Genomic DNA, 144179 nt, shown 5'->3' with positions numbered 1-144179 from the left:
CTTCAAAATGAGCCCCCTACAAATGATATATCAGAAAATTATTTGAAATTTTTGAGAGTCCTAATATCTGCCCTTACGGCAGAGTCTACCGTGACTGGACGTATTTGGACTTTAAATAGAGTGTGGTCACAGAGTATATCCAGCGTTGCGTTGCACTTAACACACTTTTTTCCAAAGCAATATTTCTTCTTATCAAAGATGACATACAACAACCTCATACTGTATAATATTTCAAAAAATACAGAATATAAATTTTAGTATCGTAGCAATAGGAAGGATAAATGAGGTACAGATTTGGGGTGGAAAACCTCAATTTTGGCATGAATGATAAATATTAATTTAAGTGGATACTACTTTATGAAATTTAGTATCTCATTGGAAACCAGAGTATGTAAGGGGAAAAACGACAATTAGGATTTGCATTAGTGATTCTTAAATCGCAGGGTTGAAAGACTTACACTCATAAAAGTGATTAAAATCGTGATAAGCAAATTGAAATGACTTTTTATCAAAATATAAAATTTTATTGCCAAAGAAAATTGTCATTTTGTTATATAGTATATAAAGAACATGATATGGAAATTTCACAAAATTTGACCCAGCCAGAGTGGAGTTATTTTTTTGGAAATATTGAAAACGGGGAAAAGGCTAGGAAATCGAGTGGTTTGCATAAATTTTCATAAATTTACACTTCTTTTCACCCAACTTACGACTGCTTGTCATGCTTAAAAGGTGAACCAATATTTTAATCTTGGGTTAACAAATTAATGATATTTGAATACATCTTTGATATTTTTGTTATTTGCAATGCTACCTTAACTTTCTGCAGAAAACTTGAAAAAGCCAAGATGCTTATTCTGCGTTTTGAAATCTCAAAGTAAATTTGTTTTATTACTTGATATTAAAATTCGCATAGACTCTATCCGGTTGGAGTTGGGAATGGACTGAGCGTTGACTTAATTTGCCATAAAAGTTCATCTGTACTTTCTGTAAAAGGATTTCAAAAAATGATATTACTTTCTGAAAGTTCAACATGATTTTCGTCGGTCTTTTCTTATAACTGAAAAAAATCCTCAAGTTCATGATTTGAAAACCTTGCCGTTAGGGCAGCCTAAATTGTTGAATTTTCACAAAAAGGTTAGCCACAGTAATGCGACGAAGCGCAGTCAAGAGTACTGTGACATGGAAACATGCGTTGCAAATATTTATCTGCTTTGAACTTCATCCCGTTTCATCTCACTTGCCACCTTGACTGATATCCAGAAACAGAACAAACTTGAAGGAAAGACCATTCTGTCTTGATTCATACTCTGTGTCCTGTTTTAATAGAGCATTCAAGTGTCTTGTTAATCACCCTGCATTGATGACTTATTGACACGTGAATCCCGATCCGTCTGGGAATCCCTGATGTCAATGAATAGTTCCTGCCCTTCACATTTCTTAACGGATTTTGATTCAAATCTTATTCCTCTCGCCCTCCCTCCCGGAAAGGTCAGTGTGTGTACGTGAACAATATCCACTTGATTGGCCATCAAGATCTATACATTGGGATCTATGTATAGATTGGGAAAAACCTTACAAAGACATGTTGGTTCCCATTCCTGACCTATGACCTCATTAATTGCTATATAATTAATGCACTATTGTCCCGGTGAATGGACGTACAGAAGACCATTGTGAATGTTCCTGCCTTTGGTTAGATTTTCATAAGTCAAGCGTTTGGTGTTTGTATTTCTCTCTCTTAAGGTGAAGTACTACGAATTACGTCAAAATTAGGTTGTGGTGTCATTTTCTTGAAACTTTGCACAAATATTCTTGGAAGTTGTGCAAGTGCAAAAATGAAATAAAAAATGGGGGTCACCACGCTCGTTTCCATGGAAACGGACGTTAAAATGGCGTCGTTAGAAATAAATAAAAATGATATAATTCACTTAAACTAAAGAAAGCAATTATAAAACGCTTAGCAAATGAGTTAATTTTAATAAATACCAAGGATTAAGATCCATATCTATCGAATGTATAGTTTTCATGATGTTTGTAAAGAAATTTGAACATAAGTATCGATTACAAAATAACGATATGGAAATTATATCACTACATAATTTTTCGAACTTTCTTCCTGTTGCTTTGAATGTGTCATTTTGACGAACTTGGCGAATAAAATCCTGACATAATACCATTTAGTTTACACTTTTAATAAAAGGGTGTCACCACGCTACTTTTTACAATATCTCCAAGTGAATGGGTAATATGCGCCATGTAAATGGGAGAGAATGTTAATTTTGCGCTCATATTGAATAAAAACCAGCTTCCTAGGGGGTCAAAATATGACAAGGTTAAAGGTAACATGTATTTCTAAGAGACTGGGTCAAAAAATTAGGTAAAAGCGCAATTTCAACAATGACAGGTGATATTAAATACATGCGCTACAAAATAACCCATTTGCGGCAGGCTGGAGTTAAATCTGCGCAGAAACGTTCTAAAGCGTGTGCGCGTCCGAATTCGGCGCCCTTTACCTTAACAACAAGAGTAATATTCATTACATAACCCAAGGCACAAGATACCGTGACCTCTGTGCACAGCTAATGAGATTTCCCGATAGTGTTACTAATCCAATACTTTTCGACCAAACGATGAGAAATTCACATTTTTCATCTGCTCACACTATGTGCGCAAGTACTTGTGCCTCGCTCTGCAAAAATCAAATGTGTTCCGTATATTCGCATAAGGGCTGTGGTATATTTCGATTTGGTCTTCTCACCATCACTCGCTTGCTCGCTGGTATCTGCCCTTGGACAGCGCTTTTACTCATCAATGTCATGTATTGAAACTGTTCAATATGTAATTTGAATAATTAGACTGGAAAGTTCGAGACCCGCTAAGTCCAGAGTAACGGACTCACTGTCTGAGGATGGTGAGTTCGAGACTCCAGTAGCGCGGTGTTGTGCCTTTGAAGAAGGTACTTTACTCCTCATTGCTACATTTGGTAGAGGGTTATGGGTACCTCATCCTTTAAGTGGACCATCGCGCGTTGGTATAAAAAAGTCGACGGCGTCTATCCTGAAATGACATATGGTACACAACTTTTTTATGGGGAAGACAAGAACAAAGTCAATATACATATTAGAATTAACAATGAGTCCATACACGGTATACAGATCGTCCGCACGGCTTGTCTAGGTCGGTATGACACAGTCTCCTTAACCAATGGAGAGAGAATTTTATGCCCGAAAAAAACACCACATGGCTAGATGATGTTAATATATGCTCTAAGTTCAAAAATGACCTTGTAAGAGACAATTGGTAACTTTGACTTGCGTAGTTTATAAAAAGGAAGAACTTGAATCGAAAAAGTCCAAGTGCAATTACCTCTTTCGACATAAAGAGATAATAAAGATGGGATATCTATGAATTTATCCAGAGTAAAACGAAGCTATATGAACAGAATATTCTTGTGTAAATATTTATTTGACCACAATCCTTCAGCATTAATTCAAACATGATGACACAGACGAAAACATTCAAACTTATTGTGCAAATCGATCTAGACGGCTATCCCGCTGGCAATTTCGGAATCCATAAATCTCGCCGTTACCTATCTCGAGAATTGATTTTAAATCAGAGAAGTTGGACGCATACATTTAATAATGGTGTGAATGATATGAATAAAAATCATAGAAGATGACCTTCGTATTTGATTTACTCTGAGATATGAGTACTTATAGGAGAATCGCCTACTATGTGTATTATAGGAGAATCGCCTACTATGTGTAGACACACATCAGAGAGATTGGAGTTCCCCAATGACTAGAATATATACACCTCACCAGCATCGAAACAGAAGAATAATACCGATTTATGCTAAAGGCGATTATAATGTATCCTTGAACCTTAGGAGTTTCTTAGAACTTGCTTTTCAAACTTTAGCGTCACTAGAAAGTGGGTAATGGATATACTGAATTCCTGGCAAAGTTCAAACACTGTAATAATTATAGCGACGGGTTTTTTGTTTAGATACACGATAATGGAAAGAAGGGGCTTAAACATGTGATGATACTCTTAACGTATTAATCCAAACACACAGTGCACCACGATGACGTAAAACATGAGGATATGACGTCATATGAGCAGTTTGGTCTTCAACGTAATATCAATCACTTTAATGTCGGTGGCTGTGATTTAATCGTGGCATTAAAATACTAACGTAGTCAAGGTAACAACCAGACCAGTGAAACGTCGCTTTTTATCTGTACATCACCCTTTGTATTCCCATCCATCCATACATCCATCCATCCATCCATCTATCTATCTATCTATCTATCTATCTATCTATCTATCTATCTATCTATCTATCTATCTATCTATCTATTTATCTATGTATCTATCTATCTATCTGTCTATCTATCTATCTATCTATCTATCTATCTATCTATCTATCTATCTATCTATCCATCTATCTATCTATCTATCTATCTATCTATCTATCTATCTATCTATCTATCTATCTATCTATCTATCTATCTATCTATCTATCTATCTCTCTCTCTGTCTGTCTGTCTGTCCGTCCATTCGTCCTATCGTGCTTCTGTAAATACTCTGAGCTTGCTCTGGGCGGTAGCACGTTTACTGTCTGGCTGGGTGTGTGATCTGTGCATACTATTTGGTTTTCTCTGTCGCTATTTCCATCTTGATACAAAGTAGAATTATCAAATAAGAAACATTTAGCCTATACTGTCGATTGTGCAATGTGTTGAAGAATCCGGCTCAGAAGTGGATGCTACGATTTGAATTTGATTTTGACAAAAAACAAGTCCGCTTAAAGACACGCCTAAGAAATGAATTACTAGATCTCAGAAGATGGTAGTAGAAAAATGAGAAAACAACTGCTGAGCACACAAAAACATTCTGCAGCCATGCTCAGTATAGAAAAATCACGTGAAGGTCAACCAAGAGAAATGTGTAAATTTGGAAAAAAAAATCAGAAAATATAATTTGTGAAATTTGGAATGCAGGAAGATGTTTGCATGTCAGCATCCTGACCACCCCCACTAAGATTCAATGTGCATTCCTAAACCTTTATCCCGCTCATGTTTAAACAAATGTGATTAATATAAATTTATATAAAGATGGTCGGTCAACCCCAGAAATCAAAAACTATAATTCGATACTGGGTAATTACTCATAGTTGCACTAATTTTGGTTTCTATGTATGTACCTTTTTTTAAAGACAATCGCGTCCATCTTACTGCGTATGTTTCAAGGGGAGTAAAATTGGGTTTGTGTTTACATGGATAAAACTGTCCTGTTCCCGCCAAAATGCCACATACCGATTTACTATGGCAAGTAGCATCGTTGCTGATTATGGATCTTTTTCAGAAAATTAATAATACGGCATAAGTTAATCTGATGTTTTCCTACCCAAACGGTTTCAAGGCCGGTTAATCTATGATGCATATGGTTTTGAGACGGGGTCACAGCACGTTCCACTAAAACGAATCGCCAGCAAGTTTCTTTCTCAGGAAATGAACAGTCGGCTCCAATTATGGCTTATATCATGTTCCGCGAGGGAAGAAAATTGTCTTTTATTATGGTGGGGCCACATCTCCAGGCGCTCAAACTCTGATGATGAGACGCAGTGTTTTTCACAAAATGAGGAACAATTTTCATGGAAACAATTTCGTCTATTACAAATCGACTCCTTATTTTCTGACAAGGAAGCCGGATTTTGGAAAGGATGTTGTAGAAAGAGGGTTACGAAGAAAAAACCTTGATAAGGTTTACGTTGCTATAACAAACACAAATATTCTTAAGATATGTGCAGTTTATCCTTTCTCCCAGAAAATACAAACGGGAAGATCAACCACAGAGCATGCGAATCGAACAGAGATTCAGTGCTGATGATGTCCATTTGTCTGTTCTGTGAGTGAATATAACTCATTCTCTCGTTTATGTAAAATTCTGTCCAAAGACAATGCAATTCGGTTTTATCGTCTATAACACTTTTCTAATCAAGCAATTGCATTACACTTCAATTGAATTCAGTTCAATTAACATTTTAAAAAAATACAACGTTGGTCAATTATGCAAAGTTATCCTAAGCAATGAAGCAGTTGTTTCTTTACAAATGTGGAATTCTCGGAGGCCTTTCAAATTTGCACAACGAGAATATGACACTCTGTTAAGAGATTGGATAATTTTCCATAAGTCATATTAATAAAAACGACAGCGGCGAATCTAAGGCAACATCGCCACGGGCGAATTTTGTCCGCATCATCCGGCCCCCTTTGCTTGACTAGGTTGGCATAATACGGTCTAAAAACTGAAGACACGCCGCTTTGTCAGTGCAGATGTATTATCTGTAACATGACGGACTTGTAAGGGATGATAATATGTGACAGAACAGCTGAAAACAGACGTTTCGTAAAATCCAACGCAATTTAGAACGATTCTAATAAGCTAAGATATACATTACTTTATGATATCTGATTATTTTTGATTGATGCATATCGCAAATAGGACAGATCGATTCGTTGGCGTAACAATTTCGCGTCCCGAATTCATCAGCTGAAATTTTACGGCAAGATGGGGTGTTAGACCTTACGGGGTAAAAGTCGTATATCAGTCACGTTAGGGCGTCCTTTCGCAAACAACCCTTGTCTGATACGATAACAGGCGTAATGTATGTTTTCTGTGGAGTTAGGTTTGAGTATGGTGGATTGATCACTGACTGTGCGTGTGCTATGGTAGCAGGTAGCAGACTAGGTGTATAAAGAGTCACATACAGTTCACTTGTCACTGTATAGATATATTCGTTTCTGGAAGGTTAAAGTAACTTGATAGCAGTAATATGTCTTGGCTGAGGTAAATGACGTCATTCCCCAAGCCGTACAAAGGAACCATACGAAATGGAGAAATAACACACTATAGCGGAATACAAGACCACCCAACTTGTTGACAAATTTACCACCATGGAGAAAACGTTTACCCGTCAAAGGTACATACATAAGAAATTGTCTCCGGAGGGACTGTGTCTAGAGGTGAAGGGTATTTACTGAACGGGGCATGCGTAAAATATGCACCATTTACAGATATGTCAGGGGTCACTTCTCAATGGTCTTCTAGGCTCTCGTTGAAGGAAATGTCTCCGATTTCAGAAAAAAAATGTCACAAATTTAATCGGGGACAGTTTTTGTCCATGTCTAAATTGAGATGGTCATGGGTTCATCGACAAAGACTTGAAACGCAACCATTTCTTTTTATTGTCAATTTTCGTGTTGAGACACTTTATTTCAAAATAGTACTCCCTAGTACGCAATCAATTATAGCATCGTCTACAATGGCAATAATATTCAATACTGTAGCTACGATGTGCTGAGTCAGGAAACCTTGTTCCATCATATTAAGGCTTTACGTGTTACACTAACACGTAAAGAGTGGCATCACACAACCACATTCACAAACATGATTTCCGAATCGATGAACTTCCACCGATAGGACAATTGCAAAAATGAAATACTGACATTTATTCAAGTCTCTGTGTTCATCTTTTACTCTGTCAAATGGAAACTGTTGTAAGAATGTGAACGACCTCTGAATGAAGATGACGCCATATTTCGTTTTGAGTATTCATGAGTTATATATTAAGAGTTTCCTCTGGTTATAGCCATGATATCATGGATATCGGGGTGCGCTGTCAGAGTAAAATTCATCAGAAATGCAGACGACATGGTCATGTAAACTGAAATGACATCTTGTGACGCGCCATTCGATATCCTCCGCGCTCTGAAGTATACTTATATTGTGAAATGAAAACAACCAAACTAGAGCCAAAAGAGTGACTGTATTGGGGCATCCGATGCGACGTTGCATCCTTCCTATACCATGGTGGCGTGTACTATAGTTCATTGTCCCTGTTACGACATATCGCCATACTACTGACATTTTGGAAACTTCAAAAGGAGCGTTGTCATGGAGAACGGCTTTTATCGACATTTAATCGATCTTAACTGGTATCGTGAGCTGTTTATTTCACAGAGAAATTATCAAATATGACGTCAATAAAAATTGTCGGCAATATCTTTAAGTTTATACCTTACGACCGCCAATTCTATATCGTAGTTGTTACCGAACATAGATCAGGATATTCTCACTCCATTTGAATCCCTTTACATCATTTCAGTGTGTTCAAACATTACTTTTTGTCACTTTTCTCGCCTTGTGTCACCAGGGTGTGAAGTTGAGCTCAGTAAGATGTTGAGCAAAGATGGACCGCGCAATCCGTGACAGGATTAACAGTTGGACACGTCAGTCATTTTCACTTCACAGCCCATTCAGCATCATTTGTTTCAGCCTCCGTGCAACAACGGTGTTTTCGTGGGTATCCTTAATATCCATGCTCCTACTTACTATTTACGCGTGCGTTAAGTGCAATTCGCTCAGAATCACGCTCAGGTGCCCCCCCCCGGGGGGGGGGGGCTTATCAATGGCGTAACTTTGCTTGCTAATTTTCCTCTGGAGCTTTTAGACGGCGCACGTCAGCATGAAATTGTTTCTTCCACAACAGCTGTACTTTCACTTGTGTCAACAACTTGCAGTTGGTTAATCCTTCGAGCGCCAAAGTCAATTTTGCCGCCTTTATAAAATATACCCCAGTCAATTCTTTTTCAGATTTTTGCCAAAATTGTGATAAGAAACTGTGGTAAGTGAAATGTGATGTCCATTTGGTCCAAAATTACCAAAGAAATTACAGAAAGTGGTAAAATGTTGCACTTAAGTTTTGGTGGAAAAACTTACAGCACCCAAAGGGTTAAGGCGTATTACCAGGAAAGAAAACACTTAACATTATCAATCAATCAATCAATCAATCAATCAATCAATCAATCAATCAATCAATCAATCAATCAATCAATCAATCAATCAATCAATCAATTTTTATCCAGTGTCTGTCTGTTGTTTGTTTTTATTTATTCCTCTTTTGTCGATTTCTCATTCGTGCGTGTAAGTTTTCTAAGTCACCATTTCAATTGCCCAGTGTTTGGGATGAATAAAGTATTGACTGATTGATTGATCGATTGATTGATTGATTGATTGATTGATTGATTGATTGATTGATTGATTATGGCTGTTGAGTCAAACTGGTCAAATAAGATGTTCAAAATAACTTGCTTTTTCATCTTTTTCATCTAATGTCCCGTCCATCGGCTTTTGATATGTCTGTCAAATCACGCTCAGATCTCGTGCTTTCAACATTCATTTTGAATATTCTACTATTTGAAAGGCCAGAAACTACTGATTATTTTCACCATATTTAATTTTTAATATTAATTATAGTATCTTGTTCTACTCTCAAAAGCATTGAGCTACACAGTTCAGCTTATCAACTCCAGCTAAACATTTGTAGACTGCATTGATATTGTTGACAAAGCTAATTATAGTCTGGACTAGAATTCAAATATAAACTTTGACAGGTCATTTTCATTGTAGACGCTGTGTTGGCACGCGAACAAGAACAAGATTTTCCAATTGACCAAACAGAAATAGTAAAAAAAACCATCAAAATTTACCACTACTGTCCCTTTAACACGCGTCGCAGTGAAGTGCATGCCAGGCCCATCGAGAAATAGTTACTGCAACATAGGCATCTGTAGGTCTGTACTGTCGACACACTGCCATGGATACACACAAACTCATACTTGATCCGACATGTTGGCTTTGGTCACAGATGGCCAATGATAAGTACATGTACTCAGGACTAAAACCTCTTCTGTATCAATCTGAGCACAGCAAGCATGGAAAGCATCTGATACAAGTCAGTAAGGATCGAGTAAATCACTTAATCGGACCTTAAGGCCGAAGCAATAGGATTAGGTTAGTATCTGGTCATTGCCCGCACCATTTCAAGACCTCTGTGTCATATCCTGGCTTTTCAGTCAGTGGTGTGTCCTATACGACCTCACCATAGTGTTCCTAAATAAACAGCTAACATACAAACTGAAAGAGTCACAATATTGTATCACTGAAATTATGTAAGCTAGTATGCTCCTCGAAATTTAAAATCTTACTTAAAATTTCCTCAAGGAATCTTTCAAAACCGAGAATAAAGATCGTGAGTCACCATGCAAAATTTGGGAATAGAGAAACAAATTACACAAGATTTACCGATTTCAAGATGACTGCAATCTACAGGAAAAAATATATTTTAGTAAAAACTTTAGTTACCCACTAGGCTTCAAAATGACGCCCTCATAGGTGGTTGACCAAAAAGCATTACGAAAGTTTGAAGGTCGGACTATCAGTCCACGAGCCTCACGAATAGAGTGTGCACAAAACTTCCGTAATCGATAGAATGGCAAGAGAGAAGATAGAACATTGCCGTCAAAGTCAGAGATAAGAGCCATGGACGAATCGGTTATCTCACATGTAAGTGATTTTAGGAAACAAGGGGAAAAACACCGCATCACTTTCGTCAAATGTCAAGGTCAAGAAACAACTCCCTCCTTTTATTGGTCTTATCAGATTTAGTCCAAGTCTGGAACTTCGTGCAATTTCCAGTCTGTGGTTGTATTTCCCGTTTACGTTCCCAGTCTAATGAAACATGCATAAGTAGTGATGTCTTTTTCTTTAAAATTTTAAACATCTTACTTTAAGGAGGCACTCTCACTTGGTAACATTTTTAAATATCATTCAATATAATTTCAAATATCGACCGTTGGCATTAAAAAAACATGTTTTAAAAATGTTACCAAGTGGGAGTGCCTCTTTAATGCCGACGGTCATAATGTTATCTTACTGGAGATAGTGGAAACGGCGAAATCGAGAATCCGTGAATGGCTTCTTGGTGACGCGAAGTTTCACGGCCGTGAACTCGTATAAAAAGTGAAATAAGATTAAAATCCGAGTTGGGCGGCTCTTTATGGTTGTCACTGATACTATTATTTCTAGTAGGCAACTGAGCATGGCGAACGCCACTTGTACCACACCACGCCGTATGCTAAATAATTCTCGAATAAAAACCCCTAGGTTGGCCTTAATTAGGGCCTGAAGAGAATTATCAGAGGGAGGGTTCTTGCTATTTGTCATGCAATAGCTTGGAAGTGCGCCATGACATGAATGAATTAATGAACAAGGGGGGTCATCAATTTTGTGCAAGGATATGGAAAAGATCTATTACTGCTAATATGTTAAAACACTACCCTAAAATGGGAGTGTACGTAAGCAAATGTGGAAGATAGCATGTATAGGGCACTGAAGATTTGACTGTATCCTCCCCCATAAAGTGCAAGTATAGCATTTACATATATTTAAATTTTTAATCTACACATCTTTGATGAAACCTATTGTCAAAGATAAATAGCATGATCAAACATAAGTTATCGGAAAGAAAATTACAAACTTTGTTTTATTCACACCAATAAAAATAACTTTTTGTGAAGCATATACCTCATATTGCACTAACACATCTTTTGTGTTCAGAACACCATATTAAAAATCAACACGATTGGAACTAATTTGGAGGAATTGGATCTTTATATTTTTCAAATTTCTCAAAAGTGTTGGGTGGCCTATAGCTGAATGATGCAATATAACAAATTACTCATAAAACAAGTGCATTACTTAAAGAGAAAAGCAGATGAGCTTCCATTTGCAGATTAAACTGACATTAGTTCACTATATAATTATCCTAAATTATTAGTTCGAATCGTGTTAACGAAAAAGACATATTTTAGAGACCAAAATATAAAGAATGGAGGAAATGAGTCACTAACGCTGCTACCATTAACATCAACATCTTCATCACCTCCTACAACATCACTACTGCTCTAATAGTCAGCAATGTCACAAACACCCTTTATATCACCACAATCATTATTTTTCATACTACTACTCCTCATCATCATCCTCCACTTCATCGTCTACATCACTACCAACATCGCCATCATCATCATCATCATCATCATCACAATTACCAAAACCACCAGCGCTATCATCGTCATCATCATCGTCGTCGTCGTCGTCATCATCATCATCATCATCATCATCATCATCGTCGTCGTCGTCGTCGTTGTCGTCATCCGTATTCATTGGTGTGACACTGACATTGCTTTTTAGCTCACATTTGGTATACCAATGTGAGGTTATCGTATAAGAAGTCGGTGGTGTATATATGTATGTATGTATATATGTATGTATAGTATGTCCGTCAACATTAAAAACTCGCGAACCGCTGCACTTTTTAGCTTGGTATTTTATGTGTGGATGCATCCTGGGCTATATATGGGATTTTGTTCAAATGAAGTTTGTATTGCCCAAATTATGCAAATGAGCTTAAAAATGTGAAAATGGTCAAAAATTAATAACTCAAGAACTGTTCTTACGATTGCTTTGAAAATTAGTGTACAAGTACCTTAGGTGGACTTTCTACAGTTTTATGTTTATCGTGAAGATATCCTGAATTTTGTATTTTTGCTGAATTTTTGTTTGTTTTTCTCATTTTAAATAAAAATTCTTCTTCTTTGAAACCGCCGGTAATTTTCTCAGTCTGTGACCTTAAATGACCTATACCAACCCAGGATATGTTGTGAGACAGTGATTAAGGCTGTGAACATAATTTTGTCATATTTGGTATCAATTTGTAGTGAAATTTGATCCAGAAAAAGCTGAGGTTATTTTTTTTCATTGCAGATCAATTTTCACAACTTTTCCAGGTAAAACACACAAGAAGTGACAAGAAATTTGGATCGAGGATAATTCCAGATGTCATAATCACCCCCACATTGGAAGGCATTTCACTATCTGTAACTAACTTACAATGTTAGTGCTGTTTACATTCGAATGACAGCACTGATAGCATTTAAAAAATCTCCAAGGTTGTAAATAGCTCACCAACTTTACATTTCCTGCCATCTGGCCAATTTAGCTCCTTATGTAAACACAGTCAATACTAAGTCGTGGAAAATTTGATATCCAGGAGGGGGGGGGGTAGAAGATTGATGAGGTAGCATTAATTTTTTTACCAGATCCTTTGTACATTATTTTTCCCCACTCTCTCCCTTTCCTTTATGTCAAGCCTCTCTAGCTGATTTTTTATTGACATTTGCTGATGTATGTAGGATCTGCTTGTCCCATATTATAGAAGTTGATATGCATGCTCCTAAAGTTGATCTCCAGTACCCAAGTTGCAGACCTTATTTGCTTTTGTCATTCTAGTTTTTCTGGTTGTACGGTGTAGAAATCATTGTCATAACATCAACGTAGAATTTTGCTGCACTGAACAGATAGAAACAACATTCATCGTTGATCTTTTGTACCAATTCTAGTGTATACCAATTCCGATAAAATGTGAGCAACACCGTATCATTGGCGGTATTTTTGTATTTTACTTATTTCTTGGTTTAGGGGCAGAAGCTGTTATGAAGATTCCTTTAGTGTTACTCTGTTCTACAAACCATGTTTTTCTTTCCTTGTATGATATTACGGTGTCTATGAGTTTGATTGGTCAACATGCCGTATACAATGTCAACAACTTTATAATCGACACGTACCTGAACTGCTGACGTAAATTGCTTTGTCGACAATATGGTGACCGATAACTGTGTTGAGAAGGCAAATAAACTACAAATTGGCATTTCTGTCGGGACTATGGAAACATTACCAGACTTTCTATAGGACTGTTAGTGGTTGCAGGTCTGTTACTAAATAAAACTGCATGCGAGCCACGCGCAACACTGACGATTTCTGTCCGAGTTTCTCGCAGCGGTGTGTCCTATGTGAAGCTGTTATTGTAGCTTTTGCCTACGTGAGTGACACTGTGTAATCTACAGTTCATCTTATCATTTTAAGTCGTCCATTAAGTTATGTTTTCTTCATTCTTGTATGCAAATTTTCCAAAAATGTACAATTTATTTTGTGACATATATTTACTTTTGCATATTAATGTAGAACAATGACGTCATTATGCAAACCATTCCATTGAAATGCAAATTATTTGCCATGAGAGAGTTCAATTGTTTTTGACTATGGAGAAGGGGCGGGTGAGTATATTTCATGCATCCGGTTTATGAATCGCGCACCCTTTCCCTTCCTGAGAATTCTGCCCTTGATCTCAGTGTTCAGGACTTCAAATCCAATAAACCAGGGAACTGTAAACTTGTATGTTAATACCGTCGGTTTTGTTTGATTTCACACGATGCAAGTATAATTAAAACATCAAATAGTGACATTTGGTATTATTTTATTTATTTATTTTATTTTATTCATTTAAAATAAAAGTGTTTCAAAGTTAAAAGCAAGGCAATGTAACTTAAAATCGTTGCTATTAAGGGCAACAATTTTCTTTCTGCATTTAATGCTTCGAAAAATGAAATGTTACGATCACCTGTAGGAGTGACTTTAAAACGTCACTGGAATGAATCAACAAAACCAAGGTTTTTGTCTTTATTTTCCATGCTCGTATTTCTGGAAAACCTTTGTGGAGTTTTCACATGAAACATTTCTCATAATTACCCTGGAGCGGAGCGTGGCGCGCCCTCCGGCGATTGTGAAACAGGTTTTTAAAATGCAGTGCCCAAAGATTTGCTATTTTAACCGGACGCCTTGATGTCCGAACAGCTGGATGAATTTTGACAATTTAATTAAGATTATAGTATGCTACTGGCTCTAATATCTTAGAGTAAATAATGAAAAGCATCGTACTAATCAAAAGATGTACCGTTGACATTTATGCGATGAATTCAATACAGCATTTTATGCAGTAATTTCACAGTGAGTGACATAAAACCAAATTACTGATTGAACTTTCTCTTTTCCAGGGGTAACATTTTCATTTCGATCAGATATTCGTCTAAAATGCGAATGCTATTCCAATCTCTATTTCCAAAAATAACAACCCTGAGCGAGAAACATAGAAAAGCAAAGTGGTTGGCTTGTGGAAACGCATCCAAAACCGTTTCATAACTGGTGACAATGTGGAATTTGATAAAGTCTCCATTTCACTACAATCTCTGAACCTTAAAAAGCGATTGTCAGTTTGTCGTCTAAAACTTTACATCTCGACGTCTCTGACTTTGCCTAGTAATCCCCCAAGTCCATCCAACTTGCTTCCTTGTCGCTGTCTGTGTGTTTGACAGTCTGTCAATTATATCATTCACAGTTTCTCCGCCTGTAAGTTTTGACCTTTATTTCTGTCTATTTAAGACTATTTCTGTCCGGGCTAGTCTGACGTACTTTTCTCATGTATTTCCCCCCGTCTTACATACACACACACACACACACACACACACACACTCTCTCTCTCTCTCTCTCTCTCTCTCTCTCTCTCTCTCTCTCTCTCTCTCTCTCTCTCTCTCTCTCTCTCTCTCTCTCTCTCTCTCTCTCTCTCTCTCTCTCTCTCTCTCTCTCGTCTCTCCTTCATCCAATTCGCACAAAACATAAGCATCTGGAAGGACGGGAATACGGAGGAAATATATGAAATTTTCGAACCTTACCAAACGAAGCATCGGTTGAGACAGCGTTCAGTTGTCCTATCTTGGTAAGCAAAGACAGACAGCTGTTGTTGAATTCATCTTGTAGGACAGAATAAAACTATTTTAACATGGAATGAGCGGATATTTGAACTTTTAAACTGTCAAGTGGTTCAGCAATCGTGCAACCTGACGCTGGTTTCTGTATTTCTATGACAACCGAATGAACAAAACCAGCCGGATGGAATATTTCTCCCACGGGAGAAATAGCAAAGCCCACTCACAGAACGACGGCACAGTAGTAAAAACATTTTGATTTACATTTAGCGAGCTTCATGACGTCAAAAATCTATATTTTCAACTCTTATTGTCACTTGTAAGATTTCGCAGTAAGATTACCTAGCCGTCTGGTTGGATGATCTTTTGGTTTTGAAGTTCGCAGTCCTGAAAGCGTTGGAGGGAGTATATTCAGTTGGCCATGTCAAATTTATCATTTTTGTTTATTTTTCTCTTAGATCTGGATAAACTTTTAAATTTATATTGTTCTAACTAAATGATGGTCTCAAAATAGACTGTCAGTATATTCGGAATGGCTTTGTGTTCTACTTAAAATGTGTTCTTAAAATTTGGAAGCGAAGCCCACAAAATGATAAAACCTTCTACGTCCCGACGTTTTGTAGTGGCAGTACACACACCATTTCCGGTACAACACAGACATGAGTCATTAATACCTGAAACGTGATTATCCTGAACTGTCGTATTCTAATTGGTTCATCTCGACCAAAGGAAACCTTATTCAGATGAGCCGTCTAAAGTCTCGAAGGCGGGCGTGAAACTTTAATTTGGCCCCCGCGCTTTCATTTCCCCTCATCAATGATGAATGTTTCGAAAGTTTGGTGCCTTATTATGAGGGCGCTATTTCTTTCTTCGATTATGTCATAAAGTGGGCTATATGTGGAGATATTTGAGCAAGGGACAACGTTGACAGCAAGAACACTATACTTTAATTCCAATCCTGGATATTGGACATCATTTTCAACATACTAGAATAGAAATGTTTGTTTCAACAGGAGAAAGATACTGCACCACCATTTTAAAGGCAATGAACACAAACAGGTCATTAAATATCACCCTGTGACCTTTATTTCTCAATAATTATAAAACATGTGTGACGAGATGACTTTTTTATATTGCGTCGTGAGGCAATCAATCTCCTTAATTGATGATGGAACCATTATTTGACAGATAAACAGAGTACCGATGAAGCATTGGCATAACCGATGGAATTTCACCGACTGGGAGAAGACAACCCCACTGAATTTACACAGTTTTCGTCTCCGCAAACGCATACCAGCTATTCCAACGAAGACATTGATTACATGTATATAAATTGCCACTGATCTTGTCTACAAAATTTAGTGTCGGTACGTGTACCTCTAAATTACAACACTGGACAACACTGCCCTAGATTTGATTAAGAATGTTTGATGACAGTGTGAATATCGTTTGTACTGACCATACCTTGCTGTATATACTTCTATATATACCGTTTTCACCCGCTATTGTTTACATGTACCTCTGTCAATTGTATGCAGTATGTACTACAATGTCTAGCGTACCATCAGGTGCAGCCAACGGAGCTATTCATCGAAAAAGCTATTCCGGAATCAATTTTTGAGGGCAGGGGAAATTTTAATTTTGCTAGGGCAGGGGACATATTTTAGGTGGCAGGGGAGCAAATTTTAGTTTTTTTGTCGGGCAGGGCAGATATTGGTTGATTGTCTTGGGGACAGGGCTTGGCGAAAAACGAGGAGAGGGGAAGCTACTTTTAAAACGGGGACAGGGAAATTTCAGCCAAGGTGTTTCCGGGAATGGGGACACACTGCAAGTACTTATACCTTTTAAAGGTAACTTAGCCTATCGATTGACCCCACATCTCACTCTATGTACTGCGAGATGGAAACCAAATACAAGGCCACTGCAGTATGTGTTTGTATGGGAATGCAAACATTTTTCTCAGGGCCGGGGAAAATCGAGGTTTTTTTTCATCACAGGGTAGGGTAGCTTCATGTCTGCAGGGGAAATGGAATGACAAAATTTTGCGGGGAATTTTTTCCACGGCAGGGGAAATCGGCAACTTTTTTTCGCCACGGGGCAGGGGAGCTTCAAACATTCACAGTGGGGAGGGGAAACAGGCAAAAATATGTGGGGAGCGGGTAAAAATGAAGTTTGAGTGCGACAGGGTAAGTCGAAAAATTTTCGGTGGGAGGGCAAATTATGAACAGCTAATTAATTACCCTCATGACTTAAAATTAGTCAGTTCACATTACTTGTCATGTACAATATATCTTATCATAGTAAGGACCCCTTTAAAAGTGCATTGTTCGTTGGCCGCACCTGTACCATGATAAACGTTTGAATCGTCGGAGAGAAACGTCGAGTCTTTGGTATACCGATTCACATAATCAAGCTTGAGATTCGCTGAGAGCGTACGTATAACCATTTATAACCCTTCACCATCAGCCAACTCAGTAAAAAGCAGTATTGAGCCAATACCAGACGCATTTCCACCCATTTGGCTTGGTCTATTCAACAGCTTTAGTCTATAAATATCACATGATGTTTCCAGTATCTGTGATTTCAGGGGCCTTCAAATATTATATTTTTTGTTAAAATGCACCAAATGGGACATATTGTGCTTCACTAGATTTAGCGACGGGATACCCTAAAATAGGGTCTATGACCAAACTGATCAGACAGTAAAACCAACATTCTGTAGATTCGATGCCTCGGCGTATGATGAATGAAATTTATTATGCAACGGTCCTGTTGTTTGCTTTTCGCCTGGCGCGTCATTGATAACAACAGTAGATAACATTATATTTTGGAGTTTACTTGAGAAAGGAAACGATAGATGACCATACCGTCATCACAAAGACGATGTCAGAATAATGTCGTTCTGGCGTCATATTGAAAGGCGGAAAGAAGTTCAACTCAAAAGGGCCACCGCTGGACAGCTTTGAAATGAATTGTTGCATTGTATTCAATGTTCAGGCAGTAAGGCTGCGTTCAAAAAAATGGTGAGGGGGCTGGAGGAATCGCGATTGAAATCGTATTTTTTTCAGATGCCCCTCAAAAATTTTCAAGCCCCCTCTCAATACCGTCAAAAATTTTCAGGTCCCCCCCCCAAATTACCATATAGCCGCATATTTATTGGGAATTGACACCCAGAATAAAAATAAACATGTATTGCGTAGTTCTGCACGCAGATGTTGAACACTACCTCTTATCAGCAGGTTGTTGAGCCATATACCTAGGGCAAGTTCTTAAACTGATTCATTTTTAAATGCATCAGTGGACTTTTTGGATTTCTCAGTCTAGCCGACTTGAATTTATCCAACTATGGCAAAGTCAATGGCACCAGCTGAAAAGCACACAAAATGACAATCATGAGAGAGTATGAAAATTGTGTATTCCTAGCTACGTTTAACAAATTTGTGAAAAAAGGAACACAGTGACCGAAAATTGTTTTTTTCAAAAGTACACGACATATACAACTTAGATGCAACTTACAAATGTTTTACAAAATTGACAATCCTGGAAGGTTAAAATATTCCATCAAATTAATATTTTAATCTCAGAAATTTTGGGTGTAATAATGGCAAATTTGATAAAAAATAAATGATTTCATTTAGTCATACATTTTTCATTTAAATTAGAGTTTTTACTGTTCAAAGTTTTACTTTTGTGTTATTGTACGATGAGATGTAGAAATCTCATTCACTGCATGAACTTAAATTGAATGGTTTTATATATTGATTTTAAGTGATTTTAGAAAAACTGACTTTTCATCGTACATTTGTATAAGATCAAGTATGGTGACCCCATCTCTTTTCTCGTATATTTGATTGTTCTCATATGTCAGAATTCAAAAATCCATGGTAACTGTTAGTCCCCTAGTGTTCTATGTGTTGCTCTCTGGCTGGATCTTGTGTACAAGTAGATATATGTTTCACTGTCAATTGATCGTCCTATGACCGAAACTCTTCTTAAACTACATTAGAGCATGATCAGAGTCAGAGCTATCAGAGCATGATCAGAGTCAGAGCTACACTGTATATGTATCACTGTCACTGCCAGTATGTAGTAGCAGGGCAGTAGTTGTATTAACTTTTTATTTTGACAATAGTTTTGTTCAGTTTATAAAATTGTGTTCTTGTTCTACTCCCCACAGCATGTTGAGCTGTCCAGTATTCAGCTTGCCAACACAGCCTACGTGTACCGTGCATTTGTATCATTCAATAATCACCAATATTTAGACAAAAGGGCTTTGTTGACAAACTGAATATTGTGTTTTTCAGCATGCTGTAGAGAGACACCAAGAAACTGTGTTTGATACATTGCATACTGAGAAATATTGAAAAAAATTATCAATAGTTGCATCTCCTGCCCCATTACAAGGCCAACTTGTTTTACGAAAATTAAATGGCATTCATACATTTTTAGATTTTTTCGAGATTAAAGACATAATATGCGACAAAACGGTTCTATATTTTGTTTAATTATTACTAACATTAGAACCATTGGACGACATCAAAATGTTGGGAGTCAAAATATTTTTCCTGTCCCCCTATAGGCAGAGCAAAATTTTCAAGTCCCCCCTCGAATACCCCAAAAATCTTCGAATCCCCCCTGAATTCCTCCAGCCCCCCCCCCTCAACATTTTTTTTTGAACGCGGCTTAACTTTTGATGGTTTCTTTCGACTAATTTTTGTCTTTGATGTCAACTAGTTTGATTCTTGCTCTACTCAGGAAATCATTTTGAGGTCCACATTGTTGAGCTTGTCGACTCAGCCTGTGCATAAACTAAATTGTCATTGTTGACAAGTGAATTCTGGTCTTGACAAGAAAACAAATGCAAGCAATAACAGTGTCTTCTACGCGTAATTTCATCAGGAATCAGGCCCTATTGAGGTTCCTATTGCTTTCTTTCATTGGATTTTTCATCCATAAGGACCCGTCATAGCAGACCTCACAATGTCCAAGTACTATGAGACCCATCATAACAGACCTCACAATGTCCAAGTACTGTAGGACCTCTCATAACTGACCTCAAACTGTCCAAGTACTATAGGACCTCTCATATCCGACCTCATAATGTCCAAGTACTATAGGACTGGTCATAACAGACCTCAGACTGTCCAATGACTATAGGACCCGTCATAACAGACCTCACAATGTCTATAGGACCTCTCATAACAGACCTCAGACTGTCCAAGTACGATGGGACTCGTCATAACAGACCTCAGACTGTCCAAGGACTATAGGACCCGTCATAACAGACCTCAGACTGTCCAAGTACTATGGCCGCGTTCAAAAAAATGGTGAGGGGGGGGGGGGGGCTGGAGGAATCGTGATTGAAATCTTATTTTTTTCAGATCCCCCCCTCGATACCCTCAAAAATTTTCAAGTCCCCCCTCAATACCCTCAAAAATTTTCAAGTCCCCCCCTCCAATTACCATATAGCCGCATATTTGTTAGGAATGCACGCAGAGTAAAAAGAAACCATGTAATGTGTCGTTCTGCACGCTTATGTTCAACACTACCTCTTATCAGCAGGTTGTAGAGCCATATACCTAGGGCAAGTTCTTAAATTGATTCATTTTTAAATGCATCAGTGAACTTTTTGGATTTCTCAGTCTAGCCGACTTGAATTTATCCAACTCCAGCCAGTTCAATGGCACCAGCTGAAAAGCACACAAAATGACAATCATGAGAGAGTATGAAAATTGTGTATTCCTAGCTACGTTTAACCAAATTGTGAAAACATGAGCACAGTGACCTACTGAAAATTTCTTTTCAAAAGTACAAGACATACAACTCAGATGCCACTTATAAAATGTTTTACAAAATTGACAATACTGGAAGGTAACATTAGAACCATTGGACGACATCAAAATGTTGGGAGTCAAAATATTTTTCCTGTCCCCCTATAGGCAGAGCAAAATTTTCAAGTCCCCCCTCGACTACCCCAAAAATCTTCGAATCCCCCTGAATTCCTCCAGCCCCCCCCCCTCAACATTTTTTTTGAACACGGCTTAACTTTTGATGGTTTCTTTCGACTAATTTTTGTCTTTGATGTCAACTAGTTTGATTCTTGCTCTACTCAGGAAATCACTTTGAGGTCCAGATCGTTGAGCTTGTCGACTCAGCCTGTGCATAGACTAAATTGTCATTGTTGACAAGTGAATTCTGGTCTTGACAAGAAAACAAATGCAAGCAATAACAGTGTCTTCTACGCGTAATTTCATCAGGAATCAGGCCCTATTGGGGTCCCTATTGCTTTCTTTCATTGGATTTTTCATCCATAAGGACCCGTCATAGCAGACCTCACAATGTCCAAGTACTATGAGACCCATCATAACAGACCTCACAATGTCCAAGTACTGTAGGACCTCTCATAACTGACCTCAAACTGTCCAAGTACTGTAGGACCTCTCATATCCGACCTCATAATGTCCAAGTACTATAGGACTGGTCATAACAGACCTCAGACTGTCCAATGACTATAGGACCCGTCATAACAGACCTCACAATGTCTAAGGACTATATAGGCTATAGGACAATAATACAATAATATATCAGACAATCGAGATAAACGTACCGCTGAGAATGTACCCTGCAATCTTTTTTTAATTTTAATCTGCCAAGGGCCTTCAAAAGTTCATGTTTGTTTGTTTTTCTTCGTTTCTTTTCTGTCCACATGTCTCCCATCATTAGTATGGTGTACGTTCATTTCAGTGCTTTCGGGCATGTAAGCCGGTTTAGGGAGTCGTCATTATTTACGGACTGGGGGTCGGAGGAATTTCGTCAGAAACTCCGAAATTTTGAGTACCCCCCCCCGGTAAACATGATGAAATTTAGTAACCCCCTCTCTAAGTCAGAAATTTTGACTGACCCTCCCCCATATTAGAAAAGTTCAATACCAATACATGTATTTGTAAAATTTACAAAAATACAGCAATAGTACAGACCTTTCAAATCCTGATGTACCCAGCTAGATTATCATCGGTTATCTCATGATATCTAACTGGGAAGAATTTTAAAGTACAGGGAGAGAACTACGCGAGAGTGGGTGTCTCCTATCTGGCGTGGAAAAGTTTTAGAAATTGACGTGTGCAATGGTGCAGTTTGGTGCAATCTGAGACATGTTTTTAATTTTTTTTTAACTAAGTAAAACTATTAGAATATTCCCAAGGGGGAGAGCACGAGAAGTGGACCCTCCTCTCACATTGAAAATTTTGAGAAATTAATGTGTGTAATGGTGCAATCTGAGAGGTGTTTCAATTTATTTCGCACTCGGTAAAATTGTTTGAAAATAACATTGAACACTGATACTTTTATTATATTTTTGCATGATCCGAGTTTGAGTCACAGTACTCAACAACAAAACAATGACAATACATTTTGTACCGTTCTCAGTTTGCCAGAAATTGAAGATCAAAGAACATGCAGGAATGGAAAATCTTTGACCTTCTTGTGTCATTTTTCCAGCTTCCAGGTTATCATGCAAAGCCTGAATACCGTATGGTTAAATGCCAAGATGAAGCCAGTTAAAATGCATGTTTCTATAATAATAAAAGATTACTTCACAACAATTTAGTTTTGTCCTGGATCCTGTGAAAAATTGAGAAATTGATGTGTGAAATGATGCAGTCTGGTGCAATCTGAGAGGTGTTTCCGATTTGATTTTACAAGCAAAACTGTTAGAACACCCTACGGGAGAGAGCGCGATATGTCCGGCAATGCTCGCATCGAAAATTTTGAGAAATCGATGTGTGCAATGGTACAGTCTGAGAGGTGTTTCAATTTATTTCGCACAAGAATTGAGTACCCCCTTCTCTCTCTCCACATTTTGAGCAACCCCCCTTGAAGTTTCAATTTTTGAGAGACACCTGACATTCCTTCGACTCCCAGGTCGTGAATAATGACGGCTCCCTTAGTCCGGTATGTCCGGCAATGCATTGTGTTATTCTCGATACTTTGTTCCCATCGTTTACCCTTCCAAGTTCCATGTTTTGCATTCGTAAATTGATCAAATGCCAGTGAAATCAATGTGGAATGAGTCAAGTCGAGGTTTGTCAGATATCATTCAATGACGAATATACACCCTAATACAACACAAACAGCGGCAAAGTAGAGGACGATAACTGGGTGCCTGTCAGGTTACAATGGAACTGCTTGATTAATCTCTTACTTCAACACCAGCTTGAGAACAGCTTTCAACCAACTACACCGGCTAATAATAGTTCAGCCATCAATAAACTGAATAAAAACGTCATGACTTGGCATAGTTAGGTTTACTGTAGGGCAGCAACACACAAATAACAAAATGTTAACCATGTGTGTTTCTCACTCGAATGAATAGCGATATCAATCTTCACACTTTCCTGTAAGGTAAATAATTACACAAGCCTTTAATAACCACTTGTAGTTTTCTGTGCCACCTTAGAGCATTCGCATATGTTTCATTTATCCACGATCTGTCTCTAATCATCCAGTTTTGCGAAAATTGGGCCGTCGACTGTCACTGGTATTATCAAATGGATAGCGTGACGTAATTCAACAAACACTCAAACTTCGTGACACGTTTCAGTAAACACACAGACTGTGTACAATGCATGTGAGGCAATCATCACCTTCAAATTCAATGGGCAATCCGATCGGCGATGGATGCATATAGATCTGTGCTCACCACAAAAGGCGAGAGAATATTTCGATAAACACAGATGGCAACTACGCTATTTTATAAACCTAAGGGTCATGCGAATTTCACATATCATCTTTATCATCACTAATGCTCGATTCTGACCTCTTGTGAGGTCAATAAGTCTGCGCATGTCCACTTGCCGAAATGGACTCAAACTTTGTCGGAATGTCTGGGTTTACTTAAGAGAAAGGCCATAAAAGAATTCAAATACAACCATCCATTTATTATGTCTCTTCGAAAACTGGTATGCTATTAAGAAATACGTTAGCAACATGCAAATTGCCAAGGAGAGGTCAGAAAGGTCACAATGAGTGACATATCAATTTAGCCTAGAAGTACTTAAGTGGTAACTACTAGATTAATTCTCCGGAACCAGGGAATGAACTAGACACAAACGACCGTATAAATCACCTTTTTCCTTATTAAGAGCGCAGAATTTATGTATACAAAAATGTTCTTGAAAGCACTGATCATGATATAGCAACACTTTCAAAGATTACAGACTTAAGATGGGAAGACTCGCCTTGTATAAATATTATGGAGCTAAATGTATGTTAGATTAGTCCCAACACTTCATCAAGTAACATAAGGAAAACTGAGAAATGCATGCTTAAGGCAGATAAAAAAGGGCATGCAAAGATGAGCAATTTGCATAAGATAGGAGCGAAAAGGACAGGATCTAATCGCCATTCCATTATTGAGATCATAAAGCAGTCGCTGAAGAAACATGTAAATTTCATCGGTAATGGCAAATCAGGCAAGATGCATCAACAATGCAGCAAATCAAGTCTATGTTCCGTTCGGACTTAATAATATACATAAGAGGTCATTCGGCTTTAACAGATGATACTTCACCAAAGATTTGTCGAAATTATTGGCAACCAATCTCAGATTTAAACAAAAAATAATTGTTATTCTGTGTACTTACCGCCTTAGGCTTTACAATTTTGATTGATCAACAGTTCGTGCTGTGCGGTAATGTAAAAGAATCAAATTTAGATTTAAATTGCTAATAAATGATCGAGGGTCTCGTATTGGTAATATTTTAATGCTTTGGGGTTATAACGCGCATTTAGTCGATATCGTGCAGCATTCAAGTGATGCGTCCGTATGTTGACAAGTTGCGCAGCATCTGGACAAGTCAAGAGAATACGCTGCGATATCGACCGAGGAATAACCGTTTTATAATGCAATTCCATTTTGGCGATGATTGTTTTCCAAGGGACAACCAGAAAATAGTGGCGAAATCGATAACAGGGAGTCGTTATTATTTGTCGATGGGGGCGTCGTAGAAATTTCACCGGGAACCAGAAAATTTTAGTTTTCCTCCGCCCAGCTTCAGAAATTTGAGTAATCCCTTTTCAACACACACAAAAATTGAGTGAACCTCCTCCACTCAAAACACAACACATCCTTCTGAGTAAATTACCCATATGCTGATACTGCAGTATCAAGCTATCAAGTCTGATTATCAGTTGTCTCAAATTGGCTTAGTACGAGGATGAAACTGACAACAATCTGAAACTCGGTCACAAAAATAATCGACAAGAAAAAAAATAGCTAAAACCTTGCACTGTCTGATTCTTGAATGGCAAAATATTCATTTTAAAATAAGCCAATCAAACACGTCAGTTTCTGTAAATTATATGATACAGGTTAAAGCCATGACAGTTTTTATTCTCCGTAATTAACATCTGTATCTGCTGAGAGCATTCCGCCATCATCCACCTGTCCTCTCCATCTCTAGTCACAAACGTTCACTCTAATCTTCACTACTGTTGTCAGATTTATAGTCACTGGTGTCATTCAGTACATACAAGACATCATCATCGTCATCTGACTGTCGTCTTCTGTTTCACAATTGCTGTCTGTAACAATTGCTCGTACATTCATCAAGTCTACCTCTGTTTCTCTAAGACAATATGACACTATTATCTTAGTTTATATCTTCTTTCTGTTCATTCATGCTGAGTTGATGATGCTCTTAATATTTGTCCGCTTCATTTATTTTAAAAGCGGAAATATTTCACGGTAAAGACAAAGAAAGTCAATCACACATCCTATGTGTTTGTATAAAGTAGTTGAGAAAGATGTAATGACGACTGTATTGATTATTTGATCTCATTCCGCAGCTAGACTACACTACTTCGTGGGAGGGGGTTTGGTTAAAGGTATAGTGTCACCTGTTCCAATTTTTGCCACAGTTACCATGGAAAGAGAAAATCTAACCAATCACAGATTTTAAGCGGGTGGCCGCTTTTTAAAAACAGCGTCCTCACATGGGCATTTTGAATTCCAAGGAATGCCCCTTTGACAATATATGGGTATATTTAGATTACAGGTGACCGTGTACCTTTAATGTTCTGTGTGAATATGAATATGAAGCTGTCGGCACAGGCTTGCACAATTTGCTGAATGTTTTGAAGCAAAGTTAAAATCGACAATAAGATGAAAACATCGGATGATGGGAAATAATGGGTGTTCTCCAGTTTTATGGATTTTCCAAATAAATTCGCCTTGGTGACAGTTATTGGCTTGATCGAACTGAAACTTGTTGTGGTCCCATCTCTCTTGCAGTCAGTTGTTTTTACAACGGGACAATGTTGGAGAGCCTCGTAGATTGTTATTATTTTCAATGCATTCACGTTTGAGATTTGGCTGTAGTAGCGCCGCAGTCAGCTTATCGCCGAGAATGCACATTTTCAGACTTAACACGTCATGTCAAATTTATCTTCTCAGTTGGGGACTTCATGAGCTGATGAGTGACGTAGTTGACAACACACGAAGTGATTACTTTATTGATGATGTACATTTGTGCAATACGAGTCGATCTAGTCATATTTTTTTGTTAAGGCTTGCCTAAATGATCGAAAAGCCTCTTTAAGTGACATAAAAATAAAAGTTTGACTTCCTGGGAATTATGACATTCTTTAATACCAAAACTTCACATTCACGGTACACTGCGACCATTCAGAATCGGAAAAATATATGCACTTTCTCTTTAGTATGTCTTCAGTTGTATTGTAGGATTTGGAGTGGTAATTGATTGATGACTGCAGTAAATGTAATATCCCTATCCGTGTAGTAAAACTCGTATCGGGACAATCAGCGTACAGTAATTCTGCCATGCTGCATTGGCGTCTGTACTCTAGGATCAGACGATATGCAAACAACTCTGTCGTGACGAGTGTCGGTCGATTTACTCCTAAATTTTCATAATCTTTGTTTGTTCGTGGTTTTGGAGAGTTGCGAGTTGTATTCGCTGAGTTTTATTCATCTGAACATCCGAGCGCAGTGATGTACGTAGTTTCGCTCACAATGGATATATTATTCTAATTTTACCAAATTAATATATGGGTTTATATCAATGTACAATGAGAGAATAGCAATACAGACATAGCAATACAGACACAGCAATACAGACATAGCAATACAGACGTGTATGATAAATGTAAAGACATATAGAGGCAGACAGTCAGTATTCTTGTCTTTTTGCCGAAAGGTCGTGAGAGAAGCGTTCAAGTTTGTCTTAACTTTGATTAGTAACGGAATGCAGAAATGAATGTTGTGATCGTAAAATGTTATTCCAATAACGTGAACATGTATGGGGGAAATCATTGTGATATGCGATATTGAAGATATGTCATTTTGGCCCTGGAACATGAATTTTCAGTATTACACCAAATATGACCCTGGAACATGAATACCCAATACGACACGTCGTACTCTGTACAATTTTATATACCATCTTGATGATCATGTGACCCATTCGTTCCTGTGCCAATTATTGAACGACTACAACTGTTTCCACGGTACCACGTGACAGGTTTGGCCCTGTATCCTTAACAAGACAGCGATTCAAAAAGTGGCTCTGATAACTATATGAACACTTCTACTCATAACCGTCTACACGTCTACTCCAAGGCATATCACGAATGATTTCTTTGTGTTCAGTATCACCAACCATGAATAGCGCGTCGTGATCAGCTGTACAGATGAAATATTGCTATTTTTTTATGAACCATGTGTACTTTAATCATAATTGTACACATAATTTTCGAATATAATTTCCACGATCCATTATTAGACAGTTGTCAGTAGTTCTCCATCGTGATGTTGAATACTTTTAGGACGTAGACTAAAAGTTGACTAGTCAAGCCTTATATCAAAGTGATCAAGATATCACCATGAAAATGACACAAAAACACTTCAGATACAGAAAACTAATTTAATTTCAACTAAATGGAGCTTGAAGTAGTTTCATAAAATATCCCTGACAGGATTCCATTTTTTCTGCATGTGCTATAAATTCGAGTTTTGACAATTTGTAGCTTCTGTAATCATGGTTAAACCAAAGGACATCGAGACTTTGCGTGTAAGAGCTATGAAATTTGAACACAAACAAAACATATCTGCGATCAAACGAGCCGTCCACAGGTCCGTGGAGCTGCTGTGCAGTATACATAGAGAGCTATGTATACCACACGGCAACTCCACGGACCTGTGGACCCATCTCCATTGGCTGATATCTTCCGGCGGAATGTAGAACACAGAATCAGACGATCATTATATTTAGTGAATATGTTATTTCACGCGAGGCTTCATCACGCAACGTGACAGATGACAGACATTGCATTATTTTATCTATCAGTATAATTATATACAAAAACTGCATAAGCACATTACAGCCAAATTGTGCATACCGCGGAATTCAGTCCCGCATTCACCGCTTTCCGTTTCCCGGGTAACGAATGCACATGTTGATGAACCCACATGACGGTGTACACTGCATGCCTCCTGCATATCATATGTTGTTACTCGGGAAACGTTGCTAGGTATTACTTGATATTTGTTCAGCACATAAAAGATACAAATCACTACATATGCAGACGTAGATATTTTAAAGAATGAACGCACAATTAATTATTATATTATCTGATCAACAGACAATCATCCGAAAATAAACATTCGAAATTCTAAAATATTGCGGAAATTGTCGTCTGCTCCCTGAACAATACTGAATGCAAACAAAGTCGTGTAAAGCATTTTTCAAGCCTTTCAGTTTAAAGTTTAGATCTCAAATTAATTGAAAATTCAACTAAAAGTCGCAGAATATGTTCGCACCGTTGTATCATTAGCGTGAATGATTACACGGTGAGACTTGTACAAACAGGTGTTTTCCGAACCTGGACATACTGTGAATTAATTAGATACTGATGTCCTGGAAACGACACACATATCTCAGTATTCCAAGACAGATGAACAAGTTAGAGTAAATTGTTTGAATAAAAAAACCACAAATTCACAAAACTGAATTTGAATCTCTTGTAAACTTTGTAAACATTAACAAGGTAACAGCGGCCCTGATACTGAAGACTAGCAATTTCCTTGTTGGATGTGACGTCACAAGAAGACAAGGACACTGCTAATAGTATTACGTCAAACGTGTACTCCTGGTATTCACGGGTATATTCTCATCTGCGCAAGTTTGAGATGCAGTTGAAAGTGGTTTATATTATTTCGATCCAAAATGAACTTGATGTGACACGATAAATCGTCAAAATCCGTATATATTGTAGAAAACGGTGACCTGCACACGACATTAATAACTGACCGGTTATACACATTCAACTGTCGTGATGTGTTACGACATGCGCATTTAGCTGTAGCGACGGTACATTTTAGACTGAGGCCTACAATTTGCATAATTTACCGTATGACACAGTAATGGTTTAAATTCTTTCTCGTTTTATCGTCAGGAAAAAATGCAGCAAGACTTCCGGCATTAACTAATACATGTAGGAACTATCTCCTTGATAACGAAAGACAAATCATGGCTGTTTGTTACATAGCTTGCATTGCAAGCGTATCTGCTGATAACACAGGTATTTCTTTATCCCTTTTCTAAAAGCATTGTAATCTGACTTCATGATTCCTGATCAAATACAGTACTTAACGGTTAACTCGACGTGTACTTTGACTCAATGTACAATCCATTAGGATTTGTGGCCGGATGTTTCTGTCATTCGCCCATTTGTAATCTCAACAAAATAAACTGTATGTATGTCTGGCAGAATTCTCAGTTACAGAAAGTGATATAAAGGCGCCTTTTAAAATCTAGACATCAATCATATTTTGCCAGACACTGTAATCAAGGCTAAGCCAGCCGGTAAATGTATACTACTAAATGTTGATGTTCGAACCCACTATGCATACTTAAAGAGATAATAGCTCTAACTTTTGATGACATTTTCATTATTCGTGTTCTAGAAAAAAAGGTACATCTCGTATTTTCCATCCAAAAGTATGTTGAAATACAAAATATCAGCCCTGCCGACGCAATGCATCCTGTACAATATACAATGTTATTGCATAGACCCTTGAGAAAAAAGTAAGTAGAAATATATAATATCAGCCCTGCCGACGCAGTGCACGGTGTACAATATTAAACACCTATTGCCTGGTCATGAGGGCTATAGCGCCCGTCTATTACCCCGAGGGGCCGTGCGTTACCAGAAACACATCGCTATTCCCCGAGGCCGTAGGCCGAGGCGTATAGCGATGTGTTTCTGGTAACACACGGCCACGAGGGGTTATAGACGAGCGCTATAGCCCGAATAAAGACCAGGCGATAGGTGTTTTATAACACACCACATGCTCATGTTGTATTGCTATATAGTTTTTAATGTGTTTTGATATTTTGCACCACAACAATCCATTAAAACAAGTTTACTGGGCGATGTTTCCTCAGCGGTTTCAGTTGTACGTGGTAGTACCACTTTCTTTCAAAAAATATTCTAAGCATACCTAGCGACATCCTTAGTTTCACTTTAATCTTTTCCGTCGATGAGCTGTTCAAGTTCCTACGCTGTTGGAAGTTGGAAAATGTTGGAAAATCTGTTTTAGAGAATGTGTCGTCACGTATCCCGGACGCACATCACGTTCCAGTCGCCCGCCATTGTTACCAAGCTGCAGACGACACTACGGTCACGTGACCAGACACTTTTCCAAATTTGGTCAGGACTATTTCCCTAGGGAAATAGCTTTTCAAAAAATACCCTCCGACGTCACTTTTGTCGATCCGATGGGGACTAGACGTATATATTTTCTCGTCAGGTGACGTATTCTAGCGAATCGCGACACGGAATGAGCATGTGGTGTGTTATAATAAACACCTATTACCTGGTCATGAGGGCTATAGCACCCGTCTATTACCCCGAGGGGCCGTGCGTTACCAGAAACACATCGCTATTCCCCGAGGCCGTAGGCCGAGGGGTATAGCGATGTGTTTCTGGTAACACACGGCGAGGGGTAATAAACGGGCGCTATAGGCCGAATAAAAGACCAGGTTATAGGTGTTTTATAACACACCACACGCTCATATTTTATTTTATCATATACCCATGCCCATATTGCTACATCCTAGTGACGTTCAACGTAAAATATCAGCCGTGATATTTCACGGTAAACGTCGAGATATGCACGATGAACGTCATCACTTTTAGAGTTTTCCCGAACTACATTAGCAGTTTGTTGGTAAACAACGTAAACAACAAAATGGCTGCCGCTCCCCGCCTGCGAAGCGATGTCGCCGACGTAAAAACTTGAAGGGCTTCGAGGAACACGGGTATTTCTGGTTGCAAAATACGGAAATATCACGTTGAGTCTTGAAATGTTTTCCCATGGTATTTTTTGGGTCAAGTTCTAGCAAACATTCTGCCGTTCGCACGGCGCCGGCACTGTGCACGGTCTCCCCCTAAGAGGTAGTGAGCGCGTGGCGTGACAGCGATGTCGCGCGCGCGCGACGACTGTTGACATGGCAACTCTAAAGTAAACTAACAAAATGGCGTCCCCTCTCCGCGCGAGCTCCGTGCCGTACGACGATCGAAATCAGGATAGATTTAAAGCTGAGCAGTTTTTGATCGGTTACAGTTGTAATAGCATATTGCACCTTAAAATGTTCCTTCTGTATGACGATTTCTGTATCCCGGTGTCTTTCTTCTTGGGTTTCATTGAGATAGGACGACTTGCAGCGATGTCGCGCGTGATGTTGACATCTCCGTCGTATACTTTATGAATGAAGCCTGTTTACATAAACATTCTGATATTTATGCGCAAGGCGTAATAAAGTAAAGCCTCAAAATTAAAGGTTTTTCGTTCTATTAGTAAAAATTCCCTAAAATTATGGGCATGGGTATATGATAAATCGGTTATTACCCAATATCGCCTGTTCCTTGTGTCGTATCAGCATTCGTGTCATTTGTGCTGCGTCAGACACTCGACTTCGTCTCGTGTCTGACGCAGCACAAATGACACTCATGCTGATCCGACACAGGAACAGGCGATATTGGGTAATAACCTCTAATTATTATACATCTACCATCGAGAACAATAGAATTTAGCGTTCGCTAAAAAAGCCGTACGGAACGCGCGCCAGTTCCGTAACACGTACGGTTTCAAGGCGCCCATCCCCCGCTGCTGTATCTGCGCGTTCACTGTAGAACGGTTTCAAGGGACTCATTGGACTCATTGGAATGCCAGAACAAGTCTCGCGCGCGCTCTGTACGTACGTATGTGTGTAGTGCACACACTCCAAAACTTGCAGAAGCGCGTCCGAGGTAGCGTTCCACACTGGCGCGATAAAATCGGAAGAAAAAATTGTTGACATTGCACGAAAACGGTCACTACTCCGACATTTTGATGCCCCGTTCAGGAATGTAAGATGTATAATAATAAGGTTATTACGAATATACCGCAAAGGATGCACTCGGACATTGGCGCCGCGCATCGCCCGACGCGAAGCACTCGGACATTGGCGCCGCGCATCGCCCTCCGCTTCGCGTCGGGCGATACGCTGCGCCAATGTCCTCGTGCATCCTTTGCGGTATTTTCGTAATAACCTCATATTATTATACATCTACCATCGAGAACAATAGAATTTAGCGTGCGCTAAAAAAGCCGTACGGAACGCGCGCCCGTTCCGTAACACGTACGGTTTCAAGGCGCCCCATTCCCTGCGGCTGCATCTGCGCGTTCACTGTAGAACGGTTTCAAGGGACCTCTTGGACGAGTGCCAGAACAAGTCTCGCGCGCGATCTGTACGTACTGTGTAGTGCACACACTCCAAAACTTGCAGAAGCGCGTCCGAGGTAGCGTTCCACACTGGCGCGATAAAATCGGAAGAAAAATTGTTGACATTGCACGAAAACGGTCACTACTCTGACATTTTGATGCCCCGATCAGGAATGTAAGATGTATAATAATAAGGTTATTACGAAAATACCGCAAAGGATGCACTCGGACATTGGCGCCGCGCATCGCCCTCCGCTTCGCGTCGGGCGATACGCTGCGCCAATGTCCTCGTGCATCCTTTGCGGTACTTTCGTAATAACCTCATAATGTTATAGTTTTAATGTGCTTTGATATTTTGCACCGCAGCAATCCATCATAAGTTTACTTGGCGATATTTCCATAGCGGTTCCAGTTATATAAGAACATAGTATCACTTTCTTCCAAAAATATTCTACGCATACCTAGCAATATCCTTGGTTGAACTTGAATCTTTTTCGTCGATGAACTGTTCAAGTTCCTACGCTGTTGAAATGGAAAATCTTTCTGTTTTAGAGAGAGGCTCGTCGCTTATCCCGGGCGCACATCACGTTCAAGTCACCCGCCATTGTTTGAAAGCTGCAGACGACACTACGGTCACGTGACCGGGCACTTTCCCAAATTTGGTCAAAACTATTTCCCTAGGGAAATAGTTTTTCAAAAAATACCCTCTGACGTCACTTTTTGGGACTAGACGTATCTATTTTCTCGTCGCGTGACGTATTCTGGCGAATCGCGACACGGAATGAGCATGTGGCGTGTTATAATTAAGCTAATAGTGCTATAAGTTAATACACGCCTTGAAAACGAACTTTTACTGAAACTGTTCTCAAAGAGTCAAAACCGGTTTTTTGTCATAATGTGGAATAAATCAGGGATAACTGTGCAAAGTTTGAGAATACAAAAAAGTTCCTATATTTTACCGATATTTATTATTCAAAATGACAGCCGCTTTCCTGTGTTCATTCTGTCGGAAAAATTAAACTTTTTCGATTTTCACAAATTTCAAACAAGACCGTAAAAGCTTTATTTCTCCACAGTTTTTGAAATGCCTTCACACAAACAGCAGATCCGAAAAAAATAAAAAATGGTATGACTGTGTCCAAACAACTATGCTCGAGACGCATTCTATCTCAATGAAGGCTTTGAATACAAAGTCTGCTTGGTTTTATTGTCTTCGATCTTCTTGTACATGCTGCTGCTGCTGCTGCTGCTGTTGTTGTTGTTGTTGTTGTTGTTGTTGTTGTTGTTGTTGTTTGTAATAAGTAGGCTTAAAAGTCAGATAAATATCTGAAGAGCCAGGTAAATACGGATCTTATTTCGCTATAGGTGCATTTCCTGCAGTCAAGAAGTGTATACTCTTGGGGTTTTTTATATGCTTAACAAACATGTGGAATGATATCTCGAGTGTCACAGGACAGTAGCGATTGACTTAATCTAGAAGTAACCAAAATCACTGTGAACAAACAACTGAAACAAGCGGTGCATCCATAGAGACATGATACGCTGATCATTCCGGGAATAATTGGTGTCAAATCCAAACACTTGTAAGACCAGACACACTTCTCTTGGTAATTTAAAGCAAACATTTCATGCTGTAAAACAAGTAGACGAGTTTGTGAAAAGCTGTGTTTGCGTCGCTTGTGAAATTAGACAACCAGTCACAAAACAAACAGCTCCGAGGAGAGGTCACGTGATAGCTTATTTGAATGTAAACCTAATACGTTGCCACATTAAATGATTACCACAGTGCTTTCATCTTTGAATCATTTGTGAAGAAAAAAATCGGCATCTGAAAATTATAACTTTCTGAGATGTAACGTTCCACCTGAATTGCCGATACATGAGTGAAATGAACAGAGATTTCTACCTTCGTCGACTCCTGTAACCACATGTAAAGAGTCTAATATTTTTTACCAAAACAAATTGTTCGTTAGTGATGCTGTTTCTTGTCTCTTCCCTCGTCATTCACTACGTGTTGATCAGTTTATTTATTCGGATGTACTTGTTTCTATCTTTTGAATTTGAATTTGAAAATTGAAACATACGTCTCGAAAGCAAAGAGTATAGTGTGAGAGTCGTTGATAATGTAGATTGAAAATTTGCCAAATATTATTGACTTAGGAGGTCTTTAGACAGTGATTTCATCGTGGCTTTACCCCATGAGATGGCTTCGTTATGAAAGCTGGCTCTTGATGTTCGCCTTAACATTTCCCTTACATATTTTTCTACGTCTTCATTTATTATGCGAAGTGTTTTAACTAGCATTGTTAACTAGCATTGTTAACTAGCATTGTTAACTAGCATTTTTTGAACATGTATATTTAGGATAATGATTCATTTTTGAAACAGCGTAAATATTGATTCAAATCGCACACTGTTTATGTATCACTCTCTATTGTCTCCGTGTTTCTCTCTTTTCTCAATCGCTGTGATTCAGTTCATCAGATTGTGCCCGGTGCTGTTTGTCCTACATTCATACCCTTTAATACCGAACAGCCTGAGAAATATTAACATATATACTTTAAAGAACGTTTACTACCAATGGTTTATGATTTGTAGCGCTGTCTGTGTATTAGTCGTAAGGCATCACCGATAGGTCATAAAAAACGGACGGTACCACAATATGAAAATGATGCATCCGTATTATTAACCATGCTGCACATGTCACGTGATCTAAACCAAGACTCCATCGCTCATGGTACAATGCCACGCTTCTGTCAACAAATCAGAGAGACTGTCCTAAAATATGTCCATATGGTCCCTTTAAATCTTCTAACAAACAGACCTCAAATTAAATCAAATATTAGATACCAGTTGGTTTGTATTTGACTGTGTGGCTTGCATTTCACTTTGTTCGGCGTTTTAACATCGCGATAATCCTCAGTCGAGGTTGGAATAGTTCGTTGTTGTCAATGTTTGTGACCTCGGGAAAATAAAAGTACAGCACTTACTCAGAATTCAGGACAAATATTAATGTCTATTCATTCGCGGTATCAATTCTTAGACAAATTCTGCGGACAAACTTTATGTTCCATCTTCGATGTTGGTGTCTGGGTCAACGCTAAGTATGTTTGTTTTTTATCAAAAGAGTTGAAGGGTCAATGTTTTGCCAAAAGGTTCCCCTTTTGAATGTTTTACACGATTTTACGGTGCTGTACAGTCTCTCTGGTTCTAACGAAAAAGTGGATTGCGCAAACAACGGATGTGTCTGTATGAAGTGTACTTCATGTGTTTGAATTATGTTGTTACAAATTGTAGCCTGTCGAGACTGAGAAGCATACATCATACTTCCCGCCATAACATCTTAGACGAGGCAAAAATTGTAGTCTCGCAATAGCTGCCCTCATTTGAACGTACATAGACGTGTAAGGCTTACCGTGTCTGTCGACTTCAAGTGGTTTCTCTAGTCTATCCCAGTGGCATTCAAGCAGGCGATGTACCTCGCTGACCGGCAGGTCTGTCACCAGTTAAAACTTGACGGTTAAAACACAGATATTGCATCGTACGCGCAGTATGTGCAGCGTATGATGTTCTGTACAGTAAATTACTCCGGTTCGCGTTTTCCGTCGCAAAGCGGCTTTATAGATACCTGACGTCGTTTCTGCCGAATCGGTCGGGATTTCTCGGACACTCTACGGAAATGCGCTCTTTACACTCAGTCGATAACGTTCCGGAATTCCAGCGACTTCAAGTGAAGCGGCATCCGGGTCATCGAGCGGGCGTACTCAGGTCTTACCTTCGCAACACACGGCGATTCTTGCAAATCGATCGAGAGAGTATCCCTCTATTAGTATGCTTGCACTTGTTTTCGTTAGATTGCGCCTGGTGTTTCCAATATACAGAACTGACAGGCTTTCCAGGGGAGCTATTTGTCATCGCCTCGACATGTAGTTACAACTATGATGATAATGCATTGTGTTGAAGAGAGCGAGAAACTAACATTTCCCGGGATGCATTTCGAGAAATGGTGACAGGTGGACAATCTTTCATTACAAATACTCAAAATGTCATCTATATTTCATAAAAATGATGATGAGATGACTCGTATAAGTTGATTTAACCCTGTTTTCTGTCTCTAAAATGATTTTGGAGCGAGGCTGCCGCGCACACAATGACTTTTTGGTCACGAATTTGTCATAAACGTTTTGGAATTGCTTGTTAGGTAAACTGTTCTCTCTGACTAAGGTAAGCGAACCGTACTAAAGTGGTATTTCACTGTGGGTTACTGATTAGCCAATACCTGTCCACGCTGGCAGTAGAGTGCTCTTGAAGAGGAAATACACACGTGTGCTGGCTCCCCTAGCTTCATCAAAATACCTGGCATTGATGTATCGATGGATTCAAGACATATGTAGCATATTTGGATACCTATGTGAAGGTCGTTCCACTTGCCTCCTATGTCTTGGATCAAAGTCGCCGACCATAGTTTCCCGAATGATTGCAGTTTACGAAGGCGTTCAATTTCTCATCTTCGTGTGTCCAGGTTAGACTTGCCATCAGCTCGTGTTTGTCTGCCACAACTGTTGTTGACCTATGTCTCTAATCAAAGAGGTAAAATTGAAGAGCGAAGTTCTAAAGTGTTTGTGCTATTTTTATTCTCTTTGGAAAGTTATCAATCATATTGTTGTATGTTTGACATTTACAAGCAGTATTGTCGGTTCTCACGATAAAAATTTCACAAGGCTGCCCACGGACATATTGGTTATTAGATCTCTCTCTCTCTCTCTCTCTCTCTCTCTCTCTCTCTCTCTCTCTCTCTCTCTCTCTCTCTCTCTCTCTAGCATGTCGGATTTACGGTTAACTCTCATGATATCTATAAATTGTATTTAAATTATCCTCCACCCACTTGAAGGTGAGATGTTTGACTGATTTACTCTGCCAGCGTTTTACCTCCATGTCGTAATTACCATTTTCCTCTGTTATCAAACCTTGCGTATTTGAATGCAAATAATTTGAAAATAAACAAAATTTATGACCCCAAATGGCCATATGAACTAAAACTACTTTGCACAACCACAAGACAAGTGTGCAGCTACATCTAATCTGATATCGTTCACTAACTCGAAAATAGGTGAGTCGTTTGGAGACAATTTTATATCGCGGTGGCGAGCAAATTTCCTGGTAAAAGACAAAAATGATTTCAAATACTGTCCTTTTTAAACACAGAGACATATTTATTGCCGATAATATCTATATATCAAGGTACCGTGTCCTTGAAATCTGCATAGCAGCCGGTATCTAAACCTATAATTTTTCCACAATAAATTTTCGCTCGTATATTTTGTATACCACATTTTAATTTTGTTTTAAAGACATATTTGAGGTTTTACGGCCGAGTACAAAAAACTAACCTTACAAATTAGCCCTGCTTTGCTGTTGCATCGCGATGATAGCGATGACGTCATACTATCAAATATCACGTGAACGTTTCGCGCAAAACTGACGATGGCGTGGTTGTTCGATTACCTTACAACATTATTTGGATTACTTATACTTATGGCCGGGTCAGAAATAACGAATACTTTAGGCTTGACCAGGAAGATAGAATGGTTGACTTTACTGCGATGCTTCTGACTCAAGTAAACGCTTTTTCGATGATATAAATTCGTAAAACCAGGGCGTGCAAAGCTTGTTATGTACGTGTGACTTTTTAAATATTAAAGCCTTAATACATAATAAATAGAAAAACAATCTGGCGGAAAATCTGTTTACCGCTTTAATCATACTACTCACCACTTATCTGATATAAAGGTGACGTTGTAATCCGTATGACGTCATCATCTCAATATTCCCGTTAAGGTTTCGGGTCATAGGTTACCTTCTGACGAAAACTGAACCTCTCAGTTATCTAAAATATTTCATCGGATTTCTGAAATTCTTAATAACATTTTGGTTGCTGGCATAATAATTTAATAATTTAAGCAATACATCAAACTAACGGATGTGCCTAGGATCGGCAATTAAACGAAAAAAACAAAACACAACAAAACAAAACAAATGAACATGAACATAGCCTCATCTTCACTTATCTTGCTGATTTTTATTTTAAATATATTAATTGCGTTTCTCTTTCAATACAGAAAGAATTTTAAATTTTTCACACAGGTAGGTTCATAGTCTCGGCAAAACTATATCATGATTGAATATATGCCATAATTTTAGTTTGCTTACATTTCCGTAACTATTGACATCATTTCCCAAAGTAAGCTATGATACAGTCCATATAGCAGCATCATTGGATATTAATTCAGCATGGTGCCCGATTTTATGAGCACTCGATTCTGCATTTTTAGTATCACCTAGTACCGCTTGGTACACCGGCAAAGCCATCATGACTAGACTGACTGAATGTAGAAAGCCGTCCCATAAACGATCCAGTGCCATTGTTTATTTTATTATTATGGACAGAAGAGGATAATAAATCTGCTTATAACGATGATTGGCCGCTAGTTGCTAGGTAACGGCTAAGTGGAATCCGTAAGTCGTGAATGACAATATATGGAAAAATTGTTGGCAGGGGGCGCTGTTCACTTCCCAATCATTCATATATATATATATATATATATATATATATATATATATATATATAATATATATATATATATATATATATATATATATTATTTATTTATTTATTTATTTATTTATTATTTATTTATTTATTTATATAACCCACCAAAGTAATATACTAGCAACGTAGTATACTAGCAACAATTCTGTGACTAAAGGTTCATTTATATGGTTAAAATAAAAAAAGAGAAAGAGAAAAGTTACATCTGCCAGATGATTTAAGATGCATGAAACTTAAGTAACATACTGATAACTTTTTACTTGACGTACTTTGTGTTATTGTGTATAACGCTATGCTTGTGGCATCGAGCACCATAATTTCCCACGAGGACATCTGTATACTTGGTGTAAGCAAATTAATCATATATATATATATATATATATATATATATATATATATATATATATATATATATATATATATATATATTATATATATATATATATATATATATACACAAAATGTATACAATGTGCCCTCCCGGTTATCACCATAATGGCTTTATGGCAACCTCTGAACTTGGGCACAGAGTGTACGGTTACACATTGTTGAGGATTGAAAATATGGACTCACCAGAGTGCTCCAACGGCAATACATTCCATGAGGATTGGTTTCTTGAAGAACCTCCCTCATATATATATATATATATATATATATATATATATATATATATATATATATATATATATATATATATATATATATATATATATATATATATATATATATATATATATGTGAGGGAGGTTCTTCAAGAAACCAATCCTCTTGGGATCTTCAATTTACATCCTGTTTCCAATTTCGTTTAATGTTTGTGTGGTAACAGATTCAAATTGGACGACAAATTGTCTATTGACGAACGATTTGAACCAATAGCTATAGTCTGATATTTTCAGTGTGTTTATTTTGCCTGCCAAGTAGTGACAGACAATATCATGAGGCGCACAGATGGTATGTAATATTTCAAATTTCAATGGTAAAACTATTTCGAGTAAGCAGTTGTACTTCATTACACAGCAGTGGGTGTCCCTATAAGGTCACGAATGTTGATCAGACGATATTAAACTCACCATGGCGCCCTACAATGGCAACTCTAAGAAACATGTCCTCACGCACATATCATGCACGTATCTGATCATGGTCGGCTTGATTGAACACAATGAATTCATTCGAGACGATGAAAAATAAGCCATTTTTGATAAACTTAGAAGAAGTGGGTCAGAGTATATACCTAAATATTTGTAGGGCGTAAATGCATTATTGTTTATTCTGAGTCTGGGGTCATCAGACAGAGAAACAGTCAAAGTAACAAACAAACAGCCGCAGAGTGAGGACACATGGCACTGAACGCGTGCACCACCATATCGATATACATGTGTTAAAGAATTACTTACCAATAATTGGAGAGTTTTCATTATGTGAAACTGGCAAAAACTTGTACATCCCGCCAATGAAAATAAGAAGACAGTAAATACTCATGATGTTTACTTTCTTATTATCAAACTCATTGTACTATGATGCAATCTAAATTGTGTGGAATTTGTTAATGAAATTAATGAACTAGGCTCGCTCGACATTAGTTCAACATCATCGATGTCAATTTGAGTTGCATAGAAAATATACAGAAAGTCAGAAACTGAAGCTTTCAAATTAGATCTCTCTCTCTCTCTCTCTCTCTCTCTCTCTCTCTCTCTCTCTCTCTCTCTCTCTCTCTCTCTCTCTCTCTCTCTCTCTCTCTCTCTCTCTCTCTCTCTCTCTCTCTCTCTCATACAATAGCCAATTTATATTCCGAGGCGACGAAAACGCAAGCAGCATAGGTTCAGTTTACACTCACATGATGAGTTTGAAAGTATCACAACACAGCACTACACAGGATTGTAGCGTTGTTTGTGTTTTTAGAATCGTTAGGGAGCGTTCAGTTATTATGGCCGGGGGTGGGCCGGCAAATTCTTCCTGCGCATCAGTCAAAATAAGTGAACCCCCTCTACCCATTGTACCAAAAAATTGATGACCCCCCTTTCAAGATGACAAAAAATTTCATGACACCCCCCCCCTCCCAACATTGCTTCAGTAAAGCTGCACACACAAACACCTTGGGGGGTATGGAGCGATAGAATAAAAAAAAGAGCTTAGATTTTTTCAAATGACCTTCCTTACAAACTCAAAAGGTGTTAATGCTCAGATTTCCCCTTCTGACTTGCTATAATTTTGAAATTACCCCTCAAAGGGGTTGGACAGAAATTACTGGTGGATCGCAATATTTTTGTGCAAGTGTGTGTGTACAAAATTTTGATATTTGGATTTAATTAAAAATCAGCTGTTTATAATGTTGATTCACTATACATGGTAATGTATGAGAAAACTATTTATACTTTTTCAATGCAAAACTATATCTATGCATTTATAGATATTTGATAATTTACATAAATGCACTTAAATGAAATAGGGTTGTTACAACTGGCATGTAGACAAAAGGTTTGACCTTAGAATTTCTCCAAAAATGTTCATCCACTGTACATGGGAGTCTAGGAGGAAAATATGAATAATTTTTTCCAATACAAAACTATCAAAATCTGTGTATTTATAGACATTTGTTAATTCATTTTAAAGTACTTAGTTAGCCTAGGATGGTTAAAGGTTGATATGTGTGCAAGAAATTAGATTTTGGAATTTCACTGAAATGCTGATTCACTATACACTGGAGTCTATGAGAAAACTAAGAATAATTTTTTTACAATTCTAAACTAAATTAATTTGTGCTTTTATAGGTGTTTGATAATTGATACAAATGTACTTGATTCAAATAGGGTATTTAAAAGTTCAGATGTGGACAACAATTATGATATCAGAATTTCACGTAAGAGTATTATTTAACTTTTCACGGTACTAGTAGTCTCAGTACATGTAACTGTTAAATAATTTCCCTGACAAAACTTGCTATATCTCTAATATGTAAGTAATAGGAATTGTTCATTGCCCTCAGTGCAGTGAGCTTGATTTACAATAAGACAAGCCTCAGAGTTGTCAAGTCAAGATGTTCATGTGACAGATAATTATACTTTCGTTCAGATTTACAGTTGAATGATTTCGGAGAATGAAATCATGCAACGAAACATTTTTATCTCCCAGAATATTCCTGAACACTTAAACTGCTTTTTGACGGGACGGATACTTATGAAAATTAAGTGACCCCTCTGAGCTGTTTGAAAAGTACATGACTCCCCTTTGCAGTTTTCAAATTTGAGGTGACCCCCCCTGGATTTTGCCGGCCCACCCCCGGCCATAATAACTGAACGCTCCCTTAGCTGTCAGCCGGGGGGAGCACTGCAATAGGAAGGGGTATACATATGTGTACCGCTGTTTTGAACCACCCCCCCCCCCATTCGCCTCATGAAGCCCTTGACGAAGAAGAAAATTTGATAAAATTTAAACCTTTGACCGAAGTTTTTGCCTCATGCACGATTCTTATTTATTATTTTGCAGAAATGTAGTTTTGACGCCAGTATGGTTCGAAATGTAGAATTTTGTATGCTGATTTTACGTTTGTGCTTTGTAGTTCGAACTGTCCAGGGTATATATGATCTGTACCAATATCGGGAGTGAGTGTCCTCTGGGAGCTGGTAGAACCAATTAACAAGTCAGATATGTTGGTACATCATACAAAACGCCCCCGCACTCTCAGATTTTTACAAGATTAATTAATCAAGCTTTTTCAAAGTCAAATATTATCATCTCATTTTCTCCTACGATATGAAAACTCTTCTGCCGTGTTTTGGAAATTTGTTCCCTGTGGGTGACATCATAACGTGACCAAAAAGTGAAGCAATTTCGCTCCAAAGTGAAACTGAATGACATATTTTCAACTTGAACCGATTAATTCGTCTTACGAACAGTACCATATGGATTGCAATGCATTGCAGATAACATCGATAACCGGAATAGTTCATTTTGTGACCATTTACAATCGGATTGTGCAGTGCTACCATCGTATTTTAAATGAACTGAAGACTATGAACAGCACTTAACAACTGAAGACATTCTCAATCTTTTCTTTTCAGTTTTACCGTTTTCCTTTTTGTGACTTCACGTCAAGAATCGTGCAATAACGCAAATGCTGATGAAATCCAATACAGTTGTTTGTTTCTGTCCATCTGATGACAGAATGATCGATCTGCGTTCCTGTTAGATGACGTCATCTTTTGGTGGCTTACATCCGGCATTAATTGTAAAAAAAATATAGCTGACCATCACAGCTAGGTGACTTATCATCATTGAAACTGTTGTGATTTTTTGAAATGGTTTTATATCACACGCCAACGCTTTACTTATATAAGAATGTGGTTCCTATTCAGATAATGTTTCCACTTGAAATACTTAAGTGATATTTGAAAGGCTAGGATCAATATTTCCACAACGTCGAGGAAAGAGTGTCAACATGAAAAGTGTGTTTCTAAATACCCTGAAAGCAGCCAATCGGAAACTTTGATAATCTTATCGTTGCAGTTGAATTCATTACTGGATTAAGAAAAGACTGTCGCTTTAATTAGATTTCATTAATGGAACTCTGCCATTTCCATGACCCTAGCGTGACCTGGCAGTCTTTCCACGTCGGTGCCTTACATCCTGGTATTTTTATCGAAATGAATCCCGTGTTCTCTACACTCTCTGTAACAGTCGGTTATATATACTTACTGAATTCTTTCCTGAAATGCTTTGGTAAATTACTTTCTGCGGCAAAACCTTACATTTTGGTTATAAATGGTGAATTTTAGAATACTAAATACCACCAAAAGTATCACGTGTAGGGTCAGAAACTAGTGAGAAAATGTCTGTAAAAATATTTGTGGGTCAGTGGTAAAAGACTGCAATACACGTAAAGGTTTCCTATAGTTTCAAGGTTTCTCAGCCTTCACATATGTACACCTCTGCAACCTCAAATACTTTTCGGCGCAACTACCAAGATTACGTCTGCTGTAACAAACACTCCGTGGTATCGCAGCGCATGAAGAAGTGCGCCCTCACCTGTTGGTGATTACAAGAACGACGGTGTATCTTTGTCCCTTCCTTGTTGTTGTGGTAATAATAGTTTTCATTTCTTGTTTTGGTTCTTATCGATAATATTACTTCTTGCCTCGCGTTCCTGTCGCAATCGCTTACGATTCACAAACGTGAAATCTTTCGTTCAATTATCGCCAATGCTTTCAAATTGTCAATGACATGGTATCTGTTAATTTAGTCATGTAGGAAATCCTGCCTGTTGAAACTTGTTACTCTTTAACGTTTCTACAGACATGAGTATGATTATATGAAACTAGCGAATTTGAAAGAAAGATTGACCCTGTGCAATAGCCAATACCTTGGGTCAAACGTTCATCTGAGGCCAGATAATTATACTAGGGTGCATGACCTTTTTGCCCCTGAAAATACCATAATGCGTCTATTTGTCTGTACGATGTTTAATTCATTAACCTTGAGTTAACATTTAACGTGAGTTCCAATCCCTTTGTTAATCGGTTGAACGAACACTGTAAACAATGTGTAGTTTTCGAATGAAAGCAACACAGAAGTGGCACGTGACAATATTGTGATGACCTACAACCTTGTCGTGAGATCAAAGTACAAACTGATGTGAAGTCAAGCTGAATGAAATGTTGCATGAAATGAACGTTTTTACGATAACTAGACGGGGTCGATGACAAAACAACACGAAGGAGTCTTTATATGGGATTTCAAATACAGCGAATATGAATATTAATCAATGAAATGTCATGGAATAGTCAGACTTTAATTTGCCATGATGGCCAAGGTAGTACTGACAGAAGTTAAAATAGCCTGACGTCACTGCCCAGTCAGTCCGATCTTGTCTATACTCAGATGAGGCGTGTTTATCTCTTGTGTGCCGTTTAGAAGACAGATCCTGTACAGGGATTCAAGATGTTTTTCTCTAAAATGACAATGGATAAAATGACATGAAACAACTGAGTAAAATGTCTAGGGCGGGGGAGGGAGGGAGGGGGCTAGTGGCAGAGGAATGAACAAAGCAATAAAGTGAAATTATTGATCATTTTTTCTAATATGAATATGAAACGATTATTCTACATCGTGAGCATTGATGTGAAATTGTAAAACTTAGCTCCAAAATGATGTTGTTCTTGAGGCCTGGCTAGAAACCTAGATTTCATCGGAGATGAAAGTCAGATCCAATTCGATTGAATTCACAAATACGAATCGAGAGGCACAGCTGTCACGTGACAAAACGACGGTAAACGGTCTCCCCTAAATCTTTAATGCACGCAACTTACGAGCACTGTGAGGGGAATTTTTCATCATTACGTAGGTGGGTTTCCCAATTCATCATTAGACGATGGGATTTCAGATGAACACTGAGCGCGTCACGTTGTCGACATAAAGTCACGTGATCGGGTAATCCCGTGGGAATTTGACGTAATCTAAAATAGTACAATTTCCAGGAAACGAAAGAACATTCCTGCATACGCGGACGACTGTTCTGTTGTTGATAAAATTAACTTATTTGAAATTTGTAAGGAAATTGATCCTTAGCCCTGGCGATGAAAAAATACCTGTTGTGTAGACTTTAAAAAATAGGATCATTTTTCTCCTTCGAATCAAAAACCTGATGAACATTATTCATCTACACTTACCTCCAATACAGTACCAAACGAATGATAATTGAAAATTACAATTAAAATGCAAAAATCATAGTGTAAAAACGTTGTTCGTAATTATGAGAACAGTAGAGTTTCCTGAAATAGGTCCTTGTCATCGAAAACATGACAGAAATACAGGTATTTTCGCCCACATATCTACTCTTAAGTGTTTGTCTCGAGAGCCACACGTATGAGAATTTTGTTTACCGTACTCGCCTCTGAAGAGAAATTGTTTGTACTATGTTGGTATTTCCGTGAGATTTATTGAACAACTCCAGAAATATGTGCATACATGATGACGTAAAAACTGACTGGTAGACCTACAACTGGAGCAAAGACTGACACAAACTAGTCTTACTGATGGACTCGCAGATGACAAGATTAAAGATAGAACAAAAGACAGAGACAGCAATCTTAGATTGAAATCTAGCAAATAGAGGACCAGGTATAAGAGAAGACAATCAGACAGGATTCTAGAGGAAAACTAAAGTTTTGTCCAGTTATGACTTTATGTTTGAAAGTCTCGAAAATTGGAATCATATTCTGGGTTCAAATGATAGTCAAACTTCCTCTCCATTCGTTGACATAGGTTAAAACCTACCGTCACACATTTCATTCGTTTAACATCGGGTAAACAAAATATCAATTGACACATATTCACCTTGCCCTTAGCATGCTACACGTAGTGTTGGATCTAAAGAGCAAAATCAGGTTTCCAAGTCGTGAAACGAAAATAAATTTCGATGTGTCCTCCTAGAACTATGACAAGGCATTGCCCAGGCAGAACGTCACTCACTCAGACCCCAGCTTTGGTTGTTCGTCGACCAGCTGGGCAGAATCCTACCAGCTGAGTGCTTACATCCATTCAAACAGTCGGCAGAATAGAAATACACGAAACACAAGTATCTGAATTGTATGCAGACCGCTCTCAGAAGTTGTTGCGAATTTACAAGGGCAACACTGATCGCAGACGTCTAAGGACATTTACCTGGCCATCTTTCCTTGGAAAAAGTGATCTTTACTGTGAAACGGTGAGTATTATTATAAGTGAACATACACTATCGTAGGTTTGTCATTTTTTTCACGGATTCAAATCATTCAACAACAGATTTGAAGAAGCCTTCTACACCATTCATTTTAACGCCCCTATTGCCAATAGTTGACGGCCTCGTAACTGCAAAATAATGCATTGGAAATAAATACGGTGAACTCAAAGGTTGCCAGATCTATGATTAGTCCTTTTATTGAACTGTGAGTCATTCTATCCAACGCCCGTTCTCTATTCTTCGATTTCAAGGCCTTTTGGAAAACCTCGACTTACAGCTGACGACAATTATCTTGTTTTCTCGCACGTCTTTATTAAAGAAGCGCACCTTTTTACGGCACATGAACAATTGCAAGAGTTGGACCTCGTCAAGGACAGAGCAGAAATGTTTTGTAAATTACAGCGATTTGAATTCCGCCCTTAGTCCGTCATAACAATCTCTTGAAAGGAAGGCTTTTTGATAGTAATGGAAGATATATGTAAACAAGATTGTTCCAGGCATTCTTCTTAAAATCTTTGTAACATAGTTAACATTACAAAGACCGCATGAAAAATTTGCCCGACAACATTTAGAATTAGGCAGGTAACATTTTGCTACAGTGTCGTGACACCACTACCAGCACTGAATTGTTCTGTCGTCATCGTTCACCACTCAAGCTTCTATTGAGCAGAAAGAATTCAAAACTGAAAAGCCCGGGCAGAGTAGTGCTCTTAAAGAACGTGTTTAATGTGGCAGAAATATTTCCGCTGGGCTACAGATAACATTCGAGTTGTCCTCAGTGAAGGAAGGTTACGCAGTACCAACATCATAATGTGTATTGTCTGAATATAGCTCTCGCTACAGCGTTCAAACATTCTGCGCTGATATAAACTCTTGACTCCCACGTCTTACAAATGTACGCACATGTTGCGAGGTGTCAGCTATAACCTTGTTAATTCTCATACAGAAAGTAATTTGTGTGACACCCTGTTAAGCTTAGATTGTACCCTTGTTCTCAAATCTAATTCTGATATCCCGAATGCGTGCGAGAGTACACGGTAGGATGTTCGAAGAGCGAGAACCCTGGTTCTAGGCGACCCTTGGCATAGCTCAAAGCTCACCATACCATAGTTCTCGGCTGGCTTTGTTCCAGGACGGCACGCTCCAGAAATTTCCTACGATGTATTTTTTTTGTGGGCCTTTGAGTAAGTAGTGCAAAAATGCAGCATTGGTATGCGATGTTGATAGTTTTATGCCAGAAAGATGTTACGACCGAGCTGAGAGCTAAAATTCTCTCTTTCATCTGTCTCTCAACTGTCTGAACAGTTTAAAGGTCGTAGCAATCTACGTCACACATAGCCGCGTTTGCATAGATACGGGGATATTTCTCAAGATGCAAGCCAAAGGACAATTTCAGTTCAAAATCCAGACGATAATAACAAAACAGTTCACAATGTGCTCTTTAGTTAAACAAATAATTACAATGCAAAAAGTTTCAAAGATTTTTTCTTTGTATATATATCGCATTTTTGACAAACAGTATCCTCTGCCAATTCGATCCGTGTCAATACTAACTAACAGAGAATTGATTGAAAGGCATATTTCTCAGGATAGGATGACAAACATTCACAGATATCACTTGAATTGAGAAACATTGATAAATCCATGATCCGGAAATGTAAGTTAGTATGGCAGTGGAGCCAAGAACAAGAATACATCTAGATCCTGTGGAGTACTTCCTTGCAATTAAGATAGAATGTGCCTCGGAGACAGATATTCGGGCACTCAAACTTTTACAATACTTAATGATTTATCACTTACATGGCGCTCATTTTTGAGGTAACAGCGCACATAAAGTTTTCTCTCGTTTATTTTAGTGAAAAACGAAAATTTAAATTCCCCACCATTTTGAAATTCAAGACTTCGTAAGTATTATCTGTTTCTCTAGTACCAAATTTTGCGCGGTAACCCCTGATTTTCATTCGTGATTTCGAAAGAGAAATGATTTAAAGTTTCCTTACAGCCCGGGAAAGTTTATCAAAAGTTTATAGTCTTTCGGATTTGATGGCGTACTATCTTACAATAATATCAACACGGAAGACGTCATTGAGAAAGTTTCAGAACTATTTTACAGAATGGTATTATGAATGACTCACGGCGTGGGACACATCCACTACCATTGCTTACATCAGACTTTTACATTGTTTTCGCGGAGATCATAAGAAACTGTAGGTTGACTGTCTGTCGTCCTTTTTGTCGTCTGGTGTCTGTCGTTCGGTGTCATCCGTCAACTTTGCTTTTTTCCTCTGAAAGCTCTGGGCAGAAAACTTATATTGACGAGTCCTTAGGGGATGGCTTGACTCAGAAACGTTCTAAAGATTATGAAATTTGCATATGCAAATTTTGGGCTAATTTTCCCACTTTTTGATTAAATATGTTCTTCTCTGATACCTCGTCCGAGAATTTCAACTTTGTATATGGAGATGCCTCTAAGCAAATTTGATAAAATTAGCATAAAATTTGCGTATATTATTTTAAATAATTTTTGGACACTTTTCTTCAATGTCAATTTTTCTTCAAATGTTTGTCCAGTATCTTTGAAATGTGGTTTGTAGCGATGACAAGAGATTAAGATTCCCCCATTCATGATAAAAATACGTATTTAATTTTGAGGCCAAATTTCCTCATTTTCGGTAAAATGTGTTTTATATAATTTTTCTCTGAAACTGCTTTTCAAACTGCTTTCAAATTTAGCTTATAATGTAGGTTTCTAGGGAAGGTGTTATCCTGACTTGATCAAACACCCATTAAATCTGTCGGCCATTTTTTATTTGAAGTCCACGTTGTATCACCCCAATATGTAATAATTAATCCAATATGTAATACTAACCCAATATGTAATAACACTTAACCCAATATGTAATACTAACCCAATATGTAATACTAACCCAATATGTAATAACACTTAACCCAATATGTAATACTAACCCAATATGTAATAACACTTAACCCAATATGTAATACTAACCCAATATGTAATAACACTTAACCCAATATGTAATACTAACCCAATATGTAATAACACTTAACCCTCTTTATTGTTCTATTATTCTAATTTTTTAAGTAATTTGTTTTTGCCGAAAAGTCAGTAGAGCAGCAATTACAGTCGTTAAAAGATTTGATTTTTAGCCGATATGCACTGATGTCGTTCATGATTATTTTCAGTTATAAATAATAGCAAAGCTATGTATAAGGTGATAGGTAGCTTTTCACATCGTCAAAATATGGTATTGTTATCCTATTTAAACTCATAGCAAACGTTTTTCAACATGTTTGGTGAAATATTCGGAATTTGTCCCAGACATGTTCAGAAGATATCTTCAAGGCCACTGGAAAGGAGTTTCAAGTGCGATTTTTACGTTCCTGTTTGTGGTGGCGGTGGTTGTGTTAATACTTCAAGCCGGGCGGAGGCATTTGTGTTCATTTCTTGTGATACAAGCTTCAAAGCAGCGGGTCTCGCTCTCACTAATTGATTCTGTGAACAGAAGTCTCCTTGTAGGCCAGCATGGCTTCTTCATATCCAATATTTTCCCCTAAACTCTCTGCCCATAGTCAAGTTGTGCAGTGATTTATGGCTGAATATCTGAATATGCACCTGAACTTCATGAGCCTGCGCAGAAAACTATCGTAGCTATGGTATATGGCAACCAATCATAGTGTTGGAGTTCTCTGAGCCGCTGGCACCTATCATGCTCGCAGATTGTTTATCTTCGAGATGGAGTTAATAGTGATATATCGATTAGCTTGTACTGAGTTTCCAAACCCCGATACGACCTTTGAGATAAATAACAATTGAAAGACATCTCACTGATCGACTCCCTAGTCGTTACCCGTCAACGGTACGGTCAGAATCAATTTGCAAGACATTTTAAATTGTGTCGTAGTATATTTAACGATTGCAAATATTTCCACCCTTCATGGAAATGATAGCAAAAGCGTCAACTTTATTTACAACGTTGAGTTAACACACTCACGATAAAATGTTTAATTAATAGGTATTATGGTAACCCTACACTTAAAACGAGACAGTCGGCGTAGAATTTGTACAGAGGCTTGAAATAAAATTATCTTTTGTGTAAAGTGTGAATTGTCTCAATGTGAGTTGTCTCACACATCCTCTGTCTTATAGTAGTACTCGCCTCGAAAGTGAAAGACTTAAACTTCTTCTCCAATCTTCCTCAAGGAAACTTTAAACCAATCTCTTACCATATCAAGAATAAAAATAATAAAAATCAGGGTCACCGTGCAAAGTTTGGTGCTGGAGATACAAATTACCCCAGATTTGCAGATATTTGAAATTCAAAATGGCCACTATCCCTGTGTTAACTCTATGGGGAAAAATTGAATTTTCGATTTTCGAAAAACAAAGACGGCGAATTTTTCTCATTCCAAGAGCTTTAAAATGAGCCCAACAAGTGGTAGATGAGAAAAAATTGTAAAAATTTGAGTGTCTGAACGTCTGTCCCCAATGAGGCGAATTCTCCTTTAATTTTGCAAAGGAGGCTTCTACAGATATATATTACTAGCGATCTTAACCCTTTGAGTGCTGTAATTTTTCCCAGTGCATCAAAATTTTAGTGCAACCGTTTTCTGTGGGTTTTTTTGACAATTTTCGACCAAATGTATATTACATTTCATTGGCTACACTTTTTTATCAAAATTTTAGCAAAAATTAAAAAAAATGACAGGGATATATTTTATAAAGGTGACAAAAATTGACTTTGGCGCTCAAAGGGTTGAAATATGAAAACCAAAACTATTAAAACAACAAACATGTAAGTATCGATCGTTAAAATGCAATGTCACCTCAGAAGTAGGTGTTGTGGCGTTTTCAGACATTCTGAGAATGAATAAATAGTATAAAAGTTCAAAAACGCAAGTTTGTGTATGCAGATTGTAAGTTTTATCTTCTTTGAATATAACTTGATGAGTCACCCAGTTTTGATGATGCGAGTCGTCTTGAAATTAAGGTAGAAAATTCCTTGTGGACAGTTATTTGGACTCACAAATTTCTACAATTCTTTTCTGATATACCACTTGTGGGGGCTCATTTTAAAGCTCTTGGAGAAAGAAAAAAATGTCATCGTCTTAGTTGTATTCGAAAAACAAAACTTTTTTAACTCTATACTTTTTATCTCTATTTTTCCCCATAGAGTTAATTCAGGGATGGCGGCCATTTTGAATTTCAAATATAGCAAAATGTTGGGTAATTTCTTTCTCTTGTTCCAAACTTTGTACGGTGACCCCCGATTTTTATTGATGACATCGTAAGAGAAAGGTTGAAAGTTTCATTGAGGAAAGTTTGAGCAAAAGTTTAAAGAGACAAAGTCGGCCATTTTTCATGAATTTTGTTTGATACGAGATACTACTTATATTGTTTGACATGTTGGAAGATATTGAATGAATGGGGTGACCATACATATATTCGACCCAGGTTTTATACACGATGCATGAAACAATCGCGAAAATGAATTAATGAATTAATGGTCATGACCATTAATTCATTTTCGCGATGGTTTCGTTTAATTTGTCTAAAACGGGGTCTAATAAATGCATGGTCACCCATTCATTCAGTATCTTCCAACATGTCAAACAATATAAGTAGTATCTCGTATCAAACAAAATTCATGAAAAATGGCCGACTTTGTCTCTTTAAGAGGATTCTTAGCCACAGCTTTAGTAACGAGATGGCTGTGAATGCTATTAATAGACAGACATCGTTGCTGCATGTGAAGTTATCATCTTTGTTGGTATGCTGTCAGCCGTTGAGGGTGGTGGGTGGCCCTAATACTGCTTTGTCGGTATGTGATCCTGCTATAGAAATCAGATACTAAAGCTTTTCCTTTCATCTGAGAGTAGGCCTAAATGACAAATGTTAACGTCAGTCACACTTCCTTTAAGGTAGAACGCGCCTCGGGGACAGACATTCGGACTCTCAAACTTTTACAATTCTTTTCTGATATACCACTTGTGGGGTTCATTTTAAAGCTCTTGGTGTAAAAAAAACTTATAACCGGCTTAGTTTTTTGAAATTCGAAAATTTCTATTACTCTCCATAGAGTTAGCACAGGGATGGCTGTCATTTGAAATTTCAAATCGGTAAATCTTTGGTTGTTTTTTTCTCTTGTACCAAAATTTGCACGGTAACCCCCTACTTTTATTCTTGATTTTGAAAGAGAATGGTTTGAAGATTCTTTAAGGAAAGTTTGAGCAAAAGTTTAAGTCTTTCACTTTCGAGGCGCATACTACCTTAAATGGTTAATACATTAAACGGTCGATTTCATACGAAATGTTGAACAAGTTTACTGCTTTCGATTTGACAAATGTTTAGGATTGGGTCAGCACAAAGTACAGTTCGGTGTAATGACTGATAACGATTGCTTTGCATGTAAGTACACGTAAATTCTTTTTGCTTCAAGCAAAGATTATTTACACGGTGAATAAGATCTCTGATAATACGGTCGACAGTATTGTACTTTATCCATCTCGGGCAGTGAATACCAGGACATCTGTGAGAAAACGAAAATACACTCTTACAGAACAGTGTCTGATAATCGGGAAGATTAAAAAGAATTGACAGACAATTCCATTTTTACTCGTGTCCTTATTTGAGTCACAGTTATATATTTTAGTCATTTCCAATCTAGTTTCGATTCAGTTGAAAAAAATTGCTTTCTCGTACACGTCACTATAAACATGTCTCCTTCGATCATTAATTTTTATCGCAGACTGTGGATCTCATCGCAACTTTATTTTGCAGGATAGTTATTTTGAGAATCAATTTCCGTACCTCCCTCTATTGAATGGTACCAACTCTCCCAAATTTCGAAAAATTGGTATAATTCCGTCTAGCGTAAACAGAGTCTCGGTACTTTTGTTGCTCAACTCAGGAACAAACTCAAATGTTTTGACTTCTGGCATGCCACATTGGTCTTCATGACGCATTCGTCTACAAGATGAAATATCTCACAACATAATGTCATCAATAGCGACAGCAAAAGTCTCGCACTTTTACGAGCTGGAAAGCTCTGCGCATGCTCAAGAGGTTATCCCGCATGGCGACGTTTGTATCAATTCATGAAACGATACGTAGCTGCACTATAACTGATAAGGTATGCCACCAGACTAAACATGAATTGTAGATCAACTTTGACCAGCAAATGAACCAGATATCTCGAATCATTGATTAGTTAGCATTCATCTTGACAACCCTGCAATTAATGTTCTGAGAAAAATACTAATCCTAAAATCGTGGCTAAGCCTTTGTTCCTTGAATCCATTTTATTTCCATTAATGTATTTATCATCTTTACGTGAGTATTAAATCTAAACAACAACTTAATCTGTTTCACCAGAGTCAAAGATCCCATTAAAATATTGCCAGGCACATATTAGTTCCGAGAGTTTTGGATTCTGTTTAGTTGAAACTTTAACTTTTTGCTCCTTGGGACTTATCCACTATTACAGAAACTCAGCACGTGAGAAGAATTATTTAGCACGAACCTCGGTATGGCCGCGACAGTGCAAACGTGTGCTATCAGAGGGAGGTCAATAGAGTTGACATCGTTTGTTTCCTATTATTACATAAGGAATCGGGTTGTGTCTCGTTCGTGGTTAATGAATGTGACAACGATCAGTTCTCTTTCCGCAAAACTCGTGACCCGTCAAAACAATTTGTGTTTTTACGGTCCAATATATTTATTAAATGTTTATGGGGTCAAGAAACGAATGCGAATTACATTCTCAAATATCCATGGATTGTCTTAATAAAACTCTACATCCGGACCCTTTAAGTCGTACATCAGCTTGCGTGACTTTCCACTCCATCATGTGATATAAGACAGACATTTTTCTTCGTGATTGTACCCATATCTGTTTACTGAAACAAGTGATACGATCTCAAAAGCTGCAATTTTTGATTAGTGTTTATCGAAAATCGTCGGTGTTTTCGTTGCTGTAAAACAATCAAATTTCATTATGATCACACATGAATAAATGATCATTTCACCATTGTGAATGAGTAAGATCCCACACCCTTGACAAACAAAAACAGGATTGAGAAAACATAAAATTCGGAATAACTCACGAATTATTTGGGTATTAAAGCAAGTTATTGTCGTCACAATGTATGAGTGTCTATATATATCGATATAGAGGCGCCAAATCCGGACCAGCTTCACACAACAGACTTTGAATCTCGTCGACCTCAGTTCATTTGAGGTCATAGCCTTTGACCCTTGGTGTATGGACCCACATGTCGCGTTTGCACCTATTTAAACACACACCTTTGTTTGAAACCTTACGTTGAAGTAAATTGATCACCGTTTTGAAAATGAAAAAGACATCCTAGCCAAGGTACGTGATTGGCTATGGTGTCAATGGTGCAAAAGTCGAGTGAGACCATAAAAGTTTGATCAGACCTCAACTTGAAATTTACCGCCGAATATTAATGAAATTTGAATAGACAACAAGTAAGTCTCCAAGCCTCTTCATTTGTACGTCTCCAAGCTTTTTTCATTCACATCTCTTCAGATGTCAAGGTTTCCCTGCACATGCGCCCACTTTCACTGGGCGTCGACGAATTTTCGCCAGATTCCCCTCCTGTTTATTCAACATAGTACGGATTTACCGCATTTAGACCTACTCAGTGAGTATCTTGACATGCCAGTACAACTTCAACATAAGACGGTTTGTTATGTAGAATCAAATGCAAACAACAATCAAGATTGTTGCAGTTTACATGGTATAAGCTGCTGTGCCCTAACACCATAGGCTGATGAAAGTTATCATAATGGTGACGTATTAAAGCCTATAACCCGAAATTTTTTACGTTTTTTACATTGATTTAATTACAAATTAATATTACTTAATGTTTATGTACTTGCTGAGAGGTGTGTAGGTCAGGGGTGAACAACCAATGTGCTTTTAAGAACAAATGAAGTCATCTTTTAAATTAGCCTGGATAGGTATGTGTGTTTCATTGTCACTGAGACATGAAGCAGGATTTTATTTCGAAACAGACGCTGAAACCTTGCCGTAAAAAATTACTATTCTGCAAACGACAAGTGAGAATGTTTAGAATTACTCTTAGTAAAGGGGATCATATATTCCTAACAGCTTTCTGATATTGCTCTGAATTTATTCCTAACTGTGGATTTCTTCAACAAAATTGTTCACGTAATGTAGTCTCTCCTTCAAACAAGAAGAGCAGCTGCTTTCCAACAGTTCATATTCCACACGCCTGTGTATGTCTTTAGTCCACCGAGGTACTTGTTGCGAGTTCTGTCATTGGTGACGCACGAAACAGTATTTTTACCTTGCATGGCCATCACATTCGGAAATGTGCACGTTATAGAACAATAACCGCCGTCAGTTTCAAACGTGTTTTGTAAGATATTCCATCAATTGCTACTTGCCATCGGATTGGAAATGTCACGCCTATAACACAGAAATAAAGGCTCACAATTTTCAAATATTTTACCTCGGGTGACTAGTGAGCACCAGTGGGCAATTGTAAAAGTTACAATTTGAAGATGAAGTTTTGTAAACTCTTACGGGATACCGGATATCAAATATAAGTTTCTCTTACAAGTCAGTCTTGAGAAGGTAATATAAATACACTCGTTTACCTAAGGCGAAAAGATTAGACGTTGAGGTGACTTAGCGTCTGGACAAAGCATGAAGGAAATATCGATAATTCCTGGACATCTGTCAAAGTGTTGAATTTTGACCATTCGATAAAGGAATGCGATAGCAAATAATTATTACAGACCTAGGTCTTTATATTTAGTCTTTGACTGGACTTGTCCTAAAACACTGGTATCTAAAACCGTCAAATGTCGTCTGGCAACTGACTTTAAATCTGAAAATAAACATTTGATCACTTCTTTCTCATCGGATGACTTTTTACTCGCTGTGTTAAATAGAATTTTTCAGTCAGTCTGGAGACTTGTAATTTAATGTTTTTGAAAAAATACATGTCTGTTAATTTTCAACTAAGCATCCGGTAAATATATCGAAATGGGGTCACATTTGCTTCACACCATTTGAACGTACATTCGCGAGATTTCAATTTGTCTTGAAGTGTCACGGGATACCCAGAAATGCCTTGAATTGATTTCATTTGACAAAAGCCATACAATGGGTCCTTTGTCTCTCGTGCCAGTGATACCAAAACGGTTTGTTTGGTCAGTAATAAAACCAAAACAAAGTCATTTCGTAAACTATCCCTATTTCATTTGTGTTGCGTAGAATACGTGCGTATATGTAACACTAGTACGACACTCACGTCGAAGCGTAACATAGAATGCAAACCCTTAGGCGTAACTGTAACTTATAGTTACGGTTTTTAAAAACAATTTGGCCGTAGGACTTGCCGAGGGATCGCTACTTTCCGAAGTGTGATATAGGTCAGTAGACTTTTACTACAAGGACTTTTGACAAGTTAAGACATTGCAATGATTAATTAATTTAACTTTTTATCTAATGTATGCATATTTTATCTGACGCACTGTCAACTTTCAGAGTTAGACGCTATCTCCAAAGCTATGTTGTGTTGGTATCAGAAAGACCCAAACGCTCTCGCTTTATACGGAGTGCTTGACAGATGATCTTTATCGGCAGTTTTTAGAAAAGACAGCAGAGTAAAAGTCGACTTCACTCGATAGTCCTTGTCATATTTATTGAGATACATCCGGGGTATTGCTGTTGCGAAAGTTGAGAGCCACGTCTTAAGCTTCACTGTGTCGATACGCCAATGATTATAGTCACATTTCATCACGTTCAGGTCGTTTTTACTACGTTTGTAGTTATATTTAGTTGCCAATTGTATTGCAGGACCTATGATTTACTGTGTTGAGGGTTAGGGATGAAAACAAGAAAAAATCCCAAAACTTTCCCGTAGTCGTTTGGTAGTTCTTTTCGGTAGTCTTTTTGCTCATTGTCGGCACCAGTTTGAAGATGATCGAATTTCCTGTCTTGTGAACAACAAAGATTGACCAGACAGACAGACAGACAGACAGACAGACAGACAGACAGACAGACAGACAGACAGACAGACAGACGGACAGACAACCAGAGGGGTAGGGAGGGAGAGAGGGGAGACGTAGCAAGAGTCGCTTATCGTGACTGTATACAATTTGGCAGTCGTTTCATATAGACTAATATACCCGATTTTATAATCGCACACACTCGGTCAAACATGATCACCTCTTTCAAGAGCGAGAAAGAATTATAATTCAACTTAAATAAACCATGGTATATAATTATTAAACTTTCGTCTGTTTGACATCTCATAGTGTGCTGTGTCAAGTTATTTTTGATATTTTTGTCGGTAGGTGAAACAGTCAAGTCACAGATCTACGATGAAGTTGACCCGTATAGCTGCTATCGTTGTCCTGCTCCATACGTTTTGTGTTTACCTTACAACAGCGCAGTGGTGTAGTCAGCGTTCTCCGCGATGTTGTGAAGGTCGTGATGATCACTGCACTGTACCGTACAAGGGTATAAAGTGTTATTGCGACATTTTCTGTAACCACACTGTCTCAGACTGCTGTCCAGATTTCTGGCCATTGTGTCTAGGAGTGGATCCCCCAGAGCAGAGTAAGTATATAATCTCTCTCTCTCTCTCTCTCTCTCTCTCTCTCTCTCTCTCTCTCTCTCTCTCTCTCTCTCTCTCTCTCTCTCTCTCTCTCTCTCTCTCTCTCTCTCTCTCTCTCTCTCTCTCTCTCTCTCTCTCTCTCTGAGCGTAATTTTACATGTTTGCTGACGTCACCTTTTGTTACTCGACTTGCGCAATTTAACTGATATAAATTTCCACATTTACGACGCCCAATCACTTCTGCAGTTAGAAATAACGCCTCGGTATAGGCTTCATTTCCATTTCATATTTGCTAGACTAGGCAACAAGGTGTTCCCAGGTGTTAATATAGGCCTAAGTGTTTACGATGGTCCCTAAGCGTCCCTAGATTCCATTGCAAAAGCGCGCTTGCGACTCGTAAAATCTTCGCAAAGCGTTTCAAATACTTGTTTGCCTGTTGACAGATGTTGAACACATGTAAAGAAAAAGTTTTTTTTGTTTTTTTTTCAAACAAAATTATATTGAAAATCAAAGACTTTGTCACATTTTCTGCTCTAACTTAGCTGCTTCAATCTCAATCAATGCAGTGATGCGTCGGTCTTTTACGCTATCGTATTAAGGTTGTTTTTTTCTGCGGGGAGTGAGAGGAGGACCGCAGAAAACAGACTGCAACACGATAGCGTAAAGACCGACCCATCACTAGATCGGATTTTAATCAGATTGCTTCAACCTATAAATTTTAGATAACAAAAAACGACTTATGGATGCATGGCAATGATTCTTATACCTTGTCACGTTATGCATCTGTTTGAACTGCATTAAAATGTTGAAAAAGAGACGACAGAGACGATAGGTTACTACCACCCGATTGGTTATCTTCGTCAGCTCTGTAGGACCAATAGGAATTATAGCACTGGACAGAATAGTTGATTTGAAGGATTGTAATTCACTTTCAATAAATATTCGTAAGAAGATTATAGAGGTAAAATAATTCTTGTGTGAAACATGTACAGTTATTCCTTCAGAAGAAATTGCTTTCATTTGTACAAAAATATTTTCACTTTACAACATATCAGACTCAACAGGGAAGGGAAAGAGACAAAACTGACGATTTTAACGACAAAACAAACTTGACAGAAACTGCCAAGTCATCAAGTTTCTTAGGAAGGGCGGAAGCGTGCATTTCAAATGGCGAAGAGAAAGCGAAAGTTACGTGGCGTTTGATTATCAGGAAATGTATGTATTGATCGGACGGACGAAAGTACAATATTTGTTGGCGCTGACCTTTTGATCAGATCGTTCAAAGCTGTCGTCTGCACCCTTTAGCCTTTGAACCCATCTATTGCGTCTGCCCGATGCAATTTTGAAAATACACTAAAACTTTTTTCGTTGTCTGTAACTCCGGCGTATTATCCGCCATGCACATCCAGATTCGTCTTAATTTGACTTAAAAGTCATCGATGAATTCATCGCATAGAATTGATACGTCCACCTGCATACCTATGTTGTTACAGCGATTCCAATTGGTGCAAAACTCACCATTGAGTGTGCTGAGTTATTGAGTTTAATCATTTGAATTCCACGAATTGATATATGCGATTCGCTACACCAAGTTGTCAATCATATGAACGATAACGGATACCTAACGCATGCGCCATTCGGTCAGTGATATGATATTGATTGCAACAGCGGAAAACATAAATTAGGTCATGTCATTGTCTGTTGTGACCAGTTGCGTGATTCGCTAATAGCTCCAAGGTGTAGATAGTATCGGGATAATCCAAGATATGAATCCGTGTACTAAGCACTGTGGCTATAGACGTACTTTCAAGGTCAATATTTAACACTAGGGTCCTGTTATCTATGATGTGTAGTTTGAATATGTAGAATTATGCCGACCTCCGTCAAACGTCATATTGTCCAACTTTCAGAGAATCTAGTTTTTCTCTACACATATTAGCACGTTTTTGAACATGGCTTAACCAGAATACATTTATAAATAACGTGCGTTTCTTTTGGTGCCTATATTAAACACAATTGGAACTAATTTGAGATAATCGGATCTTCATATTTTTCAAATTTCTCAAAAGTATTGGGTGCATATAGCTGAACGTTGCAATATTACAAATTACTCACAAAAACAAGTGTATAACTTAAAAAGAAAAGCAGATTAGCTTACATTTGCAGATTAAACAGACATTACTTCACCATCCAATTATCCCAAATTAGTTCCATTCGTGTTAAATTTAGTCGGATAAGCATGGAAATGCCGAGATCACACAGTATTGTTGGGAAAATACACAGTATTCTCACAATGCCGTCTACACGGGGATGTTTGATCATTCTTTCGACAAAGATAATACTATGAATGTTTTCTAGGTAGGTGGGTATTACCAATACAATCTGACTAAACTTCGTTTTCAAATCTCTCGGGCCTATCGGCAGTAGGTCAGAATCTTTTTTACGGCAATGTAATAGCTTAGACAAAGCCACTTTTTACTGGTTGAACAACATGCAAGGCGGTCACTTGTCGAACAATTCCAACTTTCTTACCGACGTCTGGGATTACTTGCCTTTGTATTCTAAATCTCAAAATTACTTCAGGCATAAGGCCGTCATTTTCACGGCTCAGTACCCGCAAACAGCCGAGTCAGTACACTGCGGGCATATAAAAGATGTTTACTTTGGTCTCGCTTGAAGTACGCCAATGAACCATAGCCAATTGTGTCTTGTCTCGCATCAAATTGAAGACACGGAGGTGCATGGTTTGCTGGTTGATGTGGCTGACATCAATGTGCCATGACTAATTTCTCACATTCTTGCAATGCAGCGCTAATCTGTATGTGACTGTACTTTGTTCACTTTATTTATGTCCTTCTACAATATGGATCTCTTAAAGCGTGGGTTCGAGTCGAATAATATATCTGGCTGTTTATTGTGCAGTCAGGAATGTTAAAGGGTGTGTACAGTTTGACGATTAGCTTTATTCAACGCGTCTTGTGAAAATGTGAAAATCACGACACGCTACCACCAAAACAACCTCTATCATTTGGAAATGCTGTCTGTAGACCACAGTAATCAAAGTTCACTTGCAAGCCTACATATCTCCCACCGGTGATTTTTTTTTCAGTTTCTGTGGAGGTATTTAAATTATGATAATTTGAACGATTTCACTCTTTCACTCTTTAGGTTTTTAGTTGCCATTGAGATTGAAGTTATGCCTCGTGTTATAGCAGAAAAAATTATGCATAGTTTTTTGTTTCGTCATATGGTATATTTTACCAAAAAATAGACTCTGTCAATTACTTCATCGAAGGGGTTGTTTTAAAAATTTAGTCGTCAGGATATCTGATAGCAAATAAAATACATTTCTAACTCTTAACAGCCAATTGCGCTCACGCAGAGCGCCACAACAGCGCACTGACTGAACTATGAAAGGTCATCTGAGGTGACGATAGGATTGTTCGAGCTAGGTCAAATCAGGTCACCAGGCGATAGACATAAGACATAGTAATTTATAACCGTGTTATTTATATTCAAGACTGAAACTTCGTTTCATAGCTATACAGGTCCTGACAGACGATATGACGTCACAATTGTGAACTTTTCTGCGCTGGGCTACAGTTGATGCATTTGACAACATTCAGAAACGCTTCTCAATTGTCTCCTTAAATCAAGCTCATCTTACCATTGAGAACAAAAATAGATATGTTTCCTTTTTGTTAATTTATCATACAGACGGTAACATCCTCACACTGACAACTGTCATTTTAGGGTGCTAAGTTTGGCAAAATTTACAAAAAGAATGTCTTGTTATACTGTACTTTTACAACAAATTCAATGACGGCCAGAAATAGAGACATGGTCCCTTTTATATGTTTTATTTTCTTCGTATCAAGCTAGGGGGTTTTATTTTCTTCGTATCAACCTGAGGGGTTTAATTCTGCATGTGAATGGATGCAGGGATTCTTGTCGTGAGTCAGCCTACATTAACGCACAATTCTATTTTACGTCATCACCCAGGAATCGAGTTTAGCGTTGGCGTGTACTTCATCTTTAACAAACCGTTCCATTTCTTGTAAATCTGTTCGCAAGTTATGTTTTTTCCTACGAACACTTACATCTTAGTCTGTATTCCACGATATCGTCGTCTCATACCGCATCTGTTATTGTACAATCAATGCGAAATAAACCTACGTGTGTTTCGGTAACAGCCTACCCTATTTAAAACGTGTGATTTTGCCAAATTTCAGTGTTTGTTTTGTAATCCATTAACAGTAAATGATAAAAAAATTCCCGCCCGCCCTTTTTTTTCTGTAAGGCATGTCATTGGAAGTTGCATAAAATGCTTCGTTACAAGTTGATTTCATTATCACATCCAAAGTGCACATACTCTCAGTGACTTTTTGTTTTCGGCTCGCAATATAGAATTTGCGTAAAAGTATGATCTTTCGACACTTTAGATTTTTCTAACATATTTCGCTCGTTCAGAGTGTCAACAAGACCCGAGATATTTGGCCTTGCATTGTCGTCATGCCAACGTTTGTCGGCGTACTTGTGCAGAATGAACCGCGCTAGTGTAAATCACAACGGAAGCCTTGGTCTAAATGTTCAAGCCCTGCCCGGTCACCTCTCCATCATCCTATGGTCATATTTTCTCATTCTAGCATGGAGTAATCAAAAACACCTGTCCAAAATAAATAAATCATCAGGCGGAACGCTTTATAGTTTACATTCCACATGAGTGTCTGCTCTGTTTTATTTCCTCATTCATATTTCACCTAAATTTAGCACGGGGAGATTTTTTATAAAAAGACAACTGGTGAGAGAACTTTCCTTTAATCCCCGGAACTGTAAGTTTTGACAATTTTGAAATGTTTTTCCGTGTATATCAGGATATAACTTCAGTTTCCAGGATGTAAATTCAGTTTAGGAGTGCACAATGTACATGCATATTACACGCACGACAAATACTGGAAATTTACTCCGAAAAGTAAGTTAAAATGTGCAAAACTAGGGTAAGGCTGTAAGAAATAGTATCACTGTTCGCTTAATTCGGGGCAAACATTATTTGAGTCATAAATGCAATATCAAATTAATTGATTTAATCCAAAATGGGAATGCTTGTGAAATTGGTTCAGGAAGATTTCTGTCATTCATCGATGCAAGAAAGGACATGCTGCTTCCGTTTTAAGGTCAAGAATTCCTTGAATACGTCGACTTGAAATATAAAGTCAAAGTACAAACATAATTTGAGGTGGGGCTTGCTAGAGCAGGTGAACGACACGTCACGCAGCTACATTTTGCAACATTCTTCACAAAGGCGGGAACATTTTGGAACTTAATATTTAAGTAGGGCAATATATTTCTGGAGACAGATGAAAGTTATTAATACAACGATGATAGCGCGGCAAGAATGGCATTAGCGCGGCAAGAATGGCATTTTTTGTAATGTATCTGTGAACGTAATCGATATCATTTCAGAGGACTGCTTTCACGATGGCGTCGGTTATCGAGAGGGCGCTGTCATCAGGGTCAACTGCAACAAATGGTAAGACGTGACGATATTTCTTTCACTTGATAGGATACTAAAGAAATAGGGTAGGGTCAACAGTGAGATGAACCTCGTTTGCAAATTGTAAATACCTGAACGAACTCTTCCACTATTCATGGCTCACAAAAACTGACTGTATGCTGAAGTGACGATACTGGTCTCTAAGCACTGATCAGGTTAATAACACTGTTTTTGAAATCTGATAAAATAAAGAATACGCAAGGGTAAAATAACCACTGGCATAATTGTAAATTAAAACTAACAAATAAAATTTCAATGTAGGAATGCGTTATTGTATTTGATGTAATTGAATTTGAGAAGAAGGTCAAATGACTACGGCACATTTGAATATCTCTGCTTTGTACAATAATACGCAGTTAAACGAAGACGAATCTTATGCAAAAGTTGGACCTGCCAGCTGAAATATACATGTTCATTCGAATTTTGCGATTAAAATGTCTTACACTTATCGTTCCACTTCAACTTTGTTACTACGCTGATACTGTGTTTGACATTCATTTTGCTTCTATCAATCACTAGATAACGATACGTTTCGTACCTTTGCTCTGTGTCCAATGAAGGTATGATGGCCCCAATGCACGACTCTCTATGCTTTCTCGACAAAGATAACTTTATGGTGTTATTTCAGAGAAAAAAATCACTTTATTTACGGATTGCTATACAGGTTGAGCGTTATCACATTTATTCTGTAGAACATCATTTCTGCCTGTCCTTTCCTAACAGTACATGTAAGAATACCCAGGGAGACTTTGCCTTTAATTGTGAGAACAACGCATGCGCAATCAGGCCAGAACTGATGACCGCTGTCAACAGAGCCGACTATGGGTAAGTGATGTATGGAACGCTCTCAATGGTAGTTTCAGTCGAAAGAACACTTGTATGAATCTAATATGGCCAAAGTGAGTAAATTGTCTGTTTTGCGCCAATTCAAAATTTCGACGGTAAACAAACAAGAAAACGTTAAAGGGAAGCGGTCGAGGGAACTGCGCATGTGCGACTTTCTTGTTTACAAACAATATATTTCATGCACTGTATATAGATGTTTCGTGTCAACATAGCTGCAACATTTAAATTTTACGACGTACATTATGACAAACATGTTTTAACTTTCATCAATCGCAAACCTACCTCGGTTACAGAGTTTACATCAGTCGTAAGGTCCCCAGCGACCTTTGAGCGCAGTTCCGACGACTGCCTCCCTTTAATTTAAAATCACTTTCCCCTGACAGTTTTCTTGTACTCCATATGCATAGATTTTAATGTAACTGCACGCTCCCACGAGGTAGTGCGTAACTTTACAACATTGTTCCATGCTTGTTACATGGTTACTGTAAGGCAGTGATTTGTCGCAATACAATAGTCATGGCTTTATTTGGCCATGAAAGATAGTCAACAATGGAAAATTTTACGAGGAAATTTCTGAAAAACTCAGTCACTTTTCTGGGCGGACGCAAAACAACAGATTTGGGTCTTATATTATCTCAGGGGCGAGACTTCTGTCGCCTACAGTGTGGATTCCAATTTTTTTCTTTTCGATGAGATCTTGAGAATTGTTGTAGATGCTTTTATGGAATATCGAGAATATTCTATGCATAATTATTGTAATATTGTGCCCGATAGCACGCTCATGTTCTCAACACTAGTGATAATTATGGCTCACTTAACAAACCATTAATTTGCTGCCGCGTAAAACATAAAGGTAGAATGCACATCGGGGACTGATTCATTGACTCCTAAATGCTTCATACTCTCCTAGTCTACTTTTTTCAAGGGCTTGTTTTAAAACTCTTGGAGTAAGAAAAAAATTTCCTCCATTTAAGTTTTTCGAAAACGTAAAGTTTAATTCTCTTCAATGGAGTTAACATTATGGCGGCGATTTTTTATTTTCTGATATCAGTAAGATGTTTGGTAATTGTTTCTCTAGTACCAATCTTTGGACGATGACCCCTGATTTTATTCTAAATTTAAAGGGAATCGTTGAAAGATTTATCAAGGAAAGTTTGAGCAAATGTCTTTCTCTTTCAAGGCGCGTACTATCGAAACAAAGAGATCAACTTGGTCGGTAAAGTGCAGCGCAGTTGATTGCGTTGTTTCTTAACGTGATCGATGTCTTCTTCTACGTCTGTAACATTTATAGGAGTAAGTCATTTCAATCGCCCAGCTTGACATCTGTGATGACTGTTCCATGATCGATGTTTGCAATGAAGTACATGATATATGACATAGATTTGCATGTGATAAAAATAAAATTCACAGTATACGTCGATGTGAATTTGTCGCATTGACCCCGAGATAATTGGTCAGAATTGCTGTTTTGACCCCGAGATAATTGGTCAGAATTGCTGTTTTGACCCCGAGATAATTAGTCAGAATTGTTGTTTTGACCCCGAGATAATTGGTCAGAATTGCTGTTTTTAAGGCAGTGAGCGCCTCGGAACTGAGAGACTTACAGCTTTGCTCAAACTCCACTGAAAGGAGATTGAAACCATTCTCTTTCACGATTAAGGAAGGATAAAGCTCTGCGGTCAGCGCGCAAACTTTGGGACTGGAGAAACAAATTACATGTTACCAAACATTTACCGACATTTGAAATTCAAAATGGCCACTATCCTTATGTTGACTCTATGGGAAAAAAATTAAACTTCAATTTTCACAAAAAGAGGGTCAAACCTTTATTTACTCCACTAGCCTAAAATTAAGTCCATGCAGGCAGCAAATCGGTAAGGACCCATAAAAATTTGAGAATCCAAATACACTGCCCCAAGACGCATTATTAATTAGTATGGTTCGTCATCTGATGTCCCACGTAAGAACGCTGATGTTGTATTCTAGTGTGACTATACATGAGCATTTTCTAAAGAATGGGTGTGCCTCGCATCACTGTCAGGTTTTAGACAATCTTCACATATAATTGGATTTGACTGACCTTGAGTACACACAGTGCAATTTGTCGATATTAAAATTAGCCGCAGATATCCTGCAAGCGTTGATTCCCTGAGCCAGAATCTCTGACGCGTCCTATCATTTAGAAACGTTAGTATTGATAAAGAGTAAACATAAAGTCCGTAATCCTAAAACTTAAGTTTTAAAATTTAAAAGTTGTGAAAATTTTCCGTCTCTGAAAACTTTGACAGTTTTTTGAGTTTGGTCCCCTACCCCACCCCACCCCCATTAGCTAGGCAAACTGAAACACTCATTTTGGGAACACAAGGTACCATTGTTGGTTATATTTTCATTGTTTTTGTTTTATTTCCGCTGCCTTCTCAAAAAGGTTGAAATACCGGTTATTAGCCTTGGCAAGAAATGCATTATGAACAGTCATCGTTTGTCTGGGGTCTATGGTGCAATATGCAATGTAATTATTGTCAAATGAATTCTAGTCCGTCCTAAAATTGAGCCTCGGAGTTGTCAACATTTCATTTGGTTACTTCACAAATACAGGCTGTGTCGATATGTTAAAAACAGAACGTTTAAAAATGATTTTGGAAGAAGAACAAGAAGCCGTATCCTACAAACAATAAAATGCCTAAAATACGTCAAAAACTACATCATGATCAGCTAAAAGTACAATTTCCTTTTTTCGACGTAGGTGGCAGGCGAGGAACTACACCGGCCTGTGGGGGATGACACTGCGTGACGCCATCAAGTACAGACTTGGAACTCTACAAGCCGACAGAACTGTATCACAGATGACAGAAATCGACATGGATTACAACGAGGCAGAGATTCCGGACTATTTCGACGCCAGACAAAAGTGGCCTGGGTTAGTGCATGACGTCATGGATCAGGGGAATTGTGGGTCATCCTGGGCGTTTTCAACAGTAGGTGAGAAATAGAAACCAGCTTTGTTACGATTGTACTGAGAATCATATATTTTCTCTCCATATCGTCTCATTTTACTGTCTACATTTTGGTAACAGCTTACACATGAAGTAATAAAAACAGCTGGAAAGTCTTGTATTTGTAATCCGTTGGATTTTCGGTGTAAATGAATCAAACGTTGATCCGGGGAAGTCTGTAATAAAACGTCACTTTGTTTCACAGTGTCTAGATATACACCAGTAAATAATCACAATATCAGACTGTTTAAAGTGTTCTTACGCTACAGGATATGAAACTATACTAGTATACTGAACGAATTACAACATCCTTAAAATTAAGTTTTCAAACAATCTGACGGCTATTGGCCGATTGTTTTCATGTAGGCGTGGCTTCAGACAGACTTGCCATCCAATCGATGGGCGATATGACGATGATGTTGTCCCCACAACATCTTATCTCGTGCAACTCGAGACGACAACGAGGTTGTGAAGGGGGTCACCTTGACCGGGCCTGGTGGTTCATGAGAAAGAAAGGGTAAGCTTTCAACGGTCCAAAATACAGACTCTGAGAATTAACAATAGTTCCTTGTGGACAGATACAAGCATGTGTTTCTCAAATGCCTAGGGATACTAATACCCCTTTACACTTCGTATTCACTGTTGATCCTGATGCTTTACAGCACTCGCTGTTCCTTTTATCTATCGTTGGTGGCGCTTCACATCACTCCAGACCATGGTGAAAATGTACAGCACAGCTGAACGAGTCAGAGATTTTCATGAATATCAAGAATGATATCAATTTAAACATAGCTTATTACTTTCTGTTATGTGGATCAGTGGGCAGTTTTTGTCACTCTGGATGACCTACCAGTATTATTTTAGTGATTTTCAATAAAGTAACGATCACAGTTCTATTGTTACGCATATAATTGTATTTATTTCGTCTATAAAAATGTTCAAGTTATTGATTGTTACCAACGTTAGGCCTACATATGCTCAAACCTATACCAGATGACCTACAGCAGATGACCTTACTCACAAATGTTCAAAATCACCAGAACAATACTGGTACGTCATCCAGGGTGACAAAAACTGCTCACTTCTCCTACATAACATTTTCTTCATTTGGTTTTTGGTTTGATGTTGGTTTGTTTCTGTGTGGTTTCCTGTCCTACAGTGTCGTTTCTTACGATTGCTATCCGTACACGAGCGGCATAAGCGACAGGAAAGGATATTGCCTGATAGGAGGGAAATACGGAAATTATTGCCCAGCTGGCAGACATGAAAACAATGGCATGTACCATTCTTCCCCACCCTACCGAATATCAGCCAAGGTAGGTCAATAATTGCTCTTTTGTACATCATTAAATAAACTTGGTACAATTTTACTACTGTAAATGACCAGCCATACATGCAGACCCTGGATCTGTGTTCTGTGTCCTACAGAATTAATGGTGCTATCTCATTCACTTCCTTAATGTGTGTATTAATTTTTGACATTAATGTTTAACATTGAATACATTTATTTGATCACTCTAATCTTAATATCGTGAATCGACTCTGTAAATTTGTTGGCTTTGATGTTTACATCTACTACAAGTCAATAAATAAATAACATACACCGGTATATATATATGATACTTCAGTGGGCAACGTGTCGTGTATATTGACTCATTGGAGTGCTTGCTGTGTAGTCCATAGCACAGATTGACATTTAAGGGGCAAAGTGTTGTCGTGCTCACAGAAATCAAATTTAAAGATGACTGAAATAATTTAAAAAGATATTTAATGGCTCGAACACGGCAAGAATGCAATTTTACCATTTGATTTGGTAATTTTACAATTAATTTCTCTGCAGAGAAATTATATCGATTTTATTTTGTTTTCTGTTTTGTTTTGTTTATAGGAAAAGGACATACAGCATGAGCTAATGATTAATGGTCCCTTACAAGGTAACGATGTGATATTTCTAAAAGTAGTGACGTATACAAACAACGAGAGTTTGAATAATCAGCGTTGCCATGGCGGTCTATTTGATTGGGGTCATCCCGGGGTCACTTCTGCTGTTGTTTAAGAATACTAGTTGTGAATTCTCAAGAATCTATCAAAAATTGATAAAAATGATGTCCAATGTGCCACCATATCACTTCACTGTTTTCGTTACATCGACGGAACACGTATGCCGTGATGAAGGCCATTTAAATCACTCAGTATCACTGACTGTGACGGGGGGGGGGGTGAGGGGCAATCACACCTGAATTTACTATAATGGAGAGATCAAACTAAAAATCACAAACTACAATTTTTTGCTCACGTGTTTACACACGTGAACATATGTCGCAGCGATGTCTGTCTGTCTGTCTATCTGTCCGTCTGTGTGTCTGTCTGTCTGTCTGTCTGTCTGTCTGTTGGTCCGATATCTCAAAAACGGCTCATCAGATCAGAATCAAATCTGGTACATATATTCAGTTAGTAAATGGCAAGAACTGATTAGTTTTTGGTGGGTGTGGCTTGCATACTTTTTGCTCATTTGCATAATTAATGATTTTAGAAAAAACAGATATACATTAAAAACGACTACACACAATTTGATGAGATTTGCTACAAATGTTGATCACACCAAGATATATCAGCAGTGGGAATCATTAAGGGGTGACATGAAAGATAAATGCTAATTTGCATATTTAATGAACTTTCCTAACTAGGGATATATGTCTGATTTGACTCAATCAAAATTAACCAAACTTGGTATGTATATTAAAGATACTATGATTTAACATTATTGAAAGTCATTAAGCATTTTAACTTCAGCCAATTCGTAATTTGCATATTTCATGAACTTTGTTAATTAGGGATATATATTTGAAATGACTGGACCAAAGTTGATGAAACTTGCTACGTGTATTGAAGCCACTATGATACAACATTTTTGAAAGTCATTAAGCATTTTTACTTCAGCCAATTCTGAATTTGCATGTTTAATGAACTTTCCCAATTAGGGATATATATCTGAATTAACTTGAATGTAGTTGTTGAAACTTGCTATAATAATAATAATAATAATAATATTTATTTCTTATAGAGCGCATTACATTTTAAAAATCTCAATGCGCTTTACACAACACTAAAAAGAGGTAAATTATAAATAAAAATTACGAGAAAACACCAATAAAATGCAAAGAGGTAAAATTTTCAAAAGTGTCTAGGAATAAAATGATCTAAAAAGATAAGTTTTTAACTGACTTCTAAAATTGTTAAAAGAATTAGCAAGCCTTATCTCAAATGGTAAAGCATTCCACAAATGGGGAGCACATACAGAAAAGGCTCTATTGCCATAAAAAGCCGTGTTGCAAACAGGCTGATGCAAAATGATCGCACCACTAGACTATACATCAAAGATACTGTAATATAACATTATTGAAAGTCAAAAGACATTTTTACTTCAGCCAAAACCTAATTTGAATATTAAATTAATTTTCATAATTAGGGATATTTATCTGAATTGACTTGATCAAAATTGATGAAACTTGCTATGTACATTAAAGACACTATAATACAACATTATTGAAAGTCATTAAGCATTTTCTCTTCAGCCAATTCCTAATTTGCATATTTAATGATCTTTCCTAATTAGAGATATATATCTGAATTGACTTGACCAAAGTTGACAAAATTTGCTACACATATTACAGATACCATGATACAACATTATTGACAATCATTAAGCATTTTTACTTAAGCCAATTCCTAATTTACATATTTAATGAACTTTGCTTATTAGGGATATATACCGGGATTTACTTGATCAAAGTTGGCAAAACATGCTATGTACATTGATGATTATACCAGGTACTAGGTTAAAACAATATCGAAAGTCATTTCACATTTTCATGTCAGCTAATTTATAATTTGCACATCTAATGAGCTTTCAAAGCTCGGCATATATGGCTTGAAGGACTTGGCCAACGGTAATTACTGTACACTTGCTATATAAAGTGGTGACACAATAAGAGCAGTCAAATAACTTTAATATTCTTATTTCAGCTAATTACATATTTGTATACTTCATGACCTTTTAGAATTAATCGGCGGTGATTATTGTTCATTAAGTTGGTCATAATAATTTCAATGAAGTTGCAAACATGTGGCAACGGTTCAAATTTACACATAACTTCAAAATATAATGAAACACGTGAGCATTTACAGTTCATATCTGGTTTGTTAAACTGGTCAAAACTCTGTATTTCCTACAACTTGAAAAATTTTAAGTCAAAGTGCTTATTTTGGGAGTGAAAAGTTGTGCTGGAGTCAAAAATTGGTCAAAATTCTATACTTTATCCACTTTTAAACACATCAAAAGTCTTTGTAAGGCAAAAGATTAGGGGATCAAAGCGCGATGCATATGTGTTTATCCTCTCTATGGCAGTATCCCTGGCTAGTGATAGATGTTACAATGAAGAATGGTTGTCTCGTTAACATTGGCAACAAATGGACCGTACACGTGGACAATATTTGTACAAACGTATACTAAATAATGAAGAGAGACTTTCCATTGTACACACGGGTCTCACATGATAGGAGGCATCAGGGCCACCTAGGCCGAATGAAATGTTAACTGTTTTTGATTGCTCGACCTATCCTATTTAACATCCCCGAGCCTAAACATTTTATCTTCATTTTTAAAAATCTCTTAGAATTTTACCAAAATATTTTTTGATGGGTCGCGCCCAATTAAAATAAAAAAATAAGAATTTCCTGACCAACTCAAACTGTTTCCTGCTGGCCTGAAACACATTATTTCTTTGTTGGCCTTGTCTTGTGCAGAGTATGAACACGTCCATCGATTTTATTCTGATTTAAATCATATAAAAAATGCTTACACTCTCAGCTTGTTACCTTTTTCAGCATCCTTTGAGGTGAAAGAAGACTTCTTCATGTACAACAAGGGCGTGTATAGGCACACACGAGAAGCAGCTGCCGACGGCCCTCAATATCATCAGAGCGGATGGCATTCCGTCAAAATAATTGGTTGGGGTACTGAATACAGTCCCAATGGTCGCCCTCTCAAATACTGGGTATGTGAATTGTTTACGCAGTTTCAGCACTGATGTGGATATCTTTCTGGACAAGGAAAAATATTTCATGGAAATTAGACATTGTGGATATTTTAATTCATTTTATTGCGTCATTCGGTGAAACCAAAACGTACAATCTTTATCTGGCCAGATTGTAGATAATACTCTGTTTGATATTCCGGCAACAACCTTACCAATGCTGTTGCTGCTCCCCCTCCCCCCCCCTCTCTCTCTCTCTCTCTCTCTGAACTCACATCGTTTGAACTTATTTTTTTTAGCTCTGTGCCAATTCATGGGGATCAAAGTGGGGCGAAGATGGCTATTTCAAGATTATACGCGGTGAGAATGAATGCAACATCGAATCATTTGTGCTCGGTGTGTGGGGAAGAATGCAAGGCGTCAGGGCAAGACCTGCTGCAAACGTAATACGACAACGTCACAATCGCTTTCGACGAGCGACAGATACGGCGGATGGAGGGTTATCTAACGGTTGGTATGATTGGCTCTTCGGTGCCTAAGACTGACGCACTCAAGGCAACTTGCCATGACAATCGAGCGCCTTCTTATACTCAGCAATATCCCACACGTTAACGTCATTCATCCGGGTATCACAGAAACATTACCAACAATCCTTTCAAATTTCTTAAGCATTATACTGATAACCACTATCGGAAATTTTTTAAGATGATTCAATATTAACTAAAGTTACTTATAACACTATTATACGCGACAGCAAATGCGAGACATACAAAGACATGCCGTTATCTTCTGTTCTGTTTAGTTTCTATTACAAACAGAAAAACAACTCATTTAGTCTCGATCCGTATGCTTTCCTTGAATGTACTTTTGTAATTTGGAATATCTGTTTTGTTTTGTCCCTATTTTTTTCTAACTATATTTGTCACGAATTTTGTCACCTGTCGTCAAATGGCTTTGTTGTCCAACAAATAGTTTAGGTACGGACCCAAAACGAAGATTTACCATAAAAGCTATGATTTCTTTATATTAACTCGTCATTCTTTGATGAAATATCAGCTGAAACAACGGAACAGACGTTAACGAAACAGTATAGTTCCTACACCCTGTGTTTTCGTATTTTGTGTATTTCTTCTCTATTTTTTTTGGTCAGAAAATACATCACAGATCTCGACGCTTCTTGATGTTTTGTATTGTATATTTTATGCTTTAACAATTAAGTATATACAAATATATATCAGTTTTTACACAAATAACTTTAATGAGGATGACGCAGCCGTATGACGGTGCTCACAATAGTATGCACTCGTAGCGTGTAATATTTTACATCAACATTAGCTTTATTAATATTACTCAGGTAATAAAGAAATATTATTAATATTGTACACAGTTGTTAGCCCAATAGGACCAAAGATATCACACAACACTTTAATTTTATTCGATGACGAACAATCATCATTTGGAGCGCCCTCTACGCCCTACGTGAATGCGAGTGAGACCGTGTTTCTCTACGGCTAACGACCGTGAGTTGAGGCAAAGAGAAACCTGGTCTTCCTGTCCCTTCAGACTGGGAGATTATAATTTCTAAAGATGTACTTTTTTCTTGTCTTCTCGAGCGACTATTTCATCAGACACTGAAGGGTGGAAACACTATAAAACCAAAACGAATAGGTTAGGAAGTCCAAGATACCAAAAGCAGTTGAAGACAAAAACAATTTTATTTGAATTCAAGTCATCAATTATTTCAAAGAATTTATTAAACAGGAAAGATAAAATTGCATGAATAGAGTTAAGGAGAAGGAGAACGACTCAATTTCCCATCAAAGAACATAAAAATATTGCGGAGAGAAAAAGTCCCTTATTATATCTCTTTTGCACTCTCTACTTTACCACACACTATAAAAAGTCAAACCTTCAACTATTCTGTCACACTTTAATATTTGGACGGTAATGTGGTTAAGAATTCGGTCAGACTTTTCCGCAACCGGACAGTCTGAACATAAATATCGTGTAGCGTCACCCTTGAGCTTGTGCGTATTATTGTCGTACTCATGAATTCCATCCTCGTACCATCATCAATAACAAAACATCAAAACTAAATTCCACTCAGGCCGTAGTATCTACACAGCTCACTCCAGGATTTTCACAGTGTAGAATTTCTGAAGAACTCTGTCCTCTTGTTCCTCTTTCTCCGTCACGATGATGAACATAAAGTTGTCGAGCATCATGGGATTGAAATTGTATTCACCATACTCGCTGCCATCTTCATCTTTCACAAGTGACAAATATCTGATAGATCAACATGAAAGATTTTTGTCAAAATAGAACAGGCGTAGATTTCTGTATTTTTTGTCGTTCAGTCATTTATATATCATTAACGTTGTCTCTGTTTCCTATAGAACCACCTAGATCTAAAACCCTTCAGTCTTCTAAAGTGGGTATTAGTTGCTAAGAATTTACGTGTACATATGCTTTGTTTATATACAAATTAGATTTGAGGCCACATAGTCAGCTAAACTAATATCATATTTTACAATGTTGATCGAGTTCTAGTAATACTTGGCCGTGAATATGGTTCCCCGTAACAATGCCAAATTGTCGCAGCACAAGACAATTAACACTCTCAGCAGTGTTACTAAACTATATACTTACTTATCGTCTTTCAGAATTTCCTTGGAAACAATGGATTCTAGCAAACCCTTCTGAACCGTTTCTAGTTGTGTTTCCAGATTCTCATACAAATCCGACTCCACCATGTCTATCGTCAGTTCTTTCCCATATCTGTGGAGGAAGACAAAATGTAAACTCATAATTATATTTATTTAATTTCCCTGCCCCCGCATCATACAGTAAATAATATGATTATACTACATGGCAAGGCTTGAAGTTAAAGGGAAACGGTCGTCGGAACTACGCCTGTGCGAGTTTCTTGTTTACCAAAAATGTATTTCCTGCACGATATCTAGATACACCTGATCATCATAGCTGCAACATTTAAATTATACGATGCATATTTTACATGTTTAAACTTTCATCAATCACCATCGTAACTTTGATAAAATGTTTACATCGGTCGTATTGAGCGCAGTTCCGACGACTGTATCCCTTTAAGTGTCATGAAAGAATGATAATGACACGTACAGTACGTGAATTCAATATGTGAAAATAATAACCTGTAAAAAAAGAAACCAAAAAAAAACAAAAACGAAAAGCGCTACCTGCTTTATCGTGAATTCTCTGGCACATGAATCAAACATGTGACTGGGTGCAGATCAGTCTTTGAAGTATGCTTGGTATAGATTAGCCTGCGGCTTTGTCAAGTACCGTGACATCAGGACTTAGTAACAAGGCCAAGGGCAACATTCCAATGGCCAAGTCATTTTTTAAAAAAATTGCTGGAACCGCGTAACGTCAATCCTCCATCGCGATATCTTACCTTATTGCACCGATTAATGCCTTCCTGAGTGTTTCTGGCTGAAGGTCACCTGGGTTCACAGCGGTAAGATAATTTGCATATTGGTAACGGAGAAAGGTGGCAGCCCTTCCTGATTTATCGATGACCAATGGCCACCTGATGAAGTAAATAAACGGTAGTTATAATACAAGTACGAATTTATACTGCGACTTTGGCAAGTGTTAGGCGACATTTTCCCAAAAGTTGACTTTCTCGATGGGGCGAGACGTATTACAGAAGTTACGTAAGTCTTTTCATGACGAGTAATGCAGGGTCAGAAGCAAAACCGAAAACCAATACAGCGTGGACACATGTCATTCATTTATTCATGAATAAGCTGACAAACAATTGCTGATTGGACCATAAACGTGCTTCATAGTGTGTGATTGGGCACTTGAAATTATTCAAACATTTGTAGGCGCAACTAAATCTCCTACAGTCCTGGTCCAAATATTTCAGTTCAGGCAAAACTTAGACATTACTTATTCAATATGCGTCGCAACTATGCCACCATTATCATGACAGACTACTCTTCTGGAACTAACGGGATGGACATTGACTGGGATTAGGAATATTATTGTCACTGGTAATTATGGACGATGCTGTTTACATTGCAATGGTTCGCAGCGTCATTGCTAACAATCTTGCGTAACTGTCTCTGTCGAGTGTTTTACAGTGTGAAATTGATGTATTGCTTCTGAACTGTGCTCGTGTTGAGCCACTCTCGCCAGTCTGCCCGAAGGTACATGTCCAGTGAAATCAGTCGATCAGTCTTTAGTTCTCGGTCAAGTCAACGTTACACGTTCCTACAAGATTCGGGATGACCATACTGTTGAAGATATTGTCATGTGCAAATTGTGAGTAACCCGACATTACCAAGTATATCATTGTCAGATCTGATTTTTTCTACAATTTTATTTTATTTTAGTGTATTGTTTCAGTTCATTTTGTGCAATGTAATGTAGTCTTTGGCCAGTTTAAATGTGTTTATCTCTGCGTGCTTCTCTTTATGCTCGTCTTTCTTCACATTTTGTTTGGCTTTGATGTTCTTGGTAGGTTGGCAAGGCCTACTCTTACTACGCTGACTTGAGAAAATTGTGTGTTTATTTATCAATTAGCACTTTTCACATGTCATTCCATGAATGACACTCATGAATATTTAAATTGTCTCCATTGTATTGGTAACAGGCAGCGGACACTTCTTTTGAATGGGATTCTTTGTCTAAAACTACTGATAACCAGTTATCCCGGACACTTCTTTTGTGTAAAACAGTAATGATAACTTGAATGCATAATTAATTAAGAGATTTGCCTGGTAAACAGTTCTATATCGAGAGCAAGCAACGTGGTTCAAACAATTGACACGAGATAAAAAATATCATAAAACAAGTTTACGTTACTGCTCTGCTACTCCTGTGGATTCAATGAAGTTTTTATCGCCTTGTGTTTTGTAAAAATATTGAGAATACATTTTCCTCCTGTGTTAATACATGGACATGGAAAACTGGCCATTTTGAATGTCTAATTCGGTAAAGTTCAAGTAATGTGCTTCTCTAGTGCCAAAATTTGCCTTGTGAGTCCTAACTTGTATTATTGATTATGAAAATATCAGCAAAAATTCAAAATTTTCATTTTGTAGGCGCAAAGTACCTTCAATGTTATACGCATCGACGAAAATATAGATGATATGTATCGTAATTATTATTATTTTATCATGTACTGTTATCCGAATATTAATATCGACCACCTATAAAATAGAGCCCTGATAACAGTCTTGCCGACCATCAAGACGAAAGTCGTGGCTCAGTGTATGATGGGATGCGGTGCGCCCTCAAGTGGTATGCGTCCCGAAGAAAATAGTAAATCGGACTGCCTTACCTTCCTGTTGCTTTCATCTTTCCATCTTCATCTTTCAAAACGTTATTAAGCTGTTTAATGCCAATGGAAACTCCAACAGGCTCAACTTTTACAGCTTGATTACGAAAGAAAATGAAAAACATGATTTTAGTGAATAAAAAATTCATAGCCCCTCTATTGTTCTGGGTGACTACGGTTTGAAAACCTCATAAGAAAGACATACTGTAAATTCTGATCATTTTTTTCATCAGCATTTTCATTTTCTACTTCCCAAGGCAGGCAGGATAGCCTAGCATTTAGATTACCATGCATCACACAATAAATAATTCATCTAATGTTATTAATTTCCGCCTTAAATTCATAAGCTTAATGACAATATTGTATGTCGGTTACAAACCGTATGCAGAGCGTGTACGACTGGACATACAATATTTTTTTTTTCTTTTTGTTCAGGAACAATTTACACAGATTTACCTAGTAATTGTCTACGATACAAGTGCCGTCCGTTCATTGTGCAAAAATTATGATACGGTTGCACATAAATTTAAAAAAAATGAAAAGCAATCAAATAAAGAGTTGCTTTGATGCTGAATTTCAAATATCGGTAAATGTAAGGTAATTTTCTCTAGTGCCAGACCCCTGAATTTTCCCTTGATTAGGTAAGAGAATGGTTGAAAGTTTCACTGAGGAAAGTTTGAAAACAATTTTAAGTCTTGCACGGTTTTGAGGCGCGTACAACCTTAATTTACAAAATTTAGGAGAGGGAGATATTATAGTACCGTTACAGCTATTGTGATGTTAATGTTGTATAGAGCAATGGCATTTTTGTAACACATCCGTGTACTATCGTTGATGTCCCTGGCCGGTCTTCCGGCGGTGGCACTCACAAGAAAGGTGTGGGTACAAATGCTTGTTCACAAAATTGAAATAAAAAAAACATCCCTTTTCATGAATTTTTCACAAAAAGTGTCTATCGTTTTGATATTGATTTGTTTACCAGTCTTAGTGCTTTTAAAACCCAAGTGTCATCTGTTTTATTATCTCTTGCTGATAGTCATTTTACTACCGAGAGTTTTTGATATTTGTCAGTCTCTGTTGTCACTTGTTTAGTGCCTTTCTTAATAGTAGTTTCTGCATGTTGTGATTTGTCTTTTTCATGTTTTATTTTTTCTCTGTTTGCATCCAGTTATTGGGCTATGCCTGTTGGATGTCAGAATGAATAAAATAAAATAAAATAAATAATAAAATATAAAAAGAACCAAATTCCTGATCGGATTCGAACTCACAACGTTAGGCACCTAGTCATCCAGCGAAGACATCACAGTAAAAACCGCTCTGCTAAATTCCCATCCTTAAAAAGAGTGGTTCTCTCGCAATCACCAATAGCACATATACTATCAAAGCACGCACACTTTATCTGCCACCAGCAGGGCTATCAACCAAGGTAAAAAATTCAGTACAAGTTACGGCACCCAGTCGCCTAGCAACAACATCACAGTAAAATTAGACCAAAAGCAACCCTAATTTACAAAATCTAGGAAGGGCAGATATGATTTCAAAATACAGTAACATCATGTGAATGCTTTATAGAGCAATGAGCAAAATACTCTCCTTTTCCCGAGACTTTGGGAACACGCGTGAATACACATTTTCCTTCAGAGTGCCACGTACCATCGGGAGATGAAACAGTTTTACCATCTCAATTTCGGTCGGAAATTTATCAGTACTTAGTTTGTATATATTATTTCGCGGGATGAAAATAGGCGAGCAGAAATGAACTTCATTAACGTTCTTCGTTTCAATTTTGTTCGAGATGAACGCACAGAACGCGATCTTGGGAGCAAATGTTCGACGCTAGTCAATGCGACGCGCGCAGAGAACGTTCTGTGGTCATAAAAGTGTCGTCTGTAGTGTAAATACTCAGTCAATTTCCTAGAATCGATTAATCATTTTTTTCAGTTGACCTTTACCCTTTCTGTCGTCTGTGTGTGGGTGCTTTTGTCCGTCTGAGCCAAATACAGTACTATGGTCATGGTCAAGCCAAAACCGGCCGAGTCAGTTTCAACCTTCTGAAGAGCGCCCCAAGCGCTATCATGAGAGAGTTTGAAATGTGTGAATTTCAGGCTTTTTTGCCAAAATGTATAAAAATTACCAAAATTAATTTTAAATAGTAGAAGATAAGAGCCAAAATTCAGATAAGTTCGACAAAATTGTCATTAGAGGGTTGTAATATTTTATCAAATAAAACTTTAAAACCCCGAAATGTTGGGTGTCAGTGTAGAAAATTTGGCAAAAAAAGAATTATTTCCATTTGTTTCTGTACTGTTCGAAGTTTTAATTCATGTTTTGTCCGATGAGAATGTCAGCTGAGTTTTAAGCTGCCTTTTAATTCATGTTTTGTCCGATGAGAATGTCAGCTGAGTTTTAAGCTGCCTATCTCCCTCTTCACGTGCAGAAATGAACAGTATCATTATTTCGGACACCGCTAGAAGGCTTACATGAGTTCACAGAAGTCTGTCTTTGACTTTCACAGAGGACAATACCAAATAAATGTTTAGAGTGCGCCTCGGAGACACATTCGGACACTAAAATTTTTACAATTCTTTTCTTATCTTTCACTTGCTGGCGTTAATTTTTAAATTCTTTAAGTTAGAAACATTTTCGTTGATATCGTTTTTCGAAAAAATCGTAAATTTCATGTTCACCTGTAGAATAAACACAGGAATGGCGACCATTTTTAATTCAAGTACTGATAAAGGTAAGGTAATTCGTTTCTCTACTACCAAACTTCGTACGCTGACCTCTGATTTTAATTTTTGATTCGGTAAGAGAGAGGTTGAAAGTTTCATCAAGGAAAGCTTGAGCAAAACTTTCACTTTCGAGGTGCATACCATTCAACGAAGTAAACGTAGCTGGCATTGTGAAGATTTTACCACCCTGTCACAGGAATATGTATGGCACGAGACTCCAGTAACATGAAAAATGATTGACCATTTTGAACCCTGGAGATCGAGAGCTGAAGACACTGTTTACGTTTCACACTGAGCTCTCCAAATTCTGAAAGAGCGATATGCCCGTTGGTTGTGTTCACAATGTCAATTTTCTCTAAATACGGAGGAGGGATATCAGAATAAAACAAGTGAGCCTAAATCATCAAACACGTATCCATGTGCATGAAAATATTTATGTTGCAAGCTCCCACGAACATTGCTATCAGGCAGCCATTGCAAAGATTACAATGTTACTGCTCTGAAGTCAACGACACAATACAGGACTCTTTTGACTGTGACACCCCCCGCGTTCACCTATTGCGACATCAAAATCGTACACAATAGACAGTTTGAACAATGAACTCATTTCTCAACCTCGGTCAGTCAATATGGACCAGTACAACAAAGGCCTGTGAGTCACCCAAGGGTCACTGAGCAAATAGTGTATGTTAAACGAGCAAATTTATTTACAGTGAGAGTTTTTTGAAGAGTAGGTAGCGATCCCTTCACTTAATACACTGACAGTGTCCTTACTTAATAATATTGTAATCACGGACAGTTTCCAAGAAAATGATCAAAGTGCATTAGATTAGCAAAATATGAACTGAAGACAAGACTTCGTTCCTCGACTGCAAAAATAAAATATTTCGTTTCAGCATAGAAATGTGATCGAACATTGCCCTTGTGTGTGCAGCGCGCAGCGTAGCGTTCCGAGCAAACATGATTGTGTGCTTTCTGAAACACTCGTGTCGGTACAAATAACCTGACTCATCCCACCGTTTACGGCGGTCACGGACAGCGTTCGCCGGATTCGTCATAACCTATGCATGAAGGTCATGTCGTACTGTTATGAGCTTCAAAATCTTCATTGGCATATTTTTTAAGAGGGAGGTATACAATGCACCACCAGTCTAGACGGCATTGCAGTGGCTTTACTGTCTTATGAAAAGCACAGACTAAAAACCTAGGAAGTCAATGACGATGTGCGTGGGCGGCCTAAGCATGGACATAGTCATTGGAAGCGTCGCTCCGCCATCTATGGTCAGACAGTACTGTCTATGCTATGGCATAGATACATAGATTCTGGTCATTGAGTTGCTGTTCTCGCGCCGTGCCGGACAGTTTGCAATCTTACCTGCAGCTGCTCCAGATGACTCTGCCTTTGCAGATTGCTTTGCAGGGGCTTTTGTCGTAGATTTTCCCCCAGGTTTCACCGTAGATTTCGCTGCCGGTTTACCAGCTGGCTTAGCGGCTGGCTTAGCGGCGGGTGACTTCTTCGGGGGCATATTGAGTGACGCTCCTACAAGTACGAGGAACTATGGCAGAACCGTGAGGTAAGAATCCCGTTCAGCTATGCAGCCGTGTCAGTCAGCGCAAGGACTCCTCAAGTAGTTGTTGCATAATACAGGTATCGGCGTCGATGACATCAATGCCGATCAGCTGTTCGGTGAAAAGAAAGGTTGTTTATAATGACACTGTAGCCATAGTAATACTCGAATCTTTTTGAAACAGCGCCCTCGTACGTTCAACTCTAGTGCCTTTACAGGCTGATTGTCCTTCACTGCAGTGGACGTATGAAGCGGCGCTCAACGGGGGTGTCACCATGACAAATCATGAGCAGAAGTAGACGTCAACGAAACGGCCGCGAACCAAATGTTGATGAAACATCTTTAAATATTGGTCGACATTTCTGCATTTAAATAATATTGCATGATAGTTTCGTACTTCTGGTGTAAACATTTCTAAAATCCTTTGCAGAGCTTTTCGAGTGAGACACCGCCTATTGGGGAGCATTCGTTGTTTACGGGGAGGGAGAGGTCGATGGAGTTTAAGCTACATGAAATGCAAAAAGTGACCCCCTCCAAATTATTTTTCTTCAATAGGACACCCTCATTCATCAATTGTAAAATGTGACCTCCCCCTCAATTATTCATCTGATTAGATTGATTAACCCTTTGCACCCTAATGCCCTGGGATGAAGCTGGCATTTGATAGTACCCACGTGACATGACGTCTGACTTCTGAAATAAGCAAAGACTGTCCGCTTTAACCAAATAATTTTAGAATCAGCACAAAACACTTGTCCCTAAAATATGCAAATTATGATCATTAAATATTCATAATGGCAAGCAAAATATAAAAAATGTATTTTTCCACATGTTTGTTAATGTTCACAGACGATCCTCATTAATTCATAATTTTCCATTACCAAACCATTGGTTTCTGTCAAATTGGTATTAGACTGACGTAAAATTGTCAAAAAATGTGAAGCTTCACTGCGTACTGATATTTTTTGTTCTGACTTATGAAATGAAATGTAAACAAAGGCCCTTTTTGTAGCATGTACATAAATATTGTGTCTCAGAACACAACACTATCGATATTGATGATGTCGCTGTCCTTTTGTCATTGTCTGAGGTATTCGTGTCCTCCCCACGCCTTTGTTTTCTATTTAATAACAGTTACTCTGAATAAAACAAAACAGAAATGCCTGTAGTATGTCGTGTTTTCAAGTACTGTATAGTCAACTTTCCTATTTTGTTTCCTCGATTAAAATCACATAATATAAAGCTCATTCTGTCTTCATTTGCATTCTTACTGTCAAACAAGCTACTCTGAAGAAAATAAAGTAAAAATTGTCTGCAGTAGGGCCTATATTGTTTCAAGGTATTGTGTGTAAAGCCCGTTTTTACATTTTGTAACACATCCACCAAAAGTTTATTCTTGGAGACAAAAAATAGGAGCATCTACATGGTTCCAATATCTCATCTGACACCGAAACACAATCACTGATACACCATTGCCCTCCGACTGGTTAATGAATAGTTGACAGAAAATAGAATTGCTTATTATCAATCAGTCAAAGTGACTCGTCAGAACCCACAAGTACGAAATTGAGATGCAGTTTACCTCAGTGAACTTGACAGTAAGTCAAAGTGTCTCGTCAGAATAATTGATTAAAAAAGCACTTGCTCCATTGGTGTTCGAGATGGTCCTTTCTGAAATTGTCATGTTTGTGTTTATGCGACCTGGTAATTTTGTTACCTCGAATGATGTGAATTATTGGGTTTGACGTCATATATGTGTTAATCCTGTTTGTTCAAATGTATGTGATTACAAGGTCCAAAAATCTTTGCAAACTCTCCATATTACACAATATTTTCAAAAATTGGCGCTATTTTCTGCATTTTCCCAAGTGTTATAATGTTGTATCATGAACATTGCCATGACATTTATTTCTCTTGGTCAACTTGTAAATTTTATTTTTGTGAACGAAAGTACTCTATTCGGCTTGCTGTCACGTGTTCAGACAGATAAAGCTATGTTCGTATTCTGTTTTATATACTCTTCGGTCAATTCTGTTGTTTTTACCATAATTCCATGCAAACATTTGTAAAATTTGACCCCCTAAACCAATGATTGTAAAATTTGACCCCGTCAAAAAAGTGTTCTGTAAAAGGCTACCACCCCCTGATTTCCACCGACCACCTCCCCGAACGAATGCTCCCTTAGTATAAAAGCTGGTGAGGCAAGAGTTCTCGGAAAGTAGATTAGTGAAGTCGTTTAAGAAGTTCTACGGTAGAGATGGAGATGTATCAAAATTCGACATGTCTGTTTATCATATGATGAGTGACAGCATTCCTGGCTTTCACTCACAATAGTAATTTTTATGGCTTTTAATTCTAGGATTACATTGAATTTGTCACTTTGGGTCAATCTTGAGCGGATGCAGCACTATAGCAGGGTAAGCTAACCCGACCCATTCAAGACACCTTGTACCACCACTTTCCAAGGTTCAAGATGATCATATTGTTTTTGCCGCTTTCTGTTTACTCCTTTGACCCGAAAATTATTCATTTACTTTGAATGATACTGATTATTGAAACTGTTTTGATTTCTAATCATCAAAACACGGGCAAACCTAATCATTCTCGCTGACTCAAGTACCCAGCCTCCCCTATCAAAAATCTGAAATTTTATACCAATGCCGAAGCTAATTGGAATGAACTATTTTTATACGGATGGACGGATGTATATTATTTTGGAAATTCGTAGAAGGCGCCACATTTGAATAGAACTTATTTCCGAAAAACTGTAATGAAGTTTCCATCGTCTTTTTTGAGATATTTGCATTGCTTTTGATATCAATTGCCTATCTGTCAAGAGCTTGATTTTTTTAAAAGCTAACATTGAGTTATTGATAGGAAAATAACGGAAGTACTCAATGATTAATAATTGTAATCCATTCACAACAGTATGTCCCGAGTTAATCTACTCGCCATAACAATTTCATATTCGGGGTGGAATTTCAAGTTGTTTGACTTGTATCGAGTACATAGATTGGGGGCGCTGTTTTCCTCCATTGGTCAATTGCCCTACAAAAATTATCCCGTGCTCAAGCTGATACTGTATTATCTAAAAGCTGTAAACAGGACTTGTGCCTCTGAATTGTCTACTTTACTTTCAGAACGTTTAGGTCTTGATTCAAAACGACATCAGCTAGACTTGTTCAACCGGTCCGTTATATCCTGAAACATTTTCTAACATAACATGTCTGAATGTGGAATACCCAAGTTCGATTTGATTGGAATAACTCCATAATAAAAACAGTTCTCATCAGCTTAGTAAATAACAATTATTGGTATTACAACTGTTTATTTGAACTAGATGGCAACTGTCTTCTGTTTTAAAAGCGGAAGATTGACTGTACAAAATATTTGATACAGTAATTTTGAAATAAAGCAAACGCTGAACAATGAGGGGCTGGTATAACCGTCCTTGTTGACAACTAACACGCATGCGTAACTCTAAAACAATGTATTCTGAGTTTACTGCATCGGTGTAACGAAACTGAAAGTTGAAGTACCCTGGGTGTTTGTCTGTTGTATGGATTCTTGTCTACAGAAAGCAAATGAGAAGATACACAAATAATTTCTAAATTGGCGAAAGAAAGTTGTTACATGTCGAGCTTCTCGAGGCAATCGTCAATACAAAATAATTTTTAATACTTTCTTGCCAAAATTACATCGTGTATGCCGTCCGTGTACTTGACTTTAACGTCGGAGAAACCACTCTTCTCCGCCAGAAATCTGAACTCTCTTCCTGATCTTGTCTTGCCTTCGGTGAACGCAAGCATCAGCATACACCTCAGCGCTGGATGAACGGGGCCTGCCTTGTCATCGTTGTACAGACTCTCAGCAATGAGAATAGCGCCACCTAAGTTTAAATGAATTAAAATATTTCAAAGCTCCACTGGTCGTCACATCTAAAGCATTTTCCTATATTTGTTTTCTTTTATTTTCAATAATATTTCTTATTCTACTCCAAAAACGTGGCCGTGCTTACCGTTCAGTCTACCAAATGTGATTGCTGACATCTGAATTTGAGTCCGCACTAGAAGTTATTTGTCAACAATGGCGTTGCATAGCTCACATAATGCGTCGTGTTGGCATGTCTGATACTTAGTATTTCAACATAGTTTACAGAGAATAATAAGAATATGCGTGTGTTTTATTGTACGACAATGACGTCAACATTATCAACAGTTATAGGACCAGGAAATGTCCACGTCATCGGAAAAATCAAATCTTCGATGGAAATTAAAAAGAAAACCTAAGTTTTCTCATCCTCAACATTTGACTCCTGGGAATGATCTTCCTGACTAATGCAAACACGTGATCTGGTAGTACACAATGTAAATTTATCAAAAATTTTCCCGTAAAGTTTCTGAGATCCAGCAGCTGATAACATCGTATGTGTGCGTAGTTTGGGTAAGGTGAACAACCAGGTAGCCGAGTCTTTTAATGTGAGTTGCTTCAGTCAACATCCGGGACCTCAACTTGACTTAAATAGTCACCTTCTTCTTACGAGGTGTGATAATATGAGAGATTTTTTAATAAATTGAATTGTGTTTTAATTTAAAGGGGGCTGTCGTCGGAACTCCGCTCAAAGGTTGCCACGACCGATGTAAATACTGTATTTAGGGTACGTTGACAATTGATGAAAGTCAAGACTTGTTTGTTAGTAATAAATATCGTAAAATTTAAATGTTGCAGACGTGATGCATCTATATAACATGCATGAAATACAGTGTTTATAAACAAGAAACTCGCACACGCGCAGTTCCGACGACAGCCTCCCTTTAAACATGACAAATTTGCATCGTTTTCACGGCGATGTTCTGATATTGGATCTTATTCATGGACAACATAACAGTCTAGTATGTGGTATTTCGGCCGAATATCAGAAACGATACGATCTCCCATTCCTATTGTGCTTTAACTTTACAACAAATATATTGATAAAAGGAAAAACGTTCTCTCTCGATTTATCAAAAAGTCCACGTCACTATAGAGAATGTTAGAAGTTTGCCATCATGACATCTGGTTGAACCCATAACACAACTCACCTGGTTTCAAGGCACTGTGTACCTTCTGAAGAAGTCGGGCGACCTTGTCGTCAGGCCAATCATTAAAGATCACTGAGAAGATGAACAGATCTGTCTCAGGCAACTCATCCACAAAGAAGTCCCCAGCTACGAACTCCACGTTAAGCTGTCCGGCGTCATCGGGTTTAAAATCATTGGATACCTTGACAACCGGTGGCAATTCCAGCACCTTGATTGACATGCCAGGATACGTTCGGCTCATTTCGTAAGCGAGGGCGCCACTTCCACCTAGTGGTGAAAAATGTAAATGAGTATGTCGGCGTACAAATTAATCAAATGGCTGACAGAATAAGTACAAAGGTTAGTGTAAGGCCACATAATGTTTCTAGTCCTTGACATTCAGCAAAAGTGCTGTGACGACGCGATTTTCTTTTTTATCGATTTTTCTTTTTTTTATTGGATTTGGTAATATTTGAGAAGCGACGTATTTTATTTACTCCAGGTTAAAATATTGTAATACTAGGCAGGTTTTGTTCGCAATGATGTTTCTTTGGATGTCGCACATCAAAATGCAATCCTCTTGGGGCCGATGGTTAACAGTTTTTCACAAAACTCCCGTTAAATGAAGCTTAGATTGCTACAACAACCAGCACAGTATATAGGGTGGAAATGACACACTGGTACTTAGCCTGCACATACATCGTAACTTTGAATTATGTATCACAGTTAATCGGATTTATGTTCATCAAAACTTTAGCGTCAGTGGAAGTGATGGAGAGGGTTAATGATTAACTTGGCGACGATTTTGAAAACACATTTGATAAAAGAAGTAAAGTGATGGGAAACCAATTTGCTCTTGCAACGATTTGAACGGATGCGCACACTTGTGCAATAGACTCATCGACTGCAAAGAGCGGGAAAATAAAACCTTCAGTTTCAAATATAAATGCAAAATAATAGTCGACGAAAATATCACTAGATTTATTTCGTCAAAGTCTCATCGAAATCAAACCACCTATTGTTCAGATTGAAACATTCATGAACATTATTATTATTATTATTATTATTATTATTATTATTATTATTATTATTATTATTATTATTATTGTTGTTGTTGTTGGTGGTGGTGGTGGTGGTGCTGGTGCTGGTGCTGGTGCTGGTGGGGGTGCTGGTGCTGGTGGCAGTGCTGCTGCTGCTGGTGGCAGTGCTGCTGCTGGTGCTGGTGGTGCTGGTGCTGGTGGTGGCAGAGCTGCTGCTGCTGCTGCTGCTGGCGGTGCTGGTGGTGGTGGTGGCAGAGCTACTGCTGCTGGTGGCAGTGCTGCTGCTGCTGGTGCTGCTGGCGGTGCTGGTGGTTGTGGTGCTGCTGGTGCTGCTGGCGGTGCTGTGGATGTTGTTGTTGTGGTCGTGCTACTGTAATTGTTGTCCTCGTTGAAAACTTTGACATTCCTTCTAAATATCGTTATTTTACCATCAGAACACATAAACATAAACGTGACAGAGATTTAAAATTGATAGCAAAAATTGTTACATGGTGGATGTCAACGATTTTTGCCAGAAAAAATAATACCAACCTCCAAAATCACAGGCAGTGTTGAACTGAGAAAGGTCGAAGGCATTTACAACAGCTTTGGTCGACAGCGGCGCCATTCCGTGCATTCCACTGACAAAAGTCGTAACTCCAGCCTCGTCCGAATAGAGGTTCGCAAAGAGCTCATGGCTGGTAGCGCCAAAGGTTCTCGGAATTTGATTTTTGCCTTCGCGTACAGCGGAATCAAGATTTCCCATTAGTGGATAACTATACACCTTGTTCAAGTGAATGAGTCCCCGCATTGATGTTTTCGATCCAGAGGTGAGATATTTACAGGATGCCTCAGTGTTAGAATACTGGGCTGAAAAGTGGAAAATTATGTCCAACAGTTACACTAGGCTATTTATGTCTGTTGATACATGCAAATTGTTCTGTGCAGAGTACCTACACACACCATGATGAATAGTCTGCATAATACATAGACGAATTGTTCTAATTATTACTTTTAGTGTATTTTTTATTCCACTTTTTGAACATTTCTTATTCTACTCCCGAAATCATATCGAAATGCCGAACTTTAAAATTTTCGATGAAACCTGTAGATTTGTAATGTTACAACTTATTGCTGACAACTAAAATTTAGTACGGACTAGAATTTATCACTCAATAACAATATCGCGAATTATATATTGTGCACTGCTTCTGTGCAAATAATGTTTTCCATTTAAACATGGCATGCTTTAGGGACTCTCTCTCTCTCTCTCTCTCTCTCTCTCTCTCTCTCTCTCTCTCTCTCTCTCTCTCTCTCTCTCTCTCACACACACACACACACACACACACACACACACCACAACTGTGACTGTCCGGAGGTTACCTTTATCATTCTGACATCTATGTCCCTCTATGTCCGTTTCTGTACTTTCCTACCTTTCAATTTAAAGCTAAATTTTAAATGCCGTTAAAAGTTATGCAGTAGAGAATGTATGTTTTATACTTAACGTGATCCATATTTGCTCACCATTTTCGTCAGCAATGAGGGATTTATTCAGAAAATGAAGACTGACACAGCTATTTAGAAGTCTTTCCATGGCATCGACGTCGGTTGACAGTTCAGTTGCCAATTCCTCGGCTGTCTTCTTTTCGCCATGGCCAGCCAGTGCATCAAAGACACCAATCTCGCTGGCTGTGTACAGGATCTTGTAAAAGTAGAATGTACGCAGAATCGTGGTGAGAGAGAATTGTTTGACTACAGTGAAATTAGAATCTTTTAATGAAAATGCAATTTACTGATAGATAATTGAAATAAAATGCACCATTATGCATATACGATTTACCTTCCAATTAGTTTAAGAAATCACATCCGGGGCAATGCTAACCTGCCACTGATGGAGGCAGAGACGTTTAAACTATACCTGTTCACTACTATGAAGCACTGAACACAGTCACGCCGCGTAAATAGACAAATATACCTGTGACGTTTGATATTTCATTATTTCTGTTCTGTTAAAAATGCCTTACATCTTTTCATCTCTAAACTAAATACGAAGCATATACTTCACAAACACGATGCACTGTGAAGTCTACGTTGTTTATAATTTAATTCAAGTCCGGAACAACCGTCAACAGCAACATGGAGCATTACTTTCTTACAGACCATATTCCAAAGTTGATTACTAGGCATTCGGGTTAAATATGGGGAAACGAGCAAGATACTGCATTTTACCAATAAAAGTGACATTACGGAAATACTCAGAAAAATTACAACTGATGCGAACGCAGCTTGTAGCCTAGCATGGACTTCACTAAAATACAAGAAAATAATTTTGCAGTGTCTTCTGGAATACCGTTATCGGCTCAAAATAAAAACAAGCATTCTATACTTTACCTGGGTTCCTATAAATCCAGTTATTATTTCAAAAATTTCGGTAGCAGTTAGATCGATGTTTCTGTCGCCCATTGTTTAGCTTCTTTTGATTGCAGGAATCGTGCACACGATAGATGGCTTGGCAGACAGCTGGCACTTGCGTATCAGAGGTGAGAGAGAGAGGGGGAGAGAGGGAAGAGAGGGGGAGGGAGGCAATATGGTATTAAAGTGGCCTTGTGATAAGTATGTTTCCTGATAGAATAATTAGTTCGAGTAAGGAACATGGCAGTGGGGTGCCAGCATCCATGAAATTTCACAGCGTTTCCGATAAATGTTTTTGGTGGTAGCAAGACGAATGGCCTATTTCAATATGAGCAGGTTTTGTCGATATTGACATCACTTGTAGAAAAAGACGTAGAAACTGGTCGAATAATCAGGATCATTCAAGGTAAATAAATAATTACCAAGTCCATATATAGAAATTGACAATAACAGAAAGGTAATCTTGAACCAATGGTTAGTCATGGTATGCTATGGATTCAGAAAATTAGATTCGTTCACAAATTTGTTCCAGGATATACAGACTTTGTTTCCAAACGCAACCAATGTTCATCTTCCCCACAAAAACGGCCATATGCATCGTTCGAAAAAACATGATGTTTGTGTATGGTCAAAATCGGCTCTCATATCAAGTGAGATGGCTCAGACATAAACGGGCATGCGCAGTTCATCCATCCAACAGGTGCCACAATATTGCAAGACGTACGGTCGAAGTGAAGTGGCGCTGTGTACCTTCACTAAAATACTTGGATGCCATTGTATGAATCTCATGGTGGTCTTCATTGGCACACTTTGTTATTAGTGACGTTTTGAATATCATTAGAGTTCACAAGTTCATGTTTTTACCGTAGGCTGCCATCGTTTTACTGGAAACGGAGTAATATTGTAGTTCAAAACCATTGCAGTGCATTTGAAGGATATCTTGAATGATGAAGAGTTTTTGCGTGTTTGTATTTTTTGTACGATCACGTACTTTTCAGTTCCACGTTTCCATACGTCTTATATAAGTTTAAGGGTCAGCAAGTAAAACTTAGGGCAGGTCGGGAAACCACGAGCACGCTATTTGTTTTACGTAGGTCATATTTAAGCTGTGTTTGATTCTATTTATGCTTGACAACTGATTTATGAAAGGTGATAGTTGCATGCATACTTTAGGAAGCTATGTAAATAATGTTTTGGCATTGTTAGAAAGAATTAGATTTGGCCAGTGCAGGTACAGTCAAAACTACAGTGCCGCTATCTTTACATTAATATAGGATATTCTACCTTGTTCCAATACCCTTAAAAAGTCCTTAATTTGTGGATTCACATTTCAGTGAAGCTCTTAACAATATCAGTCGATCCAACCGTTAATTCTGCCCAGGACTTATCTGTAATGTAATCTCGTACAAAAACCACGTTTGAAACATCGCTTGAAGTTTCTGAGTATTTAAGCTTACTTGACAGATTGTAACCGTTTGGCGATTAATTTGGTCTCTGTGGTTTCACAGTTAATATCATGATCAGGGCATCAGAAAACTCTCTTGGAATAAGCAAAGCTGGGCTGTTTGCACTTCGGGCCAACTTTTCCGACCTATTAAAATTGAATATATGCATATGGTGTATCGATAGCTTACTGCGGTTCCGTAGCCCCCTGCCACTCCCTGGCTGGTTGAGTGTGGGACCTCACACAACCAGCCAGGGAGTGCAGGGCTACGGAACCGCAGCAAATCGATAGCTTGAACCCACATACGTCAATCGTCTCGGCGTTTCGGTGAAAAAAAGAAGAACACATTTTGTCAGCAATCGACTCTGCACATATCACAGTCCCTCGTGGGCTATTCAGCTCTGGGACTATTCGCCCCATAGACGAGTGTACATATGTACACTCGTCTATGGGGCGAATAGTCCCAGAGCTGAATAGCCCACGAGGGACTGTGCACATATGAATAATGTAGTAACAACAATAAGGAGGGTAAATATTGTAACAATTACCTGATTTTATGTCTGGCAAACGCTCAAGAAGTCAGAAACTACAGCAATCAGTGCACACAAGGCGGGACACAAGGTTTGAACCTATGACCCGGAGTGACTCTAGCTCTAGGTCATCACCTCTTTGCTAGGGTAGAATGGCGTCATCATCAGGCGGCTTGGGGGGGGGGGGAGAGAAATGTTGACAATTTCTGGAATATCTTCTTGTCATTTACCGTAATTTGTTTTGCGATGTGAACGTTTTCTTAAAATATGGCGGGAAAGTGGCCAACTCCCATGGCTAGACATATCTACATGACCGTGACGGCGAAACACTTATGTTTTATTCTTTCGGGGTGATAATAAAGGGGAGAGGCCTGTGTTTTCAGGGGGGGGGGTGCAATTTTTCGCGTAAGCATTTTTGAAGGGTCATGAAATTGCCTTTCTTGGGGAAAGTCACCGTTTTTGCGCAACTATTAGGAAGCAAGAAGTGGCCAGAAAACTAGGAACAATTTTATGGGAACTTTGATTTTGGAATTTCACAAAATGTTGCAATTGGTTTGCTATACATGGCAGTCTGTGAGAAAACTAGGAGTTGTTTTTTTTGCAATACTAAACGAGCTAAATCTGTGCTTTTATAAGTGTTTGACAATTGATACAAATGTATTTATTTAGAATAAGGCATTGGAAAGTGCAGACGTGAACAACAAATATGATATTCTCCTTGCAGTCTATGGGCAAACTATTAAGGCCAGTAATGCTAACTTTTGATGATTTTTTTCATTATTTTCATTTTGTATGACAGTTCTAAGTTCTTATTCAACTTAAAATATGTTGAAGCACCCACTGCTTTGTCAACATAGTATTATATTATATTACTATTATTAGACTGACAGATAGAGCGCCCTCAAGCAACAGATCTTTCAGTCTAAGTCTGTGTGTGTAAAATGCACTGACATTGTTTTCATATTTTAATTCTAGTCCGGAGTTGAACAAGAATTCGAATTTATGGTTGACATTAAAAACAAAAGTAGTGCAAAAATCATCAAAAGTTAGCATTACTGGCCCTCTTATAGAATTATTTATTGTGAAATGTGATCTTTTTCCATTGAATTACTTGAAACCTTTCAAAAAAGTGATTATTTGTGAAAGTTGAGGGAGACATCATATCATTGATATGGACTGTGACACACAGGTGGAGGATCTTTGCCTTTTTGCACATGAAAATTGGGTGATCGGTATCCTTGCAAAGCGTCACTATTTTTTGCAGTGACATTTGAAAAACACAGGCCCTCCCCTTCCTGAAATTTCTGTCCAGTCCCTTATTCGCTAGTATCCCATCTGCAAGATTGATCTGATCTATTGATAACATGGCTTTCAAATTCACCCTGTTTCATTCCTGGGGCCGCCCATGGACAAATTGAGCACTTTATACCTACACATATACTACATTGGACATGCTGTAAACAGCTATGTCACGTCTTGTCCACACGCGTTCAGTGACTATTAATGTATTGCCGAGCCCAAAGAAAGCTCAAACATGATCAAATACCAAACAGATTTATCAATAGTGTTTATGATTATTAAAACATTTTGCTGAGACTATAAATGCCTAATTGACCTGTGGTTACCTTCAAATATAAAAACGAAGCAAAGCTGCAAAAAATTATAGTTGACTCCTTACTCGTTCCGTATATTGTTGGGTGATAGTACATATAAATACCGTTAATAACAGACTGACACTAATGAGGGTATCTACTCCACAGGGTATGGACATCCCGCACACCCTCTCTTTCCTAGTTAGAAATGCAGCACTGAATTGCCATCACGCAAAGGTGATGATCCCATTAGAAATTGAAGACATCCAACATTTCAACATAACTTTGAACTTAGGCAACAACATGTTCATGCGTTGGTGAAATTCATCCTTTTCTAAAAAGAAAAAGTTCACATATATGGATTTCACTTTTTATGGGGACAAGGTCACTCTTTTTTCACCATTTTGTGATATCAACAAAAGATGAAACACTTGCACAAAGTCATTCAGTGTACAAATAATTCAAAATAATCTTTGTTGCTTTAATTGCTCTCTTTCTCTTTCATGACTGAGCACCAAGGTACATACAAGTAAATTCAATGGCCTTCACAAAAACCCTACAAATATATGAAATCTATTATATAGTATTAAAAGCATTTAAGCTATAATTTGAATAATGGAAGAAACCAACTTGTAGCAGTTTAATAGAGTGAGGATAATAAAAAGCTTGCAACAATGCTGAAATACTCAGTTTCATAGACAAAAGATGTTTCAGTTTTGCAAAGTTACAAACATCTTGTGTTCTACAGTGCTGGTATAATTGAAACTTTTCCGAGAAATGTGAACATGAAACAAAACAACTTACTTTAAATACATTTATTCAAGCCGATTACAAAGTAATATTTTTGAAACATTTAAACACTCACACACGTATATGGGAGTAATTTTGTAAGTCTTACAAAGCTTTCTGTAAAAAGTAGGGAAAATGAACTGTCTGACATATTATACTCTGTTATCAATACAGATAATTGAAAGGTGTAAAATTGAAGTCTGTTGCTTTTGAAATGAGCAAAGTTTGAAGCTGAAAGTGACGATGAATAAATTACAATCTGTATTTCAATTTAATGTTGAAAGTGATTAACGATAACAGTAAGACAAAAGTTAATTTACATGTATAAAATTCATGACAGTTAAGAAAATAAAATAAATCCATCTCTTTCAACCATTAAAAAGACTGTGATATTTCAAAGGGTTCTTTTTTGACCCTTACATATTTATAATGGACGGAAAATAATCGTTTGATTTGGAGGAAACTATACAGTGGTTAGTTCATAATGGACGGAAAACTAACTGATCACATCAATCTTGATCATAATTAAGAAACTACATTCAGTACAGAGCAGAACAGAACAAGAGAACTTTCTGCAGAAATATTCTTAGCATTTTTGTCTGTCTTTGGAGGTTAAACATGTCATTCAAAAAGACAAGACTTTTCCATCTCCAAGAAATAACTTTATATTGCTTTGTTACAATTGACCTTCACAGGTGTCAGGGGTTAAAGTTCATGCTAGATGGTAGATACCACTATGGTGATTGGGTAGGTCATGTCAATGAGTTTTTGCGGAGGGTATTTGAGTTTTGTGATGATAAAGAGCTGGAATCTTTCAACTCTTGACAGGTTGAATTTGTTTTTACTGTACTCTGGTCCATCGCTGTCCTTGATCAGTTTAAGATAGCTGAGAGAAAGAAGAAAAAAACATTGGGCATAAGCAATCTATACGTTTTGTAACAACATGATTTCTGTAGACATAAAATATTGTCAAAATGGTTTCATGACAACTTGTCTAGAGCTTCTTTGCAGTTGATGAATGGTAAGAAAAACTTGAATCAGAGCTTGGAGTTGAAAATTGAAAACTGACTGTCCATAAAAGCTAAAGAAGTTTCTATTTCTATGTTCAGAATTTTTCCCAGATTTTTCAGTTTATCTCATCTTGTCTGTTCTTATCAGTCTGCCTAGCTGACAGTTTATGCGACAAAATGAGGGATTAGAACCTAGGAATTACATATTAGTGTATTCTAGGAATGTGGTTGTACCCATTACACTACAGTGAACCTGGTAAGAGTTACAATCAACCCGGTAATTAATAACATAATCATTGTGTTAAATAACATTGCTGGGCATAGACTCTGAGTACATGGACTCAGGGAGTTATTTTCATAGTCGATGAGCAATGCCACTCTCTTAATTACATTCATTATTAAACATGATGCAAAAAACATGCGTAGCGACTGATAAATTTAGAAAATATTTGAGATGTGTTTTTCTGAAAGTTAGTTATGTTTTCCTGATATTTCTATGAAGTGAAATTCTCAAACACCAAAACCTAACGAGAATTGTTGAAAAGAACACTGTTGAAATTAGCCTCCTAGCACCATAAAACATTTACAAGATTGGTGGCCAAAGTATCTCATGAAACATGTTACATATTTGCTGATTAGAATGTATGCTCTTAAGATGAAATAGAACAGTATTTTTACACATGACAATATGTGAAATGTAGTGCTGCCAAAAAAATTTGGAAAGATACACTTGTGTAACACACCTCATTCACGATCTCTATCATGATTCGTCAATTTTGGTCACATGATATGAGTCATTTTAGTACTGATAAGTGCAAAGAGTGAGTTACCAGTTTACAGTTCAGACAACCGTTGACTGGGTAAGTTTGAAAGTGCCCTCTACGTTTATACACACACTGTAGAACATGTAAAAAATAATGGCGGTGTTATCTGCTACCAAGACAGCTAATACACATCAGAAGAATTTCTCAATTTTTCACTGAGAAAATTGAGAGCAGTGTGTTACAAACACAGGTTGGCTTGCTATATATTCAGGTAACAGCATATGTTTGTTCTCCTATTGGTCCACGAGTTGCCAAAAATAGTCCGTTACCCTTGACCTACACCATCCTGAAATGCATGGTGACTGACCCTCAGGCAAATAAGTGTATTCTGTTACCCTCATGGTTGGCACTATGAATATGTATGTTTCAACATCACATCACATTAGTCATGCTCATGGTGATACAAGTGACTACTGAAATATACTCACTTTTCATTTTTCATAATCTCTTTATTCATAATCATCTGCATCAGTCCTTTGTGTATTTCATCCAGTCTTGCTGACACTGTGTCAAACATATCAACTTCCATCATATCCAGCACTGCTGGCTTCCCATACCTAATTGACAAAGAAAACATTTCCGAGATGATATGACAAAGCCTAATGGTGAGACAGGGTATTTGCACAAGGGCTTGCAGTGTATGCTGTGGCTGGGTACATGGCAAGACCAAGTTATTTCCGGCTCTTGCAGACAGCCATTTTTTTTGTTTACAAATAATACATGTAGTTGCTTAAAAATAAAAAAGTCCTGGTTACCTGTGCTTATTAACGTAACGTTACGGCATAATGATTTTGGGTATTTGCTCTGCAGTGCAAAATATCAGTAGTATGTGCACAATCCAGTGCAAGTAAACTGTGGTACATATGTAATATTATGATGGCTGGCTGTCTGTCATCTTTGAAGTTTTATTTAATGAGATGCTTTGCAGAGCATTACTAATGGTATCATGGCCTTGTGTCAAGATTGAAAGAAATTAATTTTAGAGTGTCACAATGAAGCCAGTAGTCATAAAGCGAAATTATTATTACGACAAAAATGCCTGCCCTGTGTCCATATTTGATTGTAGTGTAAGTTGATGCACATATACACAAAACTGAGCAGGGTTCTCCACATGGGATTTTTAGGGGTGTAGCACCCCTCTGTTTTTCAGAGCAGTCTATTCATATGTTAATATCTATAATTATGGACAGTCTGGACAGAAATGATAATAATTATGATGATCAAAATCATGATTCAATATGGCTACCATCATTACTATGGTTTTTGTTGTTATTGTTGTCATTTTTGTTGTTGTTTTTTGTATGATATGAAACTGAACTGAATCTGCATAAAAGATAAGAATTCAATCTCCTCACTGCGACATTTTTTTACAATATCTTACCGGAGAGCTCCAAGGATTGATTTCCTGACAACCTCAGCTTCCATCTGTTTAGGATTCAGTGCATTCATGTAGTTGGTGTCCCTGTATCGTAGGAATGTTGCAACGCGGCCAGATGAATCGATAAGTAACGGCCATCTGTAGGTGAAGGGAAAAACTATTATATCAACATCCGATTGAACCGCAGGAAACAGGATACCATGACATTAATTCGCAATAAAGAACAACCCCCATGGCACAATCTTGCTGTTCCTTTCTATTGTTTTTGGTATTTTTATATCTGGACTGCAAGATCTGCCACTTGAGGGCGCTCTCTACAGCTCCTCCTCTTAGCATAGTGAATGCCCTTTAGCAAGGGATCTTTCAGTCTATTTTGTATCGTGCAAGAATTATTTATGTTGATCATAAATATGAAAGGTAAGATATCACGTGTACTACAATGCTTTTACATACAACATGTAAATACAATCATATTGGTAATGTAATTTCTGATATCTCTCAGAAATAACATTGTCACTTCATTTTTAAGATGGAGAAGTGAATCACAGTTCTGATGGTCTGTGATGAAGCATATCGGTATCCGATGTTTTATCTGGCAGAATGCAATAAATAACTCTCCACATGAAACAAAATAATTTAAAACAGTTTGATAAATGGCAACTCTTTCCCCATGGGTTACTGCTGTTTGAAGAACATCTGAAGTTCCTACTTTATAGCTAGACTGGTGTTAGCAAACATGAATTGAATGCATACTAACAAACCTGTCATCTGTAATGATGAGACAAACAGTCGATAAATCATGAAAAAATCTGACCTTTGACTCACTTCAAATAAACAAAGCCTCGCTAGAAACTGTTTCGATTTAATATTCGAAGAATGAAGGTGAGTTTATAGCAGGAGTAAATTAAACAGGATTACAAGCTCACCTCTATCATGACTATGAAACAAGTAGATGTCAGTTTTTGGAAGTCAGGGTCACTAAAAGACATATTTCTTATGTAAAGATTTTGATCCACGCATGAGAGTTTTATCCTGCTGTATGAGCTTGGTCAGTTTTCAAATATCAACTCCAGTCTTGATTTCAGATATAATATTCAAAAACATGAACATTGAGGACAAAATTCTCATTCAAGCAATATGTTTTGGTATATTGTACATCATACAAGTACTGTTGTCATGGAGACATTGAACAGAAAGACCTGGAGGTCTGTGTCAGCCAGCAAAGTAAAATACATAACCTATCACATGAAAAACAGTGGAGCAATTTGCATTTTAACACTTTGAGTGCTGTAATTTTTCCCGCCAAAATTTTAGTGCAACATTTTACCAAATTTTATGAATTTTTCTGAAGCTTTTTTGATAATTTTGGACCAAATGGAAATCACATTTCCTTGGCTACAGCTCTTTGTCAAAATTTTGGTAAAAATTTGCCTACAGACTTTCTTTTAATGTTAGATTTATGTTACTGTATGCAATTTGACGCAAGAAATCTTCCCATCCACAATTATAAAACAAAGAGTAAATAGATCAAGAAATACCCAACCTGTGCAATCATTACGAATTATTAAAATGTTTTTATTTTATACTAAATCATGAATTTCTGTCAGAAGAAAGTCTAACAGGATTATCTTTCCTCTGGGATTACAGTACGACCACAGAAATTTACATATATTTGTAAATAATTCCCTTATTGTCATTATTGATGTCTGTCATTTTATTGCTTTTCTAATTTCTTTCTTATTTTTCCCTCCTGTTGAACGGGTCACTTTCATGTACAATTCAACAATTTGGAATATTTTCCCAGTAAATAATATATGATATATATTCCTCAGGCATTCTGTAATCTCAAAGCAGATTTTTAAAATTTAATTTAATTTCCAGATTATCGAATTCTTTCCTGGTCTACTCTTATGCAGACTTAATTTTGAAACAAGAAGAGAGAATTAAATTTCACAAATTGTTATTAAAATCAAAAAGATTACCAGTACTTGAACAAACAAGAGGAAAGATTTTTGGAATTTCAAATATCAGTTAATTTGACAACTTTTGATTTTCTAATCCACAGTATATACAATGACCCTTTATTTATTCTCGACAAGGAGAGAGAGTATAAAATTTCATTCAGTAACATACAAGCAAAGGTTTAAAACATCATTTTTGAGGTGTAATACTTTGAGGTGTACTTTAATACAGTATACCAACAACCCATTATTTTCTAAGGTTTGGTGGGACTAATGACTATTAATGTACCAGGAAATTGAGTAAAAGTGGTTGCCATAAGCAATCTAATTCATGAATTTACTAGTGCATCATCCCCATTATTTCTTTCAATAATTCATCATATGTGGAATTTGCAGCTGCTTATAAAATCAATTTGTAATCACTTCTCTTTGCAGAAGGAAATACCAATAAGCACCTGCCTAGGGGAGCTTCATGTTTTAGATCAGCAGGTGAAATTTTACAGTTACCTGTCTAATGGGCACAGGCAAATAATTGCTAACATTTGTTGTTTTTGAGATCAAAGTAGAGGTACTGTACACTGTGAGACATAGTTAACAGGGTTTGTACTGTTCATCGTTTGCTCTGCCAGCCAACTTTTCAAAGTTACCTTCCGCGATGTCTTATTGTTACCTTGCAAAAATTTCCTAAAAGCCCAAATTAATATTCAATCAAACATACATAGTTTGCAATTCCTCATTAATGAAATGATGTCTCCAGCTGGATTCATATGTTATCAAAAGAGGAAATTTGTTGTTAAGTTGACATGTGTTGATAGTTGACCGGTAACTTACAGTACCTGTGAAAGTTGGGGTTTTAAGAAACAAAACTATTTATAACCAAAACAAAGTAAAACATGTTTTGGAAACAAAACCTTGTATTCAAGTATGAGAGAGCTGTGGCACACTGTACAGGAATCATGCATGGTGGGGATGAGACGTCCTATTGCACAGGCTTGCATGTTTTTGTTTTGTGGGCATTATAACCCATATCACAGTGTAAATCAAGCAGTCCTTAGATGTTATATTTGCACGGGCAGATAATAACAGAATATGAATTCATAATAATATAATTTGAATTGATAATAATAGAATTTGACTTGACAAGAAATGTCCTAGCACATGGTAGACTTGCCATCATGTAGTACAACCATTATTTGCCAAGAAAGCCGTGTTGTTTTCCACATATTTCTATAATTACAGATATTCACTGCTGAACTGCACTGATTTCTGCACATAGTTGAAAAACTGAAGTTTAAGAGGAGTTTCTTGAATGAAATAACTCTTCTCTGAGCCCCAGTAAATGAACACAATTAGCCGACATTTATACTTGTATTGTACAAGTTCATTAAACTATGTCATCTTTGCAGCATAAAAATGTTTGCACAGCATTTTGTGGCAAATCTGTGATGAAAATGTCATTGGGGAGTTTTCCAAAGTCTTTTATCACATGACTGGACATTATAAAGTACATGTTTATGTATACTGCATGTATAATATCATGTGATTATTACTTGATGTAAGAACATGAATACTTTATGAGCGGCACTTAAATGTTGACACAATTCAATATTTCACATACGTTGCCTATCTCCGCTGTATCCACGGTAACAACCTTGATGTGTCAAAGATACAATGCCGGGTAGAATTATGAATTTTTACTGGAAAGATTCCAAAGAAAGAAATGGGTACACTTTAATTCTTTTAGGTTCTTACGGTGAATTCTTTTGTACGTGTGATTGCATGCATTGCTCACTTCAATCTGTGGTGAGCCCTTGAATCAGAAAATGTGCAAAATACACTTTCTGCAAAATTTACGATAAAGATGTGGTACATATATATCATTATTTTGCTGTTATTCCTGGTGGCATAACTCCCTCAGAAAGAAACTTTGCCAGACATTCAGCTTTGGATATATGCATGAAATGGGGAGTATAGGCAAGAAAGAAGAAAAGCCGAAATGATACTTATGGCTCACAGGTAATTGGTTTCCAAGGACACCAGTGTAATTTTTCATGTTTTGGTTGTGATAAATTGACCTTAAAACACAGTATAAAAGCTAGATTCCTCAAAATTTTTAGATGTCTTCTATTAATTCAGGGAGTGATCAATGCTGTTATCTAACCATGAATTTTTATCATTTTTGGAACTTAAAAATTTGTTACATCAAAACGTCAAATTCCACAACCTCTTGTTATACATAGGACACAACTTACTCCATGTCATTGCCATGTCAGTGTGTTGTCATACAGGCATATTGAAACAGATGTCATAATACTTGGGAGGGACGGGAAAGTGAAGACATGTTTGTGTAGATGGGATAAAATGAAGAGGTTTAGGTAAATTACCATTTGTGTGACTGATTCTTTTTGCAAAATAAATCAGCTATACATACCTTCCATCTGAAGCTATCTTTCCACCGACATCTCTCATTAAAACTTCGTCTAGTTCTTTGATGTTACACTTGACCCCTATGACATCTGGGCTACTTTCTGAAATGTGAAGATGTTAATAAATGCTTTATGATATACAAACTGATGCAGTGTATTTTGAAAAATTGAGAATGTACCATCTTGGTCATATCCATAGTCTCATCTTAATTCTTAATTGACACTGATAAATTTAAGTTTCCCTACAGAACATGACATAACAGCCACTTTGAATTTTAAATATTGGTAAATTATATTTAGTTTGTTTCTCTTGGCTGTAGTCCTTTATAAATTTTATACAGTCAAGTTTCTCACATCCGTCCTGGTGGCTGATATGGACTGGTTTTGGATCAAAAACAGGATTGTCAAGCACAGTATCAAAGTAACATTTCTCAAAATTTCCAGCTTTAGACATGTTCCTTAAATTGAGGTCGTGATCTATGCAGTTATATGATAACCATGTCTTTCTATTGTTTTGGGAACTAAAAAATTTGTCGCAACAAAAACTCAAACTCCGCAACTTCTTGTTATTCATTGGACACATCACATCATTGACCTCAAGGTCCGATTGATAGTAATTTTGGACCACTTAGATTAGACATTTGTTTGACACAACAGGGAAAATTTTGGGATATTTTGATGAAATTTGTTACAAACCCCCGTAAAAAACTTTGATTATCTGCATGATTAATTAGGTTTTCAGATTTTCATTGCAATCAGGTTTTCAATTTAGCCAAAAACGACATCATAACCATGATAAATACACGAAAAAATTTAAATTAGTGAATTGACATGTAATAAAGGGAAAGTGGCTTCACACATCACTCATCTCGTCTTGTATGTGCTTTGGTGTGTTTAGTGTCTGAGTTGTGTTTTGGCTGTTAGTGTGAAAATTAACAAATGAATCGTTAGTTTTAAAATAAGCCATGGCGAAATTTGCTACAAAATTATGCCAGCTAAGAAGACATGTTTTACAGTATACATTGGGGACACAAAACCTCTAAGAAATATTTCAATAAATTGACAGTTCTCTATGATGGAATTAAAAAAATATTTACGAGCTGTCAGTTGATCAACTAAAATGACAGATTCAATTGTAAAGTATACTAACCTTGATCTTTTTCAATAATTTATTTTCTAATTTAATATTTTGATCAGAAAGAGATGCAGAACATGAAATACGAAAGGTGCAAAAAATCACTGAATAAAGTTTGATCACAGGGGCTCATAAGTGCCTATTTAAGTCAATATTACAGCGTTTTTCTTTCTTTTTCAATGTTAGAAATAAAGCTGAAGAGCACAACATTTGTGTAGCTGTCTTTGTGTAGCTTGATTGGCATGTATAGTGCGCCCTCAATGGGGAATGTGATCATATGTAAATACGACCTTTAGTTCCGTGACCTCTAGCCAATTCCTCTGGCCATGCCTTCTGGCCACGTGTACAGACGTCGCTGTGTTTACTGTACTGTAATTCCGGAAATTAGTACAGTAAGCATAGCGAGGGCAGGGTAGGAAGTAGGCATGGCATGGCTAGAGCCGGCCTAGAGGTCACGGAACTAAAGGTCACATTTACGAGGACGCACTATACATGCCAATACACGCTACAGAAAAGACAGCTACACAAGTGTTGTGCTCTTCAGCTTTATTTGTAACATTGAAAAGAAAGAAAAACGCTGTAATATTGACTTAAATAGGCACTTATGAGGCCCTGTGGTTTGATTATGGAATTGACATCTCTGCTGTGACAAAGACATGGAATGTATCCATACCCCCTTCATGTTCCTGTTCCCGTATCTGTACTCGGATTTGTTCCAGTTTCATTTGCGCCTCATCGGCATTCAACTTGGCGATCTCAACATCCTTCTCAGCATCATGAACAACCTGTAAAATGATGAGAAATACGCAACATGAGATGAAGAATATAAGTACATGTAGTGTAACGGTCAATGCAGCGATGACTGAAAATGTCAGTATTTTTAACGAAAGATGTGCTTGCAAAATTCAAATGGATAACTGCTAATGATCTGAGCTCTCTTGACATACATATACATGTTTCAATCACTGAACAAAGCGGTTAGTTAACGCAAAGGAACGACACGGAGACAAGTGTTTGGCCGAAATCCGGGGTTATGCCTGTACTGCCATGGCGGGGGCAACGAGGCGTCATAGCGGCCTGGATGGCGGTACCGGGTTATTGGTACCGTGCATCGGGCAACGTGCTACCAGTCGCCCGCAGCAGACCCATGACAGTACCCCCCTGGAACTTTATTATGTAAAGTTAGCGATATAGAGACATACAGTATCTTTTATTGTGAGCTGCTAGCCTGCAGCGAGGCTTTTTTTTTTTTCCTAGTGGAGGGTGGGTGGGAATTTTGTGGTGTGAACTTGAGCGTGGCAGAAGTTGAAATGGACGATCTGTGGCTTTGATCATACTGATATGCGCATGGATAATGACGTGGCAAGGGTGACGCAAGTTGTATAGATAACGATTTGAAGGCGGTTGGTAGATAAGGTTACGTCTCCAGTGCATCCAGCAAGCAGTAGAAGTAGTGGTGCATGGTGACCCATACTTAGCAAGGTCTAAACCCTTCTCCCCGTGTCCCTCCAGACGTTAACAATGATTATAGCAAAGCCATATCACCCATTAACGCAAAGGAACGACACGGAGACAAGTGTTTGGCCGAAATCCGGGGTTATGCCTGTACTGCCATGGCGGGGACAACGAGGCGTCATAGCGGCCTGGATGGCGGTACCGGGTTATTGGTACCGTGCATCGGGCAACGTGCTACCAGTCGCCCGCAGCAGACCCATGACAGTACCCCCCAAATTATGGCCAAACCGCGGGCATGCATGACTGCGGTGCGGCAGTAAAGCAGCCCCCCCCCCCCCCCCCCCCCCCCCCGTGGTGACCATGCGTCATTGGGAGATTTCTCATAGTATAGGTTCATTGTTCCTAACGTTTCATGTCTCTATAGTTCATGTAGCGCCATTACATCGTTGGCATTGTCCACCGAGAACAGAGTCCTACGTCAATTGTTGGCAAGTTGCGAGTACCTTCGGTACTACGTCGAGGGTCTCCTATGGTGTCGTGATGTAGATCTGGTACGCGTCACTCCTCCATCTGCCCAGTGTCTTTATGAGCCAGCCTGGTAAGCCGGCTTCGGCGGTGGTTGTGGCGGCACCACCGCGGAAGCCGTGTCCCCAAATTGAACAGGCGACTAATATTGGGTACATCTCTTTCCATTCTCTTGCCATCCCATGGCAGAGGTGTCACGGCGAATGGGCCAATTGTGTGGGCCAGGTGCAGTTCGTTTGTTATTGCGGTGAAAACGGTATCTGGGTTGATCGTTGCTGACTGGCGTTGCAGGTGTAGCGCGGTGTTTGGTTTTCACTGGAGCTGATGTCGGCCAGGCCTCCGGCTTGTAGGCGGCAGCTTTGGAGGCGATGAAACGAAGGTAGGTGGTCATGGGGATCGCCAAATGTGGGAAGTAGAATGTTCGATATAAGAAAAAGACGAGGAAGCACTGTAACCAGGTGTCAAAGTCATTGATAGTTTCCCCGCTTCACCTCGGTTGTGAACGTGGCTACGCCACGGTTGTCTGGATCGAAAGCTACTTGTGTCTTGGTAGCCTGGGCCGGGTTGAGTTGGGAGCTAGGGCATCCGGGTGTAAGTCACCAAATTCGATGAACTTACCGAGGTTAGCCAAGGCGTTGAGTGTTGATTGATCGACGTATGCAGTAGCATGTCGGCTGGGGTATTGCTGCAGAGGATTTGCCCGTTGGCCCGGCGCTAGGTGGTGGGCGCCATGGCGGTGCATTGTGACCGGCTGGCTCGGCTGGGCGGGTTGAGCGCAGGGCGCAGCCCTATTGTCCAGGTTGTTGTTATGAGGTGCGCCGCCATCGGTAGGGTGATGTGCGCAGCGCCACCACTGGTGGTCGAGTCGGGTGGGGCAGCTGTAATGGCGAGTTGATATCCATTACGATTAGCGAGATGATTACTTGGTTGGGCTTGGGGCTTGAGTAAGCACCGAGCTGGACGGAGCGGCGAGCGTCGTCGGCCCGGCGGCGATGAGTGAAGCAGGTGATAGTGCACCAACGACTGTATCAGTTGGCTGGACTTGCAGGTTGGGCGTCGGGATAGGCGCCGGTGCTGTAGTGTTGGTAGTTGGCTGCCGTAGTTCCCGTCGGATTGAATCAACGGCGCTTGCGATGCCGGTTTCTATTAGTTGGCGACGTGGTCTGACATACCTGGATCGGCTGCCGCTGTGGCGGTTGTCGGCACGCCGCTGGCAGGGTTGGTTGGTGTGGTTTCCGTCGGTACTGACTGGGGTACTAGGTATTTGCCGAGGTGCGCTGGGCGTCTCTTCGCCCTCGCCGATGTACGGGTGGCCGCCTGTGCGCGACCCTGCTTTTCTTCGGTTTTGATATGGTGAATTTTGTGGTGTGAACTTGAGCGTGGCAGAAGTTGAAATGGACGATCTGTGGCTTTGATCATACTGATATGCGCATGGATAATGACGTGGCAAGGGTGACGCAAGTTGTATAGATAACGATTTGAAGGCGGTTGGTAGATAAGGTTACGTCTCCAGTGCATCCAGCAAGCAGTAGAAGTAGTGGTGCATGGTGACCCATACTTAGCAAGGTCTAAACCCTTCTCCCCGTGTCCCTCCAGACGTTAACAATGATTATAGCAAAGCCATAATCACTGAACAAAGCCATTGAACAAAGCCATTGTGTTTCCAACACGAGATTTCTGACTTGCTTGACAGACTTTCTAAAAATCTGAATTTCCTCTTTAGGTCTACTCTCCTAAACTAGCTCATAAACTTTCTTTACAAAAGAGGAATTGTGACAGAGGTATAGTCATATCAGCATAGACAGTAAACTGATAAAGTTTTGCCATATAAAAGTTGAATGTGATGAGAGGAGATTTATTGGCAAAGCTGGTGTTTTATTGTGTCGTCTTTAAAGCCCCAATAGCTGCAAATGTGTAATAAACCGATCTCAAAATATCCTCAGTTTTCCAAGAGTTTTCTTTGAATAAGACCCATTAAAGACTGAAATATAAGCTCTTTTTTTGTATTTATATACATACCAAATATGAGCTAAAAAGTGTATAACACTGTAACGAGTGTTGAAAGTAGCAATGAGCATGTAAATTCACATGTTTTAACATCATTTTAGATTTCCGCCATTTTCAATGTGTTGTGCATTCAAGTAAATGGTATCATGCTTATTTCTTTAATGATAACGATGTGCATGTGCAGGAAATAATGCATATTTTGTACTTTTCCGTGGGAGCGCCATTTTATGAGTGCGGCACCCGTTTATTATTTAACCTGTTTAAATCGCGTAGGTATGGTCGAAATCAGCGAGCAGTGGTACTTCTATGCATGTCCTTCAGTTAGCACACTTGCACGAACCAACTTTGGTTTGAAAATAAAATCATGAAAATAATGCATAAAATTTGCAGATAAATGACAATCTGCAACAACGGACTTGCTCTCTTGCCTGGCTGTTTTCAAATTCTTTTTATTTTGTCTCATTTGTACTCATAAAAAAAACAAAGTGACTTGTTAAGAATATTTAAAATAAAATTTCTGGAACATAATAACCATAATGCCTTATCAAATGTTGCATTGCTTTTAATAGACATGCAAAAGAATTGCTCACATTGGAATAATATCAAATCTAGGTCATAATGTCAATATTTGATGACACAGCAAAAATTGAGCTGTACACTAAAGAAGAACACTGCCTTTTATAATTCATTAGATTTTCATCAAAAAAACTCACAGCACTTTTAACCCTTTTAGCGCCAAAGTCAATTTTGGTTGCCTTTATAAAATATAACCCAGTTAATTTTTTCATATTTTTGCCAAAATTTTGATGAGAAACTGTAGCCAATGAAAAGTGATGTCCATTTGGTCCAAAATTATCAAAAGATTTCAGAAAAATTCATCAAAATTCGTAAAATCTTGCATTAAAATTTTGGTGGGAAAAGTTACAGCGCTCAAAGGCTTAATTGCTAAGTTTAAAAGTCAAGGGTCCACGCTAACACAATTTGTTTTTTGTGTGAGTGCATTAATGCTATCACAAGACACACTCCCTCCAGCCTCTGTGCACCAGAGCAAGCTCACTTACCATAAGTGTTAAAATGTACACGTTTTTACCTGTAGTGTAATTTCAGCTTTGAAGTTGCCACCTGCCACCACATGGTCATGTTCTGTTATTCTTTTCTCCAATTCTAGGTAGGCTCGTCTCAGCTCTTTTTGCCTGATTTCGTGCTCTCTCTGTGCCTCCTTCAGTTTGTTTTCAAGTCTGAAAACAGAAACCATCAAATATGAATTGTAAATATAAAATAAACACTTGAGGACTGCAGATCCATTTACTTGTCATCTGTACAAGGGTCATCCATGGAGAAAAACAGCCTTCAAGACCTGAAAGTCCCACGGGAACTTCTATAAACAGCAACAGGCCATTTCCATGCCTTCCTATATGCATGACTGAACAGAGAGTACCATTGGGAAGTGACACGATATAAAAATACTACTTAATCTCTTGAAAATATTTTTCTCTGTGAGGGTCAATATTGATAATTTATGATTGGCATGCAGTGATGGCTATCCATAAATTTTTGAAAAACCAAATTAAACATTTTGCATGTTTTTCAAATTTCTTACTTTTCCATTTCAGCTTCCCTTCTCTTTCTTTCTTCTTCCTTTCTCATTTCTTTGACTTTCTCAATCTTTTCCAGGAGTTTCTCTGTGTTCCCAATCTCCCATTCTGCTAGCACGGTCTTGACTGCATCAACAGTTGCAATCTAGGGGTGGTTTTGCGTAAAGAGATGAAGATTTAACAACAAAGTGACAATGAACCCATATCATCTGTCAATTTTTTGTTTTCTCAATATATTCAGAGCATGTATGGCTTTCCTGATAATGAACCAAATTGTCTTGTTCTACAGAACATGAAACCTGCAGCAAGCCAAAATCTAAATGTCATGGTGAATCACACTGATATCAAATTGTTGTGACTTTCTATTATCTCAGATGACTGTGATACAATTCATGAAGACATTGTCCCAAATGACCCATGAACACAACACCATAATAAAACTGATTGTCATCAGGGTGTTCTGTCGTAGATTTTGAATGCTGATGTACAAACCCTGTACTAGAAATACAGTCAAACCTGCATACAGTCATCAATGGGGCATCAAAAAAGTGACCACTACATCTATATGAAAGTGGCCTTTCTGCAGTGGGATGGATGTGGTGTTACTTCCCTCATAGGTTGTGCACGAATGGCAAATATGAAACTTTAAGATAGATTGTGAATTTACAAAAAACATATCATAGATCTGTTAAAATCATGATATTTTATTTCTGGCACAACAATCACATCGTACACACATGAATCAAGTTAAATCAAACTAAGGCAATGGGATGATTTCTGTAACAATGTTCTATGCTATTCAATCAGAAATGTTGATCCATATACACAGGTGCTTCTATACATACCAATATAGAGGATTTACAGATGGGAGTTGGCCACTCTATAGAGGATTTAGAGATGGCCAATAACCATATGAAGGAATCAAGCACTCTATAGAGGTTGGCCGCTCTGTAGAGGGTTTTGACAGTTAAAATATCATGGCACTGCCTGAATCCATAGACAGTAGTCCCCCCTCTACTGTCAATGCTGAAACTGACCATTTTGGACAGTATTTTCTTTCACAATTTTTTATTTTGTGCAAGGAATGTTCATGCCATTTTGCTAACTAGCACACATCTATGTTACACATCAAGACCATATAATACTGTTTTTAATACTCAGTAATACACATGCTGAAAAATTATCAACATATATTCAATGATACCAGAGCTGTCATGACTCTCTACTGAACTGTGTGAAGTCGTCTGACAAACAACATGAGAAAAACTGCCGTGAAGAACTGTCCGGCCAAGCAGCTGGTTATGTATTCAAAATTAGCATATATTAGCATACAAATAATCAGCATATCAACGGACTAGCTTTTGACGTATGAATTTTAAGTGAGGGCGTCTTGACCGATGCGAGGAGAACTCCGCGAAAGTGGTAATTGGTGTTCGATGACAATAATTGGCGCTTGATTACCGTCTGATCGCATATCCATTATATTTGTTTGTTATAAAAATAAACTGTCTTACTCTTGTAAAAAACACGCCAGATTGTACTGCTTCTTGTCTCTTGTCACGCGCGTCTACCTATTATACTGAACCTGCTTTCTGTTCATAAGTTGCTTCTCTCAATACTACGTTATCGTTTCTTTTTGGAAGTGGCTATTCGCAACGCAGCCAGGAATCTAAATTTCTTATTCCCACCGCAGTGCTTATACCCAATCAGATAGCGGTTTACATATACAACCAATAAAATTGTAGCTTTCACACATTCAACGATGTTTGGTTAATATTAATTGCTCTGTAAGTCAAAGTGACGCGGTGAGTTGGCGGGACGCGTTAGAAGTGGCCGTAATTGCATATCTGGTGTCACGTTCGCTTCCGCGGATAGGATTTTTTTCCCTGCCCACTCTGTTTGTTCCTCTCTCGTTCTCTCTCTCTTTCTCTTTTTCCTTCCGTCTTCGGTGCGGTGCGAATAACACCTTTCTTTATTTTTTAATAAACTTTATAACCACAGTCCAAAATCCAGTCAGATAACTGGTTTCGAAATGTTTAGCCCGCACTTTTCCCGAACAAAGTCGTTCCGGTCCCAAAAATGAAGTCGTTTGCGGCCCCGAGAGTCACTCAATCGCGCCCTAAGACCAAAGGGTAGTTTTGTAGAATTTAACATTTACTTACTGCCAGAGTCATAATTACTGACAAAACATGTCCCTATCGCTCACTCTACCTGTCTTGTCCCTAGTGGGTCCGACTATCAATTTATTGTTTCTATCCCTCTCTCTACATACAGATACATTTTGTATCTTAGGGAGGGCCTAAAGCCAGGGAACGATCTCGGTGTCAAATTTATTTCTTTTGAGGGCCGGAACGACGACGTTGCTCTTGGGATCGGAATGGTTTGGCTTGGTGAAAAAGCGGGGCCGGAAGGGTTTGGGGCCGGATCGTCAACTACCCTGCAACAATTAGTGATCAATGACCCATGCCTCTATGGTTGTCACGGTATGGTGACATGGCAAGGAAGTAGTCCAGCGCCCGAGTTCGCACAAACGGCGTCAGTCTTGCAAAAGTCAGTAGCAATGCATGGGTGTCAAACAATGGTTTTGATAAGGGCAATTACCAACGACTTAAAATTCGCGTTTCTGGTTAAACCACCCTTCCTTTACTATGTACGGCTACACAAAACATATCCTATCTTTCCATTCTGATCGGTTTGTGTGTAACTTAAGCATGCAAGTGGAAAAACGACTATTTATAGTCTAAGATATCAATCTCGCGGAAATCGTTCATTACATGCCCCTCCTTTCAAACATGATCAAATGCATAATTAAGCGTACTTGGAACTTTGCGAATAGCCAAGAAAGAAGTGAAGATCGACAAAGCAATATACCTTAAACTGTTTTCGTCTTGTTAACAACCTTTCAGAAACATAGTGTATCAGTGGCTCTTGCGTTTGATTTGATGTTTAATGCAGTAAATGTATGAATCCGTTTTGAGATCATGGTTGATGTAAAGTAAGAAAAGTGTCGTGATTAAGCAACTACAAAGAAATTAATTGTCGTTATAAATGTGTTTGGTCGTTATAAATGCGTATTTGTGTTTGGGAGTGTGTGGTGTTTGTAATCAATTCTTTCAACTCAATCCTTGAACTCCCGGCTTATCATGGCTTATCAAGCTTAAGGTGTGAAAAACGAACATTCGTCAGTCCTTTGTTTCGCATAATGATTGGCAGCTGCGCGCTCCATTTATGTGCATTCAAATTAAGCCGCTTCGGCATTGGATTTGCATATATGCATGTGAAATGAGATTTCAACCCGTCGTTTTCACGGGTTGAAGCAGTTCTCGACCAGACCAACAGTTCTTCACGGCACTACTCGGCATGCAAGACAGATTTAGACATAAATTACAAAAACATACCTTATAAATATTAATTGTGACTTTGTAGCTTAAACAGTTTTTGATGTCAAATTTGGGTTCAACAGATTTCAAAAATTTGTTTTCATGCAGAAAGTTGGACTGTTTTACTTTAAAATGGCAGTGAACGAGGCAGTCACAAGACACAGTCCTCTTGGGAAAGGTTGATTTTAACCACAATCTGATATCCTATTGAGACAGCTGTGCACAATTCAATGTAATGTCAAATTGACATTGAAGCTAAGATTAAATCATAAATTACTACCAGAAAAGACCTATGTGCATTTGATTATGAAAATATGATTATTAAACACAGCAGGATGTTAGGTTACACTGAATGATAATAATTCTTACCCTTTTCATTGTGGTGTATCCAGTGCGTGGGCAAACCCATTGTTTATAAACCAAATTTATTTGTTATTAGTAAATTTTCAATAACATAAGGTCAAACCTTTGGAATAAATGATTCTTTGTAATTCAATGACAAATTAAATTAATGAAGACTTTTAAAGCATGACTAAGATGATTGATAATTGAGTCAAATTATGTTGAATTGAAGTGAGCGATGCCTTTGAGTGCTGGGTCATTTTTCTAATATGTCACCTTGAGGGAATATGCATCACAACCATCAATCATAATTGTCACAACTTTCTAAATCATTAGAGTCGATTGCACAATGCTGACAATATGGTTACACTATTTGCGAATAGATGTGTGAATTAAAAAAGGCTTAATGAAAGGGTGATTAGCCCAGGCTGAACACAGATAAAATAGAAACATATAGATATTGAGAACTGATACATGTATGTGAGAATCCAGTGGGTCCAGGAATGGCTGAAAGGCAGAAAGCAGCGAGTTATTATAAATGGTATAGCATCTGGTTGGAAAGACATTATTAGTGGTGTGCCAAAAGGGTCAGTACTTGGCCCCATACTGTTTTTGATTTTTAGCTCACATTTGGTTATACCAATGTGAGTTTATCGTATAAGCTGAAGTTGATGGCGTCTGTATGTATGTGTGTATGTATGTATGTATGTATGTATGTACAGTATGTCCGTCAACATCAAAAACACGCAAACCGCTGCACATTTCAGCTTGGTATTTGCTGTGTGGATGCATCCTGGGCTATAGATGGGATTTTGTTCAAATGAAGTCTGCATTGCCAAAATTATGCAAATGAGCTTACAAAATGTGAAAATGGTCAAGAATTAATATCTCGAGATCCGCTGTTTTGATTGCTTTGAAAATTTGTGTGCAAGTACCTTAGGTGAACCTTATACACTTTTATGAATATTGTGAAGATATCCTTAATTTTGTATTTTTACTGAATTTTTTGGTAATTTTTCTCATTTTCAGTACAAATTCTTCTTCTCTGAAACTGCCTGCCCAATCGCTCTCAAATTTGGGTAAGATCTTTGCGAGGGTGTTACGCTTCTAATTTGCTGAAATTATGACAAAATTGTGAAAATTACTATTTTGGAGCAATTTCGTCTTTTTTGGTCATAAATCTTAAACAGTATTTTCTTTTTAAAACCCCTGGACAGACAGCTTTTGTATTTGGTACTAAGACGTACAGAGATGACAATAGTTAGATATGTGGAAATAGTCCTGAAATATACAAATTTGTATTTTTAAGACAATATTGTCATTTTTGGTCAAGAAAACTTGTTCTCAAAATTATTTGTTTGATAGCTTTGTAATTTGCTATTAAGTCCCGAGGGATGTTATTAGATAAATTTTCTGCTCAAAGTATTGGGAAACCCCCAAATTTGTATATTTTAGGTAATTTTCTCAGTTTTTGACCTTAAATGACCTACACCAACCCAGGATACGTTTTGAGACAGTTTTGAAGGTTGTGAACATAATTTTGTCATATTTAGTATCAATTTGTAGGAAAATTTGATCCAGAAAACAAAGCTGAGGTGAATTTTTTCATTGCGGACCAATTTTGCAACTTTTCTATGTAAGACATACAAGAACTGATGAGAAATTTGGATCAAGGATAATTCCAGATGTTGTAAGCATTGCCCACAGTGGAAGGCATTTCACCATCTGACACTAACTTAAGTACTGTTTACATTAGAATGATAACACCCATCGCATTAATTAAAAAAACCCAAGGTTGTAAATGTATTTCCTGTCATTTTGCGTTATGTAATACCAAGGGATAGAACATTTGATATTCAGGAGGGAGTAGGGTCTAGAAGATTGATGAGGTGGCATTACTTTTTTACCAGATCCCTTGTACATTTTTTTACCCACTCCCACCTTTTATTTTTATCAAGCCTTCTCTGTCTTTTTGTTGTTGTTGACATTTGCTTATGTATGTAGAATCTGCGTGTCCTATTGCTATAGATGTTGATATGCATGTTCCTATAAAGATGACCTCCAGTACCTAAGTTGGAGACCTTATTTGCTTTTGTCATTCTTGTTTTTCCTGGTTTAAATATTTCTGGAGAGACCAATTCAAACCGAATGTGAGCACACTGTCCTTGACGGTATTTTTATAAATGATATCGACCATGGAATACTTTCGAGACTGAAGAAATTTGCCGACGACACCAAAATTTACCATCCACTATGCAATGACCATGACATTAAATTTTGCACGACAACTTAAACAAGTTGGAACAATGGTCAAAAGAATGGCAAATGGCCTTTAATGCAACAAAATATAAGACTATGCACATTGGTCAGAAAAACCCAAATAACACGTATAACATGGACAACACAAGAAGACTACAAAATACGGGGGAAGAGAAGGACTTAGGCATCACTATACAGTCAAATCTGAAACCGACAAGACAATGTGTACAGGCAACCAAGGCAGCGAACAGAATGCTAGGTTTAATCAAAAGGACTTTCACGCACAAATCCAAAGACATCATTTTTGTTTATATAAACAGTTGGTTGGGCCAAGACTTGAGTACACAGTTCAAACCTGGTCCTCATGGTTACAAAAAGACATAGCACTTTTAGAAAAAGTCCAACAAAGAGCAACGAAACTAATTCCAGAACTTCGCAACGTAAACTACGCAGATAGACTGAAATGCCTTGGTCCAACAACACTTGAACACAGAAGACTACGCAGTGACATGATTGAAACTTTCAAGATTCTACACCACTACGACTTGTGTGATCTCTCCTTTCAAAAAGCAATTTTCTGTAAAACCACGTGGACATAATTTAAAGTTGCCAAAACCATCAGTGACTCACATACGGAAGCATTTCTTTACATCCCGAATTGTCAATAAGTGGAATAGTCTACCAGCCAGTATTGTTAATTCACAAGATGTGAACACTTTTAAGCACGAATACGACCGCTATGAAGCAGCTACAACGATCTAGAGGGGTTCTATAATCCACTAGGATACCTTCCCCTTTATTTGTACTGAACTGAACTGAACTGAATATGTGAGACATTTGTCTAGCCCCATCTCTTCACTGAGTCCATAATCTGTCTAACTGTTATCAAAGCTCCATAAGCTTTATCTTTTGGTTATTTTTTCATGACTTTTGTTTTGTGGCTTCCCTACACTTTCTGCATTGAATCCCTATGCTGTAATTTATACTTCGTTCATACAGGCAAAAATTGAAATGTTTCAGCGACTTTATTTGTGATTTGTAAACACAGGGGATTAATAGTTTGGGTCCGCTCGTGTCCATACTCACAAAATTAAGCCATTGTTTTGATATTTAAGACGTCTTAATGCGCCCTCTCGAGTTCAAAAGGTGTGTATGGCCAAGCATACTGCATAACAAGATGGCTGAAACGAACGACGTCGTACTGGCTGTAAAGAATGTGAAAGAGGCTCCCCACCGAACTATCCAAAATGTTTTTGTGTCGAGTTTGTGTTTTATTCGTTTCTAAATTGTGTTCCTACATTCTTATCCGATTGTTTGTGTTAATAAAAATGTTTGTTTCGCCTCGCCATAAGCTTTCCTCACACAAACAAAACATTACCGTCCACACTAATCCAAACTTCCCTACAAATATCCGAGGCGAAACAAACATTTTTATTAACACAAAAATCGGATAAGAATGTAGGAACACATTTAAAACGAATCAAACACAAACTTAATGACTCAATCGAATATTTTTGTTCCCAATTAATAAATCATATAGACAATCTCAATTCTCGGTTTATGGCAATTTTTGTCGACTGATAAAAGTCTTTTCATCTTCAACATTCCATTCTAATTTCACCTACGGTATATAATATCCTAACCTCCTGTGACTTTCCTTCTAAACGTTGATTTGCCTTGTGCACCAAAGAGATGCTGTATTTTATGCCAAACGATGAAAAAAATATGTGAAGAAATAACCATGTATCAGTCAGTACGGCAGGCGAAACCCGGACGGCCATACCGATTGGAGACAGAGCAGAGTAGATCGAAACGCAAACGGGGGTTATTATAGGAAAGGCGGTGACTTATTTTACAGCTGAATAAAATGCTGTCTCTGGTTGTGTAAGTCTGTTGATCGAAATATATATTTTGTTCCCAGTTGATTAATCATGGGGGATGGCAGTCTCGATCTCCCCTTTATGGTTCGATATTTACTGACTCGTTCCCTCTCATTTTTGTCAATCAATGAAAGCATTTTCGTCTTCCATATTCAATATTACTTTGACCGATGTTACATCCTGACCTATACTGTCATTAGTTGTGACCAACGTACAAAGATATTGCCCATGCGTCCGGCTGATGAGATGTTTTGCAAAACGGGAGACATCGATGTCAGTCTTTCCGGACTGTTTACATGTAGCTAATAGGGGATATCAAAGGAGATGAATCAGTTAGTTGAATAAAACATAACTTTTCGGACTTATTTTATGTCAATTTTGTCAATGTCGGACTTTTGATTCAAGAGAAACCAGAATCACCTACAGAGATGTCTGTATTAAACACGACGAACAATTGGGAATAGTTTGTTATGCTACTGTCGGTCTCAGTCGTGGTGTCTCTCCCATAAAATTTCGAAGCTATAGGTCTACACTTGTCGTTTCGATTCACAGGTAGCGGTACACCGATGACCAGATATTGTACTGTTCTTAAAACTAGTCTAAGCAATGTTACGACACTGCACTATTTGCCATCGTGTCTCCCCGTGAACGTCCTTGAATCTATGGACGTGACCATTGTTTTACTGCGCCCATTAGAGTGTAAACCCCTGTTCGTTACCAGCAGAATACTTTTTAAAGTTCTGTACATCAGTGTACACTGTGTGTATAAGCCCTAAACCTAGTTTAATTCAATTATGGAAAGGTATTAAAGAATAAAGGGTCGTTACAGTTGCTAAAATTGCAAGAAAAACGGCACTTTTTACTCAAATAGTCCTATTCACAAGCTCTATTGTTTTAAATCACGTCCATGGTGTGCTGTTGATTTTCATTCTTTCGTGCAATTTCATTCGCTTGAAGCAATTATCCTTTCATTTGACTGCTCTGTGGGACTCTTCTGAATATGTGTTTTGGATAAAAAGAACTCTACAGTGAAAGACATAAACTTCGACGGTGATAGGTATACAATATCGGTTCTCGACGGTGATAGGTATACAATATCGGTTCGATGTGTGAAGATATACAGATTACAAGTTATTTTAGAAGTTCTCAAAACCAGTAAAAATAATTCTGCGCGCCACTTATTGATAATTTCTTCTTGTGAACGTCCTTGAATCCGTGACCGCGACCATTGTTTTCGAAGTGTTCGACGGTGGATGATCGGTAGATTAATGAAGATATATGTTACTGAACTATCGTGTGATTGTTTAATAGCATGGTTAGGTAATAGACGGTGTAGTCTGTAGAGGCGATACGGCGAAATTCCACGGCCCAAGGGAGCGTACATCGCATGGTTTCTTACAACGAACCATAGACAGAGCCGTCGGTTTCCATAGCTACTACGTGAAATCCGGCCTCACCGATGTCCCGGGCCGATGTCCCTGTCCTGATTTGGAGAACAACTTTCAAGCTGCGTGTTGAGGTTCAGATGTCCGATTTTTTCATATTCAAAAGGCTTATTGATTTACAGAGAACGCCCGTCTTGTTTTTAGCTTTAACTTAGCACAAGATGGCAATTGAAAATTCAAAGCCAAATAGCCAGTGGGAAAAAAATAGACGACTCGCTCTCACCAGCGGTCGAGGTCGCAATGAAAAAAAAATCGAAGTCTCTGAAATCGGTATCATTGCTCCGCCATGTTTATTGTTGGTTGTACGGCCAGTTTAAAGTCACAGACTTTCTTCAAGGTAAAGTTCATATAATTGCCATACCGCGAAGTTCCCTGTGCATTTCAATATGTCTATTTGGAAGCAAAAGCGCCACGGACATTCGATCGATGGTGATGAACTTTCTCCAGGGCGTGACATGTCACCAGTTACGAACTTTACCGGTTTTCGATACGAAATATGCAATATATTATCAGCGTTGTTCACGTTGTGTTTTGAGTTTGATATGGAATATAACAGGAAAACACTAACAATTAGAGTGACGATAGAGACCATGCCCGATACGGAAAAATTGACATCAACTACTTGCAATGAGCAGTGACCTGAAACTTCAGACTGATATATAAATGTCGACAATATAAAACATTGAAATGCCGGAGAGAGCGAGGGAGAGAGAGGTTTACGCGGTCGCGAACTGATTATACTCTTTCGGATATGACTTCGGTGTAGACGATACACAGACATCGAAAATGTACACCTACTTTCCAGAAATTCGACTAATCTTATAATAAAGAGTGGAACAAATCCAAAAGTGTTGGTGGAAGTAAATCTTCAGATGTTGGTTTTCTAAAGTTAGATAATACTTACAGAAATATGGTCGTCATAGCCTTCTTTTAAAAACTATTATCTTCAACACCACGTTTCCTATGATCGGTGATGTCATTTTTTATTATTTTTACAAACTTTCAATGCATCAAACGCTATAAGACTATCTCATCTGCCTGTCAAGGAGTTACAATATATTTCCAAGGGCTGGCACACGATGTCAACTTACGTGTCGTCCGTCGAGCGGCCGGTGGCAGTCTCACAGATTGTTCCGTTTGTAATCGCGGCCACTTTGATTTGATGTGACACCAACGTGCGTTTGAGGTTTTTTTGTTACGAAATTTGTCGACCTCACAAAATTTCACAGTCCATGCTTTGAAGCAGTCTCAACATGGCAAAAATGTCTCGCTTAAATTTCATCCTCGTCTTTCCAAATTAAATTCGACCACTAATTTATTTCGGCAGTTTTAATTCCCTATTAATTCGACGTTTTTCAAATCGTAATGAATTTTTTCTGGTCGAATTGATAGGGTTTTTGGTATCAAGCTTATCTCTTCGTCGGACCAGTATACCGCGAGATGTAGTACTGTGTTCGGCAGCCATGGCGAAAGTGAATATTGTATATTGGTTGTTGTTTGTTTTATGTTACAAATACCTGTCGCGTGAGGGCGTTTGAAACGCTTCTGAAGCGGCTCAGTCTGTCCACACAGCGATTTGCGGATAGAGTTAATCCCTACAACGGCTCTGGTCGGGCCGACTAAACCGTCTCAAATCTGAAACGCTTCAGAACCATTTCGGAGTGTCCACACATAACTTTCTGTGTCAGTATTGGCCCAGAACCGTTTCAGAGACGTTTCAATGGCCTGTGTATGAACGGCATATTAATGCCAAGTATTTAGCATATAAACACAACCTATATGAGTACAATCTATATTGTTATTGTTGAAAATTGTATTCAAGTCCAGACTAGAATTCATTTGTAAACAATAAACAATGATCACTACACACATACAAGCTGTGTTGACAAAAGAATACTCAAAATTTCAGCATGACAAACGCATTAGGGTCATACACAGTAGTTGATATACCAAAGCAGAATACTGAAAAACTTGCCGATGTTACAGCTTATGTCCCTTCAATGATGTAAAAACTAAACCAAACATCTCAACACCATCAACAGATTCTTCTCTATAAGTCAGTTAGTTGGTACACGGTATTTATTCTATTCAGGGATTAACTTTTTTCAGTTTTCAAATTGCATATAATTATGAAAAGTGTTAATTTTTTTTTTCTCTGTCTAAAATCAGATTGAAAATTTTGCTTCATTATGAGAGAATGCTGTTGAAAATCCTTGAACAATTTGCCCAAAATTTCACTTTATACAAGTATTTACATTCTCATGGGAGCAGTCAATAGTGATGATATTTTATCATAAATATTGTATGCAGGACTACCGCAAAGTGGAGTGTAAATGGTACGTAGGACTATCATAAAGACGGCTGTAAATGGTAGTACGTAGGACTACAACAAAGTGGGCTATATACTGTATGTAAGACTACCACAAAGATGGCTGTAACTGGTACGTAGGGCTATCACAAAGACGGCTGTAAATGGTAGTGCATAGGACTACCACAAAGTGGGCTGTATACTGCATGTAGGACAACCACATACATGTAGTGGGCTGTATACAGTACATGTATGTGGACTACACCACAAGTGGCTATAAATGATACACAGGACTACCACAAAGAGGGCTGTATGTATACTGTACTCTACATTGTAGCTGTGAATCCATAGCTGTGGTGTTTTTGGACGGGATTCTGCCTTTAACGGTTCGTTTTGACTTATACGTTTTCAACCCCACCACCACACCTATGGAAATTCCGTTGACTAAGGTTCACAATCTATCCAACAGCACGCTTGTTGCAACTTTGTTCGGCGATATTTCAAAAACTTTCCACCCAAATTACAATTGCCAACACTCATCGAAAGCTTTGTTCTTAGGGACCTACCATGACCAGAAATCTGCTCAAAAATCACCAAACTATCGCCTTTTTTAAGCTTTTTCTGACATGACTACTCGGAAACTGTTCTTTTTCTGGCATACGAGCCGGGACGAGGCTCAGTGCAGCGCATCACTAAAGTCATGTGGGCGGTGACCTGACGTGGTGGCCGGCATCATCAGTGATGTCAGTTTGTGTTCAGAAGTTGCGAGGTCACCGCTCATGTGAATTTAGTGACGTGCTGCACTGAGCCTGGTCCATCACTTGTACGCCAGAAAATGAACAGTTTCCGTGCTGTATGCAGGACTACCCGGCAAAAAGTGGGGCTGCATATGTGGTCAGAGTGAATTTATCTTGAAACTGGTCCCACAGCACAGAATGCTCAATGCGAAATGAAAATAAAATTTAACAAAAAGTTATTGCTCTGACCTGTTCTGGATTTTGTCCGTCATTAGCGTAGAGTCTTGGATCCGCTCCATTCTGTAGCAATATTTCCACAGCCTCAAGATGTCCACTGAATGCAGCTCTATACAATGGTGTCCTTTCAAACTGTCCCCGGCTGTTCGGATCAGCTCCTTTCTCTAGCAGCATTTTGATGGTGTCAGCGTGTCCTCCACTGGCAGCCTCAGACAGCGGTGTGTTGTTATTTGCATCAGCACAGTCCACCATTTCAAGCTGATGTCTGGCACGGATTGTTCTGCCTATTGAGTCATTTTTGACACCATTTTTGGTGTCTTCTTGGTCTACCTAAAATGTAAATTTAATGAAATCAAAGAGAAAGAATTATGTATATGAACAATGAAATTCTATCAAGACAAAGATTCAATGGTAAAGTCAAATCTAGTTGTCTAGTGTGTAAGTGTCAGAGACCACTGATGGTTTACTGCAAACCAGTGGCTTTTGCAGCATTCATACTCCATAGTTCAAATTACAACAATACATGTACAACTAACGAACAATCAATCTTTGGTTCTGAAAATTCAGGGGGCCGTCCAAATACAAACTTCTCAAGAATATCATTATTTTTTTTATCAATTTTGCATGATATCCACACATAAAGCAAAGGTTAATCATGGCATAAATCACTACTATCAAATAATATAAATAGACTCACTATTTGTATCAGTTGTGATACCTGGCTGTGGTGGTGCAATCCTATTAAACCGGGTGGGTGCAACTACAAACAGGAAAAAGGTTGAAACATACAAATGAAAGCTGATGTAGCTCACCTCTTTCAAAACTTGAGTTATTTCATCATTGTCCCCATCAAAAGCGGCTTCCAGAATTCTTTTTCTTCTTTTGATGGCTTCTCTCTTTCTTCTTCTCTCTTCTTCTTCTTTCTCTCTTTCCCTAGCTGCCTGCTCCTGTTCCCTTTTCACTATCGCTAAAAATGCCTACGGAAGAAAACATGGTGATATCACTGCACTGCAATCAGGAAAGTTGTCTAGAACCACTCCATAGTCTTGGTATGATACTCCGAAACTTATGTCTAGTGTTGTGTTCTGATTTTCTGTAAAAGTCATAAAACTACTCATTTGACTGTGAAAGGACTCCAGCCTGGAAAAATACACCATTTGTGTCCCCCTGAAGTCAATCACTGAATTTGTCCCTCCGGTAATTTGCTATTAATGCCATGGGAGTTACTCTATTCTTATACGTGATTCCAAATTCTGGCAGACAGCTTTGTCTCCTGGAGACTGGTTGTGTGTATACTACATGTATGCAGCTCTGCTTGAAAAAGTCACGTGGGGATGGATCAAAGTTACAAAAAAATTTTCTAGACTGGTTTTTGTAGGCCAGGGTCATTTCACTGTCAAATGAGCAGTCCTATGGCTTTGGCAGAAAAGCAGTGCACAATGTGAGTTTTGAGTATAATACCAAAACTATTCAGAGACTATACAAAATCGGAAAAGGCAAATGTGGCTCTATCAGTTCACAATCAATACTGGAGATCATAGTGTTAATATCTTTCTGATGCATTGGAAAATGATTCATTGGTGATTTGAACACTATATTAACAAACAATTTAATCTTGAATGAAAAATTGAAAATGATTGTTTAAAATATTTTCTTATCCTGCAGTACTACCAATTTTTTGAACTCAGAAGAATTGATTTTTTGTTTTAAAATCATGTTGCCAAATGTATAGCCTATAATGTACAGCCAGTCTTTAAATTTATTTTACAAAATTTGTTAAGTAAACTATCAACGGCTGTAAATATGGGCCACCGTTGAATATCATAAGTCCATTTGTCTAGATGCGAATATGCAGCATTACTGCGTCAGAGTGGAGTGTTGATTATTGTTCTGAAATGAGGTCAACCAGGGGTCACCACTGCCAAAGTGGGATGTGACCCCAGTTGACCTCTCAACACTGTGCAGGTAACACTGTATATTTACAGCTATACATTTTCAATGGCAATATTGCAGGTGTCAAGAATATCATGAAAAGTTAGTTTGAATTCCACGGACAATAGACATGGATATGTTTGATTTCAAGATTATCCCGCTAATCCATACCTCTTTTTCCAGTCTTTCCATCTCTGCTTCATAATCTTCCTTCTGTTTCTTCACCTTCCTCACAGCCACCTTGCCAAGAAATCTCCGAATCCATTTTTGAATGACAATTGCTGCCAGGTCCTGTTTTGTTGGTTCCTTTTTCACCGGCTTTGCAGGGGGCTGATTTCCTTTGCCCTTGGCAGTGACTGGTTTTCCCTTAGCTGCTGTACCTACTGGCTTTTTTACACCACCTTAAAAGACAAAAATACCAAATAATCTATTTCTGATCATTGTGTTCCCTGCAATTTGTTCTTCTATTCATACAAGGAAACTTATCTGATTCACTTTTTATCTATTTATAAGTTGCTATAGCAAATTCCTGGGGCAATGAGAAAATGGACACTTTGACAGATCTCACAAAACACATGTGTACACAAATTGTGTCAAATTCTTATGACAAGTTCAAACTGAACGGTTATAAAACTTGGTAATATTATGTCACAGTTGAAACCATTCACCTCTATGCATTACATTGGACTACTCTGTGCATTTTATGTGAAGATTTCAGTGCAGATATGCACAGTATCCACGGTTTTTGCTTTTTCGCATGGGGCTGCGATGTAATGTTTGGACAAACATTTAATCGCAGTGTAATCTTTATCTTGTTCATAATTGCATTTACAGTCTCAGCGGGTATTTAACAATAAGTGTATGTACACATACCTAAAATAGTACATTCTCAAAAACTTATTTTAGTTTGAAAATAAAAATCATAATATAATGCTAAAAGATACAGCTAGTGGTGCTTTACCCTCTTTACATGAAAACAGATGTCAATGTGTTGTACACTCACTTGCTTCTTGGTTAAATTGTTTCTTAAAATGTGTCTGCACCATACAATTTGAAGAAAGACAAACTTTAGGAATTTATTCATAAACTTGTGCACAGTCCCTCCAGGACTGTGACTTGTGTTAAGTCATGAACTTAAACTTGTTATGAAATGGTCTTATTGTATCTATTATGTCTTGTTTGTCTTTGTTTTAGTAGTCTCATGTACGGACATGTTTGGGTTTCAAGGCGACAAACTGGCCTTGGTAACCAATAGAGCATAGTATACTAACATTAACAAGACGATGTATATTCATAGAACACTGCTGGAGCGTTGCAAGAAAATACTAACTGCTAATTATTTAAGTCAAAGTTGATTACAGTAAATCATTGCAACACCATGGAGGTTGAAGCCCTTCCACCTCCTTGGTAATACACCATGGAGGCGGCTAGCTGCAAAATTGTAGCGCTACGGTGAGGCGGTCGGTGTGTTTTGCTTTTTAAAGTTTTTGCGGCCTCGCTCACCAGCTCGGCGAGATCTCGAGTTATCGGTGTATGCTTACACAAACCATGGACGTCTTTTTTTGCGTCCATACACAAAGTGAACCTCTACTTTGCTCGAACTGTTTGTGCTGTTGCTGAACCCATAAGCATCGAGTGGATGAGCGGCAGGGCCTCACCTATCTACGTTGCAGTGCAATAAATCGCTTTTAGTTACCCTCATCGACCCCCCCCCCCCCCCCGGCCCCTTTTCTCTTCCCGATTTTGACTGAGGGGGTCGCCACTTGACACGACTGAAATTAGATTACGATACATCAATCAGACCATACTGACTTGTGTCTCTACAAAAAACTGAAATTGTTTTGGTGTTGTCACTGATCCGATGGTGTGATATGACAGATGAGCCACTTGTTGACACCCCTGCGAGCTAGTAGATCCTGATATTAAACTGAGTCTACTTGCCTTTAGCTGCCGGAGCGGCTGGTTTCTTCACTGGCACAGTTTTCGCAGCCGGTTTAGCTGCCGGTTTGGCTACGGGCTTTTTGGGTGGCATCTTCGTCTATAGCCCTCCAGAATATATAGAGTTGCAACGTCAACACCACCTTTCCTAGAGAACATGTATGTGCATTGAAATGTTGTCATGTCAGTGAGCAGCCATTTTTGACGCCAACATTGCATGATGGGTAGGACACTCCAATGACATTTGCATAACGTTATAGTCAGTATCCACAACAGTTCTTGGTCTCTGCACAGGGTCTCGCGAGCAATATTCGTCTTGAAGTTATGAATATGATCAATAAGTGTCTTGTATTAAACTTTTTTTCATTATACAAGCCTTACCTGTGTCTAGTGTGTGCTGGTCAGTTTCTTCAGCCTGGGGGGGGGGTGGATTCATGGGGGGGGGGGGGGGGGGTTTTCACCCTGTTTTTGACTTTGGTGATAGGGCCTAGGGGGGGGTCACCATGTTTTTGAAATCTCCAATAGGGGGGGTCAGTGTATTTTTGAATTTTGTCACAGGCTCATCATTGCCTAAAATGCTAGTGTCAGCCACAAATTTCATCATTCAGTTGTATTTTCGGCACGCCTTCGGGCGCCATACTTTAATAAATCAGAGATATCTTGATGTTTGCAGAGTGAAAGTGTACCATTATGAAATCTGTATTTCATATGAAAGGATGACAAATTCCTGATACTTTTCTGTTCTCTCTATGATAATTCAGTATGAGAAAGCAACATGCACAAATATTTCACAATATATATTTGATACAGTGACTTATTTTAGAGATAGAAAAATGACAAGATATCTTTCCTTCTCATTGATGCAATTATTTTCCTTTGTGTCAAAGGTTTTCTGTAGAAAGATGCTTTTTTATGACCAAAATAACAGTTAAAAAGGGCAGTTTTTGTCATTATTAGCTGTGCTTTTATGGTTTCAATGTTACAAGAAAAGGTCCTCTCAGACACTGTACACATCAGATTTGGCTAAAAAAGCTCTCTATGGCTCCTCAGGAGATTTATTGGATGGTTGGCAAGTCTTAACACCCATCAAAGTTTTTGATTCACTGCTTTTTCCTCTTTGATTTTAATGATTGACATCCATTTCTGTACAACAGTTCAGGACATCTGGTTAAGCATAGAAAGTGTGAAATACATTCACAGCTCATTCAAAATACAGCTCATTCAAAATATACTGTATTCGTACTGTATTCAAACTTTAAGATTGACACTTTGAAATTCCTATCTTACAACTGACATGTCAACAATTTCATTAAAACATAGAATGACTATTTAAAATATAAATAAATGTAAAATGTAAAATATAATATATATATATATATATATATATATATATAATATATATATATATATATATATATATATATATATATATATAATTTATGTCCACCTTTGTTTTACCTATGTCGCGCGGGGCGGGGGTCACCCTGTTTTCGAAATTTGGAATAGGGGGGTCACCCTGTTTTCAAATTTGGAATAGGGGGGTCAGCCACTTTTTGACGTCGACAAAAAATAATCCACCGGTCCCCCAGGCCAAAGAAACTGACCAGTCCCTAATCCCCTTCATTAGCCTAATTTGTTCTGCCGAACACCAACCATCGGGGGCTTATCGTCCGTCTACTACCTTATGAGCTCCTAACGAGGTATTAGGTCAGGGCGATAACACCCCCCCCCCCCGCGTCGGTGATCGGCAGAACAATTTTTGTTCGTGTAGTTGTTTGAAATAGACATTTTTACATCGGTGCATGTGTTTACATTAAAGTGAATTATCTTAGGGAGCATTCGTTTTTTACGGGGAGGGGGTCGGTGGAACTTGAGCAACAAATGAACGACCCCCGTCCAAATCAAATTTCTAAAATTTGACACCCCCAATTCATCAATCGTAAATTGTGACCCCCCCAAAAAAAAAAAAAAAACAAAAAAAAAACCAAAAACAAAATAATCAGATTTGATTCATTAACCCTTCACACCCTATGGCCCTGGGCTGAAAATTAGGCCCTTCAAAAGTGTTGCAAGAAAAAGAGTTACCAACCCCAATTTTAATGCTGCAAAAACAACGACCCTCCCCCAGATGTCACAGTCCGTATCAATAATATCTTAATTGACTTATAATTTCCCATTTGACCTTTTAACTTTCAAAGAATCCTTTTTGAACTTTACAAATAATCACTGGGTGAAATTCCAATATCATATTGGTTTTTCAGATCTGCTCTTTCAAATATAATATTCTCGTCACGTACATTTATATCAATTGTCAAACTTTTTTAAAGCACAGATTTTAGTTTTGTATTGTAAAAATATATTCAAAGTTTCCTCACATACCACAATGTATAGAGAATCAATATCTTTGGTGAAATTCCAAAATCAAATTTCTTGCACACACATGAACTTGTAACCGCCCTAGTCTAATCAAGTACTTATATCAATAATCAAGAGTACATAAATACACAGATTTACCTAGTTTTGTATTGGAAAAAAATTATTCATAGTTTCTTCATAGACCAACATGTATAGTGAATCAACATTTCGGTGAAATTCCAAAATCAAATTTCTTGCTCACACATGCACCGGTAACTACCCTAGTCTGATCAAGTACATTAATATCAATAATCAAGAGTCTATAAATACACAGATTTAGCTAGTTTTGTATTTAAAAGAAATTATTCATAGCTTCTTATAGACTACTCATAGATTATGTATGGAGGACCAAGCAACATTTCAGTGAAATTCCAAAGTCAATTTTTTTTCCATAACTCCATACAAACCTTTGTAAAATTTGACCCCCCTTCCAATCATTGATAATAAAATTTGACCCCCTAAAATAACGGTTTCGTAATAGTCACCCTCCCCCCCCTCGATTTCCACCGACAGCCCTCCCCGTTTAACACGAATGCTCCCTTACCGATGTTTTTTTAACAAAGTAAATGTGTTTTTCATTAGAATACTGTCGTTAAGTTTCATGGAGTTGGACAAAACTTTAAGAATTAAGTTATTTTTTTATCCCACATCCATATTTTATCGTAAATATCGTGACTGTGATATCAGTGACAACGACAGTTGGGAAACTACTCTGTGGTAATGAAGAATGGGAAATTCAATGAAATCTTTACTGCAAATAAGACCCTTAGTGTGTCATAAATAATACAAACAAAATTAACAAAATCATGTTTGTTTTTTTTGTTGTATATGAGCCACGTCTCAGAAAATTACTTTTTCAGTCTCAGCTAAATATTCAATGAATTGGTCAAATGTCACCTCAGATGCCACCAGAGAATACCATTTCTACTCCAAAATTTTATTTTTCGCCTTGCGAGAGGGGAGGACACCCCCTCTAGCGCTCTCCCCCCCCCCTCGTTCGCTACGCTCACTCACTCGCTACGCTCACTCGCCGCTCGGTCGCTTCCCTCCCTCGCAGTCCTCCCGTCTACTTTCTTAAATTACCTAGCTACCTTTAAATATAAGGACAACATTGCACTATATTGTAAAGATACCTCTGTGTCGATCACCCTCGCAAACACTCGCTCAGCATCTCTCTTCAGGTACCCAAATACACCATTTACACTTTTGCATGTTCATCACACACATTTTCTTCTAAATACACACATAATGTGTTGATAAGCCAGACATTAAAGTTGCCGACTCATTTAACTACTGGTTAGAAAAATATGAAAGTCTCTTGGGTCTTTCCAAAGAGGTACAGGAGGTGTCTCAAAATCGCACGAAAAACATACCAGGGATTATATGTTCTTGGCAGAGACGGAAAACGTTCGCTTCCGCGGCTAATTTTCCCTCGTCGCTAAGGCCCCCTACGGGCCGGCGCTACTCAGCCAACACGACAGAATACCGTAACTTCAAGTGCAATAAGCCGGCACAGTGCCCGTGGGCTTACAAAATACTATTGCATTTGCAGCTGCTCAATCTCTGTGCGAATGCCTTTAAACTTCACATCGCCTACACCTCACCTTTCCCTTAGGGTTTAGTCTGGACATATAGTGGAAAACAAAGGGAAAAGATAAAAACGTACCGTCTCTACTGCAGAGACGACGTCAACTGTACCACTGTGAAATGTGATGCGATGCTTTCAGCGACGCTGACAAACATAATTTTGGCCCCGGTTACTCCAGGTTATGGACTGGACCTATTGAGCCTGCCTTCAGACCATTTTCATAATAAAATAGATTATATAAATGTTATCTCGGATACATGACGCAAACAATGGTACAAATGCGCGTCCTATTACCCCTATTACGTCTCAAATACGCACTATGGATCGGGTAAAGAGGGAACTTGGGGACCTGGATTGATAGCGATTGCCAAGCTTTGCAAGGCAAGACAGGCTGCGGTGCGAATAAAAAATTAGATTCCTTATCCGCACCGCTGCGTTGCGAATAAGAAATTTAAATTCCTTATCCGCACCGCTGCGGTGCGAATAACATCTTCCTTTCAAAACAGCATCGGTGAAATGTTTTCTTCTCGCCGAGGAAGTTGGGAAAGTCACCTAATGTATTCATGTGGCTGGGTATCCCCAAACAGACTTTTGATCCCGAAATCTATATTTGTAAAGAAAGGTCATGATTTTCATAACAAAGGGTGGGAAATTAGTCGATTGACACGGAGATCCAGTGGAGTGATTGGCTAAAGTACGTTCTGAATACTTATGTAGATTTTTTTATGCAAATGACAACTCCCAATATGGTTGATCGATTAGACTGACCTGTCCCGTTTGAAATTTGCTGATGACCACTCATCTTGGTTTGTCATCACCACCTCTCGATGTTGTCTGTGGATATTTTATGTTTTATTTTGTTGTTCAACTTGGTGAATTATGGCAACAATTTTGCGGGCCACTTCACAAGAATCTTTTCCCCTTTGCTACAAATTCAAAAAAATGAAAGCTGGGATCGGGAAACTTGTCTTGTATTTGTACAATGACCTGGCGTCTTTTGGATTCAGGCATAGACCTAGACTTGGTTCAAGTCGGTGAATTTCTAAAAAATAAAATCATTTGTACTAGTTTCTCTTATGTCTCTCCTATTTCATACAAACCCTATTTGGTATTTTCTTCGAGTCTGCGCAGTAGTGAGTTAGATTCACTGAACCGGATTCACTGTTTCCGAGAGAAACTCCCCTGTATAGCAAATCGCGATCACCCCACTCACGCGTTTCACATGACAGCAGAACACAAATCATCGCATTCACCCAACTTAAACATTCACAAATCACAGACTTGAACCATGTCTAAGCATAGACCCTTAACCCTTTGAGTGCTGTAATTTTTCCCGCCAATGATTTGTATTATAGTGCAGCAACATTTTTTCCGATTTTTATGAATAATTCTGTAATGTTTTGATAATTTAGCACCAAATGGACATCTCATTTCAATGGCTACATTTTTTATCATAATTTTGGCAAAAATCTGAAAAAATTGACTACGGTATGTTTTATAAAGGTGACACAAATTGACTTTGGCGCTCAAACAGCATGGTTTTGTTCGACAGCGCTCTTGCACAACCAATCTTGCTGTTCTTGTGAAAAATGCTATTGATACAATAGAAAGTAAACAACAACTTTATATTATCTATACAGATTTCAGTAAGGCTTTTGATAGAGTTGATCACGTTTTCCTGCTCCAGAAATTACAGTATTTTGGCATTCATCAGAATATTCTGAAATGGTTAAAAAGTTATTTGAATAATAGGCAGCAATGTGTCCTAGTAAATGGAGCAGCGTCAACTTGGTACCAGATAACATCCGGTGTGCCACAAGGTTCCATTCTTTGGCCTTTACTATTTTTATTATACATAAATGACTTGCCGATGACTGTATCTGTTCCGTCTTTGCTGTTTGCAGACGATGCCAAACTTTTCAGTCGTGTTAAAACTCTTGATGATAGCAAGCACTTACAAAAGTCTTTAGATAAGCTTGTTCAGTGGTCAAAAATTTGGCGCTTAGATTTGAATGCCAGCAAATGTAAGGTACTTACCATCACCTTAAAAAAGAAACATATTAAGTTTAATTACCATGTGGATAATTGTTTGCTCGATCATGTTTCTCACATTAAGGATTTGGGTATCATTTTTGATTCAAAACTCACTTTTGTTCATCACATTGACTCTATTGTAGGTAAAGCCAATCGCATAATTGGTCTCATTAAACGCAATTTTAATTTGATTACTCAAGTTGCTGTCCTTTGACACCTGTTTATTACTATGGTGCGTCCAATTTTAGAATATAATGCAGTCATTTTCAATTCAATTTCTGAGAGTCAGCCAAACCGTATTGAGTCAATTCAGAAACCTTTTCCTTGATATTTACATCATAAACAGGGATGTCACAGTGACTTTTCATCTTGGTGTAATTGTGACTATAACTTGCTCTGTAATCTTTTTAAAATTCAACCTCTGTTTTTACGTAGGAAATTATTTGATTGTATGTTTGTGCGTAAATGTCTTTTATCTTCTTATGACTCTACAGATTGTACAGGTTTTTATGGTCTATGCGTACCTAGATATTCTGCTAGACATAGACCTCTATTACATATCCCTTATTGTAGAGTTAATGTTACAAAAAAGTGGCCTGATTGGACATACGTCAAGACTTTTTAATGATCTGATTGATAAGGTTTGCGATGTCGATGTTTTTAAGAATCTCATTCAACTTTAAAAAGATATGTTAATTTGTTTTTGTAATTGTTTGATTTTTAGCGTGCTTTTTTGTTTGTTTAAATTTTAGTGTCTTTTAATCTTCTTTTTTTATTTTCTTGTCTGTAAGTGGCTGCCTGATGGCGCTGTTGATGAGCAAATAAAATAAAATAAAAAAAATAAAAAAACAAAGCATTAATGGTTGAGGTAATCTTATAGGTTTTCTGGTGAACCAATAACATTTATATCAGTAATCAAGTTTGAAAATTTTATTTTGACATCCTACTTAGACTTATTAATTTTCAAAATCATGAATTCGTGAAGCACTGTATCCTGAACACGACTGGAACTAATTTGGGATAATTTGATCTTCATATTTTTCAAATTTCGCACAAGTGTTTGGTGCCCTATTGCTGAATGATACTATATTATAAATTACTCATAAAACAAGTGTATAACTTAAAAAGAAAAGCAGATGAGCTTACATTTGCAGATGAAACCGACATCACTTCACTATCCAATTATCCCAAATTAGTTCCAATCGTGTTCCTGGTACACATTTGTTGACCGGGCATCCCTTATACATGCTTTTCTAAACTGCAGTAAATGAACCATGATGTTCCCTCAGTTTCGAAGCCAAAGCTTTTCACATATTGTCCCCGCTGGGGAATTTTCAGGTATATAATCGATCTTTATTACACAACGTATGCTTACGCAGAGTGTTGATGGGGCTGTCACGGTCGTGATGGTGAGAGCGCCAGTGCGGTCAGTAATTTTCCTTTTGGGGTGAAGTGAATTCAGGGAACAAACAAGTGGTAAAGGGAGGCCAGTTTCGAACAGCTTTCACTTTCCCATAGAACTAATCAGCTTGTTGTCTGCTCCACTGGAACATAGAAGTGCTGTGAAATAAGTGTAATAATGATCAATTATATACCTGAAAATTCCCAGCGGGGACAATATGTAGAAAGCTTTGGCTTCGAAACTCAGGGAACATCATGGTTCATTTACTGCAGTTTAGAATACCACGAGAGGGCGCTTACCGAGATCAACTCATAAATCAATCATGATTGCAGCAGCAGTGGCTGATAACCAAGAAGTTGGCTTCGTCCCTGGATAACAGTCGACGTCCATACCAGTCAACTTGGGAACGCCCATGCTTCCTATTATCGATTGGTTCACAGGCATTAGACTCAATGCAAGCAAACCGTCACTGATGCAACCAGTAAGAATAAAATATTCTTACTGGTTGTGACGGTTTGCTTGTATATTGAGTCGGATATGACTGTTGGTTGGTTGTTGGTTGGTTGGTTGGTTGGTTGGTTAGTTGGTTGGTTGGTTGGCTGGTTGGTTGGTTGGTTGGTTGGTTGGTTGGTTGGTTGGTTGATTGGTTGGTTGGTTGGTTGATTGGTTGGTTGGTTGGTTGGTTGGTTGGTTGGTTGGTTGGTTGGTTGGTTGGTTGGTTGATTGGTTGGTTGGTTGGTTGCTCAGTTATAAACCAGTACAGAAAGACGCGCGAGTGTCTCCATACACTGGCACTGTAGTTCACACCTCAAAACTGAAACACGTAAACTTTTGCACAAACTTTCCATAGGGAAACTTTAAACCGTACTCTTCCGAAATCAAGAATAAAATCAGGGTCGCCTCGAAAAATTTGTCACCGGAGAAACAAATTACTGAATATTTACCAATACTTGAAATTCAATACCCCTTGTGTTAACTCTGTGGGGAAAAATTAAATTTTCTATTTCCATAAAACGAGGCCGATGAAAACTTTATTTAGTTGTTGCGATTCAAAATGAGCCCCCATGGTGATATATCAAAACATACTGAAGGCGTAAAAGTTTGAGATTCCGAATATCTGTCCTCCAAGACGTATTCTACATTAAAAAGGAAAACTCAATTCGACAACATGGTCTGTGTGATTGTTGGTGGAGTATTATTTATTTGTTTGTTTGTTTGTTTAATTATTCAGACTGACAGTCAGTAAGACAGTTTTGTTTTACTTTTATTTCAATATCTACGGAATAATGAATCCGCGATGGTTTTCTCCGGTTCGAAAACAAGGAGGGATCATATATTTATTATCACACTTTTCATAGACTATCTATAGACGGATCACAGTCACACAATTCTTGTATAGTTGAGCAGACGAATATACAAGTTCATGATCTTCTTCTCCCACGCTACATCGACTTTCTCCTTAAACTTGTGAAGGGCTGAATGTTTATATTTTGTGATTAATTAATTATTGACATCATTTTTAAGATATCTGTTTATTTACTTTTTCATTAAAATGAGGCCGAAGTGTGTCCACATACTGCCGTTGCCTTAAAGAGGTCACTCCCCTCAGTTTTCTTTCCATAGATTTACGACGTAATTTTCAAGTTTACAGACGCCTGATAGATACACAGCCATGAGTTTTATCGTTAGGTATTTTAGAATGAAGTTTTACGACCATGTTTTGAAGCTCATTTAATTATATTATGTTTTTGTAATGAATGTTTAACAAGAAGTGTCATGGTCATGAACTTTGGATGTGACGTCACGATAAAGGAATAATAAGTCTTTTCGCGATCCGTTACACCTTTCTAAAAGTAAAAGTCTCCCGTATACGAATTAGCAGACATTTAAGGTAGTATACAGTCACCTGTAATCTAACTATGCCCATATATGGTCAAAGGGGCGTTCCTTGGTATTCAAAATGCCCATGTGAGGGCGCTGTTTTTAAATCTGTGATTGGTTAGATTTTCTCTTTCCATGGTAACGTTGGCAAAATTGGAACAGGTGACAGTATACCTTTAAGGTAGTATGCGCCTCGAAAGTGACAGGCTTAGACTTTCGCTCAAATTTTCCTCAAGGAATCTTTCAACCATTCACTTTCAAAATCAAGAATAAAAATTGGGAGTTACAGTGCAAATTTTGGTAGTAGAGAAATAAATTACCCGAGATTTATTAACAATCAAAATTCAAAATGACCGCCGTCCCTGTGTTAACTCCATGGGGAAAAATTAAATGTTCGATTTTCAAAAAAAATAAGACGGGGAAAGTTTTTCTAACTCAAGGAGCTTCAAAATAAACCTCATTAAGTGGTAGATCAGAAAAGAATTGTAAAGTTCGAGAGTCCAAATACGTGTCCTCGAGGTGCATTCTACCTTAAGTAATTAATGCAGCCTTTCAGATTCGTTATGCAGTTTTAAATTTTGACATTTCTGCATCTATTCTCACGAAAACAACACAAGTGCAAAATGGATATTATGGCAACACTAAAGTGTGTGTGAAAGCGGAATACTAGTAAATGTGTTTTCCTAATTAGTTTCTTTGTTCTCATGCAGAAAGGCAACGAACGTGCTTTGAGTGAGATTTACATTTGGCAAAGCATGAGCGATGGAATTGGAATTCAATAACACTCTCTAATTTGAAATATAGTGGGTAAGCAGACAACCGGACGCACTGTTTATCATCTATAAACAAGGCATAGCGGCGCCAAAAAGTTGACGATTTCACATCAAATCAATTACCGGTGCTAGCTTCAAAATAATATCAGATAAGAGAAAATGATTAATGCTACCAATGAGAATGCTCAGCGTACACTGGAGTACTGCTCACAAAGTACAATACCATGTTTAATATCTTTGCCTTTCTATAGGAAAGCATTGAATGAATTTTCAAAAGATTGTGGGATCATGTCTGCTTCACAGCACAGTGTCACCCCCCAACACACACACACGGAGGGTATGTGTTCACAGTTAACGGCTATAGCCAGTCACGTATTTGGCAGAAAACATTGTAGTAAATGTCTATGTTCACTTTACCTTTGTTAAGTGTGCTCAAATGTATGTATTCATATTCAAATCAATGACTTTTATATGAGCGTCTGTAGATAGGAGACATGTAGCGCTCTCTTGGGCAAGCCTTGTATAAAGAAAATTACATTGGAATTTAGAGGCGGCAACTCGGCTTGAATATAAAGCATAAAGTGGGTTACTATATAACTGTGTTCAAACAAATTGCCTCACCCAAGGAAATATTGTCTTAGTTATCAAGCATTATCTTGCATAAATTAATTCGAAGACATCACATTATGTGATGAATCCATTAGATTTTACTAATGATACACTTTCTCTTCGTCTTGTATTTTTCGTCATTTAGTTTGGTTCGTTCTGCATCTGAGATTGCAATGCACTTTTCAGGTTAGGCTTTATCCAACGTACAGCGTTGGGGATTGGTTATTTGAAACGAAGCCTGAGATCTTGATGTACTAAAGCGCCCAATGTGCAATCCATTGCGTTTTCTCAGAATTACGGCGATTCAGTATGAGTGCTTTCGATGTGTAATTAAAGTAAAATATCTGTACATCGATCCAAAAGCATACTTTATCCCATGTACGGAGTCCGCTAAGCACATACACAGTTCCGCTTCATCGATAGCCTGACTCTGAGTTCACCAAAAACATTTGGAATATGCCATAATGTATCACATTATTTCAACCTTCAAGGATACAGGTGGCGTACGATTCGGACAACGACAGTCCTAAATACCTATAATAAATTACAATTTAAGTCTTGCAAAGCCCCAGCTCTTTTCTGTAGTATGTACAAATGACTTTTGTGCGTTTTGATGAATATTTATGACACTATACTTCGACGAATAAGTAATGTCGTTTTGGTTTATTGTGATCGTGAGTACTCTAAATCCGCTTGCTTAAGATATAATAGTATGTATGTATGTATGTATGTATGTATGTATGTATGTATGTATGTATGTATGTATGTATGTATGTATGTATGTGTGTGTGTGTGTGTGTGTGTGTGTGTGTATGTATGTATGTATGTATGTATGTATGTATGTATGTATGTATGTATGTATGTATGTATGTATGTATGTATGTATGTACGTACATATGGATGTAAACGTAAGCTCATTTGTGTATTTATGTGTCCTCTGTACGCAACAATGTAATTATTTCAGAATGTGTAGTTGTAACATCCGATAATATTATCATTGTTGAGTTCAAACCGACAAGAACGTTTCCTTTTTCCCCTTGAAGTACAGTGTATGGAAAAATACCGAGATGCAGCGTGATCGATGATAAATGAATTCAAGTGCAGGCATAAGCCATGACACATATATAGACTGGGTTGATAAGCTGAATACTGCGTATTTACACATACAGACTGGGTTGATAAGCTGAATACTGTGTATTTACACATACAGACTGGGTTGATAAGCTGAATACTGTGTATTTACACATACAGACTGGGTTGATAAGTAGAATACTGTGTATTTACACATACAGACTGGGTTGATAAGCTGAATACTGTGTATTTACACATACAGACTGGGTTGATTAGTAGAATACTGCGTATTTACACATACAGACTGGGTTGATAAGCTGAATACTGTGTATTTACACATACAGACTGGGTTGATAAGCTGAATACTGTGTATTTACACATACAGACTGGGTTGATAAGCTGAATACTGTGTATTTACACATATAGACTGGGTTGATTAGTAGAATACTGCGTATTTACACATACAGACTGGGTTGATAAGCTGAATAGTGCGTATTTACAAATACAGACTGGGTTGATAAGCTGAATACTGTGTATTTACACATACAGACTTGGTTGATAAGCTGAATACTATGTATTTACACATACAGACTGGGTTGATTAGCTGAATACTGTGTATTTACACATACAGACTGGGTTGATAAGCTGAATACTGTGTATTTACACATACAGACTGGGTTGGTAAGCTGAATACTATGTATTTACACATACAGACTGGGTTGATTAGTAGAATACTGTGTATTTACACATACAGACTGGGTTGATAAGCTGAATAGTGCGTATTTACAAATACAGACTGGGTTGATAAGCTGAATACTGCGTATTTACACATACAGACTGGGTTGATAAGGTGAACAATGCGTACTTCGATATGACTAGGATGGCTAACAAATGCAAGAAACTATAGATTTTTCCAACCGTAAAAATGATGCATAATACAAACTTACGCCTGATGGGACTCTATGTGTATGTTCGATATAATTGCGTGAATAGTAAATTACCTTAGAAAATGGTGAACACGTTCATCAGACACGGATCACTTGTAGTGCCATAGTTGGAGAAAACTGTCAACTTCCATACTTATCGCAATTTTCTCAAATCATTTCTCCATTTAATTAATTGATTTTAATTATTGTTTATTTCAGGCACATATAGGCCCATATCAAAAAAAAAGTACAAAGAGACAGTGATAAAAGAACATGTATACAAAAGAATTCAAAAAAATTATCTGTACATTACATTTCTAAAATGACGCTTAGGAAGCTGAGGAATGATTGAGGAAGTAAAATATTGACAGACTGTCATTGGATCGATATTTCCTACCCAGTCTACGGTAAATAACAAACCCATATCGTGCCACATTGCATCACATTTACTGATGCCGAGACATATACATCTGAAACTTGCATCATGATACAATTATATCGTCCGCCGTGAACGGAATGTTGTGAAGTGATGTGAATAGAGGTGATTGTGAATAGCATGAGGGTCATATTCAGATGTTCTCATATTTGATAGACTCTCGGTATTTATTTTCTTAGCCATATCTAGTCCAGCCGTGAAGACGCGTTAACTCTGACTTGCTTAAAACATTTTCACGATTTGACATTCAAGCCAGAAGTGTTCATATAAAATTTACATGCCTTGATGTGAGTGCAAATCAGTGTATGAAAGAGAAAATGTCTTGCGGAAGGGCAGACTTGAAAGTAAAATGGAATTTGATTTCTTTCATACTGTGCATCTAAAAATTGAACCACTTTTCTTATTGCGCTTTGTAAAATTGCTTCCATTCTTCAAAGGTACTGCGATGTATATTTTACAGATCCTTGCAAATCTGGAAATAACACATTGTCCAAAATGTGAGGAAGACACGAATAATTTGCTTGTCCATTCTGCTGTAATTTGCACGAAAACAGAGCAACAGAGGAATGATCTTTGGTTTAAGTAAATTAACCGCACAAGTGTGCACTTTACAGTTTTCCTTAATGATCTCAGTGATGAATATTTTGTTTCAGCAATGTTTGAAAACGAGTATGTCATTAACAATTTCAGCAATGAAGATACGTTTCTCGTAGAAACTTCCCTGGAATTTTTCAGACAACATTTTTTACTTTCTTCTCTCTGATGTAACTGTTGTAACTCTGAAAGTGTAAAAATGTATGTTGCTGTGACTCGTCTTTACAAAGGAGGAAATAAAGAAACAACAACAACAACAACAACAACAACAACAACAACAACAAAAACAACTGCATAGGGCAGTTTGAATTGCATGAGACAGCTTGAACTTATGTGATAGTTTGAATTGCATATGATTCTGAACCAGATTCATCGTGAAGGGGTGGCTGTCTCCGTGAAAATGTGCAAAAAAACTGTGAATTTGACGAATATACGTATTGGAATCCCCATAGAAAAAACATGTAGCCATAGCACAACAACCATGACAAATGAATCCTCCAACAGAATGTTGTTTTCCTTGTAAAGTGACTAGTTTTGTTTTTGTTCATTTGTTTTATTTTAATGACGGGAAATTTAAAATACTGTGAAAACTTATACATGTCCAATATATTGTGCAATGCAGTAAACGACTATCAAGTTCAACAACTGTAGTATTCACAGAACATCTGAAAACTTAAACATATTACCATTAACACAAATACAGCTCGTGTGACTTCGAGAATTGCTCTGTTTTTTCGTACTTTTTCGTTTATGTTTACCAGATAGCGTCATGCTGGGGAAATGCATGCTTTATGGTGTACATCTATTTACAACATCACAGTACATACATTCGAAATGTCATCATCAAACGGGTAACTTGTGTACAGGACTGAAGAATAGTTGTCCCGCTATTACACTTTAACATCGCTCTAGGGAGTATGTGTACATTTACTATGCATGGAAGGCACCCTAGGCAAGCAGTGATTAGGAGGATGTGACCCAGAATTCTTCAGGGCTGTGCTAATCTGTGCAGAAACGTATGGGGTAACAGATAATCGAGAGGGCTCCCACGTCATTTTCATAAAATGACACGTCGGCTCTGTTTCAATTATTTTAAAAGTTGGGGAATCTGGACAAGCATTCATGTCTGTAGATATAAAGACAAAACACAGACATGTCATGAATACATAAATATCTGGCCTAAAATCATGTCTAGGCCTCAGAACAGGTAGAATCGTTCGCAGCAGCACTCACAAATCTAAAAAATAATGTCAATCATTCGAAGCTTTTCTGTCTCACTCTAAGGAACAGATCGCTGTTGAATGCTAGAAAATGTCAATTTCAATTAAAGCTCAGACACCATCCCAATAATTCGGATAGTTGAAGCACATAAACTATAACTGCAACATCGACATGCTCAGCAACCAAATACCCTGACTGCATTGTTACGTTAGAAGTTATGTGAACTGTCAGCAGGGTAGGCAGCTGGATTAACCTTTTCACGCCCTCTTCTCCAATTAGAGCACTTCCAGCCGAGCCATGCAAGACAGATTTTGCGGTCACATGACCACGAAGAGATCTGGAAAGTCTTCTTGCTGCGGATATTGTTTTGCAATAAACGATGACACAACAACATCGCCGTGCGCGTTACACAGCTATTTTCAAGCATATTTCTGAGTCAAATAAAGTATGCGCTCCGTTCGATTACATCTGCTAAATTATAATGTCTGCGAAAAGAAATTTGCGAGTGCCAGGAAAATGATGCTATGCCGAGGCGTTTATACTAGAAATCATGCATAAATTTACAATTTTAGAGTTAGACGTCGATTTACCGACATAACAATGACTCGTACTCAAATTAGTTATTGACTTTTTCACTTGACAACTGTCCTCTAGATTTGTGTGTGTGGACTGTGTATGTCAGACCACCCCGACAAATTGTATAAAAAACAGAGAGTGCTATTATTACACAGCAAACACATATTTATACACATATACATTCATGAATATACCATACATATACATACATACATACATACACACACACACACACACATACCTACCTACCTACCTACCTACCTACCTACCTACCTACCTACCTACCTACATACATACATACACGCACACACATACATACATACATACATACATACATACATACATACATACATACATACATACATACATACATACATACATACATACATACATACATACATACGCACACAGCAGCAGATAAAGAAACAAAAGTAAACAAATTTAACACATCGTAACAACCATTTCTTCCAATACGATGTCTCCGCAGATTCAATGATCCTAAAGATGTCTATGCCATTCTGGAACATCTCTTTGTGACCATCAAGGTCATTTTCACGTATAACGAATTAAATAGGATACATAAAAAACGTTCAAAGTTTTATTTCCATTCGTTTTTGCCTCTATGAAATTTCAGGATACCTATCATATATTTATGCTGACATTTCATACACCTTTGTCCAAGATACATTACCAAATCCTAGTGATGTTTATCATTTCGTATCATATAATTGCAATTTACACTGTAATGTATAAAATCTCGGGAATGCCGGCAACAGGCCTTAACGAATGTTTTTCTGTATTTGAACTAATCCCCTAATTATTGTTGAATGCATTCAATGGCTTGCAAAATGGAGAAGAAACTCATTGTTGATGGAAATGCATTGTATAGTCCCCTCAAAATGTAAATATCAAGTCTTCAGGACACGTTTGGTCATTGATCGATTTAAGTTTTGCTTCGGTTAACATTCATTTTCATTATTTTAGGAAGAATTGTTCATAATGAGTGAATAGACAATCCGATATAAAAACGCCATGTTTATAAAGTAGAGATCCAACAGGGATTTACTCATTATTTTTTTAATTGATTGTCATTTTTTAGATTACCTCTAACACACAGCGATTATAGCTTTTAAATGACCTCTCACCTCCCGCATTTGTATCACATTGCGGGGAATAAGAGCATCAATTATTTTCATTAACGTAAATGGATAATTGATCATCGCACTTCATGTAAATGTCACCCAAATTAGCCAATTAAATTCAGACAAGTGTTGTAGCTGATTGCTCCCTTTTAAAAGATGCAGTTGCCAAAACTTCCATTCTGTACAGTCAACAACTAAATTTGAGGATCCCGATACGGAAGTAGGCCTCTTCGATAGCATATGTCAAAATACATGAACAGATCACAGAACTGCTGAGCAGTTTTCCAGACTTTAATACACACCCGCATCCTGAAATACTCTATCCTCGGGTCACTAGGATGTAAGGCTGGTGTTATTTTGTGATGTCATAATATATGTGCACAATATACGCCTCTGTCACCTGCATGGACATCCCTACACAATCTCCCCTATTCTCTGAAATTGTTGTCGCTTCATACATATTTTAAGGTGCGGTTTTCCTTTCAAATTAGTCATGCTACTCAGACAAACCGAAACCGTGACGAATAAGAGAATGTAAAAGACCAAAGCAGACAATTCCGGCAGTCCCCGAC

At 38.0% G+C, this 144179-nt stretch overlaps 4 protein-coding genes across 4 annotated transcripts; 1 reads left to right on the top strand and 3 right to left on the bottom strand.

Moving 5' to 3' along the window:
* Window positions 1-47324: 47324 nt before the first annotated feature.
* Window positions 47325-75072, top strand: LOC139134089 (uncharacterized peptidase C1-like protein F26E4.3). Its single transcript, XM_070700992.1, has 10 exons — window positions 47325-47609; window positions 58999-59263; window positions 64725-64791; window positions 65539-65640; window positions 68405-68640; window positions 69021-69171; window positions 69814-69970; window positions 70543-70588; window positions 73542-73711; window positions 73990-75072. Exons 2-10 carry the CDS (start codon window positions 59026-59028, stop codon window positions 74227-74229), a joined length of 1407 nt encoding a protein of 468 aa, XP_070557093.1. The 5' UTR covers window positions 47325-47609; window positions 58999-59025; the 3' UTR covers window positions 74230-75072.
* Window positions 75073-75386: 314 nt separating this feature from the next.
* LOC139134091 (IQ motif and ankyrin repeat domain-containing protein 1-like) lies at window positions 75387-83524 on the bottom strand. Its single transcript, XM_070700993.1, has 5 exons — window positions 83124-83524; window positions 79020-79113; window positions 77124-77258; window positions 76340-76468; window positions 75387-75976 (listed from the first exon to the last, which is right to left on the bottom strand). Exons 1-5 carry the CDS (start codon window positions 83272-83274, stop codon window positions 75817-75819), a joined length of 669 nt encoding a protein of 222 aa, XP_070557094.1. The 5' UTR covers window positions 83275-83524; the 3' UTR covers window positions 75387-75816.
* A 3100-nt stretch (window positions 83525-86624) lies between these two features.
* LOC139134087 (acetylserotonin O-methyltransferase-like) lies at window positions 86625-93895 on the bottom strand. The gene is made up of 6 exons (XM_070700989.1): window positions 93803-93895; window positions 91790-91924; window positions 90923-91100; window positions 89948-90265; window positions 88398-88664; window positions 86625-87205 (listed from the first exon to the last, which is right to left on the bottom strand). Exons 2-6 carry the CDS (start codon window positions 91859-91861, stop codon window positions 86991-86993), a joined length of 1050 nt encoding a protein of 349 aa, XP_070557090.1. The 5' UTR covers window positions 91862-91924; window positions 93803-93895; the 3' UTR covers window positions 86625-86990.
* A 1925-nt stretch (window positions 93896-95820) lies between these two features.
* LOC139134086 (IQ motif and ankyrin repeat domain-containing protein 1-like) lies at window positions 95821-127161 on the bottom strand. The gene is made up of 11 exons (XM_070700988.1): window positions 126943-127161; window positions 125173-125402; window positions 123882-124046; window positions 123082-123399; window positions 110487-110626; window positions 109977-110124; window positions 105573-105684; window positions 103770-103866; window positions 99381-99515; window positions 98428-98556; window positions 95821-97051 (listed from the first exon to the last, which is right to left on the bottom strand). Exons 1-11 carry the CDS (start codon window positions 127031-127033, stop codon window positions 96883-96885), a joined length of 1734 nt encoding a protein of 577 aa, XP_070557089.1. The 5' UTR covers window positions 127034-127161; the 3' UTR covers window positions 95821-96882.
* Window positions 127162-144179: the final 17018 nt, after the last annotated feature.

Source organism: Ptychodera flava, chromosome 5, assembly GCF_041260155.1.
Source record: "Ptychodera flava strain L36383 chromosome 5, AS_Pfla_20210202, whole genome shotgun sequence".
NCBI lineage: Eukaryota > Metazoa > Hemichordata > Enteropneusta > Ptychoderidae > Ptychodera > Ptychodera flava.
The sequence above is the reverse complement of the archived record's forward strand: the minus strand, read 5'-3'. Positions and strand labels throughout refer to the sequence as shown.

Coding starts and splice junctions, on each gene's coding strand:
- LOC139134086 (XM_070700988.1), bottom strand. CDS start 127,033: ATGCCACCCAAAAAGCCCGTAGCCAAACCGGCAGCTAAACCGGCTGCG. Junction 123,400..123,881: donor TAACTCAAGTTTTGAAAGAG/GTGAGCTACATC, acceptor TTTACATTTTAG/GTAGACCAAGAAGACACCAA. Junction 103,867..105,572: donor GGAACAGGAACATGAAGGGG/GTATGGATACAT, acceptor TTCACATTTCAG/AAAGTAGCCCAGATGTCATA.
- LOC139134087 (XM_070700989.1), bottom strand. CDS start 91,861: ATGGGCGACAGAAACATCGATCTAACTGCTACCGAAATTTTTGAAATA. Junction 90,266..90,922: donor CCTCATTGCTGACGAAAATG/GTGAGCAAATAT, acceptor TCCACTTTTCAG/CCCAGTATTCTAACACTGAG. Junction 87,206..88,397: donor ACACAGTGCCTTGAAACCAG/GTGAGTTGTGTT, acceptor ATTTAAACTTAG/GTGGCGCTATTCTCATTGCT.
- LOC139134089 (XM_070700992.1), top strand. CDS start 59,026: ATGAAGTTGACCCGTATAGCTGCTATCGTTGTCCTGCTCCATACGTTT. Junction 68,641..69,020: donor CTGGGCGTTTTCAACAGTAG/GTGAGAAATAGA, acceptor GTTTTCATGTAG/GCGTGGCTTCAGACAGACTT. Junction 69,971..70,542: donor CCTACCGAATATCAGCCAAG/GTAGGTCAATAA, acceptor TTTTGTTTATAG/GAAAAGGACATACAGCATGA.
- LOC139134091 (XM_070700993.1), bottom strand. CDS start 83,274: ATGCCCCCGAAGAAGTCACCCGCCGCTAAGCCAGCCGCTAAGCCAGCT. Junction 76,469..77,123: donor GCATTAATCGGTGCAATAAG/GTAAGATATCGC, acceptor CTTCCTCCACAG/ATATGGGAAAGAACTGACGA. Junction 75,977..76,339: donor GAAATTCTGAAAGACGATAA/GTAAGTATATAG, acceptor TTGATCTATCAG/ATATTTGTCACTTGTGAAAG.